The sequence below is a fragment of the Chamaea fasciata genome, unplaced genomic scaffold (assembly GCF_029207755.1).
Source record: "Chamaea fasciata isolate MVZ Bird 193981 ecotype frontalis unplaced genomic scaffold, bChaFas1.0.hap1 SCAF_1, whole genome shotgun sequence".
NCBI classification, from domain to species: Eukaryota; Metazoa; Chordata; class Aves; order Passeriformes; family Sylviidae; genus Chamaea; species Chamaea fasciata.
In genome coordinates this window covers 721,946-861,087 of record NW_027094086.1, presented here as the reverse complement: position 1 = coordinate 861,087, position 139,142 = coordinate 721,946, and the positions used below count along the sequence as shown (strand labels likewise).

At 54.7% G+C, this 139,142-nt stretch overlaps 9 protein-coding genes across 12 annotated transcripts; 5 read left to right on the top strand and 4 right to left on the bottom strand.

Annotated features, from left to right (window-relative positions):
- Window positions 1-6,650: 6,650 nt before the first annotated feature.
- LOC136300895 (erythroblast NAD(P)(+)--arginine ADP-ribosyltransferase-like) lies at window positions 6,651-14,899 on the bottom strand. 3 transcript variants are annotated; one of them, XM_066203645.1, is made up of 6 exons: window positions 14,463-14,899; window positions 12,388-12,734; window positions 10,470-10,505; window positions 8,677-8,857; window positions 7,744-7,782; window positions 6,651-7,639 (listed from the first exon to the last, which is right to left on the bottom strand). In XM_066203645.1, the coding sequence occupies exons 1-6, from the start codon at window positions 14,761-14,763 to the stop codon at window positions 7,554-7,556; spliced, it is 990 nt and encodes a 329-aa protein (XP_066059742.1). In that variant the 5' UTR covers window positions 14,764-14,899; the 3' UTR covers window positions 6,651-7,553. The 3 variants fall into 3 exon arrangements, with proteins under 3 accessions (XP_066059742.1, XP_066059895.1, XP_066059814.1); XM_066203798.1 differs by having other exon boundaries at window positions 12,388-12,711; window positions 14,463-14,686; XM_066203717.1 differs by lacking the exon at window positions 10,470-10,505.
- Window positions 14,900-19,523: 4,624 nt separating this feature from the next.
- LOC136303319 (CKLF-like MARVEL transmembrane domain-containing protein 5) lies at window positions 19,524-26,504 on the top strand. Of its 2 annotated transcripts, none has more exons than XM_066207043.1 (5): window positions 19,524-20,348; window positions 23,879-24,031; window positions 25,350-25,445; window positions 25,555-25,633; window positions 26,388-26,504. In XM_066207043.1, exons 1-5 carry the CDS (start codon window positions 20,268-20,270, stop codon window positions 26,408-26,410), a joined length of 432 nt encoding a protein of 143 aa, XP_066063140.1. In that variant the 5' UTR covers window positions 19,524-20,267; the 3' UTR covers window positions 26,411-26,504. The 2 variants fall into 2 exon arrangements, with proteins under 2 accessions (XP_066063140.1, XP_066063189.1); XM_066207092.1 differs by lacking the exon at window positions 19,524-20,348 and adding an exon at window positions 23,012-23,194.
- A 1,020-nt stretch (window positions 26,505-27,524) lies between these two features.
- On the bottom strand, window positions 27,525-67,139 carry LOC136299803 (myosin-6). Its single transcript, XM_066201787.1, has 38 exons — window positions 66,939-67,139; window positions 65,954-66,097; window positions 63,981-64,137; window positions 60,199-60,226; window positions 59,021-59,129; window positions 58,845-58,937; window positions 56,752-56,815; window positions 51,652-51,750; window positions 51,131-51,234; window positions 49,730-49,868; window positions 49,379-49,647; window positions 48,239-48,409; window positions 47,124-47,433; window positions 46,610-46,683; window positions 46,429-46,516; window positions 45,701-45,818; window positions 45,491-45,614; window positions 44,516-44,652; window positions 44,303-44,429; window positions 44,041-44,169; window positions 43,706-43,948; window positions 42,186-42,362; window positions 41,937-42,082; window positions 41,765-41,855; window positions 39,989-40,378; window positions 38,996-39,122; window positions 37,792-37,910; window positions 36,938-37,134; window positions 35,094-35,277; window positions 34,854-35,019; window positions 33,944-34,068; window positions 33,553-33,861; window positions 32,359-32,562; window positions 31,379-31,504; window positions 30,471-30,746; window positions 29,254-29,349; window positions 27,658-27,792; window positions 27,525-27,545 (listed from the first exon to the last, which is right to left on the bottom strand). The coding sequence occupies exons 1-38, from the start codon at window positions 67,137-67,139 to the stop codon at window positions 27,525-27,527; spliced, it is 5,817 nt and encodes a 1,938-aa protein (XP_066057884.1).
- Window positions 67,140-82,369: 15,230 nt separating this feature from the next.
- Window positions 82,370-86,743, top strand: LOC136301952 (erythroblast NAD(P)(+)--arginine ADP-ribosyltransferase-like). Its single transcript, XM_066205247.1, has 3 exons — window positions 82,370-82,458; window positions 83,065-83,843; window positions 85,079-86,743. The coding sequence occupies exons 2-3, from the start codon at window positions 83,099-83,101 to the stop codon at window positions 85,162-85,164; spliced, it is 831 nt and encodes a 276-aa protein (XP_066061344.1). The 5' UTR covers window positions 82,370-82,458; window positions 83,065-83,098; the 3' UTR covers window positions 85,165-86,743.
- An 11,575-nt stretch (window positions 86,744-98,318) lies between these two features.
- LOC136302343 (erythroblast NAD(P)(+)--arginine ADP-ribosyltransferase-like) lies at window positions 98,319-99,567 on the top strand. Its single transcript, XM_066205838.1, has 2 exons — window positions 98,319-99,060; window positions 99,482-99,567. Exons 1-2 carry the CDS (start codon window positions 98,319-98,321, stop codon window positions 99,565-99,567), a joined length of 828 nt encoding a protein of 275 aa, XP_066061935.1.
- A 7,439-nt stretch (window positions 99,568-107,006) lies between these two features.
- On the top strand, window positions 107,007-110,570 carry LOC136301877 (erythroblast NAD(P)(+)--arginine ADP-ribosyltransferase-like). The gene is made up of 3 exons (XM_066205145.1): window positions 107,007-107,084; window positions 107,691-108,469; window positions 109,450-110,570. The coding sequence occupies exons 2-3, from the start codon at window positions 107,725-107,727 to the stop codon at window positions 109,533-109,535; spliced, it is 831 nt and encodes a 276-aa protein (XP_066061242.1). The 5' UTR covers window positions 107,007-107,084; window positions 107,691-107,724; the 3' UTR covers window positions 109,536-110,570.
- A 1,639-nt stretch (window positions 110,571-112,209) lies between these two features.
- LOC136301444 (NAD(P)(+)--arginine ADP-ribosyltransferase 2-like) lies at window positions 112,210-116,386 on the top strand. The gene is made up of 4 exons (XM_066204504.1): window positions 112,210-112,477; window positions 113,863-113,998; window positions 114,602-115,386; window positions 116,054-116,386. The coding sequence occupies exons 3-4, from the start codon at window positions 114,636-114,638 to the stop codon at window positions 116,137-116,139; spliced, it is 837 nt and encodes a 278-aa protein (XP_066060601.1). The 5' UTR covers window positions 112,210-112,477; window positions 113,863-113,998; window positions 114,602-114,635; the 3' UTR covers window positions 116,140-116,386.
- An 8,901-nt stretch (window positions 116,387-125,287) lies between these two features.
- Window positions 125,288-129,087, bottom strand: LOC136302192 (erythroblast NAD(P)(+)--arginine ADP-ribosyltransferase-like). Its single transcript, XM_066205593.1, has 3 exons — window positions 129,006-129,087; window positions 127,621-128,399; window positions 125,288-126,743 (listed from the first exon to the last, which is right to left on the bottom strand). Exons 2-3 carry the CDS (start codon window positions 128,363-128,365, stop codon window positions 126,658-126,660), a joined length of 831 nt encoding a protein of 276 aa, XP_066061690.1. The 5' UTR covers window positions 128,366-128,399; window positions 129,006-129,087; the 3' UTR covers window positions 125,288-126,657.
- Window positions 129,088-134,696: 5,609 nt separating this feature from the next.
- LOC136302115 (erythroblast NAD(P)(+)--arginine ADP-ribosyltransferase-like) lies at window positions 134,697-138,329 on the bottom strand. The gene is made up of 3 exons (XM_066205471.1): window positions 138,244-138,329; window positions 136,859-137,637; window positions 134,697-135,877 (listed from the first exon to the last, which is right to left on the bottom strand). The coding sequence occupies exons 2-3, from the start codon at window positions 137,601-137,603 to the stop codon at window positions 135,792-135,794; spliced, it is 831 nt and encodes a 276-aa protein (XP_066061568.1). The 5' UTR covers window positions 137,604-137,637; window positions 138,244-138,329; the 3' UTR covers window positions 134,697-135,791.
- Between the last annotated feature and the right edge of the window lie 813 nt (window positions 138,330-139,142).

Below are 139,142 nucleotides of genomic sequence, written 5' to 3'. Positions count from 1 at the left end.
GCACACACACACACACACACACACACACACACACACACAGGTGCCCCAGGTGCCAGGCACACACACACACACACACACACACACAGGTGCCCCAGGTGCCAGGCACACACACACACACACACACACACAGGTGCCCCAGGTGCCAGGCACACACACACACACACACACACACACACAGGTGCCCCAGGTGCCAGGCACACACACACACACACACACACACACACACACACAGGTGCCCCAGGTGCCAGGCACACACACACACACACACACACACACACGCACACACAGGTGCCCCAGGTGCCAGGCACACACACACACACACACACACACACACAGGTGCCCCAGGTGCCAGGCACACACACACACACACACACACACACACACACACACAGGTGCCCCAGGTGCCAGGCACACACACACACACACACACACACACAGGTGCCCCAGGTGCCAGGCACACACACACACACACACACACACACACACACACACACAGGTGCCCCAGGTGCCAGGCACACACACACACACACACACACACACACACACAGGTGCCCCAGGTGCCAGGCACACACACACACACACACACACACACACACACACACACAGGTGCCCCAGGTGCCAGGCACACACACACACACACACACACACACACACACAGGTGCCCCAGGTGCCAGGCACACACACACACACACACACACACACAGGTGCCCCAGGCACACACACACACACACACACACACACACACAGGTGCCCCAGGTGCCAGGCACACACACACACACACACACACACACACAGGTGCCCCAGGTGCCAGACACACACACACACACACACACACACACACAGGTGCCCCAGGTGACCCCCCCATCCCCTCCCCTCCCGGCCGCCCTTTGTCCCCGCTGTCGCCGTGGCTGTCGCCGCCGCGGCTGTCCCCGCGGGCGCGGCCTCACCTCTCCGCACGGCTCTCGCCGGCACTGCGCACGGCCGGCCACCTGCGCCACGAGGGCCCCCAGCTCCCCGCGGGACAGGTGGCCCTCGCCCGACGCCACCAGCTCCTCCAGGAGCGACAGGGCCGCCTCGGCGTCGCCCGGTGTCGCCAAGGCCAGCGGCAGCGCCAGGGCCAGCAGCAGGCACGGCCCGGCGGGCATGGCTCGGCTCGGGCCAGGTGTGCCGCAGGTGCCGCAGGTGACGGCGGAGGTGACGGCGAAGGGGGTGACACGGAGCCCTGGGGACAACGGGGCTGTAAAAACCCGCCCCGGGGCAGCGGCCCTGATTGGCCCGGCTCGAGATTGGCCCGGGTTAACCATTCATTCGTTCGCCCCGCGAAACGAGGCCGGGCCCGTGCCCCCGGGACACGGCGGGACAGCGGGGACAGCCCCGGGACACCGGGGACAGCCCTGGGACAGCTCCGGGACGGCCCTGGGACATCCTGGGACATCCTGGGACATCCTGGGACAGACCTGGGACACCGGGGACAGCCCTGGGACAGCTCCGGGACGGCCCTGGGACATCCTGGGACATCCTGGGACAGACCTGGGACACCGGGGACAGCCCCGGGACATCCTGGGACATCCTGGGACATCCTGGGACAGCCCTGGGACATCAGGGACAGCTCTGGGACAGCTCCGGGACACCCCTGGGACATCCTGGGACATCCTGGGACAGACCTGGGACACCGGGGACAGCTCTGGGACAGCTCCGGGACATCCCTGGGACATCCTGGGACATCCTGGGACATCCTGGGACATCCTGGGACATCAGGGACAGCCCTGGGACAGCTCCGGGACGGCCCTGGGACGTCCTGGGACATCCTGGGACAGCCCCGGGACACCGGGGACAGCCCTGGGACATCCTGGGACAGCCCCGGGACAGCCCCGGGACACCGGGGACAGCCCTGGGACATCCTGGGACAGCCCTGGGACATCAGGGACAGCTCTGGGACAGCTCCGGGACACCCCTGGGACATCCTGGGACATCCTGGGACATCCTGGGACAGACCTGGGACACCGGGGACAGCTCTGGGACAGCTCCGGGACATCCCTGGGACATCCTGGGACATCCTGGGACATCAGGGACACCTCTGGGACATCCTGGGACATCCAGGGACATCGGGGACAGGCCTGGGACAGCTCTGGGACAGCCCTGGGACATCCTGGGACATCCTGGGACATCGGGGACAGCCCCGGGACATCAGGGACACCCCTGGGACATCCTGGGACATCCTGGGACATCCTGGGACACCCTCAGGACATCTGGGACATCCATGGGACAGTCTGGGACATGGTGGGACACCCATGGGACAGACCCGGGACACCCCTGGGACATCCTGGGATAGCCCCAGGACATCCAGGGACAGACAGGGACACTCTTGGGACATCCAAACCCTGCCTGGGGACACCTGGGACACCCAAAGCCTGCCTGGGGACACCTGGGACACCCCCAGGACACACCTGGGACATCCCCCGGTCACCCACCCCACACCTAATGGGCACGGGGACCTCCCTGGGTGGGGGACAGGGACACCTGGGGGCACTGGTGTCACCTCTGGGCGGGCCCCGGTGCCACCTGTGGGTGCTGGTGTCACCTGTGGGACCCCCGTGTCGCCTGCGTCATTCCGTGTCACCTTTGCCACCCAGTGCCACCCCGTGTCACTCTGTGTCACCCGTGTCAGCCGGTGCCACCCCACGCTGCCAGGCTGGAATTTGTCCCCAGCGCCACCCGCTGGCTCCACCCGGCCCCGGTGTCACCCTGGGGACACTCCCTGGGCTGCTGCGGGGACACCTGGGTGTCACCTCTGGGTGCCGGGGACACCTGTGGGTGTCACCTGTGGGTGCTGGTGTCCCCTGTGGGTGCAGGGGACACCTGTGGGTGTCACCTGTGGGTGCTGGTGTCCCCTGTGGGTGCCGGGGACACCTGTGGGTGTCACCTGTGGGTGCTGGTGTCACCTCTGGGTGCTGGGGACACCTGTGGGTGTCACCTGTGGGTGTCAGTGTCACCTGTGGGTGCCAGGGACACCTGTGGGTGCCAGTGGCACCTTTAGGTCCCAGTGTCCCCCATGTCCACCCGTCCCCATGTCCCCATGTCCATCTGTCCTGATGTCCCCGTGTCCCCATGTCCATCCCTCCCAGTGTCCCCACGTCCCCGTGTCCGTTCCCATGTCTCCATGTCCCCATGTCCCCATGTCCCCATGTCCCCATGTCCCCGTGTCCATCCCCACGTCCCCGTGTCTATCCCATTGTCCCCATGTCCGTCCCTCCCAGTGACCCCATGTCCGTCTGTCCCCATGTCCCCATGTCCCCGTGTCTGTCCCCATGTCTGTCCCCGGTATTCCCATGTCCCTGTGTCCATCTGTCCTGATGTCCCCATGTCCCCATGTCCATCCATCCCATTGTCCCCATGTCCCCGTGTCCGTCCCCGTGTCCCCGTGTCCCCGTGTCCATCCATGCCATTGTCCCCATGTCCCCATGTCCGTCCCCATGTCCCCATGTCTGTCCCGGTGTCCCCATGTCCCCATGTCCCCATGTCCCCATGTCCCCCTGTCCCCATGTCTGTCCCGGTGTCCCCATGTCCCCATGTCCCCCTGTCCCCCTGTCTCCATGTGCGTCCCACTGTCCCCATGTCCCCATGTCCCCCTGTCCCCATGTCTGTCCCGGTGTCCCCATGTCCCCATGTCCCCATGTCCCCCTGTCCCCATGTGCGTCCCACTGTCCCCATGTCCCCATGTCCGTCTGTCCCCATGTCCCCGTGTCCATCCCCATGTCCCCATGTCTGTCCTGGTGTCCCCATGTCCGTCTGTCCCCGTGTCCCCTCCCCGTGTCCCAAGTCCTGCCCAGCCCAGCCCACCCCAGCCCAGGGACGCGGGGGGACTTTGCCCCGTGACAGCGCCCGGGTGGCGCCCGGGTGGCACCAGGAAGTGCCACCGGCAGCGCCGCGTCCCACGCGCCCGGGGCAGGGGGACAGCCCCTCCCTCCTAATTAGGGGGATTCATTAATGACCCCCGAGCTCCCGGCGACGCGGCCCCGCCGGGGGGGGGGGAGGGGACATTCGGTGACAACAGGGGACGGAGGGGACCGGGGCACCCCCCAGCGCTTCCGCGATTCTTCAGGATTTTATTTCAGGAATTTTCGGGATTTTTAAAGGATTTTTTTAGGATTCCGGAGGAAAATTTTCAGGGTTTTTCAGGATTTTTCAAGATTTTTTTTTTCAGGATTTTTTTTTTCAGGATTTTTTCGGGATTTTTTTTTAGGATTTTGGGGGAATTTTTTTTTATTATTTTTCAGGATTTTCCAGGATTTTTCAAGATATTTTCAAGACTTTTCAGGATTTTTTCCGATTTTTTTTTTTTAGGATTTTTTTAAGGATTTTTCAAGATTTTTTTCAAGATTTTTCAAGATTTTTTTCAGGATTTTTTTTCAGGATTTTTTCGAGATTTTCTTTAGGATTATGGAGGAATTGCTTTAGGATTTTTCAGGAGTTTTCAAGATATTTTTTTGATTTTTCAGGAGTTTCAGGATTTTTTTCAGGATTTTTTCGGGATTTTTTTTTGGATTTTGGAGGAATTTTTTTTTAATTTTTCAGGATTTTTCAAGATTTTCGGGACTTTTCAGGATTTTTTCCGATTTTTTTTTTTTGGAGGATTTTTTTTTAGGATTTTTCAAGATTTTTTTCAGGATCTTTTTCAGGATTTTTTCGAGATTTTCTTTAGGATTTTGGAGGAATTGTTTTAGGATTTTTCAGGAGTTTTCAAGATATTTTCGGGATTTTTCAGGATTGTCTCCAGGATTTTAAAAGGATTTTCTTAGGATTTTGGAGGATTTTTTTTAGGATTTTTCAGGAGTTTTCAAGATTTTTTTAGGAGTTTCAGGATTTTTTTCAGGATTTTTTCGAGAGTTTTTAAAAGGATTTTGAAGGATTTTTTTTATTTTTCAGGATTTTTCAGGATTTTTCAAGATATTTTCGGGACTTTTCAGGATATTTTCCGATTTTCTTTTTTTTTTTTTATTTTGGAGGAATTTTCTTTGGGGTTTTTTCAGGATTTCTCAAGATTTTTTAAAGGATTTTTTTCATGATTTTTTCGGGATTTTTAAAAGGATTTTGGAGGAATTTTTAAAGTTTTTTTCAGGATTTTTCAAGATTTTTTCGAGATTTTCCAGGATTTTCAGGATTTTTCAGGATTTTATTTTAAAAGGATTTTTCAGGATTTTCCAAGATTTTCCAAAAGATTTTCAGGAGTTTCAGAATTTTTTTCAGGGTTTATTTCAGGATTTTTTGGGGGATTTTTTTTTAGGATTTTCAGGATTTTTCCCAGGATTTTTCAGGATTTTCAGGATCTTTTCAGGATTTTTCAGGATTTTTTTTTCCAGGATTTTCCCAGGATTTTCAGGATTTTTTCAGGATTTTTCAAGGGGGTTTTTGGCTTTTTCAGGTTTTCAGGTCTTTTTTTAAAAAAATTATTTTTCAGGATTTTAAAAATGATTTTTCAGGATTTTTAGGATTTTTCAGGCTTTTTTCAGGATTTTCAGGACTTTTCAGGATTTATTTAGGATTTCTCAGGATTTTCATGATTTTTCATGATTTTTTCAGAATTTTTCAGGATTCTCACGATTTTCAGGATTTTTTTTCTGGCTTTTTTCAGGATTTTCCGGCTTCTTTTCAGGATTTTTCAGGATTTTTCAGGATTTTTCAGGATCTTTTCAGGATTTTTCAGGATCTTTTCAGGATTTTCCAGGATCTTTTCTGGATCTTTTCAGGATTTTCCAGGATTTTTCAAGATCTCCAAAATGGTCAAAATCCCTTAAACCAGTTCAAAAATCCCTTAATTCAGATTGAAATATTTTAATTCAGTTTGAAATATTTTAATTCAAATTTAAATCTCTTAATTCAAATTGAAATCCCTTAATTCAGGTTGAAATCCCTTAATTCAGATTGAAATCCTTTAATTTAAATCCCTTAATTCAGATTGAAATATTTTAATTCAAATTGAAATCCATTAATTCAAATTTAAATCCCTTAATTCAGGTTGAAATCTCCTAAATCAAGCCCAACTCTTAATTCTGGCTGAAATCCCTTAAATCGGGCACAAACCCCCCAATTCAGTTTGAAACCCGGCCTAAATCCCGGAATTTGGGCCTAAATCCCCCAAACCAGGCCTAAACCTTTTAATTTGGGTCTAAATCCCCTAAATTTGGCTTAAATCCCTGAATTTGGGCCTAAATCCCCTAAATTTGGCCTAAATCCCAGAATTTGGGCCTAAATCCCCCAAATCCGGCCTAAATCCCAGAATTTGGGTCTAAATCCCCCAATTTGGGTCTAAATCCTTTAATTTGGGTCTAAATCCCCTAAATTTGGCCTAAATTCTTTAATTTGGGTCTAAATCCCCTAAATTTGGCCTAAATTCTTTAATTTGGGTCTAAATCCCCTAAATTTGGCCTGAATTCTTTAATTTGGGTCTAAATCCCCTAAATTTGGCCTAAATTCTTTAATTTGGGTCTAAATCCCCTAAATTTGGCCTGAATTCTTTAATTTGGGTCTAAATTCCCCAATTTGGGTCTAAATCCTTTAATTTGGGCCTAAATTCCCCAAATCCGGCCTAAATCCCGGAATCTGGGTCTAAATCCCTGGATTTGGGTGAAATGGAGAGGACAGTTCCCGGATCGAGGCCGACCCAGTTTAATAATCGTGAAGAAAAATTGAAATTTTGGGGGAAAGGGACAAAAAACCCCCCCAAAACCGTGGCCACGCCCACCCGAGGTCCCCTTGTCCTGGCCTTGGTGGCCTTGGTGACCTTGGTGACATCACAGTGGCCTTGGTGACCTTGGTGGCCCTGGTGACCTTGGTGGGCACAGTGACCTTGGTGGCTCTTGGTGACCTTGGTGGCCTTGGTGACCTTGGTGACATCACAGTGGCCGTGGTGACCTTGGTGGCCCTGGTGACCTTGGTGACCTTGGTAGCCTTGGTGGCCTTGGTGGCCTTGGTGGCTTCAGAGGGTCCTGGTATCCTTGGTGGCCACAGTGACCACAGTGACCATGGTGGCTCAGGAGCTCCTGGTGGCCTTGGTGGCCTTGGTGACCACAGTGACCATGGTGGCTCAGGAGCTCCTGGTGGCCTTGGTGGCCACAGTGACCACAGTGACCATGGTGGCTCAGGAGCTCCTGGTGGCCTTGGTGGCCTTGGTGACCACAGTGACCATGGTGGCTCAGGAGCTCCTGGTGGCCTTGGTGGCCACAGTGACCACAGCAACCATGGTGGCTCAGGAGCTCCTGGTGGCCTTGGTGGCCACAGTGACCACAGTGGCCAAAATGACCACAGTGACCACAGTGATCGTGGTGGCCTTGGTGGCTCAGAGGGTCACGGTGGCCACCACCAGGGCTGTGGTGACATCGGTGGCCCCGTGGGGACATTGGTGACATCAATGGCCCCGTGGTGACATTGGTGGCCCTGAGGTGACATCGGTGGCCCCGTGGTGACATTGGTGACATCAATGGCCCCGTGGTGACATTGGTGGCCCCGTGGTGACATCGGTGGCCCCGTGGTGACATTGGTGGCCCGGTGGTGGCTCAGAAGGTCCCCGTGGCCACCGCCAGGGCCGTGGTGGCCACCAGGAGCCCCCCGAGGTGGGGAGGGGACCTGGGGACGCTCCAACCTGCGGGGACAAAGAGGTGACAAGAGGGGACAGAGGTGACACAGGTGACACAGGTGACACAGGTGACACAGGTGACACTGGTGACAAGGGACATCTCAGCTCACCTGAGTCCAGCTCGCAGGGTCCGTCCCCACAGCGCTGCCCTGAGGGGGGGGACAGCGTCACCACGGGGGTGGCCTTGTCACTGCCACTGTCCCCAGGTGTGTCCCCAGGTGTGTCCCCAGGTGTCCCCAGGTGTCCCAGGTGTGTCCCCAGGTGTGTCCCCAGGTGTGTCCCCAGGTGTCCCCAGATGTGACTCCTGGTGTCCCCCCAGGTGTCCCCAGACATCCCCAGGTGTGTCCCCAGGTATCCCCAGCTGTCCCCAGGTGTCCCCATGTCCCCCCAGGTGTGTCCCCAGATGTCCCCAGGTGTCCCCAGGTGTGTCCCCATGTCCCCCCCCAGGTGTCCCCAGCTGTCCCCAGGTGTGTCCCCAGGTGTGTCCCCCCATCCCCAGCTGTCTCCAGGTGTCCCCAGGTGTCTGCACGTCCCCCCAGGTGTGTCCCAGGTGTCCCCAGGTGTCCCCAGGTGTGTCTCCAGGTGTCCCCATGTCCCCCCCCCATGTTCCCCCAGGTGTCCCCAGGTGTCCCCAGGTGTCCCCACGTCCCCCCAGGTGTGTCCCCCCATCCCCAGCTGTCTCCAGGTGTCCCCAGGTGTCCCCACGTCCCCCCAGGTGTGTCCCCAGGTGTCCCAGCTGTGTCCCCAGGTGTCCCCAGGTGTCCCCATGTCCCCTCAGGTGTCCCCAGGCATCTCCAGGTGTGTCTCAGGTGTCCCCAGGTGTGTCCCCCCATCCCCAGGTGTCCCAGGTGTGTCCCCAGGTGTCCCCATGTCCCCCCCCATGTTCCCCCAGCTGTCCCCAGGTGTCCTCACGTCCCCCCAGGTGTGTCCCCAGGTGTCCCCAGGTGTCTCCAGGTGTCCCCCTGTCCCCTCAGGTGTCTCCAGGCATCCCCAGGTGTCCCCAGGTGTCCCCACGCCCCCCCAGGTGTGTCCCCAGGCGTCACCTGTGACCCACAGACAGTTGTAGGCGCTGAAGGTCCCCGAGGAGCTCAGGGCCACCCTGGCGGTGTCACCTGCCCAGGTGACGTCGGTGACCCGGAAGGTCTCGAAGGGCGGCACCAGCACCTCGTCCTCGAGCGGGAAAAACGAGAATTCCCGGATCTCCGCCCCGTGGCAGGTGAGGATCTGGGGGGGAAAATGGGGATTTGGGTTCAAAATGAAAAGGTTTGATTAAAAAAAAAAATTCCCCAATTTCTGCCCAAAAAATTTGAGGTTTTTGGTCAAAAATTAAACGGTTTCATTAAAGAGAAGGAGAAATTCTGTTTAAAAAAAGGAGATTTTTGGTTAAATTTAAAGGGTTCGATTAAAAATTCCGGAATTTCTGCAAAAAAATTGAGATTTTTTTGGTTAAAATTTTAAAAGGTTTGATTAAAAAAAAATAAACAGGAAAAAGTGAGATTTTTTGGTAAAAGATTTGATTAAAAATTCCCAAATTTCCACCCTATGGCAGGGGAGGATCTAGGGGGGAAAATGGGGATTTTGGTTAAAAATTTAAAGGTTTGATGGGAAAAAAAAGAAAAAATGAGATTTTTGGGTTAAAAATTAAAGGGTTTGATAAAAAGTTCCTGAATTTCTGGGGAAAAAAAAAGAAAAAGGTTTTTTTTGGTTAAAATTTTAAAGAATCTGGGGTGGAAAATGAGATTTTTTTGGTTAAAATTGAAAAGAATCTGGGGGAAAAATGGGATTTTGGGGTAAAATTTAAAAGATTTGATTAAAAAAAGGGAAAAATGAGATTTTTGGTTGATAATTAAAACATTTGATGAAAAGATCCCAAATTTCTGCCCCGTGGCAGGGGAGAACATGGAGGGGAAAAAAAGAGATTTTTGGGTAAAATTGAAAAGAATCTGGGGGGAAAAAATGGGTTTTTGCGTTAAATTTAAGGGGTTTGATGAAAAAAAAAAGGGGAGAATTCCCGAATTCTCTGCCCCCGAAAATATAAAAATGCAAAATGATAAAATTATAAAAAATAGGAAGACGCAAAAAATGAAAATATTAAAATACGAAAATAAAAATATGGAAGTATAAATATATGAAAATGAAAAAAAAAAAGGAAAATGTTAAAATACAAAAATACGAGGCTCAAAATATCTCCATATTTCGTATGAAGATGTGGAAAATATGAAAATGTGAAAATACGAAATTATATCATGAAAATACGAGAATAGGAAAATAGAAAAATATGAAAATATCCAAATACGAAAAGATACAAATATAAAATGATAAAATAGGAAATTGGACAATTAAAGGTCGGAAATTACAAAATACGGAAACGTGAAAAAATATTAGTGTAGAAATATAAAAATATAAGAAGGTGAAAAAATATGAAAAGTATAAAAGCCTGAAAGAAATAAAAGTGATAAAATACGAAAAACGTGGGAAATAAAAAAAATAGAAAATCGTGGAAAATATGAGGATATAGAAGTATAAAAAGGTAAAAAACGTGAAAACTGAAAAATATGAAAAAAAGAAAATGACAAAATGTGAAAAATGTGAAAATATGAAAAGAGGTAAAATATGAAAAGTGTGAAAATGTGTAAAAGATGAAAAGATGAAAAATACGAAAATACAACATGAGGAAGATATATAAATATAACGTAATAAAAATATATGTGAAATAGTAATACATGAAAATGATAAAGCTATAAAAATATGAAAATAGAAAAAAAACCCCGTTATAAAAATATGAAAACGATGAAATTATAAAGCTATAAAAATATAAAATGAAACTGATCCTCACCTCGGAGACGGCGTCTGTGCCAAAGCTCCAGGCGCTCTCGTTTGTGGAAATGTGAAAGGATGGAAATATAAAAACATGAAAAATTTATAAAGAGTATGGAAATATAAAAACATAAAAGCGCGGGAAAAATTTCTGAAAAACATGAAAGTATGAAAGGAATAAAAAATACGAAAATAGCGAAAATGTGGGGAAGTGCGAAAAAGAGAAAAATGCGAAAAATATGAGAGTGTAGAAATATAAATAAATAAAAATGCGGAAAGTGTGGGAAAATATGAAGGATAAAATAATAAAACATGAAAAGTGTGAATAAATAAATGAAAATAGGTAAAATATGAAAAATACGTAAAAATATGAGAAATGCGAAAAACACGAAAAGGTGAAAGTCTGAAATTATGAAAATGTATGAATATGACATTATAGAAATGAAACTTGATAAAAAATAACATTATGCAAATATGAAAATCGGAAATATTAATATATGAGATGATCAAACGACGAAACGATGGAAATACGAAATTATAAAACGATAAAACTATAAAAATGTAAACGTTACCCACCTCGAGGACGGTGTCCCCAGGGCCGCGGGCGGCAGGAAGGGGAGGGGCTTGGAGGGGAAAGGGGCGTGGCCTTCAAAAAGGTGTGGAAGTGTGAAAATGTGGAAATGTGGAAGCACGGGAATATTTTAAAAATACGAAAAATATGAAGGAGGCAAAAATATAAGAATATAGAAATGTGAAAATATGAAAAATGAAAAATGTGGGGAAATAGGGAAAATAGGCACGTACAAAATATGTAAACGTGAAACTGCAAAAGAATTGAAAATATTAAAAAAACTGCAAAAAAATTGAAAATATAAAAAATTGAAATTATGTAAGAATTGAAAATGTAAAAAATTGAAAATATAAAAAATTGAAAATATAAAAAATTGAAAATATGTAAGAATTGAAAATATGTAAAAATTGAAAATATAAAAAATTGAAAATATGTAAAAATTGAAAATATGTAAAAATTGAAAATATAAAAAATTGAAAATATAAAAAATTGAAAATATAAAAAATTGAAAATATGTAAAAATTGAAAATATAAAAAATTGAAAATATAAAAAATTGAAAATATAAAAAATTGAAAATATGTAAAAGTTGAAAATATAAAAAATTGAAAATATAAAAAATTGAAAATATGTAAAAATTGAAAATATGTAAAAATTGAAAATATAAAAAATTGAAAATATAAAAAATTGAAAATATAAAAAAATTGAAAATATGTAAGAATTGAAAATATGTAAAAGTTGAAAATATAAAAAATTGAAAATATGTAAAAATTGAAAATATAAAAAATTGAAAATATAAAAAATTGAAAATATGTAAAAATTGAAAAGATGTAAAAGTTGAAAATATAAAAAATTGAAAATATAAAAAATTGAAAATATGTAAAAATTGAAAATATGTAAAAGTTGAAAATATAAAAAAATGAAAATATAAAAAATTGAAAATATGTAAAAATTGAAAATATGTAAAAGTTGAAAATATAAAAAATTGAAAATATAAAAAATTGAAAAGATGTAAAAATTGAAAAGATGTAAAAGTGGAAAATATAAAAAAATGAAAATATAAAAAATTGAAAATCTAAAAAATTGAAAATATAAAAAATTGAAAATATAAAAAATTGAAAATATAAAAAATTGAAAATATGTAAAAGTCGAAAATATTAAAATATAAAAGATGTGAAAAGGTGAAAATACAACATGAAAACGCAACACCGCAACATTATAACCCTAGAACGACGTAGAAATATGAGAACATTAATCCATGAAATTACACGGCTCTGAATCCGTGCGAGCAGAAAATGACAAAACTCTAAAACGCTGAAAACATAAAAAAAAGAACCTTGAAAAATCCAAAACAAACCCGAGAATCACCTCGAAGATGGTGTCAGTCCCGAAGGCCCGGGCGCTCTCGTTCCTCTTGGAGGCCGAGGCGAAGTGTCCGAACCGGACGTCGTCGCCGCGCCGCGCCCGCGCCCGCAGCCCGCGCAGCCCGCGGAACACGCGGTGACACCTCTGTCCCCTCTCGGTCACCTCGGCGTCCCGGAGCGCGGCCAGCGCCGTGGTCAGCAGGAAATGGAGCGTCTTGAAGTGGAAATTGTCGCGGTATTGGCGCGGGGAGCGGCCGGCCCGGCGGACGGCGGCGTTGAAGGCGCGGTGCAGCGGAAGCGGCGCGGTGTACGACAGAAGGGCGATGGCCTGGAGAGGGGACAGCGGGGACGCTGAGGGGACGGGGAATGGATGAAACGTGAAATTCGGGTTAAAAAAGGGGGAATAATTGGAGGAAAAGTTAAAAAAAGACAAAAAAAAGGAAAAAATTAGAATAAAATTATGGAAATAATTAAAATAAGAGTTTTCGAGAAACAAATCGGTCGGAATAAAAGTTTTCGGAGGACACAGAAGGAAAGAATGAGAGTAGTTAGAGTAAAAGAAGGAAAAGAATTGGAGAAAAAGTTTAAAAAAAAATGGAAAAAAATTAGAATTAAATGACGGAAATAATTGAAATAAGAGTTTTCAGAAATCAAACCGGTTGGAATAAAAGTTTTTGGAGCAAACAGAAGGGAAGAATGAGAGTAGTTAGAATAGAAGAAGGGAAATAATTAGGGAAAAAGTTAAAAAAAGGGAAAAAATAGAATAAAGTGATGGAAATAATTGAAATAAGAGTTTTCGAGAAACAAATCGGTCGGAATAAAAGTTTTCGGAGCAAATAGAAGGGAAGAATGAGAGTAATTGGAGTAAAAGAAGGGAAATAATTAGAATTAAAACAAAAAAAAAAGGAGGAGGAAATTAATTAGAATTTTAAAAAAAGGAGGAAAGTGATTAGATTTTAAAAAAAGAGGAAGAAAATAATTAGAATTGAAGTCAAAATGGAATAAAAGAAGGAAAATAATAAGAATTTTTAAAAAAAGACGAATAATTAGAAAAAAGTTTTTTAAAAAATCAAAACAAGGACAATAATTAGAGAAAAGTTAAAAAAAAAAACAGAAGGAAAGAAAGGAAAGAATTCGACGTCTTGGGGTGTTAATGAGCAATTAACCCTGACCAATGACGTCACACGTGACGTCATCACGGTGTTCATGATCTGCTGTCAATGAGCGATTAAGGCTGACCAATGACATCACAGGGCACGCAGGCGGTGACACGGGACACACAGGTGACACCCAGGTGACACACAGGTGACACACAGGTGACACAGGTGACACACAGGTGACACCCAGGTGACACACAGGTGACACACAGGTGACACAGGTGACACAGAGGTGACACCCAGGTGACACCCAGGTGACACAGGTAACACACAGGTGACACACAGGTGACACAGGTGACACACAGGTGACACACAGGTGACACACAGGTGACACACAGGTGACACAGGTGACCCAGAAGGTGACACAGGTGACACACAGGTGACACACAGGTGACACAGGTGACCCAGAAGGTGACACAGGTGACCCAGAAGGTGACACAGGTGACACCCAGGTGACACCCAGGTGACACAGGTGACACAGGTGACACAGGTGACACCCAGGTGACCCACCCGGTCCCCTCCGGACGCCCCACTCGGCCATGGCCAGCGTCCAGGCCTGGCTTGGGGACACAGGAGGTGACACAGGTGACACAGGTAACACACAGGTGACACACAGGTGACACCCAGGTGACACAGGTGACACAAGTGACACACAGGTGACACCCAGGTGACCCACCCGGTCCCCTCCGGACGCCCCACTCGGCCGTGGCCAGCGTCCAGGCCTGGCTTAGGGACACAGGAGGTGACACAGGTGACACACAGGTGACACCCAGGTGACACAGGTGACACAGGTAACACACAGGTGACACAGGTGACACAGGTAACACACAGGTGACACACAGGTGACACACAGGTGACACACAGGTGACACAGGTGACACAGGTAACACACAGGTGACACAGGTGACACCCAGGTGACCCACCCGGTCCCCTCCGGACGCCCCACTCGGCCGTGGCCAGCGTCCAGGCGCGGCCGAAGTCCCCGCGCAGCTCGGAGCGGTTGAGGGCGGGCAGGGCGGCGGCCATGGCGCCGGAGCAGCCGCGGTAACGGTCATCGAACGCCCCGGGGCACATGTCCAGGGTCACCTCGGACACGTTGGTGGCACCGGGGGACGTGTCCGGGGTCGCCTCGGACACGTTGGTGGCATTGGTGAGGACAGTGGTGGCCGTGGTCACCGTGGTCACCGTGGTCAGCGCCAGGAGGGTCAAGGACAGCCGGGTCATGGTGGGAGAGGTCACGGGGGACACTGAGGGGACAGAGGGGACACCCAGGGGTCAGCAGGGGTCAGAGGGGACACTGAGGGGACAGAGGGGACACCCAGGGGTCAGCAGGGGTCAGAGGGGACACCCAGGGGACACCCAGGGGACACCCAGGGGACACCCAGGGGTCAGCAGGGGTCAGAGGGGACACTGAGGGGACAGAGGGGACACCCAGGGGTCAGCAGGGGACAGCAGGGGTCAGAGGGGACAGTGGGGACACCCAGGGGACACCCAGGGACACTGAGGGGACACTGAGGAGACAGAGGGGACACCCAGGGGACACCCAGGGACACTGAGGGGACACTGAGGGGACAGAGGGGACACCCAGGGGTCAGCAGGGGACATAAGGACAGCAGGGACACCCAGGGGACACTGAGGGGACAGAAGGGGTGGAGGGGACAGAGGGGTCAGAGAGGACAGGGAGGGGACAGCAGGGGACACTGAGGGGACACCCAGGGGACAGCAGGGAGGCCCAGAGGACACTTGGGGACAGTGGGGGACACCCAGGGGACACCCAGGGGACACCCAGGGGACACCCAGGGGACACAGGAACGGTCCCGTGGTGAGGGATGGGGGAGGGGCAGTGGGGTCAGCCCCGCCCAGGACCCCCCGGACACGCCCTGGGGTCACTCCCGGTCCTGGGGTCACTCTGGGGTCACTCCTGTCCCCTCTGTGACCCCACTCCCTGTCCTGGGGTCACTCTGGGACCCCGACCCCACTGCCAACCCCCCCCCCCCCCAATGTCCCCCAGTGTCCCCAAGTCCCGTGTCCTCCCCAGTGTCCCCCCGGTGTCCCCCCGGTGTCCCCTGCTCCCCCCCAGGTGTCCCCAATGCCAGTCCTGTGTCCCCCACGCAGTGTCCCCAATGTCCCCAATGCCAGCCCAGTGTCCCCAGTGTCCCCGGTGTCCCCGATGCCAGCCCAGTGTCCCCCAGTGTCCCCAATCCCGTGTCCCCCCCCCCAAATCCAGTGTCCCCCCCAGTGTCCCCTGCTCCCCCCCAGGTGTCCCCAATGCCAGCCCAGTGTCCCCAGTGTCTCCAGTGTCCCCAATGCCAGCCCAGTGTCCCCCAGTGTCCCCAATCCCGTGTCCCTCCCCCCCCCCAGTGTCACCTCAGTCCCCCCGGTGTCCCCAAATGCCACCCCCGTGTCCCCAGGTGTCCCCAAATCCCGTGTCCCCCCTCCCTCCCCGGTGTCCCCAATGCCAGCCCTGGTGTCCCCAGTGTCCCCAATCCCGTGTCCCCTCCCGCCCCCCCCTCCCCCGGTGTCACCTCAGTCCCCCCGGTGTCCCCAAATGCCACCCCCGTGTCCCCCTCCAGGTGTCCCCAGGTGTCCCCCGGTGTCCCCCGGTGTCCCCGGTGTCCCCAGGTGTCCCCAGGTGTCCCCCGGTGTCCCCCGGTGTCCCCGGTGTCCCCAGGTGTCCCCAGGTGTCCCCCGGTGTCCCCAGCTGTCCCCGGTGTCCCCAGGTGTCCCCCGGTGTCCCCAGGTGTCCCCCGGTGTCCCCAGCTGTCCCCGGTGTCCCCAGGTGTCCCCCGGTGTCCCCAGCTGTCCCCGGTGTCCCCAGGTGTCCCCAGGTGTCCCCCGGTGTCCCCCGGTGTCCCCGGTGTCCCCAGGTGTCCCCCGGTGTCCCCCGGTGTCCCCAGGTGTCCCCAGGTGTCCCCGGCCCCGTGTCCCCCCTCCCGTTACCTGCGGGGTCCCGCTGTCTCTCCCCTCCCCCACTCCCCGGGTTATTTTGAGCCGGGCCCGGCCCCTCCCCCACCCCGCCCCTCCCCCACTCCCCCCCCGGGGTATTTTTAGGGTGTCGCCGCCCCTCCCCCACCCCCAGCAGGGACCCTCGGGGGGGACTGGGACAAACTGGGACAAACTGGGAGGGAACTGGGGTGGACTGGGGTGGACTGGGAGGAACTGGGACAGACTGGGACAAACTGGGACGGACTGGGGTGGACTGGGGTGGACTGGAAGGAACTGGGACAGACTGGGACAAACTGGGACAAACTGGGGTGGACTGAGAGGGAACTGGGAGGAACTGGGACAGACTGGGACAAACTGGGACAAACTGGGGTGGACTGAGAGGGAACTGGGAGGAACTGGGACAAACTGGGACAAACTGGGATGGACTGGGATGGACTGGGGTGGACTGGGGTGGACTGGGAGGGAACTGGGATGGACTGGGAGGAACTGGGACAAACTGGGACAAACTGGGATGGACTGAGATGGACTGGGATGGACAGGGAGGGACTGGGAGGAACTGGGAGCAACTGGGAGCAACTACGGGGTTACTGGGAGTGAACTGGGAGGGAACTGGGATGGACTGGGAGGGACTGGGGGCAGTTAAGAGGCAACTGGGAGTGACTGGGAGCAACTGGGAGGGAATTGGGGTGGACTGGGAAGGGGAGCTGGGAGAGACTGGGATGAACTGGGACGGACTGGGACAAACTGGGAGGGACTGGGATGAACTGGGAGATACTGGAAAGTGACTGGGAGCAACTGGGAGCGACTGGGAGTGGCTGAGAGGAGACTGGGGAGAAACTGGGAGATACTGGGAGGGAACTGGGAGTGACTGGAGAGCACTGGGAGGGAACTGGGAAGGCACTGGGAGCAACTGGGTGTAACTGGGAGGGAACTGGGATTCACTGGGATCCATTGAGAGGCAACTGGGAGGTGGCTGGAGAACACTGGGACAAACTGGGATGGACTGGGACAAACTGGGAGGAACTGGGATGGACTGGGACAAACTGGGAGGGAACTGGGATGGACTGGGAGGGACTGGGTGTATACTGGGATGGACTGGGACAAACTGGGAGGGAACTGGGAGGGACTGGGACAAACTGGGAGGGAACTGGGACAAACTGGGAGGGACTGGGGGGGGGACTGGGACAAACTGGGAGGAACTGGGATGGACTGGGAGGGACTGGGTGTATACTGGGATGGACTGGGACAAACTGGGAGGGGATTTGGTACCTCCCAGTTCCCTCCCAGTTTGTCCCAGTCCCCTCCCAGTTCCTCCCAGTTTGTCCCAGTCCCCTCCCAGTTCCCTCCCAGTTTGTCCCAGTCCCCCCAGTCCCTCCCAGTTTGTCCCAGTCCCTCCCAGTTCCCTCCCAGTTTGTCCCAGTCCATCCCAGTATACACCCAGTCCCTCCCAGTCCATCCCAGTTCCTCCCAGTTTGTCCCAGTCCCCCCCCCAGTCCCTCCCAGTTTGTCCCAGTTCCCTCCCAGTTTGTCCCAGTCCCTCCCAGTTCCCTCCCAGTTTGTCCCAGTCCCCTCCCAGTCCCCTCCCAGTTTGTCCCAGTCCTCTCCCAGTTCCCTCCCAGTTTGTCCCAGTCCCCCCCAGCCCCTCCCAGTTTGTCCCAGTATACCCCCAGCCCCTCCCAGTTTGTCCCAGTCCCTCCCAGTTCCCTCCCAGTTTGTCCCAGTCCATCCCAGTATACACCCAGTCCCTCCCAGTCCATCCCAGTTCCCTCCCAGTTTGTCCCAGTCCATCCCAGTTCCTCCCAGTTTGTCCCAGTCCATCCCAGTTCCTCCCAGTTTGTCCCAGTCCCCCCCCCAGTCCCTCCCAGTTTGTCCCAGTTCCCTCCCAGTTTGTCCCAGTCCCCTCCCAGTTCCCTCCCAGTTTGTCCCAGTCCCTCCCAGTTTGTCCCAGTCCCCCCCAGTCCCCTCCCAGTTTGTCCCAGTTCCCTCCCAGTTTGTCCCAGTCCATCCCAGTATACACCCAGTCCCTCCCAGTCCATCCCAGTTCCCTCCCAGTTTGTCCCAGTCCCTCCCAGTTCCTCCCAGTTTGTCCCAGTCCCCCCCCAGTCCCTCCCAGTTTGTCCCAGTTCCCTCCCAGTTTGTGCCAGTCCCCTCCCAGTCCCCTCCCAGTTTGTCCCAGCCCCTCCCAGTTTGTCCCAGTCCCCCCAGTCCCTCCCAGTTTGTCCCAGTCCCCCCCCAGTCCCTCCCAGTTTGTCCCAGTTCCCTCCCAGTTTGTGCCAGTCCCCTCCCAGTCCCCTCCCAGTTTGTCCCAGTCCCTCCCAGTTTGTCCCAGTCCCCCCCAGCCCCTCCCAGTTTGTCCCAGTCCCCCCAGCCCCTCCCAGTTTGTCCCAGTCCCCCCCCAGTCCCTCCCAGTTTGTCCCAGTCCCCCCCCAGTCCCTCCCAGTTTGTCCCAGTCCCCCCCCAGTCCCTCCCAGTATCAATGTCTCTTTGTCCCAGTTCCCGTCGGTGCCAGTCACGGGGTGGGGGAGGGGAGGGGCGGGGAGAACCCACGTGACCCCTCCGGGCCCCGCCCCCTCCGCTGCCCCCTCCCCCCCCCCCAGCGCTACAGGGACCCCCCAAATCCCCTCGGGACCCCCAAAAATCGCCCCGGGACCCCAAAAATCGCCCCGGGACCCCAAAATCCCCCCGGGACCCCAAAAATCGCCCCCGGGACCCCAAAAATCGCCCCGGGACCCCAAAAATCGCCCCCGGGACCCCAAATTCCTCCTCGGGACCCCAAAAATCCTCCTCGGGACCTCCCAAAAAATTCCCGGGACCCCCAAAAATCTGCCCGGGACCCCCAAAATCCCCCGGGGACCCCAAAAAATCTCGGGACCCCCAAAAATCCTCCCCGGGACCCCCCAAAACCCCCTCGAGACCCCCCCCAGGACCCCCCAAACCCCCCAAATCTCATCCAGGACCCCCCAAAGCTCCCCCCGAGACCCTCCTGAGACCCCCCCAAACCCCCCCCAAATCTCATCTGCGACCCCCAAAACCCCCCCGGGACCCCCCAAACCCCCCGGGACCCCCCAAAACCCCCCCAGGACCCCCCAACCCCCCCCCGGGACACCCCAAATCCTCCCCGGGACCCCCCAAAAAACCCCCGGGACCCCCAAAACCCCCTCGAGGACCCTCAGGACCCCCCCCAAAACCCCCCGGGACCCCCCAAAACCCCCCCAGGACCCCCCAAAAACCCCCCGGGACCCCCCAAAAGCCCCCCGGGACCCCCCAAAAACCCCCCGGGACCCCCCAAAAAACCCCCGGGACACCCCAAAAAACCCCCGGGACACCCCAAATCCTCCCCGGGACCCCCCAAAAAACCCCCGGGACCCCCAAAAACCCCTCGAGGACCCCCAGGACCCCCCCCAAAACCCCCCGGGACCCCCCAAAACCCCCCCAGGACCCCCCAAAAACCCCCCGGGACCCCCCCAAAAAAACCCCCGGGACACCCCAAATCCTCCCCGGGACCCCCCAAAAAAACCCCCGGGACCCCCAAAAACCCCTCGAGGACCCCCAGGACCCCCCAAAACCCCCCCCAGGACCCCCCAAAACCCCCCCCAGGACCCCCCCAAAACTCCCCGGGACCCCCCAAAAGCCCCCCGGGACCCCCCAAAACTCCCCCCAGGACCCCCCAAAACTCCCCCCAGGACCCCCCCAAAACTCCCCCCAGGACCCCCCAAAACTCCCCCCAGGACCCCCCCAAAAACCCCCCGGGACCCCCCAAAAACCCCCCGGGACCCCCCGGGATGTCGCGGGCGGAGCCCCCGGGGGTGTTTGATCTGGGGGGGCTGAAAACGGCCCGAGGGATCCTGCTGGGAACCGAACTGGTACTGGGGGGACTGGGACAGACTGGGACAGACTGGGGGGACTGGGACAGACTGGGGGGACTGGGACAGACTGGGACAGACTGGGACAGACTGGGGAGACTGGGACAGACTGGGGGGACTGGGACAGACTGGGACAGACTGGGACAGACTGGGGAGACTGGGACAGACTGGGGGGACTGGGACAGACTGGGACAGACTGGGGGGACTGGGACAGACTGGGACAGACTGGGACAGACTGGGGGGACTGGGACAGACTGGGACAGACTGGGACAGACTGGGACAGACTGGGACAGACTGGGACAGACTGGGGGGACTGGGACAGACTGGGACAGACTGGGGGGACTGGGACAGACTGGGACAGACTGGGACAGACTGGGGGGACTGGGACAGACTGGGACAGACTGGGACAGACTGGGGAGACTGGGACAGACTGGGACAGACTGGGACAGACTGGGGGGACTGGGACAGACTGGGACAGACTGGGACAGACTGGGACAGACTGGGGGGACTGGGACAGACTGGGACAGACTGGGACAGACTGGGGGAACTGGGACAGACTGGGGGGACTGGGGGGACTGGGACAGACTGGGACAGACTGGGGGGACTGGGAGGGGATCCTGCTGGGAACTGAACTGAGACTGGGGATACTGGGACAGACTGGGGGGACTGGGAGGGGATACTGGGGGGACTGGGGGGACTGGGATGGGATCCTGCTGGGAACCGAACTGGTACTGGGGAGACTGGGACAGACTGGGGGGACTGGGGGGACTGGGACAGACTGGGACAGACTGGGGGGACTGGGACAGACTGGGGGGACTGGGACAGACTGGGACAGACTGGGACAGACTGGGACAGACTGGGGGAACTGGGAGGAGATACTGGGGAAACTGGGAGCACTGGGATGGGATCCTGCTGGGAACCGAACTGGTACTGGGGAGACTGGGACAGACTGGGGGGACTGGGACAGACTGGGGGGACTGGGACAGACTGGGACAGACTGGGGGAACTGGGAGGGGATCCTGCTGGGAACCGAACTGGTACTGGGGAGACTGGGACAGACTGGGACAGACTGGGACAGACTGGGGAGGACAGACTGGGGGGACTGGGACAGACTGGGGAACTGGGACAGACTGGGGGAACTGGGAGGGGATACTGGGGGGACTGGGAGTGCTGGGATGGGATACTGGTGGGAACTGAACTGGTACTGGGGAGACTGGGACAGACTGGGACAGACTGGGGGAACTGGGAGGGCATACTGGGGGGACTGGGAGGGGATCCTGCTGGGAACCGAACTGGTACTGGGGAGACTGGGACAGACTGGGACAGACTGGGGGGACTGGGACAGACTGGGACAGACTGGGGGGACTGGGACAGACTGGGGAACTGGGACAGACTGGGGAACTGGGAGGGGATACTGGGGGGACTGGGGGGACTGGGATGGGATACTGGTGGGAACCGAACTGGTACTGGGGGAACTGGGGATACTGGGACAGACTGGGACAGACTGGGGAACTAGGAGGGGATACTGGTGGGAACCGAACTGGTACTGGGGAGACTGGGACAGACTGGGACAGACTGGGAGGGGATACTGGGGGGACTGGGAGTGCTGGGATGGGATACTGGTGGGAACCGAACTGGTACTGGGGAGACTGGGACAGACTGAGACAGACTGGGGGAACTGGGACAGACTGGGGAACTGGGACAGACTGGGGGAACTGGGAGGGGATACTGGGGGGACTGGGAGTGCTGGGATGGGATACTGGTGGGAACTGAACTGGTACTGGGGAGACTGGGACAGACTGGGATAGACTGGGGGAACTGGGAGGGGATACTGGGGAGACTGGGAGTGCTGGGAACCGAACTGGTACTGGGGAGACTGGGACAGACTGGGGGAACTGGGAGGGGATACTGGGGGAACTGGGAGGGGATACTGGGGGGAACCGAACTGGTACTGGGGGAACTGGGACAGACTGGGACAGACTGGGGGAACTGGGAGGGGATCCTGCTGGGAACCGAACTGAGACTGGGGATACTGGGACAGACTGGGGGGACTGGGAGGGGATACTGGGGGGAACCGAACTGGTACTGGGGATACTGGGACAGACTGGGGGGACTGGGAGGGGATACTGGGGGGATTGGGGGGACTGGGAACCGAACTGGTACTGCTGGGCAAACTGGGACAGACTGGGAGGGACTGGCAGGGGATACTGGGAGTGCTGGGAACTGAACTGGTACTGGGGAGACTGGGGATACTGGGACAGACTGGGGGGACTGGGAGGGGATCCTGCTGGGAACCGAACTGAGACTGGGGATACTGGGACAGACTGGGGGGACTGGGAGGGGATACTGGGGAAACTGGGAGCACTGGGATGGGATCCTGCTGGGAACTGAACTGGGACTGGGGGAACTGGGACAGACTGGGGAACTGGGAGGGGATACTGGGGGGACTGGGAGGGGATACTGGTGGGAACTGAACTGGTACTGGGGATACTGGGACAGACTGGGGGGACTGGGAGGGGATACTGGGGGGACTGGGAGTGCTGGGATGGGATCCTGCTGGGAACCGAACTGGTACTGGGGAGACTGGGGGGACTGGGAACCGAACTGGTACTGCTGGGCAAACTGGGACAGACTGGGAGGGACTGGGAGGGGATACTGGGAGTGCTGGGAACTGAACTGGTACTGGGAGAACTGGAGATACTGAGACAAACTGGGACAGACTGGGAGGGGATACTGGAGGGACTGGGAGTGCTGAGATGGGATCCTGCTGGGAACCGAACTGGTACTGGGGAGACTGGGGATACTGGGACAGACTGGGGGGACTGGGAGTGCTGGGAACCGAACTGGTACTGGGGAGACTGGGACAGACTGGGAAAAACTGGGAGGACTGGGAAGGGGATACTGGGAGTGCTGGGATGAGATCCTGCTGGGAACCAAACTGGTACTGGAGATACTGGGGATACTGGGGGGACTGGGACAGACTGGGTGGGACTGGGAGGGGATACTGGGGGGACTGGGAGCACTGGGGTGGGATCCTGCTGGGTACCGAACTGGTACTGGGGGAACTGGGGATACTGGGACAGACTGGGAGGAGATACTGGGAGTGCTGGGAGCCAAAGTGGTACTGCTGGGGAGACTGGGGGGACTGGGAGGTACTGGGATTGGATACTGGGAGCACTGGGAGCACTGGGAACTGAACTGGTGCTGGGGATACTGGGACAGACAGGGAGCACTGGGAGGGACTGGGAACAGAAGTGGTACTGGGCAAACTGGGGATACTGGGGGGGACTGGGAGCACTGGGAGGGGATACTGGGGGGAGTGGGATTGGATACTGGGAACTGAACTGGTACTGGGGGAACTGGGGAGACTGGGAGGGACTGGGAGGGGATACTGGGCAAACTGGGAGCACTGGGAGGGGATACTGGGCAAACTGGGGGAACTGGTACTGGGGATACTGGGAGCACTGGGACCCCCGTGTGACCGCCCCCCGTGACCCCTGCGTGACCCCGTGACCTTTCCGTGACCCCAGGTGCTGTCCCTGGGGGTGGTGGCCCTGCTGTCCCCCCCGGCCCCGCCCACTCTGGCGCCGGCGCTGCTGCAGGCCGTGGGGGGAGGGGCGGCCCTGGGGGGGCTCCTGCTCCGGGACCCCCCGAGACTGAGCCCGGGGTACGGCACCTGCCTGGTACGGACACACCTGGGACACGCCTGGGACACGCCTGGGACATGCCTGGGACAGCTGGGACACACCTGGGGACAGCTGGGACACACCTGGGACACACCTGGGACACGCCTGGGACACGCCTGGGACAGCTGGGACACACCTGGGGACACCTGGGGACAGCTGGGACAGCTGGGACACACCTGGGACACACCTGGGACACACCTGGGACAGCTGGGACACACCTGGGACACACCTGGGACAGCTAGGACACGCCTGGGACACACCTGGGACAGCTGGGGACAGCTGGGACACACCTGGGACACACCTGGGACACACCTGGGACACAGCTGGGACACACCTGGGGACACCTGGGGACAGCTGGGACAGCTGGGACACACCTGGGACACACCTGGGACAGCTGGGACACACCTGGGACACACCTGGGACACACCTGGGGACACCTGGGACACCTGGGACACACCTGGGACACGCCTGGGACACGCCTGGGACAGCTGGGACACACCTGGGACACGCCTGGGACAGCTGGGACACACCTGGGACACACCTGGGCACATCAGGGGTGGCATCTGGGGTTTCCTACATGTCCCCACGTCATCATCCCATGGTGTCCCCTCCGTGTTCCTGTGTCACCTCCATGGTGTCCTCTCCATGTCCCTTTGTCATCTTCATAGTGGCCTCCATGTTGTCCCCATGTCACCATCCCCATGGTGTCCTCCATGTCCCCACATCATCTTCATGGTGTCCCCCATGGTGTCCTCCATGTCCTCATGTCACCATCCTCATGGTGGCCCCTCCACGTCCCCATGTCATCTCCATGGTGTCGCCATGGTGTCCCCATTGTCTCCACCATGGTGTCCCCACCATGTCCTGTTGTCATCTTCATGGTGTCACCTCCACGTCCCCATGTCACCATCCCCATGGTGTCCTCCATGTCCTCATGTCACCATCCTCATGGTGGCCTCTCCATGTCCCCATGTCATCTCCATGGTGTCGCCATGGTGTCCTCCATGTCCTCATGGTGTCCCCATTGTCCCCACCATGGTGTCCCCTTTGTCATCTCCATGGTGTCCCCACTGTCCCCACCATGGTGTCCCCTTTGTCTTCTCCATGGTGTCCCCACCATCCCCACCATGGTGTCCCCTTTGTCTTCTCCATGGTGTCCCCACTGTCCCCACCATGGTGTCCCCTTTGTCATCTCCATGGTGTCCCCACTGTCCCCACCATGGTGTCCCCTTTGTCATCTCCATGGTGTCCCCACTGTCCCCACCATGGTGTCCCCACCATGTCCCCACCGTGTCCCCCTGTCCTGTCCCCCCAGGACCTTCTCCGGGCCATCAGCGGCACCCTCATCTTCCTCGTGGTGGCCCTGGTGGCCTTGGCCTCGTCCCGGGACGCGCTGGCCGCCACCACCTTCGTGAGTGTCCCCAAACCCCGCCCCTTCGTTAGGCCACGCCTCCTCATTAGGTCACGCCCCCGATGGACGAGGCCACGCCCCTTTCTCCTCTTTCCCCCACCCCCCCCAGACCTTCAGCCTCATCCTGGCCTTCATCTTCGCCTTCGACGTCTTCGTCACCTTCCGGACACGGGTGGCACCGGGACAGGGTGAGGGACATGGGGACACCTGGGGTGGGGACACCTGGGACACCTTTGGGTGGAGACACCTGGGACACCTGGGACACCCTGGGGTGGGGACGCCTTTGGGTGGGACTGGGGGACACCTGGGACACCTGAGGTGGGGACACCTGGGACATCTTGGGGTGAGGTTAGGGGACACCTGGGACACCCATGGGTGGGGTTGGGGGACACCTCGGACACCCTGGGGCACCTTTGGGTGGGACTGGGGGACACCTGGGACACCCATGGGTGGGGTTGGGGGACACCTCGGACACCCTGGGGCACCTTTGGGTGGGACTGGGGGACACCTGGGACACCTTTGGGTGGGGTTGGAGACACCTGGGACACCCTTGAATGGGGGCATTTGGGACACCCTTGGGGACACCTTGGGGACACCTGTGACACCTTTGGGGACACATTTGGGGACACCCTTGGATGGGGACATCTGGGACATCCTGGGGTGGGGACACCTGGGACACTTTTGGGGACACCCTGGGGTGGGGTTGGGGGCACCTGGGACACCTGGGACACTTTTGGGTGGGCTTGAGGGAACCTTGGGACACCTTTGGATGGGCTTGGGGACACCTGAGACACCTTTTGGTGGGGTTTGAGTCACCTGGGACACCTGAGGTGGGGACACCTGGGACACCCTTGGGTGGCATGGAGGACACCTTTGGGTGCCACGGTGACCACCCACCTCCTCCTCTTCCTCCTCCACCATCTCCATCCCTTTCTCCTCCAGACGCCGACACCGAGAGCAGCTGATGGCCACCACCCCCCCCACTGTCCCATTGTCCCCTTGGTGTCCCCTTGGCCACCAGGTCCCGTCCCCAGCGCCCAAATTAAACCTTCTCCCACACCTGGTGCTCCTCGAGGTCGTGTTTTTGGGGTGGGGTGGCCCAGAGGACATTTTGTCCCTCCCGTGGGGGAGTTGGTGGAGGTGGTGGCGGGGTCTCCTCGTCTTGGACGAGGGGTGGGGAGATGTGGCCACGGCGGGGTTGGGGGTCACGCGTGGTGGTGGGTCCGTCATCATCGTCGTTATCATCATCATGGTGGCAGTGATGGGTCCATCATGGTGGTGGTTCCATCATCATCATCATCACAGGTCCATCATGGTGGTCCATTATCATCTTGATGGGTCCATCACGGTGGGTTCATCATGGTGGTGGTGCGACACCATCATCACCATCATCATCATCATCTTCATCATGGGTCCATCATGGTGGTCCCATCATTGTCATGATGGGTCAGAGGTGGTGGCTCCATCATCATCATCACCATCATCATCATCATCCTGGGTCCATCATGGTGGTCCCATCGTCATGATGATAGGTCAGATGTGGTGGGTCCATCATGGTGGTGGCTCCATCATCATCATCATCATCATCATCATCATCATCATCATCATCATCATCATCATCATCACCATCATCATCATCATCCTGGGTCCATCATGGTGGTCCCATCGTCATGATGATAGGTCAGATGTGGTGACTCCATCATGGTGGTGGTTCCACCATCATCATCACCTTCATCATCATCATTGTGGGTCTTTTGTAGTGGGTCCATGATGGTGGTGGCTCCATCATCATCATCATCACCATGGGTCTTTAGTGGTGAGTCCATGAGGGTGATGGGTCATCCATCATGTTGGTGGTTCCACCATCATCATCATCATCATCATCATCATCATCATCATCATCATCATCATCACCATCATCATCATCAGGGGGTCTTTAGTGGTGGATCCATGATGGTGATGGGTCCATCATTGTGGTGGTCCCATCATCATCATCATCATCATCATGGGTCCATTGTTGTGGTGACGGGTCACTCCTGGTGGTGGGGGTGGGCCTGGTGGGTCACTCCCGGGGACGGGTCACTCCTCCTCGTGCAGCTTCTGCGGTGGGGTGGCACAGAAGACAGGAGGTCCATGGTGGGGAGGGGGGGGGGGGTCTGTGGGGTCACCCTGGGTGGGTGGGAGGTGCCGGGAGGTGACAACGGGGTCCCACCTTGGCGCCGATGTCGCGGCTCTTGGCCCGCAGTTTGTTGACCTGGGACTCGGCGATGTCGGCGCGTTCCTCGGCCTCGTCCAGCTCGTGCTGCGCCTTGCGGAACTTGGCCAGGTTGGTGTTGGCCTGTTCCTCCTGGTGGGGACGGGGAGAGGTCACCGGGACGGTCACCAGGGAGGTGAGGAGGTCCTCGTGTCACCCACCCCTGCGGCTAAGGTGGCTTCAGACATCCGTCCATCCATCCGTCCACCATCCATGGACTCATCTCTCCATCCATCATGGATCCATCTCTCCACCCATGGATCCATCTCTCCATCCATGGACCCATCTCTCCATCCACCCATGGATCCATCTCTCCACCCATGGATCCATCTCTCCACCCATGGACCCATCTCTCCATCCATGGACCCATCTCTCCACCCATGGACCCATCTCTCCATCCATGGATCCATCTCTCCATCCATGGATCCATCTCTCCATCCACCCATGGATCCATCTCTCCACCCATGGATCCATCTCTCCACCCATGGACCCATCTCTCCATCCATGGACCCATCTCTCCACCCATGGATCCATCTCTCCACCCATGGATCCATCTCTCCATCCATGGACCCATCTCTCCATCCATGGATCCATCTCTCCACCTATGGATCCATCTCTCCATCCACCCATGGATCCATCTCTCCATCCATGGATCCATCTCTCCACCCATGGATCCATCTCTCCACCCATGGACCCATCTCTCCACCCATGGATCCATCTCTCCACCCATGGATCCATCTCTCCATCCATGGATCCATCTCTCCACCCATGGATCCATCTCTCCACCCATGGATCCATCTCTCCACCCATGGATCCATCTCTCCACCCATGGATCCATCTCTCCATCCATGGATCCATCTCTCCACCCATGGATCCATCTCTCCATCCATGGATCCATCTCTCCACCCATGGATCCATCTCTCCACCCATGGACCCATCTCTCCACCCATGGACCCATCTCTCAATCCATGGATCCATCTCTCCACCCATGGATCCATCTCTCCATCCATGGATCCATCTCTCCATCCATCCATGGATCCATCTCTCCACCCATGGATCCATCTCTCCACCCATGGATCCATCTCTCCATCCATGGATCCATCTCTCCATCCATGGATCCATCTCTCCATCCACCCATGGACCCATCTCTCCACCCATGGATCCATCTCTCCACCCATGGATCCATCTCTCCACCCATGGATCCATCTCTCCACCCATGGATCCATCTCTCCATCCATGGATCCATCTCTCCCTCCATGGATCCATCTCTCCACCCATGGACCCATCTCTCCATCCATGGATCCATCTCTCCATCCATGGATCCATCTCTCCATCCATCATGGATCCATCTCTCCACCCATGGACCCATCTCTCCATCCATGGATCCATCTCTCCATCCACCCATGGACCCATCTCTCCATCCATGGACCCATCTCTCCATCCATGGATCCATCTCTCCACCCATGGATCCATCTCTCCACCCATGGATCCATCATCCATGGACCCATCTCCATCCCCCTCTCCACCCCACCATCCCTGTCCCCGTTGACCCACCGCCTCCTCCGCCTGTCTCTTGTAGGCCTTGACCTTCATCTGCAGCTTGTCCACCAGGTCCTGCAACCGCACCAGGTTCTTCTTGTCCTCCTCCGTCTGCGGGGACAGGGACAGCCGTGGACAGTGGCCACCCAAATGTCCACCCAGGTGTCCTCCTGCACCTCCGTGTCCCATTCAGGTTCCTGTGGGACCTCCAGGTATCTCCTACACCTCCAGGTCCTCATGGGACCTTCAGGCACCTCCTACACCTTCAGGTTCCTGTGGGACCTTCAGGTACCTCCTGCACCTCCATGTTCCCCAGACCACCCCCATGGTCTCACCTCCACGGACTCACCTGGTAGCTGAGCTCCTTGACCCACCTGCGTGGTCTCACCTCCATGGTGTCACCTCCATGTTCTGACCTCCATGGTGTCACCTGGATGTTCTCACCTGGTAGCTGAGCTCCTTCACCCATCCCCATGGTCCCACCTCCATGGTCCCACCTCGACGTTCTCACCTCCATGGTCCCACCTGGGTGTCCTCACCTGGTAGCTGAGCTCCTTGACCTACCTCCATGGTCACACCTCCATGGTCACACCTCCATGGGCCCACCTCCATGGTCCCACCTGGATGTCCTCACCTGGCCAATGTCCTCACCTGGCCGATGTCTTCAGCTGGTAGCTGAGCTCCTTGACTCATCCCCATGGTCCCACCTTCATGGTCCCACCTGGGTGTCCTCACCTGGTAGCTGAGCTCCTTGACCCACCTGGATGTCCTCACCTCCATGGTCCCACCTGGGTGTCCTCACCTGGTAGCTGAGCTCCTTGCCCCACCTGGATGTCCTCACCTCCATGGTCCCACCTGGGTGTCCTCACCTGGTAGCTGAGCTCCTTGCCCCACCTGGATGTCCTCACCTCCATGGTCCCACCTCCATGGTCCCACCTGGGTGTCCTCACCTGGTAGCTGAGCTCCTTGCCCCACCTGGATGTTCTCACCTCCATGGTCCCACCTCCATGGTCCCACCTGGGTGTCCTCACCTGGTAGCTGAGCTCCTTGCCCCACCTGGATGTTCTCACCTCCATGGTCCCACCTCCATGGTCCCACCTGGGTGTCCTCACCTGGTAGCTGAGCTCCTTGCCCCACCTGGATGTCCTCACCTCCATGGTCCCACCTGGTAGCTGAGCTCCTTGCCCCACCTGGATGTCCTCACCTCCATGGTCCCACCTGGGTGTCCTCACCTGGTAGCTGAGCTCCTTGACGCGGCGCTCGGCCTTGCGCAGCCCCTTGACGCTGTCGGCGTTGCGCTTCTGCTCGTTCTCCAGCTCGTTCTCCAGGTCCCGGACGCGGCCCTCCAGCTTCTGCAGCTGCTTCTTGCCGCCCTTGAGGGCCAACTGCTCGGCCTCGTCCAGCCGCAGCTGCAGGTCCTTGATGGTCTGCTCCATGTTCTTCTTCATCCGCTCCAGGTGCGCGCTGGTGTCCTGCTCCTTCTTCAGCTCCTCGGCCATCATGGCCGCCTGCGGAGGAGAACGGAGCGTCCGTTGGATGTTCTCCGTGGTGGCCATCTGGAATGTTCTCCATGGTGGCCATCATGGCTGCCAGGGGACAAGCATGGAGAGGCCATGGAATGTTCTCCATGGTGGCCATGGAATGTTCTCCATGGTGGCCATCAGGAATGTACTCCATGGTGGCCATCATGGCTGCCAGGGGACAAGCATGGAGAGGCCATGGAATGTTCTCCATGGTGGCCATGGAATGTTCTCCATGGTGGCCATCAGGAATGTCCTCCATGGTGGCCATCATGGCCGCCTGGAGACAAGCAGGGAGAGACCATTGAATGTCCTCTGTGGTGGCCATCATGGCCACCTGGAGAGAAGCACGGAGACCATGGAATGTTCTCCATGGTGGCCATGGAATGTTCTCCATGGTGGCCATCATGGCTGCCTGGGGACAAGCATGGAGAGACCATGGAATGTCTTCCGTGATGGCCATCATGGCCACCTGGAGAGAAGCATGGAGACCATGGAATGTTCTCCATGGTGTCCATGGAATGTTCTCCATGGTGGCCATCATGGCCGCCTGGGGAGAAGAATGGGGACCATGGAATGTCCACCCTGGTGGTGGCCCTGGTGGTGGCCATGACGCTCACGTCGGTGATGGCCTTCTTGGCCTTCTCCTCGGCGTTGCGACACTCCTGGACGGCCTCCTCCACCTCGCTCTGCAGCTGGGAGATGTCACCTTCCATCTTCTTCTTCTGGTTGATCAGGCTGGTGTTCTGGTGGGGACAGGAGAGGACATCAGGTGGTGGCCCTGGGGGTGGTGTCCCCGACCCTCAAGTCCTTCAAGGTCTTGGGGACTTCTCCTCGTGTAGGGTCAAGGATCTTCTGGGGGTTTTGGTGATGGAACGTGGGAAGGAACTCAACGTTCCTTGGACCAACCCAACATTCCTTGGACCTTCCATGGACCAACCTAAACTTCTCCAGACCATCCCAACCTTCTCCAGATCAACCCAACCTTCCATGGACCAGCCCAACCTTCTCCTGACCTTCCATGGACCAACCCAACCTTCTCCAGACCATCCCAACCTTCAGGAGAAGGTGGCACCGTTGGATCCAGGTCATCTGGAGCTTCTTGGAGGTCTCCGGCTCAGCAAGAGCTGGGCTTGGTCACCACAACCCAACCAGATCTTGTGTAGACCAACCCAACCTTCTCCAGACCAACCAAATCATGCTTGGACCTTCCATGGACCAACCCAACCATCCTTGGACCTTCCATGGACCATCTCAACCTTCTCCAGACCAACCAAACCTTCTCCAGACCAACCCAACCATCCTTGGACCTTCCATGGACCATCTCAACCTTCTCCAGACCAACCCAACCATCCTTGGACCTTCTCCAGACCACCCCAACCTTCTCCAGACCAACCCAACTTTCTCCAGATCAACCAAACCATCCTTGGACCTTCCATGGACCAACCCAACCTCCTCCAGACCTTCATGAGAAGGTTTTGCTGGTCAGGTCCACACCACCCTTGAAGTCCCCAACCAATGCGAGATGTTTCTCCAGGGCCGGACCATCCCTGGGTGGAGGTGACCTTCTCTCGTGGTGGCCGAGGTGAGGAGGTCTCACCTGGGAGTGGAGGAGCTGGACCCTCTCGCTGGCCTCGATGAGCTCCTGCTCGGCCAGTTTCCGGCCCTTCTCCGTCTGTTCCACCACGGCTCGGAGCTCCTCCAGCTCGGACATCAGCAGGAGGTTCCTGCGTTCCACCACGGCCACGTTCTCCTTCAGGTCCTCCCCGAGGCGCGTGGCGTCGTCCAGCTGGAGCTGAGTGTCCTGGAGGAGGGTGGGAACAGGGTGGTGGGTTCACCTGGACGTGGTGGGATCATCATCATCATCATCATCATCATCATCATCATCATTGTGGTGGTTGTGGGTCCACCAGGCCATGGGGTGGTGGGCTCGTGGGACCTTCAGGACCTCCATGTCTACATGGACAGGAACCTCCAGGACCTCAGTGTCCCCATGGACAAGTTCCTTGAGGAACATTCTAAACGGAAAAGTTCCTTGAGGAACATCCTAGATCTCCTTGCCCCCATGGGACCTTCAGCACCTCCATGTCTCCTTGGACAGGAACCTTCAGGACTTCAGTGTCTCCATGGACAAGTTCCTTGAGGAACATCCTAAACCTCCATGTCCCCATGGGACCTTCAGGACCTCCATGTCTCCATGGGACCTTCAGGTTCTCAATGTCCTCATGGGGCCTTCAGGACCTCCATGGGACCTTCAGGTTCTCAATGTCTCCATGGGACCTTCAGGTATCTCCTACACCTCCATGTCCCCTTGGGACCTTCAGGTTCTCAATGTCCTCATGGGGCCTTCAGGACCTCCATGGGACCTTCAGGTTCTCAATGTCTCCATGGGACCTTCAGGAGCTTCACGCCTCATGGACAGGAAGGTTCAGGACCTCCACGTCCCTGTAGGACCTTCAGGACCTTCATGTCCCCATGGGACCTTCAGGACCTCAATGTCCCCATGGGACCTTCAAGACCTCCATGTTCCTGTGGGACCTTCAGGACCTCCATGTTCCTGTGGGACCTTCAGGACCTCAATGTCCCCATGGGACCTTCAGGACCTCGGTGTCCCCATGGGACCTTCAGGACCTCCAAGTTCCTGTGGGACCTTCAGGACCTCCATGACCCCATGGGACCTTCAGGACCTCTGTGTCCCCATGGGACCTTCAGGACCTCCATGTTCCTGTGGGACCTTCTACACCTCCACGTCCCCGTAGGACCTCCAGGACCTCCACCCCTCCCGGCCACTTACCTTCAGGCAACCCTGCAGGACCTTCAGCTGCTTCTGGGCCTCGCCGGCGCCGCGGTTGGCGTGGCCCAGCTGGATCTCCAGCTCGTTGAGGTCGCCCTCCATCTTCTTCTTCAGCCGGAGGGCCTCGTTGCGGCTGCGGCTCTCGGCGTCCAGCGACGTCTGCAGGGACTCCACCACGCGCAGGTGGTTCCTCTTGGCCTGCTCCATCTCCTCGTCCTTCTCGGCCACCTTCCGCTCCAGCTCGGCCTTCACCTGCTGCAGCTCCAGCTGGGACCTCAGGATCTTCCCTTCCTCGTGCTCCAAGGAGGCCTGGTGGGATGGAGAAGACCTCGAGGAGCTCGCGGAGGACGGGCGTCCCACCACGAGGAGGTCAGGACGGGGTTGGTCCCACCTCGGCCTCCTCCAGGGCGGCTTGGAGCTCCATCTTCTCGGCCTCCAGCTGCTTGCGGACCTTCTCCAGCTCGTGGGTGGATTTGTTGCCGGCGGCCAGCTGCTCGGTGAGGTCCGAGATCTCCTCTGCCGGGGTGGGCGTCTTGGAGGTTGGACCAGCCTTGGACCGGCCCAACCTTCTCCAGACCAACCCAACCTTCCATGGACCTTCTCTAGACCAACCCAACCTTCTCCAGACCTTCCATGGACCATCCCAACCTTGTTTAGACCTTCTCCAGACCAATCCAACCAACCTTGGACCTTCTCCAGACCTTCCATGGACCAACCCAACCTTCTCCAGACCAACCAAACCTTCCATGGACCTTCTCTAGACCAACCCAACCTTCTCCAGACCTTCCATGGACCATCCCAACCTTCTCCAGACCAACCCAACCATCCATGGACCATCCCAACCTTCCTTGGACCTTCTCCAGACCTTCCATGGACCATCCCAACCTTCTCCAGACCAACCCAACCTTCCTTAGACCTTCTCCAGACCAACCCAACCTTCTCCAGACCTTCCATGTACCAACCCAACCTTCTCCAGACCAACCAAACCTTCTTTAGACTTTCTCCAGACCAATCCAACCAACCTTGGACCTTCTCCAGACCTTCCATGGACCATCCCAACCTTCTCCAGACCTTCCATGGACCATCCCAACCTTCTCCAGACCATCCCAACCTTCCATGGACCTTCTCCAGACCAACCCAACCAACCTTGGATCAACCCAACCACCCTTGGACCTTCTCCGGACCATCTCAACCTTCTCCAGACCTTCCATGGTCCATCCCAACCTTCTCCAGACCCTCAGGAGAAGGTGCCCCCATTGCGCCCCCCGTGGCGGTTCAGCAGGTCCTCAAGGTGGCGTCACCTTGGAGGTTCTTGTTCTCCCTCTTGAAGGTCTCCAGGTGCTCCAGGCTCTCCTCGTAGACGTTCCTCAGCTTGAAGAGGTCGGTGCTGAGGGCCCGGGCCTCCTTCTGCGCCGCCTCCAGCTCCGTCTGCGACTCCTCGAACTTCTGCTTCCACTCGGCCACCACCTGAGGACAACCCCGGGGTCACCTCCGCGGTCACCGTGGCGCCGCCGCCACCCAGGTGTCCCATCAGCCCCCACCTTGTCGAAGTTCTTCTGCTTCTTGTCCAGGGCGGCGGCGGCGGCGTTGGACCTCTCGACGTCGGCCATGAGGTCCTCGATGTCGCTCTGCAGGCGGTGCTTGGTCTTCTCCAGCGAGGAGCATTTGGCGTTGGAGGCCTCCACGGCCTCCTCGGCCTCCTGCAGCCGCTGGGCCAACTTCTTCCTGTCACAGGGGACGCCTGGAGGTCACCGCGAGGTCACCGCGAGGTCAGGTGGGACCTCCTGAACCTTCTGGAGAACCTTTTGGAAAACCCTCTGGAGAATCTTGTGAAGAACCTTCCGGAGAACCTTCTCCAAGACCTTCTCCAGAACCTTCTAAAGAACCTTCTTCAGAACCTTCTCCAGAACCTTCTCCCGAGGTTGACCTCCACCCTGACCCACCAGCAGCTCCGCCCACGAGGTGTCCACCACTCACTTGGTCTCCTCCAAAACCTTCTCCAGAACCTTCTCCTGATCCTTCTCCACAACCTTCTCAGATCTCCACCCCTGACGCCACAGATGCTCCACCCATGGGATGATGACTTGGACACCTCCAGAACCTTCTCCAGAACCTTCTCCATTGGATGGTTTCCACCCCACAGAAGCTCCACCCAGAGGGCCATGACTTGGAACCTTCTCCAGAACCTTCCCCAAGACCTTTTCCAGAAGCTTCTCCAGAATCTTCTCCCAAAGGTGATCACCAGAACCTTCTCCAGAACCTTCACCAGAACCTTCTCCCACGGTTGACCCCTACCCCTCACCCACCAGAAGCTCCGCCCATTGGACAAGGACTTGGAACCTTCTCCAGAACCTTCTCCACCAGGTGACCTCCACTCTGACCTCCCAGAACCTCCCCCCACGGGGTGTCCACCACTCACTTGGCCTCCTCCGGAACCTTCTCCTGAACCTTCTCCAGAACCTTCTCCAGAACCTTCTCCAGAACCTTCTCCCGAGGCTGACCTCCACCCTGACCCCACAGAAGCTCCACCAATGGGACAATGACTTGAACACCTCCAGAACCTTCTCCAGAACTTTTTCCAAAACTTTCCTCAGAATCTTTTCCAGAATTTTCCCCAAAACCTTCCCTAGAACCTTCTTCAGAACCTTCTCCAGGACCTTCCCTAGAACTTTCTCCAGAACCTTCTCCCAAGCTTGACCTCCACCCCTGAGCCACCAGAAGCTTCATCCATGAGGTGCCCACCACTCACTTGGCCTCTTCCAGAACCTTCTAAAGAACCTTCTCCAGAACCTTCTCCTGAACCTTCCCCAGAATTTTGTCCCAAATGTGATCTCCAAAACCTTCTGCAGAACTTTCTCCACAACCTCCTCCCATGGTCGACCTCCACCCCTGACCCCAGAGAAGCTCCACCAATGGGACAATCACTTGGAACCTCCTCCAGAACCTTCCCCAGAACCTTCTAAAGAATCTTCTCCAGAACCTTCTGCCGAGATTGATCTCCACCCTTGACCCCAGGGAAGCTCCACGCACGGGATGATGGCTTGGAACCTCCACCAGAACCTTCTCCAGAACCTTCTAAAGAATCTTCTCCAGAACCTTCTCCCGAGGTTGATCTCCACGCTTGACCCCAGGGAAGCTCCACCAATGGGACAATCACTTGGAACCTCCTCCAGAACCTTCTCCAGAACCTTCTCCCAAAGGTGATCTCCAAAACCTTCTCCAGAACCTTCTCCCGAGGTTGACCTCCACCCCTGACCCCAGAGAAGCTCCACCAATGGGACAATCACTTGGAACCTCCTCCAGAACCTTCTCCAGAACCTTCTCCCGAGGTTGACCTCCACCCTGACCTCCCAGAGCCTCCCACTATGAGGTGTCCACCGCTCACTTGGCCTCCTCCAGCTCCTCGGTGCGCTGGATGGCGTCGGTCTCGTACTTGGTCCTCCACTGGGCCACCTCGGAGTTGGCCTTGGACAGGAGGCGCTGGAGCTCGGCCTTGGCCTCGCTCTCCTCGTCCAGCTGCTCACGCAGGAGGTCCCCGTCGTGCCGCGCCGACTGCAGCGCGTGCGCCAGCGCGTTCTTGGCCTGGAGGACAGGAGAAGGTCACCGGTGAGGTCCAGGGGCTGGTGGAGAGGTCTTGGTGAAGATCCTCAGGTGGTGTTGGTGGTCACCAGAACCTGAGAAGGTCTTCTGTAGGCCAACCAGACTTCTCCAGGTCAACCCAACCATGCTTGGACCACTTTTGACCAACCCAACCTTCTCCAGACCAACCAGATCATGCTTGGACCTTCTCCACATCAACCAAACCTCATCTGGAGCCTCCATGGACCAACCCAACCACCCTTGGACCTTCCATGGATCAACCCAACCCCTCGTAGACCCCACTAATGACCATGAAAGGTTGAAGGACATCTGGAACCTTCTGTAGATCCCAACCCACCTTAGATGTCTCCACCCAACCCCATCAATGACCACGAATGGTTGAAGGACACCTGGAATCTTCTCCAGAACCTTCTCCAGGACTTCACCCAACCCCACCAATGACCACGAAGGTTGGAGACCCACCTGGACCTTCTGCAGATCCCAACCCACCTTAGATGTCTCCACCCAACCCCACCGATGTCCACGAAAGGTTTGAAGGACACCTTGGACCTTCTCCAGAACCTTCTCCAGGACCTCACCCAACCCCACCAATGACCACGACAGGTTGAAGGACACCTTGGATCTTCTCCAGAACTTCACCTTCATCTCCTCCTCCAGTTGTCTCCTGAGGTCCTCCAGCTGTTGGGTGTAGGAGACCTTCCCGCGGGTCAGCTGGGACACCAGGGCCTCCTTCTCCTCCAGCTGCCGCGACAATTCTCCTGCCCGGGAGGAAATTTTGGGGTGAAAAATCCAAATTTCGGGGAATTTCGTAAAAAAATTTCGTCGAGTTTTGGTGAATTTTTGTCCAAATTTTTTGTCCAAAATTTTGGTGAATTTTGTAGAAATTTCCATCAATTTTGGGGTGAATTTTGTCCAAATTTTCGTGGGTTTTTTTGGCCAACTTTGTCCAAATTTTTGTCGATTTTTGGTGAATTTTGTGCAAATTTTCATCAAATTTTTTTTGGTGAATTTTGCAAAAAGTTTTGTCAATTTTTTTGGCGAATTTTGTCCAAATTTTCATCATTTTTTTGGCGAATTTTGTCCAAATTTTCGTTGCTTCCTGGGGAATTTTCTACGAATTTTCATCGATTTTTTTTTGGGTGAATTTTGCAAAAAGTTTTGTCGATTTTTTTTTTTTTGGCGAATTTTGTCCAAATTTTCATCAAGTTTTTCGTGAATTTTGTCCGAATTTTCGTCGATTTTTGGGCAAATTTTGTAAAAACTGACGTGGATCTGTGAGGAGAAGTTTGGGTTTGTGATGCGGAGGAAAAAAATTAAGGGGAAGAAACAGAATTTGGAAGGGGAAGGGAAGAATGGGGAAAAATTGGAAAAAAAATTTTGAAGGAAATTGAGAAATTTTTGGAAAAAATGGAAGAAAATGGAAAAAAAATTGAAAAGAATTTGAGAAAAAATTGGAAAAATTTGAAAAGAAATTGAGAAAAAAATTGGAAAAAATTGAAAAGAAATTGAGAAAAAACTGGAAAAAAATTGAAAATAATTGGAAAAAATTAATTTCTGATAAAGCCATTCACGATAATAAACAAAATTATTTCCTAAATATTAATAAATTCACCCTTATTAAAATATGAACAGATATTTTAATTATTCATTAAAAAAACCCCCAAATTTTCGATCTGGCCCTTTTCCCAAATCCTCCCAAATTTTCAAATTTAAAACTAATTAAATTTAAATTTAAAATTCCAATTAAAGGCGGGAACGGGGTGGGAGGAGCTTCAGGGGTGGGGCGGGGTCAGGGTGGGACAACTCGGGGTCATCTCGGGGTCATCTCGGGGTCGTGTCCCACCGTTCTCCGTCTGCAGCTTGGCCCGCTGGGCGTTGGCGTCGTTGAGGACTCGTTGGGTCTCCTCCAGCTTGGCCAAGTTCTCGGCGGCCTGGTCCTCCATGGAGCGCGAGAGCTTCTCCATGGTCACCTGCAGGGACAGGAGAGGACACGGCTCGCGGGTGGAGGTGGCCGTGGAGGAGACGGTTCTTCTCCAGGAACCATCGTGGAGGTTGGAGATGGTCGGGTTTGGTCTGGAGGAGGTTTGGAGACCACCTGGGGTGGTGGGAGGTGGGTCTGGGGGGGGATCCAACCGACCCAACCCAACTCAACCCAACTGGAGAATCTTCAGGTCAACCCAAGGATCTCCAACCCAACTGAATCCAACAAGGTTGAAGGTTCTTCAACCCAACGCAACTCAACCTCTTGGAGACTCCTCAGCTCAACCCAACTTGGGTAAACTCAACCATGTGGAGACTCTTCAGCTCAACCCAAGGTTCTCCAACCCAACTCAACCCAACAGGGTTGAAGGTTCTCCAACCCAACTCAACCCAACGGGGTTGAAGGTTCTCCAACCCAACTCAACCCAACGGGTTTGAAGGTTCTCCAACCCAACTCAACCCAACGGGGTTGAAGGTTCTCCAACCCAACTCAACCCAACGGGGTTGAAGGTTCTCCAACCCAACTCAACCCAACGGGGTTGAAGGTTCTCCAACCCAACTCAACCCAACAGGGTTGAAGGTTCTTCAACCCAACCATGTGGAGGCTCCTAATCTCAACCAGTTGAAGGTTCTCCAACCCCAATGAACCCAAGAGGGTTGAAGGTTCTCCAACTCAACTGAACCCAACAAGGTGGACACTCAACCCAACCCAACCCAACTGAAGGTTCTCCGACCCAACTCCACCCAACCCAACCTGATCCAGCAGAAGTTGTCCCTGCCCGTGGATTGATGGAACCGGATGACCCCAACCGTCCATCCCATAATTCCCTGCCACCCACCCCGACCCTTCTCCTACCTTGGACTTGATCAGCTGCTCCACGTTGGCGCTGAGGTCGTCCAGCTCCAGCTTGAGCTCGCTCTTCTCCTTCTCCAGCTTCTGCTTGACCCTCTGGAGGTTGTCCAGCTGCTCGGCCAGCTCGGCCGCGCCGTCGGCGTGTTTCTTCCTCAGCGCTGCCGCCGTGGCCTCGTGCCGCAGCGTGGCCTCCTCCAGGTCGCGCCGGAGCTTCTGGAACTCGGCCTCGCGTTTCTTGTTGAGCTCCAGCTGGGCCGAGGTGGCACCTCCGGCCTCCTCCAGGCGCTCGCTGAGCTCCTCCAGCTCGCGGGAGAGGTCCGAGCGTTGTTTCTCCACCTTGGCCCGGCCGGTGCGTTCGGCCTCCAGCTCCTCCTCCAGCTCCTCGATGCGCGCCTGGCGGGGCGAGAGGGTGGTGGGGTGTGCTCAGGTCTTCTTCTCAACCCAAGCCGGGATTTGGAGACTTGGATCCAACTCAGCTCAACCATTCAGGTCAACCCAACCTGGTGGAAACTCAACCCAACGTGGTGGAGACTCAACCCAACCCAACCAACTGGAGACCATCCAAGTCAACCCAACCAGTTGGAGACCACCGAAGTCAACCCAACCTGTTCGAGACTCAACCCAACCCAACCCAAGCAGCTGGACACTTTCCAGGTCAACCCAACCAGTTGGAGACCATCCAGGTCAACCCAACCTGGTGGAGACTCAACCCAACCACCTGGAGGTTCTCCAACTCAACCATCAAATTACTCTTCAACCCAACTCAACCCAACCCAACCCAACCCATCCAGGTGGAGACCATTCAGGTCAACCCAACCTGGTGGAGACTCAACCCAACCCAACCTTTTGGAGACCCTTCAAGTCAACCCAACCTGTTGGAGACCCAACGCAACCAGCTGGAGACCATTCAAGTCAACTCAACCAACTGGAGATTATTTAAGTCAACCCAACCAACTGGAGACCCAACCCAACCAATTGGAGACCCTTCAAGTCAACCCAATCTGGTGGAGACTCAACCCAACCCAACCAGCTGGAGGTTCTCCAACTCAACCATCACGTTACTCTTCAACCCAAACCAACGAACTGGAGACCATTCAGGTCAACCCAACCAACTGGAGACCTTCCAAGTCAACCCAACCTGGTGGAGACCCTTCAAGTCAACGCAACTCAACCCAAGCAGCTGGAGACCACCGAAGTCAGCCCAACCTGGTGGAGACTCAACCCAACCAGGTGGAGACCATTCAGGTCAACCGAACCTGGTGGAGGCTCAACCCAACCCAACCCAACCCAACCTGGTGAAGACCCAACCCAACCACTTGGATGTTCTCCAACTCAACCATTGAGTTCCTCTTCAACCCAACACAGCCCAACCCAACCGCCTGGATGTTCTCCAGTCCAACCCAACCACCTGGAGGTTCTCCAACCCAACCCAACCACCTGGAGGTTCTCCAGTCCAACCCAACCCCCTGGAGGTTCTCCAACTCAACCAAACCACCTGGAGGTTCTCCAACCCAACCCAACCCAACCACCTGGAGGTTCTCCAACCCAACCCCCTGGAGGTTCTCCAACCCAACCCAACCCAACCACCTGGAGGTTCTCCAACCCAACCAAACCACCTGGAGGTTCTCCAACCCAACCCAACCCAACCACCTGGAGGTTCTCCAACCCAACCCAACCCAACCCAACCACCTGGAGGTTCTCCAGTCCAACCCAACCACCTGGAGGTTCTCCAGTCCAACCCAACCAGGCCCAGGCCCAACCTCCTCTCCCACCCCACACCTGCAGCTCCTTCAGCTTCTTCTGGAGCTGCAGCGCCAGCGCCTGCTCGTCCTCGATCCGGCCGCTCTGCTGGTGGATCTCGAACTCTTTCCTGCAGGAGAAGACGAGGCAGGTGAGGCCTCACCTGTGGACCTTCACCCGGACCTCGCCGGGCGGGCGGATCCGCCCTCACTTCTTGAGCTTCTCCTCCAGCTGCTGCTTGTCGTTCTCCAGGTCCATGATGTTCTCCTGGGTGAGCTTCAGGTCACCCTCCAGCTTCCTCTTGGCGCGTTCCAGGTCCATCCGGATCTTCTTCTCCTGCTCCAGGGAACCTTCGAGCTGCGAGGGGACACAAAAACGAGGAGAAACCTCAAGTTTTGATCATTTTTTCGTCCCCCCCCCCGGCCCCGAGAAGTTCCTCCTGGAAGTTCTCCGCGCTCACGTCGTCCACTTGTTGCTCCAGCTTGACTTTGCTCTTGGTCAAGGTGTTGACTTTGTCCTCCTCGGCCTGGAGGTCGTCCAGGGTCTGCTGGTGGGATTCCTGCAGGGCTTTCTTCTCCTTGGTCAGCTTGGCGATGGTCTCGTCCAGCCCGGCCATCTCCTCGGTCAGGTTCTTGACCTGCGGGAGAAGTGTCCAGGGTGGGGCAGAGGTGGAGGAGGTTGATGGTCACCTCAGCCAATGAGGTTTTGAAGAAGGAGGAGACAAAGGAGTTTGGGTCTTCTCGATGAGGTCAACGCAACTGATGTTGGAGGTTCTCAACTTGCCTTGGGTCAACCCAAGCTGGATGATCCCACCCAGCCTTGGGTGTCCTCAGCTCAAACACATGCCTCAGGTCTTCTTCTCAACCCATCTCAACCATCCTTGGTCATCCCAACCCAACCCAAATCAAGTCGACCCAACCAAAATCAAGTTGACCCAGCTCAACCCTTCTTGGTCTTCTCAACCCAACCCTACTCAACCCAACTCAACCTCACTCAACCCAACGCAACCAGGTTTAGGTGTCACCAACCCAACCCAACCAACACTGGATCTTCTCAACCTGCCTTGGGTCGCCTCAACCCAAGGTGACAGATCGCACCCAACCTTGGGTGTGGTCAACTCAAACCAATACCTCATGTCTTCTCAACCATCCTTGGTCTTCTCAGTGCAACCCAACTCAACTCAACCCAACCCGACCCAACCCAACCAGCCTTGGTCATCCCAAACCAACCCAACCAATTTTATGTCTCACCAACCCAACTATCCTTGGTCTTCTCGACCCAACCCAACTCAACCAAACTCAACCCACTTCGGTCTTCTCAACCCAACCATTATTGGTCTCCTCAACCCAACCAAACCCAACCCAACCCAACCCACCTCGGTCTTCTCAACCCAACCATCTTTGGTCTCCTCAACCCAACCCAACCCAACCATCTTTGGTCTCCTCAACCCAACCAAACCCAACCCAACCCAACCCACCTCGGTCTTCTCAACCCAACCATCTTTGGTCTCCTCAACCCAACCCAACCCAACCATCTTTGGTCTCCTCAACCCAACCAAACCCAACCCAACCCAACCCACCTCGGTCTTCTCAACCCAACCATCTTTGGTCTCCTCAACCCAACCAAACCCAACCCACCTTGGTCTTCCCAACCCGACCCAATCCAACACAATCCAACCAACCTTGAGTCTTCTCAACCCAACTTAACCCAACTCAACCATCTTTGGTCTCCTCAACCCAACCAAACCCAACCCAACCCAACCCACCTCGGTCTTCTCAACCCAACCATCTTTGGTCTCCTCAACCCAACCCAATCAAACCCAACCCAACCCACCTTGGTCTTCCCAACCCAACCCAATCCAACTCAATCCAACCAACCTTGAGTCTTCTCAACTCAACCCAACCCAACCCAACTCAACCATCTTTGGTCTCCTCAACCCAAGCCAAGCCCACCAGGCCGAGCAGACTCAGGTCCCCTCACCTTGTTCTCGGTGGCGTGCTTCTCCTTCTCCACCTTGGCCAGGGTCAGCTCCAGGTCGTCGATGTCCTTCTTGAGCTCCGAGCACTCGTCCTCCAGCTTCCTCTTCTTGGCCGTCAGCTCGGCGTTCATCTCCTCCTCGTCCTCCAGCCTCTCGGTCATCTCCTTCACCTTGGCCTCCAGCTGGATCTTGGTCTTGATCAGCTGGTCGCAGCGTTCCTCGGCGTCGTTCAGGTTGTCCTGCTCCTGTTGGGGGGCGACACCAAAAGGGTCAAAGGGTGGTGGAGATGGTGGTGGTGGCCACCATGATGTTGGTTTTGGAGGTGATGAGGACTCACGGCCTGGACTTGGAGCTGGAGGTCGTTCTTCTCCTGCAGCATGGACACCATCTTCTCCTCCAGCTCCTTGCGCCGCGACTCCGACTTCTCCAGGGCGTCCTTCAGCCGCCCGTACTCCTCCTTCATGTTCTGCTCCAGGAGAACCCCGAGAAGGTCCAAGATCTTCATCCCACTGCCCCACCCACCAGGAGACCCCCGAGAAGGTCAAAGATCTTCATCCCAACCCCACCAGGAGACCACCGATGGTCCCACCTTGCCCCACCTGCATCTCCTTCTCGGTCTCGGCGCTCTTCAGCAGAGGTTTGATCTTGAAGTAGAGCTTCATCCACGGCCAGTTCTTCACGCCCATGAAGGCCCGGAGGTTCCACTGGATCACCAGCAGCGCGTCCCTGCCACGATGATGATGATGATGATGATGATGATGAAGATGTCCACCAGGAGAGGAGAAGACCTCCCACCACCCCCGCGGTCTCACCGGCGCTCGACGATCTTCTTGAACTCGAGGCGCATCAGCTGCCCGCGGGCGCGGGCCTGGATGCGGGTGATGATGCGGGACAGGCGCTCGTCGCGCATCTCCTCCAGCTGGCCGAGGAGCCCGGCCTTGAAGAAGACCTTGGGGGAGAAGGGTGGTGGGACCATCAGGGTGGTGTCCACCTCGGGTGGGACCATGAGTGGGGTGGACAGATGGACACGAGAATGGACAGATGGACACGGTGACCATGGGGACCATGAGGTCAGTGTCCACTTCAGGTGGGACCATGAGGTCTTCAGAACCTGGTGGGATCATGAGTGGGGTGGACAGATGGACATGAGAATGGACAGATGGACGCGGTGACCATGGGGACCATGAGGTCAGTGTCCACTTCAGGTGGGACCATGAGGTCTCAAGAACCTGGTGGGATCCTGAGCAGGAGGACAGATGGACATGGGGATGGACAGATGGACATGGTGACCATGGAGACCATGAGGTCAGTGTCCACCTCGGGTGGTGGGACCATGAGGTTTCCAGAACTTGGTGGGATCATGAGTGGGGTGGGCAGATGGACACAGGAATGGACATGGGGGTGGACAGATGGACATAGGGATGGACAAATGGACATGGGGATGGACAGATGGACACAGGGATGGACACAGGGATGAACAGATGGACACAGGGATGGACACGAGGATGGACAGATGGACATGGGGATGGACAGATGAACATACAGGGATGGACAGATGGACACAGGGATGGATAGATGGACACAGGGATGAACACGGGGATAGACAGATGGACAGATGGACACAGGGATGGACAGATGGACACAGGGATGGACATGGGGATGGGCAGATGGACACGAGGATGGACAGATGGACATGGGGATGGACAAATGGACACAGGGATGAACACAGGGACGGACAGATGGACACGGTGACCGGTGGGACCACAGAAGATCACGGGTGGCCTCACCTTGGTGTGCCCAAACTTGTACTGGTTGTGGTCGATGTCGATGGAGCCCAGGAGCTTCTCGGCGCCTTTGCGGCTGTCGATGAACTGACCCTCAGGGATGGCGGCCGGGTTCAGGATCCGGTACCTGGTCACCACCCAGGAGAAGACCCCCGAGGTCAGCCCCACCGGGGTTGTCCCCCGCCTGTCCCCAGAGCTCCTCGGTGCCCTCACCGCTGCCGGAAGTCGCCGTAGAGGATTCGGTTGGGGAAGCCCTTGCGGCAGATGCGGATTCCCTCCAGGACGCCGTTGCAGCGGAGCTGGTGCATGACCAGGGCGTTGTCCATCACTCCTGGAGGAGGACACGGGTCAGGGGTCAAGGGCTCGATGGGTGACGTCTTCTCAACACAGCTCAGACATCGTTGGTTGTCCCAGCTCAACCCAACCCAACTCAATTGAACCAAGCTCCGTCGAACTCAACACAACCCAACTCAACTCAACCCAACCCAACTCAACTCAGCTCAACCCAACTCAACCAACTCAACCCAACCAAGCTCAATCCAACTCAACTCAACCCAACTCAACCAATCAAACCCAACTCAACCCAACCCAACTCAACCCAAATCAACCCAACCAAACTCAATCCACCTCCACACAACCCAACTCAACCAACCCAACTCAACCAACTCAACTCAACTCAACCAAACTCAACCCAACCCAACCAACTCAACTCAACTCAACTCAACCAATCAAACCCAACTCAACCCAACCCAACTCAATCCAATTCAACACAACCCAACTCAACCAACCCAACTCAACTCAACTCAACCCAACTCAACCCAACCCAACCAACTCAACTCAACTCAACCAAACTCAACCCAACCCAACCAACTCAACTCAACTCAACTCAACCAATCAAACCCAACTCAACCCAACCCAACTCAACCCAACCCTTGTCTCACCCGGCTCTTTCCGCTCGTTCGGCACCAGACACCGGACGAAGTGCGGGTGGGTGGTCTTGAGGTTGGCCATGAGCTTGTTGAGGTTCTCCTGAAGAGGAGAGGAGAAGGTGACCAATGGGAGATCAGGGGAGGGGCTGGAGGGAGTGGTGGGACCAGAGCAGGTCCAGGGCGTGGCCCTCACCCGGTGCAAGGCTGAGACGGTTTGGAAGGAAGAACCTTTCTTCTTGGCTCCTTTGCCCTTGCCACCGTCACCGCCTGAGGAGAAGAACGGCGTGATGAGGAGATGGAAAGGACAACCCAACTCAACAAGACCCAACTCAACCAAACCCAACTCAACTCAACCAAACCCAACTGACCCAACCAATCCAACTCAACCCAACCCAACCCAAGTCAACAAAACCCAACCAGCCTTGGCCTTCTCAACCCAACCCAACTCAGCCAAACCCAACCCAACCCAACCATCCTTGATCTTCGCAACCAAACCCAACCCAACTCAACCCAACTCAACACAATCAGTTTTAGGTCTCACCAAACCAACCCAACCACTCTTAGTTCTTCTCAACCCAACTCAACCCAACTCAACCCAACTCAATCCAACTCAACCCAACCCAATCAGTTTTAGGTCTCGCCAACCCAACCATTCTCGGTCTTCTCAACCCAACCCAACCCCACCGTTTGTCTTCTCCACCACCCACCCGAATCGGCGCCGGCGTAGTTGGAGAAGAGGTGGGCCAAGAGCTTGAGGGCGGATTTCTGGTAGAGCCCCACCACGGTCTCGTTGAGGGGATCTTTGTTCTTCTCCAGCCAGCCCAGGATGTTGTAGTCCACGGTGCCGGCGTAGTGGGTGAGCGAGAAATGCGCCTCGGCCTTGCCCTTGACGTTGCGCGGTTTGCCGAAGTTGGCCGACTTGCCCAGGTGGTTGTCGTAGAGTTTGGACTTGAAGGTCATGTCCGAGGCTTTGGGGAACATGCACTCCTCTTCCAGGATGGACATGATGCCCATGGGCTGCGGGCAAGGTGGACATCGTTGGATGATGAGGACACTCAACTCAAGCCAAGCTTACTCAACTCAACCCAACTCAACCCAACCCAATCAACCCAACTTGACCCAACCCAACTCAAACCAACCAACCCAACTCGACCCAACCCAACTCAACGCAATTCAACCCAACCCAACTCAATCCAACCAACCCAACTCGACCCAACCCAACTCAAGACAACCCAACCGAACTCAACCCAACTCAACTCAACCATTCGGAGACTCCTCAGCTCAACCCAAGGTTCTTCAACCCAACTGAAGCCAACCAGGTTGAAGGTTCTTCAACCCAACAACGTGGACACTCAACCCAACTCAACCCAACCCAACTCAACCACTTGGAGGCTCTTCAGGTCAACCCAACTCGGGTCACCTCAGCCATGTGGAGACTCTTCAGCCCAGCCCAAAGTTGTCCAACACAACTGAAGCCAACAAGGTTGAAGGTTCTTCAACCCAACCCAACAAGGTGGACCTTCAACCCAACCCAACCAGCTGAAGGTTCTTCAACCCAACTTAGGTCAACTCAGCCATGTGGAGACTCTTCAGCTCAATCAATTGAAGGCTCTTCCAACCCAACTCAACTCAACAAGGTGGACGCTCAACCCAACCCAACCAACTGGAGACTCTTCAGCTCAACCCAAGGTTCTTCAACCCAACTGAACCCGAGAAGGTTGAAGGTTCTTCAACCCAACTCAACCCAGCAAGGTTGAAGGTTCTTCCACCCGACCCAGCCCAACCAGCCGAAGGTTCTTCCGCCCAAACTTGGTGGCGGCACCTTCTCGATGAGGTCGATGCAGGCCTGCAGGTCCATGCCGAAGTCGATGAACTCCCACTCGATGCCCTCCTTCTTGTACTCCTCCTGCTCCAGCACGAACATGTGGTGGTTGAAGAACTGCTGCAGCTTCTCGTTGGTGAAGTTGATGCACAGCTGCTCGAAGCTGTTGAACTGGGGGAGGTCATGGGGTCAACTCAACACCCAATGGGGTCAACTGAGGTCATGGGGTCAACTCAACACCCAATGGGGTCAACTGAGGTCATGGGGTCAACTCAAAATACAGTGGGGTCAACTGAGGTCATGGGTTTGACTGAGGTCATGGGGTCAGTTCAACACCCAAAGGGGTCAACTCCAGTCATGGAGTCAACAGAAAACTCAATGGGGGTCAACTGAGGTCATGGGGTCAACTGACAACCCAATGGGGTCAACTCCGGTCATGGGGTCAACTCAACACCCAATGGGGTCAACTGAGTCCATGGGGTCAACTGAGTCTATGGGGTCAACTCAACACCCAGTGGGGTCAACTGAGGTCATGGGGTCAACTGAGTCTATGGGGTCAACTGACCACCCAATGGAGTCAACTGAGGTCATGGGGTCAACTGACCACCCAATGGAGTCAACTGAGGTCATGGGGTCAACTGACAACCCAATGGGGTCAACTCCGGTCATGGGGTCAACTGAAAAGTCAGTGGGGTCAACCGAGGTCATGGGGTCAACTGAAAACTCAATGGGGTCGACTGAGGTCATGGAGTCAACTGAAAACTCAGTGTGGGTCAACTGAGGTCATGGGGTCAACTGAGTCTATGGGGTCAACTCAACACCCAATGGGGTCAACTCAACACCCAACAAATTCAACTGAGGTCATGGGGTCAACTGAGGTCATGGGGTCAACTGACCACCCAATGAAGTCAACTGAGGTCATGGGGTCAACTCAACACCCAATGGGATCAACTGAGTCCATGGGGTCAACTCAACACCCAACAGGGTCAAGAAGGTCACCCAAAGGTGTCAACGCCCAACGGGACCACCAAGCTCAACCCAACGCTCAACGACACCGACCGAAACCCCCGAATTCCCGCCCGAGGCCACGGCAAAGCCGCAGGAGACGCCCCCAACGCCCCCCAACGCCCCGAGCCTCACGTCGAAGATCTCGAAGCCGGCGATGTCGAGGACGCCGATGAAGTACTGCCGCGGCTGCTTGGTGTCCAGCGAGTTGTTGATCCTCACCACCATCCAGTTGAACATCTTCTCGTAGACGGCCTTGGCCAGGGCGCCGATGGAGTAGTAGACCTGCTGGACGCTCTGGCCTTTGGTGACGAACTCGTTGCCCACCTTGACGCGCGGGTGGCACAGGCCCTTGAGGAGGTCGGCGGAGTTGAGGCCCATCAGGTAGGCGGATTTGTCGGCGTCTGCGAGGCGGGGGCGGGGGGGCGTGGTCAGGTGTGAGCTCACCTGGTGGGCTGACCTAGACCTGTCCCTGACCCCGCCCACCTTCGGTGCCGTCGGGTTCCGCCTGCTCCTCGCGTTGTTTCTGTTTGAACTTCATGTTGCCGAAGTGCATGATGGCGCCCGTCAGCTTGTAGACGCCGGATTTCTCCTCCGAGGTGAAGCCCAGGACGTCGAAGGCGCTCTGGGAAAGGTGGTGGGGTCAGGTGAGGTCACCTGTGGTGGTCACTGCCTGTGGTCACTATCTGTGGTGGTCATGAGCTGGTGTGGTCACTACCTGTGGTGGTCACTATCTGTGGTGGTCACTGCCTGTGGGGGTCACTACCTGTGATGGTCACTATGTGTGGTGGTCATCACCTATGGTGGTCACCACTTGTGGTCACTATCTGTGGTGGTCATCACCTGTGGTGGTCATTACCTGTGGTGGTCATCACCTGTGGTGGTCACTACCTGTGGTGGTCACTACCTGTGGTCACTACCTGTGGTGGTCATCAGCTGTGGTGGTCACTGCCTGTGGTGGTCACTATCTGTGGTGGTCACTACTGTGGTGGTCACTACCTGTGGTCACTACCTGTGGTGGTCATCAGCTGTGGTGGTCACTGCCTGTGGTGGTCACTATCTGTGGTGGTCACTATCTGTGGTGGTCACCACCTGAGGGCACCTCCCACTGTCCTGCCCACTGGTTGGCCCAATTGGCCAATGGGGGCTTGAAGGACACGTCCATGGATTCGTTGCTTCTCCATCCATCCATTGCAGAACTTCATCCATCCAACCATGGACTCATCCATGGATCCATCCATCCATCCATCCAACCATGGACAAATCCATCGATCCATGGACTCCTCCATCCATTTGAGGACATTTATACTCATGGATCCATCTGAGGACTCATCCCTCCTTCTAAGAACTCATTGATCCATGGAGGTATCCATCCATCCATCCATCCATGGGCTTGTCCACCCATTCGAGGACATTCATATCCATGGATCGATCCTTCCATGGACTCATCCATCCACCCATTTCAGAACTTCCTTCATCCATATATGGACTCATCCGTCCATCTCTTCACACATCTGTCCGTCCATGGACTCATCCATCCATCCATCCATCCATCCCTCCATCCATCCATTTCAGAACTTCAACCATCCAACCATGGACTTCTCCACCCATCCGTCCATCTATCCATCCGTGGACTAATCCATCCATCCATTTCAGAACTTCATCCATCCATCCATGGATCCATCCATTCATAGATCCATCCATTCTTCTGAAGACTTATCCATCCATGGACTCGTCCATCCATGGATCCATCTCTCCATCCATCCATCCATGTCTCCATCCATGGATCCACGGATCCATCCATCCATCCATCCATCCATCCATCCATCCATCCATCCATCCATCCCTCCACATTCCCACCCCTCTGTCCACCCCGTCCCCTCTCACGTCGGTGGCCAGCAGCTCCTCGGCGTCATCGATGGAGGCCACGGTCACCTCTCCTTGGGACACGTAACCGTAGTCGTAGGGGTTGGAGGTCACCAGCAGCATCTCTGGGGTGGGATGGAGACACCACTGAAGGTTCTCCAAAACCACCCCAAATTTGGGTGGACATGGCGGAGACACCACTGAAGGTTCTCCAAACCACCCCAAATTTGGGGTGGAGATGGGGGAGACACCACTGAAGGTTCTCCAAACCACCCCGAATTTTGGGGTGGAGATGGTGGAGACACCACTGAAGGTTCTCCAAACCACCCCAAATTTGGGGTGGAGATGGCGGAGACACCACTGAAGGTTCTCCAAACCACCCCAGATTTTGGGGTGGAGATGGTGGAGACACCACTGAAGGTTCTCCAAAACCACCCCGAATTTGTGGTGGAGATGGTGGAGACACCACTGAAGGTTCTCCAAACCACCCCGAATTTGGGGTGGGGGAAGGAGAAGACCCTGAGGTCACGGTGGTGGCTCACCCAGGAGTTCCGGTTTCTTGTTGGAGAGGATCTGGTAGAAGATGTGGTAGTTCCTCTCGGCCTTCAGCTGGAAGATGACGCGCGACTTCTCCAGGAGGTCTGGGAAGGGTGGACACGGGAGAAGGTGGGCGGATGGACAACTGGACCGGGGGTGGACAGATGGACACGTGGTGGGATGGACAGATGGACAACTGGACCAGGGGTGGAGAGACGGACACGTGGAGGTGATGGATGGATGGACAGATGGACAACTCATTGACCCATCAACCAGGGATGGACAGATGGACGATGATGAAGACTCCCGGACACACGGACAGTGGTCAGTTCAGACACATGGACGCACGGAGAGGGACGATGATGACGATGATGAAGGCTCCGGACACACGTGCAGGGGTCACTCCGGACACACGGACAGAGGGATGATGATGATCATGCCGGACACACGGACACATGGACAGTGGTCAGTTCGGACATGCGGCCAGCGGTCAGTTCGGACACACGGACACGCGGCCAGCGGTCAGTTCGGACACACGGACACGCGGCCAGTGGTCAGTTCGGACACGCGGCCAGGGGTCAGTTCGGACACACGGACACACGGCCAGCGGTCAGTTCGGACACACGGACACGCGGCCAGCGGTCAGTGGTCAGTTCGGACACACGGCCAGCGGTCAGTTCGGACACACGGACACACGGCCAGCGGTCAGTTCGGACACACGGACACGCGGCCAGCGGTCAGTTCGGACACGCGGCCAGGGGTCAGTTCGGACACACGGACACGCGGCCAGCGGTCAGTTCGGACACACGGCCAGCGGTCAGCGGTCAGTTCGGATGCACGGACGCACGGCCAGCGGTCATTTCGGACACACGGACACACAGCCAGCGGTCAGTTCGGACACGCGGCCAGCGGTCAGTTCGGACACACGGCCAGCGGTCAGTTCGGACACACGGACACACAGCCAGCGGTCAGTTCGGACACGCGGCCAGCGGTCAGTTCGGACACACGGCCAGCGGTCAGTTCGGACACACGGACACACGGCCAGCGGTCAGTTCGGACACACGGACACACAGCCAGCGGTCAGTTCGGACACGCGGCCAGCGGTCAGTTCGGACACACGGACACACGGCCAGCGGTCAGTTCGGACACACGGACACACGGCCAGCGGTCAGTTCAGACACATGGCCAGCGGTCAGTTCGGACACGCGGCCAGGGGTCAGTTCGGACACACGGACACACGGCCAGCGGTCAGTTCGGACACACGGACACACAGCCAGCGGTCAGTTCGGACACGCGGCCAGCGGTCAGTTCGGACACACGGACACATGGCCAGCGGTCAGTTCGGACACACGGCCAGCGGTCAGTTCGGACACATGGACACACGGCCAGCGGTCAGTTCGGACACCCGGCCAGCGGTCAGTTCGGACACACGGACATGCGGCCAGCGGTCAGTTCGGACACACGGACACACGGCCAGCGGTCAGTTCGGACACCCGGCCAGCGGTCAGTTCGGACACACGGCCAGCGGTCAGTTCGGACACACGGACACGCGGCCAGCGGTCAGTTCGGACACACAGACACGCAGCCAGCGGTCAGTTCGGACACACGGACACACGGCCAGCGGTCAGTTCGGACACACGGACACACGGCCAGCGGTCAGTTCGGACACATGGCCAGCGGTCAGTTCGGACACACGGACACGCGGCCAGCGGTCAGTTCGGACACACGGACACACAGCCAGCGGTCAGTTCGGACACGCGGCCAGCGGTCAGTTCGGACACACGGACACACGGCCAGCGGTCAGTTCGGACACACGGACACACGGCCAGCGGTCAGTTCAGACACATGGCCAGCGGTCAGTTCGGACACGCGGCCAGGGGTCAGTTCGGACACACGGACACACGGCCAGCGGTCAGTTCGGACACACGGACACACAGCCAGCGGTCAGTTCGGACACACAGACATGCAGCCAGCGGTCAGTTCGGACACACGGCCAGCGGTCAGTTCGGACACACGGACACACAGCCAGCGGTCAGTTCGGACACGCGGCCAGCGGTCAGTTCGGACACACGGCCAGCGGTCAGTTCGGACACACGGACACACAGCCAGCGGTCAGTTCGGACACGCGGCCAGCGGTCAGTTCGGACACACGGCCAGCGGTCAGTTCGGACACACGGACACACGGCCAGCGGTCAGTTCGGACACACGGACACACAGCCAGCGGTCAGTTCGGACACGCGGCCAGCGGTCAGTTCGGACACACGGACACACGGCCAGCGGTCAGTTCGGACACACGGACACACGGCCAGCGGTCAGTTCAGACACATGGCCAGCGGTCAGTTCGGACACGCGGCCAGGGGTCAGTTCGGACACACGGACACACGGCCAGCGGTCAGTTCGGACACACGGACACACAGCCAGCGGTCAGTTCGGACACGCGGCCAGCGGTCAGTTCGGACACACGGACACATGGCCAGCGGTCAGTTCGGACACACGGCCAGCGGTCAGTTCGGACACATGGACACACGGCCAGCGGTCAGTTCGGACACCCGGCCAGCGGTCAGTTCGGACACACGGACATGCGGCCAGCGGTCAGTTCGGACACACGGACACACGGCCAGCGGTCAGTTCGGACACCCGGCCAGCGGTCAGTTCGGACACACGGCCAGCGGTCAGTTCGGACACACGGACACGCGGCCAGCGGTCAGTTCGGACACGCAGCCAGCGGTCAGTTCGGACACACGGACACACGGCCAGCGGTCAGTTCGGACACACGGACACACGGCCAGCGGTCAGTTCGGACACATGGCCAGCGGTCAGTTCGGACACACGGACACGCGGCCAGCGGTCAGTTCGGACACACGGACACACAGCCAGCGGTCAGTTCGGACACGCGGCCAGCGGTCAGTTCGGACACACGGACACACGGCCAGCGGTCAGTTCGGACACACGGACACACGGCCAGCGGTCAGTTCAGACACATGGCCAGCGGTCAGTTCGGACACGCGGCCAGGGGTCAGTTCGGACACACGGACACACGGCCAGCGGTCAGTTCGGACACACGGACACACAGCCAGCGGTCAGTTCGGACACACAGACATGCAGCCAGCGGTCAGTTCGGACACACGGCCAGCGGTCAGTTCGGACACATGGACACACGGCCAGCGGTCAGTTCGGACACCCGGCCAGCGGTCAGTTCGGACACACGGACATGCGGCCAGCGGTCAGTTCGGACACACGGACACACGGCCAGCGGTCAGTTCGGACACCCGGCCAGCGGTCAGTTCGGACACACGGCCAGCGGTCAGTTCGGACACACGGACACGCGGCCAGCGGTCAGTTCGGACACACAGACACGCAGCCAGCGGTCAGTTCGGACACACGGACACACGGCCAGCGGTCAGTTCGGACACACGGACACACGGCCAGCGGTCAGTTCGGACACATGGCCAGCGGTCAGTTCGGACACACGGACACGCGGCCAGCGGTCAGTTCGGACACACAGACACGCAGCCAGCGGTCAGTTCGGACACACGGACACACGGCCAGCGGTCAGTTCGGACACCCGGCCAGCGGTCAGTTCGGACACACGGACATGCGGCCAGCGGTCAGTTCGGACACACAGACACGCAGCCAGGGGTCAGTTCGGACACACGGACACGCGGCCAGCGGTCAGTTCGGACACACGGACACACGGCCAGCGGTCAGTTCGGACACGCGGCCAGGGGTCAGTTCGGACACACGGACGCGCGGCCAGCGGTCAGTTCGGACACACGGACACGCGGCCAGCGGTCAGTTCGGACACACGGACACGCGGCCAGCGGTCAGTTCGGACACATGGCCAGCGGTCAGTTCGGACACACGGACACGCGGCCAGCGGTCAGTTCGGACACATGGCCAGCGGTCAGTTCGGACACACGGACACGCGGCCAGCGGTCAGTTCGGACACACGGACACACGGCCAGCGGTCAGTTTGGACACGCGGCCAGCGGTCAGTTCGGACACGCGGCCAGCGGTCAGTTCGGACACACGGACACGCGGCCAGCGGTCAGTTCGGACACACGGCCAGCGGTCAGCGGTCAGTTCGGACACACGGCCAGCGGTCAGTTCGGACACACGGACACACAGCCAGCGGTCAGTTCGGACACGCGGCCAGCGGTCAGTTCGGACACGCGGCCAGCGGTCAGTTCGGACACACGGACACGCGGCCAGCGGTCAGTTCGGACACACGGCCAGCGGTCAGTTCGGACACACGGCCAGCGGTCAGTTCGGACACACGGACACGCGGCCAGCGGTCAGTTCGGACACACGGCCAGCGGTCAGTTCGGACACACGGCCAGCGGTCAGTTCGGACACACGGACACGCGGCCAGCGGTCAGTTCGGACACACGGACACGTGGCCAGCGGTCAGTTCGGACACGCGGCCAGCGGTCAGTTCGGACACACGGACATGCGGCCAGCGGTCAGTTCGGACACACGGACACGCGGCCAGCGGTCAGTTCGGACACGCGGCCAGCGGTCAGTTCGGACACACGGACACGCGGCCAGCGGTCAGTTCGGACACATGGCCAGCGGTCAGTTCGGACACACGGCCAGCGGTCAGCGGTCAGTTCGGACACACGGCCAGCGGTCAGCGGTCAGTTCGGACACACGGACACGCGGTCAGCGGTCAGTTCGGACACGCGGCCAGCGGTCAGCGGTCAGTTCGGACACACGGCCAGCGGTCAGCGGTCAGTTCGGACACACGGACACGTGGTCAGCGGTCAGTTCGGACACGCGGCCAGCGGTCAGTTCGGACACGTGGTCAGCGGTCAGTTCGGACACGCGGCCAGTGGTCAGTTCGCACACGCGGCCAGCGGTCAGTTTGGACACGTGGTCAGCGGTCAGTTCGGACACGCGGCCAGGGGTCAGTTTGGACACATGGACACGCAGCCAGGGGTCAGTTCGGACACATGGACACACGGCCAGCGGTCAGTTCGGACACGCGGCCAGCGGTCAGTTCGGACACGCGGCCAGCGGTCAGTTCGGACACACGGCCAGCGGTCAGCGGTCAGTTCGGACACGCGGTCAGCGGTCAGTTCGGACACGCGGCCGTGGGCACTCACAGGTCTCGATGTCGGCCGACGCCAGTTTCCCGGTGGCCCCGAAGTGGATGCGGATGAATTTCCCCTGAAGGGGCAATGGGGGGACACTTGTGGGTCCTGCCCCACACAAAGAGCCGGACCCAGAGATCCCTGTGCCCCATAGATCGGACCCATAGATCCCTGTGCCCCATAGATCCCTGTGCCCCATAGATCCCTGTGCCCCATAGATCCCTGTGCCCCATAGATCGGACCCATAGATCCCTGTGCCCCATAGATCCCTGTGCCCCATAGATCCCTGTGCCCCATAGATCGGACCCAGAGATCCCTGTGCCCCATAGAACTGACACATAGATCCCTGTGCCCCATAGATACCAGTGCCCCATAGATCGGACCCATAGATCCCAGTGCCCCATAGATCCCTGTGCCCCATTGATCGGACCCATAGATCCCAGTGCCCCATAGATCCCTGTGCCCCATAGATTCCTGTGCCCCATAGATCGGACCCATAGATCTCTGTGCCCCATAGAACTGACCCATAGATCCCTGTGCCCCATAGATCCCTGTGCCCCATAGATCGGACCCATAGATCCCTGTGCCCCATAGAACTGACCCATAGATCCCTGTGCCCCATAGATCCCTGTGCCCCATAGATCGGACCCAGAGATCCCTGTGCCCCAGAGATCCCTGTGCCCCATAGATCCTGCCCTATAGGTCCTGACCTATAGATCCTGCCCCACAGACCTTTAGACTCTGCCCCACAGAGACAGACCCTGCCCCATAGATGTTCTCATAGACACAATCCCCACCCCATAGACTCTGCCCCACACATCCCGCCCCACAGCCCCTGCCCCACAGATCCTGCCCCACAGCCCCAGCCCCATAGATCCAACCCTAAAGACCATGCCCCATAAATCCTGCCCCACAGATCCTGCCCCACACCCCCAGCCCCACACATCCCCCGCACCACAACCCCAGGTCCTGCCCCATTGATCCAATCCTATAGACCCCGCCCCACAGATCCTGCCCCATAGATCCAACCCTAAAGACCATGCCCCATAAATCCCGCCCCACACATCCTGCCCCACACCCCCAGCCCCACAGATCCTGCCCCACAGCCCCAGCCCCATAGATCCAACCCTAAAGACCATGCCCCACACATCCTGCCCCACAGATCCTGCCCCACACATCCCGCCCCACACAACCCGCCCCACACATCCCCCGCCCCACAACCCCAGGTCCTGCCCCATAGATCCAACCCTATAGACCCTGCCCCACAGTTCCTGCCCCATAGATCCTTCCCCATGGACCCTAGAGACTCGGCCGCACACATCCCGCCCCACACACCCGGCCCCACACACCCCGCCCCACAGACCCCGCCCCACACACCCCGCCCCACACACCCCGCCCCACACACCCCGCCCCACACACCCTGCCCCACACACCCCGCCCCACAGACCCCGCCCCACAGACCCCGCCCCACAGACCCCGCCCCACACACCCCGCCCCACACATCCCACCCCACACACCCTGCCCCACACACCCCGCCCCACACATCCCGCCCCACACATCCCGCCCCACAGACCCCGCCCCACACATCCCGCCCCACACACCCCGCCCCACACACCCCGCCCCACAGACCCCGCCCCACACATCCCGCCCCACACACCCCGCCCCACACACCCCGCCCCACACACCCCGCCCCACACATCCCACCCCACACACCCTGCCCCACACACCCCGCCCCACACACCCCGCCCCACACATCCCACCCCACACATCCCGCCCCACACCCCCAGCCCCACACATCCCGCCCCACACATCCCGCCCCACAGACCCCGCCCCACAGACCCCGCCCCACAGACCCCGCCCCACACACCCCGCCCCACAGACCCCGCCCCACAGACCCCGCCCCACACACCCCGCCCCACAGACCCCGCCCCACACATCCCGCCCCACACACCCCGCCCCACAGACCCCGCCCCACACACCCCGCCCCACAGACCCCGCCCCACACACCCCGCCCCACACACCCCGCCCCACAGACCCCGCCCCACACACCCCGCCCCACACACCCCGCCCCACAGACCCCGCCCCACGGACCCCGCCCCACTCACGAAGCGCGAGGAGTTGTCGTTGCGCACGGTCTTGGCGTTGCCGAACGCCTCCAGGGCGGGGTTGGCCTGGATGATTTGATCCTCCAGGGTGCCCTGCGGTGGGCGGGGACTGGTCACGCCCATGGGCGTGGCTACACACCCCCCGAGACCCCGCCCACCGGTCCGGCCACGCCTACCTTGCTGCTATTGGCCGCCTCCTTCTTGCGCTCGCCGATGGCGGCGATGCTGGCGAAGTATTGGATGACGCGCTTGGTGTTGACCGTCTTGCCGGCCCCCGACTCGCCCCTGGGTCACGCGGGGGGTCAGGGGTCACCCGGGGGTCACAGGTCAGCCAGGGGTCAGCCAGGGGTCAGCCAGGGGTAACACAGAGGTCGGAAGTCGCACAGAGTTCACAGGTCACACAGAGGTCGGCCAGAGGTCACCCAGGGGTCATTTGGGGGTCACCCCGAGGTCATCCCAGAGGTCACCATGGGGTCATTTGGGGATCACCCAGGGGTCACCCCAGAGGTCACACAGAGGTCACAGATCACCCAGGGGTCATACAGAAGTCACCCAGGGGTCACACCAGGGGTCAGAGGTCACCCGGAAGTCACAGGTCACCCAGGGGTCACCCCAGAGGTAACAGGATACACAGAGGTCACCCAGAGGTCACAGGTCACCCAGAGGTCACCCCAGGGGTTACCCAGAGGTCACCCAGGGGTCACACAGAGGTCACCCAAGGGTCACACAGAGGTCACACAGAGGTCACCCCGAGGTCATCCCAGAGGTCACCATGGGGTCATTTGGCAGTCACCCAGGGGTCACCCCAGAGGTCACCCAGGGGTCACCCCAGAGGTCACCCCAGAGGTTAGAGGTCACCCAGAGGTCACTCTGGGGTCATTTGTGGGTCACCCAGGAGTCACCGGGGGGCAGAGGTCACACGGGGGTCACTGAAGGGTCACCCAGACATCACCCCAGAAGTCAGAGGTCATCTGGAGGTCAGAGGTTACCCAAGGATCATTTGGGGGTCACACAGAGGTCAGCCAGGGGTCATAGATCACACAGGGTCACCCAGAGGTCACCCAGAGGTTAGAGGTCACCCAGAGGTCATCCCAGGTGTTAGGGGTCACACGGGGGTCACCCAGAGACCACCCCAGAGGTCATAGGTCACACAGGGGTCACACAAGGGTCACCCAGGGGTTTCCCAGAGGTCACTGGTCACCCAGGGGGTCACACAGAGGTCACCCAGGGGTCAGAGGTCACCCAGGGGTAACACAGAAGTCAGAGGTCACCCAGAAGTCACAGGTCACCCAGGGGTCACCCAGGGGTCACCCAGGGGTCACTCGTGGGCGGAGTTTTGGGGGGGGACACTCACGTGATGAGGATGGATTGGTTCTCGCGGTCTGTGGGAGGGAAAATCGGGGTCAAAGGTCGAGGGAGATTTTGGGGTTCTCCACCTCCCAAAATCCCCCGAATTTTCGGGTTCTCCACCACAGGTGAGGAGAATTTTTTGGGGGGGCCCCAGGAAAGGTGATGAAGATTTTGGGGTTCCTCACCAAAGGTGAGGGAGATTTTGGGCTTGAGGGAAATTTTGGGGTTCTCCATGAAAAAACGGTGAAAATTTTGGGGTTCTCCACCAAAAACGGTGAAAATTTTGGGGCTCTCCACCAAAAACGATGAAAATTTTGGGGTTCTCCACCAAAAACGGTGCAAATTTTGGGGTTCTCCACCAAAAACGGTGAAAATTTTGGGGTTCTCCATGAAAAACGATGAAAATTTTGGGGTTCTCCACCAAAAACGGTGAAAACTTTGGGGCTCTCCATGAAAAAACGGTGAAATTTTGGGGTTCTCCACCAAAAACGGTGAAAATTTTGGGGTTCTCCATGAAAAACGATGAAAATTTTGGGGTTCTCCACCTCCCAACTCCCAAAAGTTTGGGGTTCTCCGTCACAGGCGATGGAAATTTCGAGGTTCTCCACCGCAGGTGAAGATTTTTGGCGTCCCCCACCAAATTCGAGGAAGATTTTTGGGGTTCCCCACCAAAGGTGAGGGAAATTTTGGGGGTTCGGAGGGGATGGAGATTTTGGGGGGGTCTCCACCAAGGATGAAGATAATTTTGGGGTTCTCCACCATAAATCCCCCCCAAAATTTTGAGGTTCTCCACCCTCCAACTGATGGAAATTTTGGGGTTCTCCACCTCCCAAACCCCCCAAAATTTTGGGGATTCTTCACCAAAGATCCGCAAATTTTGGGATTTTCATCAAAGATGAAAAATTCCAGATTTTTTCCACCTCCTCAAACCCCCAAAATTTCGGGAATTTTTTTCCTCCCCCGGCGTTTTTTTGGAGTCCCCATCCCAGTTTTTGGGGTGCCCATGGCGTTTTTTGAGGTTTTCGGGGTTCCCCCACACCGGTGAGTACGTTCTGGTGGGTGCTGACGGAGATGAAGATTTTGGGGTTCCTCACCAAAGGTGAGGGAAATTTTGGAGTCCTGCACCAAAAAATCCCCAAATATTTTGGGGTTCTCCATCAAAAATGACGAAAATTTTGGGGGTTCGGAGGGGATGGAGGTTTTGGGGGGTTCTCCACCAAGGATGAAGATAATTTTGGGGTTCTCCACCGAAGGTCCCCCCAAATTTTTGCAGTTCTCCGCTTCACAAACCCCCAAAATTTTGGAGTTCTCCGCCCTCCAAATGATGGAAATTTTGGGGTTCTCCACCTCCCCAAATCCCAAAATTTTGGGGTTTTCCACCAAAGATGAAAATTTGAGCTTTTTTCCCCTTCCCAAATGATGGAAATTTGGGGGTTTTCACCAATTTTGATCAAAATTTGGGGGGTTCTCCACCCTCCACCTCCCAACTGATGAGAATTTTGGGGTTCTCCACCTCCCCAAATCCCCAAATTTTGGGGTTCTCCACTAAAAGTCGTGGAAATTTTGGGGTTCAAAGGTGATGGAGATTTTTTGGGGGGTTCCCCCCCAAAAAACCCCACAAATTTTGGGGTTCTCTACCTCCCAAACCCCAAAATTTCGGGGTTCTTCGCCAAATCCGATGAAAATTTTGGGGTTCTCCACCTTCCAAACTCCGAAATTTTTTGAGGTTCCCCACTGGAAAGCCCAAAATTTTGGGGTTCTCCAGCAAAAACCCCTCAAATTTTGGAGGGAACCCCAAAAAATTCGGGGTTCTCCGCCCAGATTCACAAATTTCTGGGGTTCTCCAGTTCCCAACGGATGGAAATTTTGGGGTTCTCCACCAAAATTTTCGGGGTTCTTCACCAAAGTTGATGAAAATTTTGGGGTTCTCCACTTCCCAAATCCCCGAAATTTTGGGGTTCTCCTCCCTCCCAGGCGAAGATTTTGGGGTTCTGCACCAAAAGTGAGGAAAATTTTGGGGTTCCCCACCCCATAAACCCCCCAAAATTTTTGGTTCTCCACCTCTCAAACCCCCAAAATTTCGGAGTTCTTTGCCAAATCTGATTAAAATTTTGGGGTTCTCCACTTTCCAACGGATGGGAATTTTGGGGTTCTCCACCTCCCAAACCCCAAAATTTCGGGGTTCTTCACCAAAGTCGATGAAGGTTTTTGGGGTTCCTAACTGTTGGAAATTTTGGGGTTCCTCACCAAAAAAAAAAACCTCACCCCAAATTTTGGGGTTCTCTACCTCCGAACCCCAAAAGATTTCGGGGGGGGTTCTTCACCAAATCCGATGAAATATTTGGGGTTGTCCACTTCCTAACTGATGGAAATTTTGGTGTTCGCCACCAGAGGCGACGAGAATTTCGGGGTTCCCCACCAAAAGTCCCCAAATTTTTGGGGTTCTCCACCTCCCAAACCCCGGAATTTTTTGGGGGTTCCCCACTGGAAAGCCCAAAATTTTGGGGTTCTCAGCAAAAAAATACTTCAAATTTTGGGGTTCTTCACCAAAATTTTCGGGGTTCTTCACCGAATCTTATGAAAATTTTGGGGTTCTCCATGTCCCAACTGATGGAAAATTTGGGGTTCTCCACCAAAAAAAATCCCCCACATAGTTGGGTTCTCCACCTCCCAAACCCCGAAATTTTTGGGGTTCTCCACCGGAAATCCCCAAATATTGGGATTCTCCACAAAAAAAACCCTCAGATTTTGGGGTTCTCCACCCTCCAAACTCCCAAAAATTTTGGGGTTCTTCGCCAAATCTGATTAAAATTTTGGGGTTCTCCACTTTCCAACGGATGGGAATTTTGGGGTTCTCCATCAAAAAATTCCCAAGATTTTGGGGTTCTCCACCTTCCAAACGCCGCAAATCTCGGGGTTCTTCACCAAATCTGACGAAAATTTTGGGGTTCTCTACCTCCCGAACCCCCAAAAATTCGGGGTTCTCCACCCAGATTTACAAATTTTTGGGGTTCTCCAGTTCCCGACCGATGGAAATTTTGGGGTTCTCCACCAAAAAAACCCCAAAATTTTGGGGTTCTCCACCTCCCAAACCCCAAAATTTCGGGGTTCTTCACCAAAGTCGATGAAGATTTTTGGGGTTCCTAACTGTTGGAAATTTTGGGGTTCCTCACCAAAAAAAAACCCTCCAAATTTTGGGGTTCTCTACCTCCGAACCCCAAAAGATTTCGGGGGTTCTTCACCAAATCTGACGAAAATTTTGGGGTTGTCCAGTTCCTAACTGATGGAAATTTTGGTGTTCTCCACCAGAGGCGACGAAAATTTCGGGGTTCCCCACCAAAAGTCCCCCAAATTTCGGGGTTCTCCACCTTCCAACCCCCCCCAAAATTTCGGGGTTCTTCGCCAAATCTGGTGAAATTTTTGGGGTTCTCCTCCTCCCAAACCCCGAATTTTTTGGGGTTCTCCACCGGAAAGCCCCGAGCTTTGGGGTTCTCCACCAAAAATCCCTCAAATTTTGGGGTTCTCTACCTCCCGAACCCTAAGAATTTTTGGGTTCTTCACCCAATCCGATGAAAAATTTGGGGTTCTCCGCCTCCCAAACCCCCAAAACTTCGGGGTTCCCCACCAAAAACCCCCCAAATTTTGGGTTCCCCCACCTTCCCAAACCCCCAAAAACTTCGGGATTTTTTTTTTTCCAACCCCTCCCAAAACCTTCGGGATTTTTTTTCGTTCCCCGGATTTTTTTTTTGGGGGGGTCCCCATCCCAGTTTTGGGGGTCCCCCTCACCGGTGAGCATGTACTGGTAGGCGTTGTCGGAGATGGAGAAGATGTGGGGCGGGACCTCGTTGCGTTTCTTGCCCCGGTAGGCCGCCACCACTTGGGGGTCGTAGACCGGCAGCCACTTGTAGGGGTTGACGGTGACGCAGAACAGCCCCGAGTAGGTCTGGGGTGGGGGGGGACACGGGAATTTGGGGGGGTCAGGGGGTCCCCAAAAAGTTTTGGGGTCTGGGGGGGTCCAGGGGTTGGAAATTTCTGGGTTTGGGGTGTCCAAGGATTGGAAATTTTGGGGCTTTTGGGGGTCCAAGGATTGGAAATTTTGGGGTCTGGGGATGGATTTTGGGGGTTTGGGATCTGGGGGTCCAAGGATTGGATATTTTGGGGTCTGGAGGGGTTGGAAATTAATTTTGGGGGTCTGGGGGTCCAAGAATTGGAAATTTGGGGCTTTTGGGGGTCCAAGGATCAGAATTTTGGGGTCTGGGGGATTCCAGGTTGGAAATTTTTGGGGTCTGGGGATGGATTTTGGGGTCGGGGGGGTTCAGGGATGGGAAATTTTGGGGCTTTGGAGGGTCGAGGTTTGGATATTTTGGGGTCTGGAGGGGTTGGAAATTAATTTTGGGGGTCTGGGGGTCCAAGAATTGGAGATTTGGGGCTTTTGGGGGTCCAAGGATTGGAGATTTCGTGGTCCGGGGGTTCCCACCCCCATTTTTTAGGGTCCCGCCTCCATTTTTAAGGTCCCGCCCCCATTTCTGAGCTTGCCCCACCCATGTTTGGACGGTCTCACCCCATTTCCGGTGGTCCCGCCCCCATTTTTAAGGCGCCGCCTTTTTGGGGTCCCACACGTGTTTTGGGGTTCCCACTTCTCTTTTTTAGGGTCCCGCCCCCACTTTTTGATGGTGCCCCGCCCATTTTTTGAGGTCCCGCCCCCATTTTTGCGGCCCCGCCCATTTTTTGATGTCCCGCCCCCATTTTTTGACATCCTCTCCCCATTTTTGAGGTTGCCCCGCCCATTTTTTGAGGTCCCACCCCCGATTTTTCAGGTTCCACCCCCAATTTTTGTGCTCCAATCCCCATTTTTTCACTTCCACTCCCATTTCGAGGTTGCCCCGCCCAGTTTTTGAGGTTGCCCCACCCATTTTTCGAGGTCCTGCCCCCATTTCTTGACATCCTCTCCCCATTTTTGAGGTTGCCCCGCCCATTTTTTGAGGTCCCACCCCTAATTTGAGGTTGCCCCGCCCATTTTTTGAGGTCCCACCCCCAATTTGAAGTTGCCCCGCCCCTTTCTTGACATCTGCTCCCCATTTTTGAGGTTGCCCCGCCCCTTTCTTGACATCCTCTACCCGTTTTTGAGGCTGCCCCGCCCATTTTTGAGGCTGCCCCGCCCATTTTTTGACGCCCTCTCCCCGTTTTTGAGGCTGCCCCGCCCATTTTTGAGGTTGCCCCGCCCATTTTTTGACGCCCTCTCCCCGTTTTTAGGCTGCCCCGCCCATTTTTGAGGTTGCCCCGCCCATTTTTTGATGCCCTCCGTTTTTGAGGTTGCCCCGCCCATTTTTTGACATCCTCTCCCCGTTTTTGAGGCTGCCCCGCCCATTTTTGAGGCTGCCCCGCCCATTTTTTGATGCCCACTCTCCGTTTTTGAGGTTGCCCCGCCCATTTTTTGACGCCCTCTCCCCGTTTTTGAGGCTGCCCCGCCCATTTTTGAGGTTGCCCCGCCCCTTTCTTGACGTCCTCTCCCCGTTTTTGAGGCTGCCCCGCCCATTTTTGAGGTTGCCCCGCCCATTTTTTGACGCCCTCTCCCCGTTTTTGAGGCTGCCCCGCCCATTTTTGAGGTTGCCCCGCCCCTTTCTTGACGTCCTCTCCCCGTTTTTAGGCTGCCCCGCCCATTTTTGAGGCTGCCCCGCCCATTTTTTGACGCCCTCTCCCCGTTTTTAGGCTGCCCCGCCCATTTTTGAGGTTGCCCCGCCCGTTTCCGGGGTCCTCACGTAGATCATCCAGGCGGCGTAGCGCTCCTTGAGGTTGAAGAGCACGGCGGGCTCGTGCAGGAAGGTCAGCATGGCCATGTCCTCGATCTTGTCGAACTTGGGCGGGTTCTGCTGGTGGACGTCGCCCTCCTTGACCGTCACCGTCTGCGCGGGGGTCGCACGGGGTCACGGAGAGGTCACCGAGGGGTCAGCGCCACCTCCGTGGTGGCAGCTCGGTGGTGACGTCACACCCGATGTCACCCTGTGACCCCTGGGTGACCCAGAGGTTCCTTTGACCCCATGACCTCCCGGTGACCCCAAGGTCCCTGTGCTCCCCATGACCCCGAGGTCTCCATGACCCCAATGACCCCGTGACCCCTGTGATGTCACCTGTCCCATTTTGGTCTCCATGGTGACATCCCGCCCAATGTCCCCAATGTCCCAAGGGTCTCCACGTGACCCTGTGACCCCTCCCGTGATCCCTCCTGGGTGTCACCTGTCTCAGGTCGCTCTCCATGGTGACATGCCACCCAATGTCCCTGTGACCCCTGCATGACCCCAAGCCCCCCGTGACCCCAAGGTCCCCATGGCCCCTGGGTGTCACCTGACCCATCATGGTCGCCATGGTGACATCCCACCCAATGTTCCCTGTGACCCCTGCGTGACCCCAAGGTCCCTGTGACCTCAGTGTCCCCACGCCTCCCATGACCCCGTGACCCCTGTGACGTCACCTCGCCCATCTTGATCTGCATGGTGGCATCTCACCCAATGTCCCCTGTGACCCCTGTGACCCCAAGATCCCCATGACCCCCCGAGTCCTCCTTGACCCCGAGGTCCCCAAGCCCCCCATGACCCTGTGACCCCCCCTCCCCCCCCGTGACCCCTGTGATGTCACCTGACCCATCTCGGTCTCCACGGTGACATTCCCACCCAACGTCCCCTGTGACCCCAATGCCCCCAATGTCCCCAAGCCCTCCGTGACCCCCCGTGACCCCTGTGACGTCACCTCTCCCATCTCGGTCTCCACGGTGACGTTCCCGCCCTGCCTCTCCACCACCCGTCCCTTGACGAACTCGTGTCCCGGGTGGGGGACGAAGCACTCGGCGCGGGGGTCGAAGGGTCGCGTGGTGGCCGCCAGGCGCTCGCGCTCGCCCGGCCGCAGGAACGGCGCCGCCGGGCCCAGGGCTGCCAGCACCGCGTCCGCCATCGCTGCCGGGGGGATGGGGACACGTGGAGGGGACCGGGGAGGGACCACCAGGCCACCCGGAGAGTGGGCGGGGTCATGGGTGGGTCACCGGAAATCAGTGACATCAGTGGGGCACCAGTCATCGATGGCATCAATGGGTTATCAACGTCATCAATGGGTCATCAGTGGGTCACCAATGTCATCAATGGGTCATCGATGGGTCACCAGTGTCATCAATAGGTCATCAATGGGTCACCAGTCATCAATGTCATCAATGGGTCACCGGTGTCATCAATGGGTCATCAGTCATCAATGTCATCAATGGGTCACCAGTGTCATCAATGGGTCACCAGTCATCAATGTCATCAATGGGTCACCAGTGTCATCAATGGGTCATCAATGGGTCACCAGTCATCAATGTCATCAATGGGTCATCAGTGGGTCACCAGTCATCAATGTCATCAATGGGTCACCAGTGTCATCAATGGGTCACCAGTCATCAATGTCATCAATGGGTCATCAATGGGTCACCAATGTCATCAATGGGTCATCAGTGGGTCACCAGTGTCATCAATGGGTCACCAGTGTCATCAATGGGTCATCAATGGGTCACCAGTCATCAATGTCATCAATGGGTCACCGGTGTCATCAATGGGTCATCAATGGGTCACCAATGTCATCAATGGGTCACCAATGGGTCACCAGTCATCAATGGCTCACCAATGTCATCAATGGGTCATCGATGGGTCACCGGTGTCATCAATGGGTCATCAATGGGCCACCAGTCATCAATGTCATCAATGGGTCACCATGGTCATCAGTGTCATCAATGGGCCACCAATCATCAATATAATCAATGGGTCACCATAGTCATTGATGGGTCACCAATCATCAATGGGTCACCATGGTCATCAATGGGTCACCAGTCATTGATGCCATCGATGGGTCACCAATCATCAATGGGTCACCATAGTCATCAATGTCATCAATGGGCCACCAAGGTCACGAACCGGTCACCAAGGTCATCCATGGGGCCCCAAGGTCACCCCCGACCCCCAAGTGACCCCCCTCCGCCCCATGGGGACATTGTCCCCATTGTCACCTGTGGGGGGACGGGGACAGACCCCGCCCACCCCCTGCCCCACAGCGGCGCCCCCCTCACCTGGGATCTGTGGGTCAGCTGGGTCGGGTGGTGAAGGAAAATCTGGGGGGATATGGGGGGTGAGGGGCTGCGCCCCATAGATCCTGTGTGTGCCCCATAGATCCCCTCTGTGCCCCATTGATCCCCTCTGTGCCCCATTGATCCCCTCTGTGCCCCATAGATCCTGTGTGTGCCCCATAGATCCCCTCTGTGCCCCATTGATCCCCTCTGTGCCCCACAGATCCCCTCTGTGCCCCATTGATCCCCTCTGTGCCCCATAGATCCTGTGTGTGCCCCATAGATCCCCTCTGTGCCCCATTGATCCCCTCTGTGCCCCATAGATCGCTGTGCCCCATAGATCCCCGTCTGCCCCACAACCTGCCTTGTGCCCCATAGAGACCCCTATAGACCCCATAGATCCCCATACACCCCATAGACCCCCTGTGCCCCATAGACCCCCTGTGCCCCATAGATCCCCTCTGTGCCCCATTGATCCCCTCTGTGCCCCATTGATCCCCTCTGTGCCCCATAGATCCTGTGTGTGCCCCATAGATCCCCTCTGTGCCCCATTGATCCCCTCTGTGCCCCATTGATCCCCTCTGTGCCCCATAGATCCTGTGTGTGCCCCATAGATCCCCTCTGTGCCCCATTGATCCCCTCTGTGCCCCATAGACCCCCTCTGTGCCCCATAGATCCCCTCTGTGCTCATAGATCCTGTGTGTGCCCCATAGATCCCCTGTGCACCATAGATCCCCTCTGTGCCCCATAGATCCCCTCCGTGCCCCATAGATCCCCCCTGTGCCCCATAGATCCCCTCTGTGCCCCATTGATCCTCTCTGTGCCCCGTAGATCCCCTCTGTGCCCCATAGATCCTCTCTGTGCCCCATAGATCCCCTGTGCCCCATAGATCCCCTCTGTGCCCCATAGATCCCCTCTGTGCCCCGTAGATCCCCTCTGTGCCCCGTAGACCCCCTCTGTGCCCCATAGATCCCCTCTGTGCCCCATAGATCCCCTCTGTGCCCCACAACCTGCCTTGTGCCCCATAGAGACCCCCATAGATCCCCATACACCCCATAGACCCCCTGTGCCCCATAGATCCCCTCCGTGCTCCATAGATCCCCCCTGTGCCCCGTAGATCCCCTCTGTGCCCCATAGATCCTCTCTGTGCCCCATAGATCCCCTCCGTGCTCCATAGATCCCCCCTGTGCCCCATAGATCCCCTCCGTGCCCCATAGATCCCCGTGCACCCCATAGATCACTGTGTGACCCACAACCTGCCCGGTGCCCCATAGAGACCCCCACGCACCCCATAGATCCCTGCCTGCCCCATAGAGACCCTGTGTGCCCCACAGATCCCATGTCTGCCCCATAGACCTCTGTGTGCCCCATAGACCCACCCCGCGCCCCATAGAGACACCCACTGACCCCTGTGTGACCCACAACCTGCCCCACGCCCCACAGAGACCTCCCTGCGCCCCACAGAGACCCCGATACACCCCATAGATCCCTGTGCGCCCCATAGAGCCCTGTGTGCCCCATAGATCCCCGTGTGCCCCATTGATCCCCATGCGCCCCATACACCCCATAGATCCCGGTGCACCCCACAAGTCGCCCTGTGCCCCATAGATCCCCGTGCTCCCCATAGGCCCCCGTGTGACCCATAGATCCTGTGTGACCCACAACCTGCCCCGTGCCCCACAGAGACCTTCCTACACCCCATAGATCCCCATGCGCCCCATAGATCCCTGTGTGCCCCACAACCCACCCTGTGCCCCACAGACCCATAGATCCCCATCACCCCATAGAACCCCCCGTGCCCCATAGAGACCCCCAAGAGCCCCACAGACCCCCTGTGACCCACAACCCGCCCCGTGCCCCATAGATCCACTCTAAGCCCCACAGAGATCCCCGTGTGCCCCATAGATCCCCATCACCCCACAGCCCCCCCGCCCCACACGCCCCTCTCACCCTCTGGCTCTGCCCCACAGCCGCAGTTCCAGCAGCCCCGCGGCCCCACAGGTTTTATAGGGCGCGCTGTGGGGCGGGGCTGTGGGGCGGAGCTATGGGGCGGAGCTATGGGGAGGGGGCGGCCCCACACTTCCCCTCCTCCCCCCCCTCTCCTATGGGGTTTCTGTGGGGTTTGAGCCCCCGCCCCGTGTCCGCCCCATAGCGTGAGGTGTGGGGCAGGGGGAGCCCTGGGGTGGCGTTCGGGGGGTGGGGGGTTCTATGGGGCGGAGTTTCTATGGGGCAGAGGCGGGGGCATCCCTCATTTAGGGGATTCTATGGGGCAGAGGATTCGTTTTTAGGGGATTCTATGGGGCAGGGATGTTTTATTTAGGGGTCTCTATGGGGCAGGAATGTCCCTTATTCACGGGATTCTATGGGGCAGGGGGGTCCCTTTTTAGAATCCTATGGGGCAGAGATGAGGATTCATTTTTAGGGGATTCTATGGGGCAGGGGATCCCTTATTTAGGGCAATCTATGGGGCAGGGGATCCCTTTTAGGGCATTCTATGGGGCAGAAGATCAGGGAATTCTATGGGGCAGGAGATCCCTTATTTAGTGAATTCTATGGGGCAGAGAAGATGATTCCCTTTTAGGAGATTCTATGGGGTTTTAGGGCGTTCTATGGGGCAGGGAATCCCTATTTAGTGAATTCTATGGGGCGGAGACCAGGATTCCCTTTTAGGGGATTCTATGGGGCAGGAATGTTTTATTTAGGACATTCTATGGGGCAGGGAATCCTTATTTAGTGAATTCTATGGGGCAGAGACCAGGATTCCCTTTTAGGGGATTCTATGGGGCAGGAATGTTTTATTTAGGACATTCTATGGGGCAGGGAATCCTTATTTAGTGAATTCTATGGGGCGGAGACCAGGATTCCCTTTTAGGGGATTCTATGGGGCAGGAATGTTTTATTTAGGACATTCTATGGGGCAGGGAATCCTTATTTAGTGAATTCTATGGGGCGGAGACCAGGATTCCCTTTTAGGGGATTCTATGGGGCAGGAATGTTTTATTTAGGACATTCTATGGGGCAGGGAATCCTTATTTAGTGAATTCTATGGGGCGGAGACCAGGATTCCCTTTTAGGGGATTCTATGGGGTTTCGCGGCATTCTATGGGGCAGGCAGTCCCTGTTTATGGAATTCTATGGGGCGGAGAAGACGATTCCCTTTTAGGGCGTTCTGTGGGGTTTTAGGGCATTCTGTGGGGCAGGGATCTTTTATTTAGGGGATCCTATGGGGCAGGGAATCCTTTTTCACTGAATTCTGTGGGGCAGAGACGGGAATTCCCCTTTAGGGCATTCTATGGGGCAGGGGGTCCCTGGCCAGTGTCCCCCCACAGCGGGGGGTGGTGACAGCCCCGTCACTGTCGCGGCTATATCGGGACATGGCGGGGGGGGGGGAGGGGCGGGGGGCGCTTATCTCGCACCTCTCCTGGCGCTGTGGGGCCGGTTTGGGGCCGCTGTGGGGCGGGGGGGGGTCGCTATGGGGTGGGGGGGCCGTTATGGGGTCGCTATGGGGCCGGGGTTTGCTATGGGGCAGTTTTGGGGTCTCTATGGGGTCGCTTTTGGGTCGCTATGGGGCCGGAGGTCACTATGGGGCTGTTATGGGGTCGCTATGGGGCAGGGGTTTGCTATGGGGCCGTTTTGGGGCCGCTATGGGGCAGGGGTTTGCTATGGGGCAGTTTTGGGGCCGATTTGGGGCAGGGGTTTGCTATGGGGCAGTTTTGGGGTCTCTATGGGGCCGTTTTGGGGTCTCTATGGGGCCGTTTTGGGGTCGCTATGGGGCCGGGGGTTTGCTATGGGGCAGTTTTGGGGTCGCTATGGGGCCGTTTTGGGGTTGCTATGGGGCCGGAGGTCACTATGGGGCCGTTTTGGGGTCGCTATGGGGCAGGGGGTTTGCTATGGGGCAGTTTTGGGGCCGATTTGGGGCAGTTTTGGGGTCGCTATGAAGGCAGGGGGGTCGCTATGGGGCAGGGGGTTTGCTATGGGGCCGTTTTGGGGTCGCTATGGGGCCGGAGGTCACTATGGGGCCGTTTTGGGGCCGCTATGGGGCCGGGGTTTGCTATGGGGCAGTTTTGGGGTCGCTATGGGGCCGGAGGTCACTATGGGGCAGTTTTGGGGTCGCTATGGGGCCGGAGGTCACTATGGGGCCGTTTTGGGGCCGCTATGGGGCCGGGGTTTGCTATGGGGCCGTTTTGGGGCCGCTATGGGGCCGGGGTTTGCTATGGGGCAGTTTTGGGGTCTCTATGGGGCCGTTTTGGGTTCGCTATGGGGCCGAGGTTTGCTATGGGGCCGTTTTGGGGTCGCTATGGGGCCGGGGTTTGCTATGGGGCTGGTCTGGGGCGGTGTTGGGGCCATTTTTGGTCCATTTGGGGTCGTTTTGGGGTCGCTATGGGGCGGGGAGGTGGCTGTGGGGCAGGAGTTTCGCTATGGGGCCGTTTTGGGGTCGCTATAGGGTCGTTTCTGGGCCCATTTGGGCCCATTTTGGGCCATTTTTGGTCCAATTTTGGCCCATTTTGGGTCCATTTTTGGCCCATTTTGGTCCATTTTTTGTCCATTTTTGGGCAGTTTTGGGGCAGTTTTTGAGCAATTTTAGGTCCATTTTTGGTCCATTTTTGGCCCATTTTTGGCCCATTTTTGGTCCATTTTTGGTCGATTTTTGGCCCATTTTTGGGCAGTTTTGGGGCCATTTTTGGTCCATTTTTGGTCCATTTTTGGCCCATTTTTGGTCATTTTTTGGTCCATTTTTGGCCCATTTTTGGTCCATTTTTGGCCCATTTTTGGCCCATTTTTGGGCAGTTTTGGGGCCATTTTTGGGCCATTTTGGGGCCATTTTCGGTCCATTTTAGGTCCACGTTTGGTCCATTTTTGGGGCTGTTTCTGGACCATTTCTGGGTCCGTTTTGGGGCCATTTTCGGTCTATTTTTGGGCAGTTTTGGGGCAGTTTTAGGTCCGTTTTTGGGCCATTTTTGGGCAGTTTTGGGGCCGTTTTTGGGCAGTTTTGGGCCATTTTTTGGCAGTTTTGGGGCAGTTTTTGGGCCATTTTTGGGCAGCTTTTGGGGCAGTTTTTGGGCAGTTTTTGGGCCATTTTTGGCCCATTTTTGGGCAATTTTTGGCCCATTTTTGGGCAGTTTTTGGGCCATTTTTGGGCAGTTTTGGGGCAGTTTTTGGGCCATTTTTGGGCAGTTTTGGGTACATTTTTGAGCCATTTTTGGGCAGTTTTAGGTCTGTTTTGGAGCCATTTTCGGGCAGTTTTTGGGCCATTTTTGGGCAGTTTTTGGGCCATTTTTGGGCCGTTTTGGGGCCGTTTTGGGGCAGTTTTGGGGCAGTTTTTGGGCAGTTTTTGGGCCATTTTTGGGCAGTTTTGGGGCCGTTTTTGGGCCATTTTTGGGCCATTTTTGGGCAGTTTTGGGGCCGTTTTTGGGCAGTTTTGGGGCAGTTTTTGGGCAGTTTTGGGGCCGTTTTTGGGCCATTTTTGGGCAGTTTTGGGGCCATTTTTGGGCAGTTTTGGGGCCATTTTTGGGCCATTTTTGGGCAGTTTTGCGTACATTTTTGAGCCATTTTTGGGCAGTTTTAGGTCTGTTTTGGAGCCATTTTGGGGCTGTTTTGGGGCCGTTTTTGGGCCATTTTGGGCAGTTTTGGGGCCATTTTTGGGCCATTTTTGGGCAGTTTTGGGTACATTTTTGGGCAGTTTTGGGGCCGTTTTTGGCCCATTTTTGGGCAGTTTTGGGGCCGTTTTTGGGCCGTTTTTGGGACATTTTTGGGCAGTTTTGGGTACATTTTTGGGCCGTTTTTGGGCCGTTTTCGGGCCATTTTTGGGCCATTTTTGGGCAGTTTTTGGGCCATTTTCGGTCTATTTTTGGGCAGTTTTGGGGCAGTTTTTTGGGCAGTTTTGGGGCAGTTTTGGGTCCATTTTGGAGCCATTTTTGGGCCGTTTTTGGGCAAATTTTGGGCAGTTTTGGGGCCATTTTTGGGCCGTTTTTGGGCCGTTTTTGGGCCGTTTTGGGGCCGTTTTGGGGCCATTTTCGGGCAGTTTTGGGGCCATTTTGGGCAGTTTTTGGGCCGTTTTTTGGCAGTTTTGGAGCCGTTTTGGGCCGGGGGGTCTGGCAGCCGTCCCCGGCTCCACTTTGTCCCGGCTGCGGTGACAAAGTGTCCTCGGGAGGTGACAAATTCCTGCGGGCGGGGCCTGGAGGGGGCCCAACCTCCCGGTTTAGATTTTTTAATAAATGCTTTTATTTTATATTAATTTAGGCTTTGTGTTACGTATAAATTGATCCTAATTTTTTTAATTTTATTTTTTATTTTTGTCTTTTATATTTTGCATTTTTAATTCTGTATTTCATATTTAATACTATTATATATATTTATATTTTTTATATAAAAACATTTATGTTTTAAAGAAATTTGTATTTTGTATTTTATATCTTTTACCATTTATATTGTTATAGACGTTTGTATTTTATATTTTTTAGAAATAGATTTTTATATAATATTTACATTTTATAGGAGTTTTTATTTGATATTTTACAGAAATATTTCTTCTGTTCTATATTTTTACTCTACCTTTATAAATATTTATGTTTTATATAAATTTATATATTGTTCTTTATATTTTTAGACGCATATTTTACATTTCAAGTAAATTAATATTTTAAAGGAACCTGTATTTCATATTTGATAGAAACTGATATTTTATCGAAATCCGTATTTTAGATTTTATAGAAATTGATATTTTATAGGAATCCGTATTTTAGATTGGAAATAAATTTATATTTTCTGAAAATCTCTATTTTAGATTGGATATCAATTTAATATTATCTGTAATTTATATTTGATAGAAATTCAGGTTTTATAGGAACCTGTATTTCACATTCGACAGAAACTCATATTTTATCAAAATCTGTATTTTGTATTTCGGTTTATATTTTATAGGAATCTGTATTTTAGACTGGATATCAATTTATATTTTGCCAAAATCTGTATTTTATATTTGACATAAATTTATATTCCATCGGAATCTGTATTTCATATTTGATAGAAATGTCTATTTTATCGAGATCAGTATTTTGGATTTGATGTAAGTTTATCTTTTACAGGAATCTGTATTTTGTATTGAAGTTTTATTTTTAGATGAACCGTCCCCGGCTCCACTTTGTCCCGGCTGCGGTGACAAAGTGTCCTCGGGAGGTGACAAATTCCTGCGGGCCGGGCTGGACGGGGCCCAACCTCCCAAGTTTTTATTTTATATAAACGGTTTTATTTTTACATAGATTTATATTTTGTGTTTTGTAAAGATAGATTTTATATTTTTTTTTAATTTTTATTTTTTCTTTTAGAGTCTGCATTCTATAAACTATATTTTATATTTTGTATTCTATATCCTATATTCTATATTTTATATTTCATATTTTACATTCTATATTTTATTTTTTATATTCGATTTTTTTAGTTTTATATTTTATATTTTTTATTTTATATTTTATATTTTATATTTTACATTTTATATTTTATATTTTATATTTTATATTTTATATTTTATATTTTATATTTTATATTTTATATTTTATATTTTATATTTTATATTTTATATTTTATATTTTATATTTTATATTTTATATTTTATATGAATGGATTTTATTCTTTTATTTTATATTTTATATAAATGGATTTTATTCTTATATTTTATATTTTATATTTTATATTTTATATTTTATATTTTATATTTTATATTTTATATTTTATGTTTTATATAAATGGATTTTTTATTTTATATTTTATATTTTATATTTTACATAAATGGATTTTATATTTTATATTTTATATTTTATATTTTATATTTTATATTTTATATTTTATATTTTATATTTTATATAAATGGATTTTATACTTTTATTTTATATTTTCATTCTATATTTCATATTTCGTGTTTCGTATTTCATATTTTTATTTCATTATATATATATATATATATAACAATTTTTATATTTATTTTATTAAAACATTTCCGTTTTCTGGAAATTTATATTTTACATTTTATAACTGATATCTTTTATAATTTATATGTTTTATAACCTATTTTTAAATATGTTCAATAAATTATATATATTTTATATATATATATATGTGTGTCATTTCAGATAATTTTTATTTCAGATATTTTGCTTTAAAGGCGCGGTAAAGCGCCGCCCACGCCCCCAGCAGGTGTTCCCAATTAGGGGAAAGCATTTCCGTTTCCCTCCACAGACATTTTAGGAAGTTTGCCGAGGTTTTTCCCCTCCCCTCCTGGCAGCGATTGGCTCAGCGCCGGCACAAGAACCTGGATTGGGCCCTGAGAGTGTCACTCAAAGCCTCCCGAGGATCCTATTGGCTGCAAGCCCGGTTTTCCCTCCTAGAACATTCAATATTTAAGAAAGCGCACAAAAGGAAGCAAAGAGCTTTTGGGAGTGTCTTAGCAAAGTGTCCGAGGTTCCTCAGACACCTGCGCGCCGCTTTTTATTCGTTTTTTGTAACGTTTGTCATTTTGGTTTTTTTTTTTTCTGCGCTAAACCCCTTGCTTTACAAAACACCCCTGAAGATCAGTCTGGCCGAAATTAATTTTTTGGCACTTCCCCGCAAAGGCTGGACCCTCGGAGATTGATAACCCGTGCCAGCCGGCCGCGGGGCAGCCATCTTCCCATCATGGCTGCCAAGTTCCCACGGCACCGAAAGCCTTGCGCCGCTGCCGCTGGGCGCGTTTCCTCTTCGGAGAAACAGAGGGAGCCACGGGAGTCCGTTTCACGTGCTCCGTGTGGGGTGTTGGTTCTGGGATGGGAGCGGGGCAAGCACTGAGCCCTTCCCACCATGAGACATTCCCACCGGGATCACTCTGCCAGCTCTGGGCCCCAGCACAGAGAAGATGTGGAGCTGCTGGAGCAGGTCCAAAGGAGCCCATGGAGAGGTTTTGAGGGGTGAAGCCCCTCTTCTCTGGAGACACCTGGAGGTATTCAGACTGGAGAGTGATCCAAGAAGACACCAAAGCCCCTTCTTGACTAAAGGAGCTCCAGGAGAGCTGGGGAGGTGTTGGAACCCTGGAAGCTGAAAATTTCAGGCTTTCTGAGCTGAGGGGTTCTGACCCTCAGGCAGGCACCATATTTGACCTGAGGCCTTGGAACAGGCTTCCGAGATTGTGTGACGGCACAGGGATTTTGGGTGAGCAGTTGGAATGGTTTTTGTGTGATCTCGCAGGGTGAAAACTCAGGTTTGGGGTTTTTGGTATATAGCAATGTGTGTGTGGCAAGATGGAGGATTCAGGGTGTTGTCTGAGTTCTTCACCTTCTTCTTCCGTCTTCTCCACAGATCTGGGTGGCCTTCTCTAATTTGGTAAAGGGTGTCAGCGTCGCAAACCTCGAATGGTCGTTACTGGGTCCAAAACATAAATACTTGAGGTGTCACTTTGGTATTGGGTAATTGTCTCTTAAATAGCCTCGGTGAAAGTCAGACGCTCTCCATTTTACCTCGTTTCTCTAAGCGGCAAGTTGGAGCTCAAGCTGTAAATACCGTAAATAGATAAAATGTAATAAACAACCAAGACCGAACTCGATTCTGCATTTCCCGTGTCGTTCATCGTGACCCCGGCCGAGGTAAAGCCGGCAGGACTGCAACAGGGAGGGACTTTGGACAAGGGCACGGAGGGACAGGACAAGGGGAATGGCTTCTCACTCGAGAAGAATCCGAGATGGGATATTGAGAGGAATCCTTCCCTGTGAGGGTGGTGAGGCCCTGGCACAGGTTGCCCAGAGGAGCTGTGGCTGCCCGCTCCCTGCCCGTGTCCAAGGCCAGGCTGGGGGTCCTGGAGCAGCCTGGGCCAGGGGAAGATGTCCCTGCCCATGGCAGGGCTGGCACCGGACGGGCTTTAAGGTGGCTCCATCCCGAACCATTGCAGAGCCCCGGGGCCGGCATGGGGCGGGGCGGGCGCTCGGCTCAACTCGAGTCGACTCGACTCAACCAAGGTCACTGTGGCCACCACTGCCACGATGGCCACCGTGGTCACTACAGCCACCAAGGCCACCGTGACCACCATCATCACCAAGAGTCCTTGACCCACAGCCACTGTGACCACCGTGGCCACCAAAGCCTTTGTGCAAAGCCGTTCCATTAAATAACCCTGTCAGAACAATTCTGTTAAAGAATTCCATCAGAACAGTTTTATTAAACGATTGTAGCAGAACGATTCAGCTAATGAAACTCTATCAGAACAATTCTATTAAACGATTCTATCAAAACAATTCATTAAAGAATCCCATTGAAATTATTTTATCAAACGATTCTATCAGAACATTGCCATTAAAGAATTCTGTCACAGCCAGCAGAAGGAGACAATTCCTAAGCAGGGCTCGAGGTCACTCCCCACACCAACACTCCTGGGAACGTCTCTTTCTCTCAACCTCACCCAGGATCCTTGGGGAGCCTCCCCTTCCCAAAGGAGGAACCTCACACACATTTCATTCCAAGCAGGAATATGGGAGAGGAATCATTCAGGGTTGGTGATTTGGGCTGGTTTAGCCCAATTCAGCACCAGTGCCATCACTGGCTTGGGGGGACCTGCAGGAGCAGCTCTGGAGAGGGACCTGGGGGTGCTGGTGGGTGACCAGTGGAGCTGGCCGTGTGGCCTGGGGCCAGGAGGGATCCAGGGGGCATCAGGAGGAGCTGGGCCAGGAGATCAGGGAGTGATGGTGCCCCTCTGCCCTGCCCAGTGAGGCACATCAGGAGTGCTGTGTGCGGTGCTGTGTCCACCTCTGCCCAGTGCTGCATCCAGCCCTGTCCACTGCCATGTCCATCACTGTCCAGTGCCATGTCCAGCTCTGCGCTCCTCAGGACAGGTGGGACATGGAGATCCTGCAGCAGGTCCAGCACAGGCTCTGAGGATGATGAAGGCACTGGTGCATCTCTCTCACCAGGCAAGGCTGCAGGAGCTGGGGCTGTGCAGCCTCAAGAGGAGACACAGCTGACAGGAACCTCATCCCTGTGTATATGATGCGTTAGGATTTCCCTTTTATCTTTTTCAGCTCCTGTACTGCTTTAGTGTGGAACTCTAAAACTCCACAGCCTGTCAGCTGCTGTTCTCCTGTTTTATCCAGACAAAACAATTCCTCTCTAGGCCTGAAACTCAAGGACACCTCACTGTCTCAGGTCCCGAAATGTATAAACAAAAGTGAGTTCAGGCATTAGCAAATTGTGGGAATATGACTTCATTGCCTGAAGCTGTAATTGGAGGATTAACCCCTGATATGTGAACAGACCAAACCAATAATTGTATGAAAAACTCCAGACCATTGTCCATCTTGGGTGGAGCCTCTCGGAGGCTTTTCCCATCCCCAGGTGTGTCTATTGAAGGCTTTGAATAAATCCTTGCTTTCATTCTGGTAATCGTGTCTGGCCTCTGTTCCAGGCAGCCACTCCAAGGCATCCTATAAATATACAAATATACTGCACCTTCCCTGTGCCTCCGCCAATGGGGAAAGGAAGAGGGCAACGTATGGCTGAGAGTTTGGGATAAAAGGAGGCTGCGTCCTCTGAAACCTCGAGACAGAAACCCCACGGGGGTCAGGCTGTGGAAACTCTGTCCCTTCATTCCAATAAAATTTCAAGGCTGTTTTGTGCACACTTGGCTCTCCACAGAGTGGCTTTTCCCCACACGCTGGAGGTGCTGGGTCGAGCTGAAAGTCTGACTTAAAGAAAGATAAAAGGATGAAAAAGTATTTCCGCAACAAAAGTGGCTCAGAGCAGTGGAGAAAGAGTTAAGGGGAGCTCCAGTGTGGTTTTTGACAAGTTTTCGAAGGCAGAATGCGAAGCATCACCTGAAACTGAAAGTTTGAGTGAAGGTCGCCTGAGATATTGGGGCACTCTGTGAAAATCACCACTCAGATCCCTGTTTAGGAACTTTCCAGGACAAGAAGAGGATTCCCAGAGAGAGGCAGGGACATGTAAATGTTATGCGTTAACACAACTTGGATTTTAGTTAAAGAAGAAACAGTTCTCTATAAGCACCTGTTAATTTCCAGTGGAAAAGACAGAGACCTATCAGAAGCAAATTTTGAGGTACTGACACCTCATATAACCACAGAGTAAGCTGTGTGTGCATCTGTGAATACACATACAGTGTTGAGATGAGGCTGAGAACTTCCTTTTCCTTCAGGCCTCAGAACAGGTAAGGTGGCAGCCCGGCTTCTGCCAGGGTCAGGCAGGGCTGGCCAGATCCAGCCTGGCCAAGGCTTTTCCGGTGACTCTTGGGCAGGGGAGGGGAGGAGAATATGTTCTGTCCCAGCCCGATGGGGTTTCCAGCGGCTGTTACAACATCCTGCTGCGAGACTGTGGGGGCTGAGCCCCCCAACTCCTCTGGTGACTCCCAGGCAGAGGAAAAGTGTGTGGGGAGAAGGCCAGCCACACGAGATTGTGCAGCTGAGACCAAAAAGTGGCTCCGGAGCCGGGCAAGGGCCCCCCAGCAGCCAGAACCCGGAGATTTTGGCCCAGCTTTGGTGCAGCCTGGCCCTACCATCTTCAGCCACTTCCCGGGGAAGAACTGCAGCATTGTGGGCGGAGTGTAAAATGTTGCTCCCTTCTCGAAGCGTGTCCTTCAGAAGCCGCTCAGAGCAGGCCAGAGGAACAGAAACTTCAAGCCCACGCACACACACACACGCCTCGGCGGAGGAAAGACAGGAAGGGCCTCCTGTATGGTATTTTCCAGCAAGGTTTGTTTCAGCATGCCGAAGGGATCGGGGACAGACGACCGAGACCATGTGCTGCTCTGGGGTTAAGGATGGGGTCAGTGGCCGATGGTCTGAGGGCACAGGGTACAAACGGTATGAGGGACGAACAGTCGGGGAGGGCAGGGTTAAGTGACCAATGAAGGAAGCAATCCAGGGTAGATCGGCAGTAGTTGTGCAAGGCACCACGAAGGAAGTCTTCTCTTTGAGCCTGGGCAGGGAACTCTGGGCAATCTTCACAGGGCAAAGACTGAAGTTTCCCTGAGGGGGTTTTTTGGGGTTCCCACAAGAAGCATCGTGCCCTCGGCAGACCTTTGAGACGTTAACTGTTTTCACGCCAGATGAGATTTACAGCAGCACTGGCCCTTCTCTGAGTGAGAACAGTGATTGAGCTGTAAGGACACACAGCAGGAAACTGAGGTCAGTGAAGAGAGAGTAAAAGGCTTAGGTTGGAGGGAGATTGAGGAGTTGCCTACTTTGGGCTGGATTTCTCTTGCGAGGCCATGGAGAACGGACTAAACTTCCCCCAGAACATATAGAATGCCTTTAGGGGGATGCAGAGTTCTAGTCATAGCCGTGGACTGATGGAACTGGGATTGAATGGAGACTTTTGAACAGAGGAGGACAAAGACAAAGTGACATGAAGCCCTTTGCTCCCAGGGAAAAAGAGACCTCTGTTTGTTGTGATGATTTTGCAGATAGAGGAAGGGAAACTTTCTTTCATACTAGAAGGGGCATCCTTAACTGGTAGGCTGAAAGAAGCAGAAAAAACCCTTATGCAGTTGTGGGGAAAAGGTGCGAATGGCAGGGGCTTCACAGTTTGCAGAATTTCCGGGCGGCTGCAGATTCATGACATGGGAGCCAGCAGAGAACTGTTCTCTTGTGGTGGTGTCTCCATGGGAGTTTCTAAGAGAGGCTCCCCTCCCTAAGAACACATGAAATGGTGTTTTAGAGTGGTGAAATGGACTGAAACTCCCAGGATTCGTCTCTTTATGTTGTCAGCGGGAAAACCAATAGTGGGGAGGAGAGCAGAAGTGTCATGAAAGTTTCATTTTGATTCTCATTCTTTTCCGCTGGTGTTTGACAACAAATCTATTTTGACACCTTTTAAGATTTGGGGCGGCTTTGCTTTCCTCCCAATCCTATCCCACAGTCGGAAAAGGAGAAGATGGTTTCAACAAACGCTCAGACCGCTACACTGAATTGGGCGAACAGGAATTGGTGAACGCGAAACCATTACGGCAAATTATTTCCGGGAAAAGCGCAGTTTCTCTATTAGATAGAAGACTCATTTTAATGAATATTTATTTTTAGGATGGATAAATTGCCCATGGCAAAGTCTCCCTGAGTTGCAGGAGCCGGAGAGATCCGCGGTGAGTCCGAGCTGCCCAAGAATTCCGGCTTTGTGATCCCTCCAGTTCTGTCCGGGAGTTCACTGCGGCCCATTCCGGTATCAGGGGCTGGGGGGACACTGGGGACACTTGGGGACACGGGATTGGTGGATTGGGATTGCGCTCCTGGGGGAGTCACAGGACTGGGATTGGGGTCATGGGTGCTCTGGGGGAAAGGGAGGGGGAACATGGGATGGTGGGAGTGGGATTGGGGTCCTGGGGGGCTGGGAGACACTGGGGGGCAGGGGGCGGTGCCCAGATTTGGGTTGAGGTCCTGGGGTGACACTGAGGAAACTGGGGACTGGGAGTGGGATTTGGGGTCTGGGGGTGGGCTGAGGGGACACTGGGGGGCTCAGGGAGTGACCCCAGGATTTGGGTCAGGGTCCTGGGGGGGCGGAGACTCGTAACCATGGCAGTAGGATTGGGCTTCTGGGGGGCCAGGAGGACACGGCACTGTGGGATTGGGATTGGGGTCCCTGTGGGGCTGGGGGATGTTGGGGAGGCCAAAGTAACCCCAGGACTGGGGGTCAGGGAGCCCAGACATGTCCAGGGGTCTCCTGGCCAGGAGTGTCTCCCTTCCCCTGGGCTGACCCCACTCCCCTCCCCAGTCCCTCACCGAGGAACCCTCCCCATGTCCCCCTCCATGTCCCCTCTGTGTCCCCCAGTGTCCCACCCTGCTCCTGGTGGCCTCTCTCCTCCATGGCCCCCCTGGCTCTCACCCTGGCACTGCTGGCAATGACCGTGGCCACCGCGGCCAACATGGTGGTGCCTCTTGACATGGCCTGGGACTCCTTCGATGACCAGTACCGGGGCTGTGGCGCTGCCATGACCGCGGCGTTGCCGGTCCTCTTCCGCTCCGAGTTCCAGGAGAATCCTCTCTTTGCCTGGGTCTGGGTGAAGGCCGTGGCTGAGTGGCAGAGGCGGGACTCCCGTGTGTCCCCTCTGTCATCCCAAGCCCAGGCCATTGCCCTCACGGCCCTCACGATGGATGTACGCAGTGTGTTCAACGCGGATGTGCGTGTGGCCGGGCGCTCCCCCCGGCAATACCGGGACAACTTCCCCTACAAAACGCTGCATTTCCTGCTGACCGACGCGCTGGCCACGCTGAGGGACGCTCACCCTGGGCAGTGTCTGGACGTGTTCCGTCGGGACTGCGGCGCCCAGTTCGCGGCCCAGCCTGGCGACACCGTCCGGTTTGGCGAATTCACGATAACGGCGCTGAGGAAAACGGAAGGCTGGTGCTCGAACGGGACAGAGTTCCAGGTGCGCACGTGCCAGGGTGCAGGAATACAATCCTTCTCGGAATATCCGGAACACGAGGGGGCGCTGATCCCGCCCTTCGAGACATTCGAGGTCACCGAAGTCACCCGGGAAGGGAACAAGACACAGATCCAGCTCCGCTCCACCGGGACCTCCAGCAAATACAACTGCGAGTGGCTGAAAGGTGACACCACAGGGGACAGCCTGGGGGATGGGGACACCCCCTGTGGCCATGGGGACACCCACGACAGGGCACAGGGGACACAGGGACACTCACTGGGCATGGGGGACATGGACAGGAGCACCCACTCTGGGTGGGGGGACAGGGACACCCAGTGCTGGGGACACCAAGGCTGGGGACACCCACTGAGGGCATGGGGACAGGGACGCCAATGACAGGGACAGGGATGGGGACCCCCACATCTGGGGGGACAGGGACACCCCTGACAGGGACAGGGATGGGGACCCCCACATCTGCGGGGACAGGGACACCCCTGACAGGGACAGGGATGGGGACCCCCACATCTGGGGGGACAGGGACACCCCTGACAGGGACAGGGATGGGGACCCCCACATCTGGGGGGACAGGGACACCCCTGACAGGGACAGGGATGGGGACCCCCACATCTGGGGGGGACAGGAACGCCAATGACAGGGACAGGGATGGGGACCCCCACATCTGGGGGGACAGGGACACCCCTGACAGGGACAGGGATGGGGACCCCCACATCTGGGGGGACAGGGACAGCCCTGACAGGGACAGGGATGGGGACCCCCACATCTGGGGGGACAGGGACACCCCTGACAGGGACAGGGATGGGGACCCCCACATCTGGGGGGACAGGGACACCCCTGACAGGGACAGGGATGGGGACCCCCACATCTGGGGGGACAGGGACACCCCTGACAGGGACAGGGATGGGGACCCCCACATCTGGGGGGGACAGGGACACCCCTGACAGGGACAGGGATGGGGACCCCCACATCTGGGGGGACAGGGACACCCCTGACAGGGACAGGGATGGGGACCCCCACATCTGGGGGGACAGGGACACCCCTGACAGGGACAGGGATGACCCTGTCCCAACCCTGTCCCTCCCCGCCAAGGGCAGTGCTGTGGGGACAGGCCCTGTGTGCTGGAGGTGGGTGGGCCGGGACCCACCATGACACTTCCTGAACTCCTGTCACCCCCTGTCACCCCCATGGCACCCCCTGACTCCCCCGATCCCTGTCACCCCTAAGCCCACCATGACCCCCCTGACCTCCCTGACCCCTGTGCCCCCCCATAGCCCCCAACACCCTGTCACTTGTCACCTCATGCCCCCCATCTCTCCTGTCACCTCTAACCCCCCATTCCTGCCGTCCCCGACCCCCTCTTGGTCCGCCATGGTTCCCCTGATCCCCCTCTCTGTCCCACAGGTGGGAGCGTCCCCAGCGCCCCCTTCCACCTCCGAGGACTCCTCCTGGCCACCTCAGCCCTGGCAGTGGCCACCGGGATCCTCTGAGCCACGAGGCCAATGTCACCGAGGTCACCAAGGTCACTGTGGCCACCAGGACCCCCAGAGAAACGAGGCCACCAAGGCTCCCAAGGCCACCACTGCCACTGTGGCCACAGTGGCCACCAAAGCCTTTGTGCAAAGCCGTGCTATTAAATATTCCTATCAGAACAATTCTATCAAAGAATTCCATCAGAGCTACTTTATTAAACGATTCTATCAGAACAATTCCATTAAATAATTGCATTGAAGCAATCTTAATAAACGATTCTATCAGAACAATTCCAGTAAAGAATTCTATCCGAAGAAGTCTATTAAATAATTCTATCACAATTATTTTATTAAACGATTCAATCAGAACAGTTCCATGAAATAATTGCATTGAAGCAATTTTAATAAACGATTCTATCAGAACAATTCCATTGAAGATTTGTATCAGAACAACTTTATTAAATGATTCTTTCAAATCAGTTCTTTTAAATAATTCTATTGAAGCAATTTTATTAAACGATTCCGTCAGAACAATTCCAGTGAAGAATTCCACCAGAACAATTTTATTGAATAATTCCATTGATACAATTTTATCAAATGATTCTATCGGAACATTTCCATGAAGGAATTCTGACCAAGCCAGCTGCCGCGGGTTTTGTAAAGAGCGTGTTATTCTATTCCATCTGGGTGGGGCAGAATTGCTTATCTTTGCCCAAATGGGTCAGTGTCCCTTATCAGATGGCGGAGTGCTGCTTATCTCTCTTCATTGTTTCACCGCTTCCATGGGAATGTCTTCTGCTACTGGACCATTGAGAGCTCACCAATGACGTTACACGTTACACTGCACTATTGTAGCTGCTCCACACGGGGAGGAGGAGCCAAACCATCTTCACCTGGATAAAAAGGAGCCACAGTCCCACTAGGGATCCAGTTTTCCCACCGGATCCCTGGAGGAAGACCGGACCCATCTCACCATTTCTGGACCCTTTTTCTCCAACGGGACTGTCTTGGTTTGGGAAGACAGGTATCTGCCCGGTAAAATTACAATCAGAGGCTCTTCGGCAAAGATTTGGGCAATAGGAATAGCAGTTCTTTACTAGTATGTATTACAAAGCAATAATAATGAACGGGTGGTGGTGCCTCTGTCCCCTTTTCTGTATTTTTTTTTGTTCTTTTTCATTCTGTTTGTTTTTTCTTCCTCCCAGTGCTTCTTCTGTTGCCTTGCTTCAAATCAGGACCTTTGGAACTGGCCTGGAACTGATCATTCATGCTTTTCTAATAGCCCTGAGCAGCCCCTCCCCAGCTCCCTCAGCCACTCCTGGTGCTCCACACCCTTCCCAGCTCTGTCCCTTGCCTGGACATTCTCCAGCCCACCCAGGTCCTTCCTGAGGACATCCCTGCAGTGACAAGGGAGCGCAGAGGAAAAAGGGAGGAACGTTTATCCATAACCTCTCTGCAGATCGAGGTTTGAAAAATAAAACTTTAAGATGCCTCTGACAAAAACAACAGGAAGTGGTTTATTTCAGGAAAGCAGGCACCCTGGAGGAAAGGTGTTAAAAGAGCGGCAGCAGACACATCAAGTGAGTCAGCAGCAAATTTTGATAAATTTTTAATAGGCCAGGCGAGCAAGGATCAAAATTTTGATACGCTTTTAATACTCCAGGAAAGCAAGCAGCAATTTTTTCCCACTCCACGCCAAGCAGCAATTTTTTTGGATACATCAGGTGAGGCAACCGAGGAGCTTTAGGAGGTGGCCATGACATTGGCAGCCAAAACCTCACTGTCGGGAAGTGCCCAACCGGCCCCAGGTGCTGCCCAGTCTCTGCTGTCCGTGCTGTCCGTGCTGTCCTGGCAGCTCCAGCCCTGCCCTGGCTGGTCCTGCTGTAACCATGGTGGCCATGGTGGCCTCAGTAGTTACAGTGGCCACAGTGGTCATGGTGATCATGGTGATTCCAACGCCCAGAGGGGTCACAGTGGCCAAAGTGACCATAGTGGCCACAGAGGCCTCGGTAGCCTTGGTGGCCTCATTTCTCTGCAGGTCCTGGTGGCATTTGTGGTCATGGTGGCCACAGTGGCCTCTGAGACCACAGTGACCTCGGTGGCCTCGGGGCTCAGAGGGTTCCAGTGACCACTGCCATGGCCTCGGTGGCCAGGAGAAGCCCCCCGAGGTGGGGGGAGTTCCTGGGGAGGCTCCCACCTGGGGACACAAAGTGGGGCATCAGGGGCCATGAGGGGGGTGAGGGGTTATGGGGCCCTGAGGAGGGCCATGGGCGCAGGGACAGGGAATGGCACTGGGCAGACCTGGACACGGCACTGGGCAGACCTGGACACGGCACCGGACGGAGCTGGACGTACGGCCAGCACGCGGCAGGGTCAGTGCTCGGCAGCGCCGTCACTTTGTGCTGCCACCTGGTGGCGTCACGTGCGCGGCGTCGCCGTTTTCCCAGTGAGTTTTCCCAGCAGTGCCAGGGTGAGAGCCAGGGGGCCATGGAGGAGAGAGGCCACCAGGAGCAGGGTGGGACACTGGGGGACACAGAGGGGACATGGAGGGGGACATGGGGAGGGTTCCTCAGTGAGGGACTGGGGAGGGGAGTGGGGTCAGCCCAGGGGAAGGGAGACACTCCTGGCCAGGAGACCCCTGGACATGTCTGGGCTCCCTGATCCCCAGTCCTGGGGTTACTTTGGCCTCCCCAACATCCCCCAGCCCCACAGGGAGCCCAATCCCAATCCCAATCCCACAGTGCCGTGTCCTCCTGGCCCCCCAGAAGCCCAATCCTACTGCCATGGTTACGAGTCTCCGCCCCCCCAGGACCCTGACCCAAATCCTGGGGTCACTCCCTGAGCCCCCCAGTGTCCCCTCAGCCCACCCCCAGACCCCAAATCCCACTCCCAGTCCCCAGTTTCCTCAGTGTCACCCCAGGACCTCAATCCAAATCTGGGCACCGCCCCCTGCCCCCCAGTGTCTCCCAGCCCCCCAGGACCCCAATCCCACTCCCACCATCCCATGTTCCCCCTCACTTTCCCCCAGAGCACCCAGGACCCCAATCCCAGTCCTGTGACTCCCCCAGGAGCGCAATCCCAATCCACCAATCCCGTGTCCCCAAGTGTCCCCAGTGTCCCCCCAGCCCCTGATACCGGAATGGGCCGCAGTGAACTCCCGGACAGAACTGGAGGGATCACAAAGCCGGAATTCTTGGGCAGCTCGGACTCACAGCAGATCTCTCCTGGTCCTGCAGCTCAGGAGCACTTTGCCAAAGGGCATTTGTCCATCCTAATTATAAATATTCATTAAAATAGGCCTCCTATCTAATACAGAAACAGCGCTTTTCCCGGAAATAATTTGCCGTAATGGTTTCACATTCGCCAGTTCTTGTTTCCCAAATTTAGTGTAGCGATTTAATTGTTGGTTGAAACCATCTTCTCCTTTTCCTACTGTGGGATAGGATTAGGAGGAAAGCAAAGCGGGCCCAAATCTTAAAAGGTGTCAAAATAGATTCATTAACAAACAGAAAAGAATGAGAATCAAATTGAAACTCTCAAAACACTTCCCCTCCTCCCACGACTGTTGACCTTCCCACAAATACGATAAAGAGACAAAACATGGGATTTCTGCTCCATTTCACCACTCTAAAATAATATTTTATCTGTTCTTACGGAGAGGAGCCTCTCTTAGAAACTCCCATGGAGACACCACCACAAAAAAACCGTTCTCTGCTGGCTCCCACGTCACGTCACGAATCTGCAGCCGCCCAGAAATTCTGCAAACCGTGAGGCCCCTGCCATTCGCACCTTTTCCCCACAACTGTGTACGGGCCACGTCTGCTAAATTTAGGATGCCTCTCGCAGTATGAAACAAAGGTTCCCTTCCTCTATCTGCAAAATCATCTTCATCTCAAGAGAGATCTCTTTTTCCCTGGGAGCAAAGGGCTTCATGTCACTTTGTCTTTGTCTTCCTCTGTCCACAAGTCTCCATTCAATCTCAATTGTATCAGTCCATGGCTATGACTAGAACTCTGCATCCCCCTAAAGGCATTCTGTATGTTCTGGGGGAAGTTTAGTCCATTCTCCATGGCCTCACAAGAGAAATCCAGCCCAAAGTAGGCAACTGCTCAATCTCCCTCCAACCTAAGCCTTTTACTCTCTCTTCGCTGACCTCAGTTTCCTGCTGCGTCTCCTTACAGTGATCCTCCATCACTTTGCCTGTTCTCACTCAGAGAAGGGCCAGTGCTGCTGTAAGTCTCATCTGGCACGAAGAGTTAACATCTCCCAGGTCTGCAGAGGACATAATGGTTCTTCCCTGGGAAGCGGCTGAAGATGGTAGGGCCAGGCTGCACCAAAGCTGGGCCAAAATCTCGGGGTTCTGGCTGCCGGGGGGCCCTTGCCCGGCTCCGGAGCCACTTTTTGGTCTCAGCTGCACGATCTCTCGTGCGGCTGGGCTTCTCCCCCCACTCTTTCCCTCTGCCTAGGAGTCACCAGAAGAGCTGGGGGGGCTCAGCCCCCACAGCTTAGCAGCAGGATGTTTTAGCACCCTCTGGAAACCCCATCGGGCTGGGACAGAACATATTCTCCTCCCCTCCCCTGCCCAAGAGTCACCGGAAAAGCCTTGGCCAGGCTGGTTCTGGCCAGCCCTGCCTGGCCCTGGCAGAAACCGGGCTGCCACCTTACCTGTTCTGAGGCCAGCAGGAAAAGGAAGTTCTCAGGCTCATCTCAACACTGTGTGTGTATTCACAAAGGCACAAACAGCTTCCTCTGTGGTGTCAGTATCTAAAACTTGACCTCTGAATCGTCTCTTTCCTTTCCACAGGAAATCAACAGGTCCTTAGAGGGAAAAGTTTCTTCTTTAACTAAAATCCAAGTTGTGTTAACCCATAACATTTGCATGCCCCCGCATCTCTCAGGAAATCCTCTTCTTTAGGAACCGGAGAGTTCCTAAAAAGGGATCTGAGTGGTTATTTTCACAGAGTGCCTCGATATCTCAGATGACCTCCGCTCAAACTTTCACTTTCGGCGGGCGCTGCTCTGTCTGTCATAGAGAACTTGTCAAAAACCCACACTGGAGTTTCCTTTAACTCTTTCTCCACTGCTTTGAGCCACATTTATTGTCCTGTAGAAATACTTTTACATCCTTTTATCATTCTTGAAGTCAGGCTTTCAGCTCGACCCAGCACCTTCAGCATGTAGTGAGAAAGCCACTCTATGGAAAGCCAGGTGTCCACACAGTAGTTTTGAAACTTTATTGGAATAAAAGGACAGAGCTTCCATTGTCATAGCCCCATGGAGTTTCTCTCTCGAGGTTTTGGAGGATTCAAACTCATTTTATCCCAAACTCTCGGCTGCACATTGCCCTCTTCCTTTCCCCATTGGCTGAGGCACAGGGAAGGTGCAGTATATTTGTATATTGACAGGATGCCTTGGAGTGGCTGCCTGGAACAGAGGCCAGACACGATTATGAGAATAAAAGCAGGGATTTATTCCAAGCCTTCAATAGACACACCTGGGGCAGGCAGAAGCCTCTGAGAGGCTCCACCCAAGATGGACGATGGTCAGGAGTTTGTCATACAGTTATTGGTTTGGTCTGTTTACATATCGGGTTAATCCTCCAATTACAGCTTCAGGTAATGAAGTCATACTCCCCCAGTTTGCTAACAGCCCAACTGACTTTCCTTTATACTTCTCAGGGCCAGAGACTGTGAGTGTCCCTGAGTTTCAGCCTAGAGAGGAATCGTTTTGTCTGAATAAAACGGGAGAACAGCAGCTGACAGGCTGTGGAGTTTTAGAGTTCCACACTAAAGCAGTACAGGATCTGAAAAAGATAAAAGGGAAATCCTAAGGCATCATATACACAGGGATGAGGTTCCTGTCAGCTGTGTCTCCTCTTGAGGCTGCACAGCCCCAGCTCCTGCAGCCTTGCTTCAGGAGAGGGATGCTCCAGTGCCTGCATCATCCTCTGAGCCTCTGCTAGATCTGCTGCAGGATCTGTATGTCCCTCCTGTCCTGAGGAGCACAGAGCTGGACATGGCACTGGACAGACCTGGATAGAGTACTGGGCAGAACTGGAAATGGCATTGCGTAGAGCTGGACATGGCCCTGGGTAGAACTGTGAAGCAGGACTTAAGTTTGATTCTGCTTCTTGCCGATGGGAGAGCCGACACCCTCCAAGGGGATGGAGGAGTGACTCAGCACTGACAACTCCACATGACGCCTTCTGGACGCTTGGACCTGCCAGAGTTCCTAAGTTTGAGTTGGCGGGGGAGCTGCTTTGGATTGGCATTTTTGTGTTGTTCTACAATTTAGTGTCTTGTGGGTGGGCCATCCCTTTCCATCAGGGACAGCCATGGGGAGTGTGATCTCCCAGGCTGAAAGGAAACATCTACGTGTGGGCTAGGGAAGCTGTAATTTTAGAGGGAGAATCATTTCATCTGGGAAGTCATTCATCTCTCAGGCCAGCCTATAGCAAATGATTTTCATTTCTTTCTTCATCTAATCGTTTCTAAAAAATTCTCACTACATTTTGAAGAGAATCTATAATTGTTTCCTCTTCATTACACTGCCGTAAGAGGTTTTCTATAGAAGCTGTAAGGCATGCCCCTAAAACAGAACAAATTATGGCTTTATCTCTGCCGAATCTAAATTTTGTCTCACGTTGTAAAAAAACATATTCGATCAATCACAGTCTCAAAATTAAACCAATTATCCTGTGCCCACTGTTTGACTGCAGGAGAGGGTATAGCTTTGTGTTTTGCTAACAGCGTAAAATGCAGCTTTGTCTTTTGCACTAGAGTTTTCAGTCATTTTGTGAAGGGATCAGAAACCACTACAGGGAGGTACGACTTAGTTACACACACACAGAGCTCTTGCTGTCTCCCTTCACTACCCTGTGTGGGTGAAGAGACGAAATCTGCCTGGGAGGTACTCCTTAAGTTACTTATGATTGTCTCTTCGCTATACCAAGCAGTCCAAATTCACACATACACAGAACAGTTTCCCCTTTTGCGCTAGGAGATCTTTTACAAAATTCTGAAGACAGAGACCTCAATTGAGCATGGGGATACTGTTCACCTAGGCATGTGCAGTTTGTGGGAAATTCGAGTCACCCCCGCTTGCTTTCTAGACACTGCTCACCCTTTTTGGGGTGTCAGGCTAGGTGTGGCTGGAGTGAAATGTCCTTCCCCTGTTACAGACTACACACAGCCCTGGAAACCCCTCTGTCTGTCAGAATCCTGTCCATGATGCCAATTTAATGTCACAACCTGCTAATTCAAGCGGGGGTCGTGATGGGTCATTAACCAAAGCGCAAAAACAACACAGAGGGGATTTCAGTATTAATCAAAACAAATGCATCTTCTTGGAGTGCCAACAGCAACTGTGATAGAAGGATTAGAAAGGAAATAAAGGATAGAGAGAAAGAGAAGGGCGGGAGGGGGGGTAATACCTACCAACGAAGAGACGACAAAATTCTCCTGGTCTGCCCAGTAGATCCATCTTCTTCCATGGGGAGATCTCAGAGTCTTTGGGTAACTCAGGGGTCTTTAAAGTCTTACGAGGTCCGCTGGGGGAGGGAACAAGATGGTATTTCAAGGGAACAGGTACAGGACAGTAACAAGCACAGACATGCCAGTTCTCAACGGGACAAGCCTGTCCAAGCAGCGAGCAGGATCCATTGTTTCAGGACTGGCTCCCATGGCAAACCAGTCTCGGTCCAGCGAACATACCTACAGGCAACATTTGGCAAACACCCCACTTCAGTCAGGCCAGTGTTCCTGTGTTGGAATTTGAAGGAACTCAGTCTGAGCCCTTGGGGGGCTTCAATCTTTGTTCTAGACAGCAGTCGTGAGGCAGATGAGAAATTTTCGGACCATCTCTAACAGGGGACAAGGCTACCCATGGCTGGGCACAGGGGACAGGAACCTCATTATGCCCCCTCTGACCCCTACAGCCTCAGGGCCCTCCTGTCACCCCTGTCCCTCTCCCCAAGGCCCTCTTTTTGCCCCCGTGACTCCCTCTCCCCATGATCTCCCTGACCTCACTCTTTGTGTCCCCAGGTGGGAGCCTCTCCAGGAACTCCCCCCACCTCAGGGGGCTTCTCCTGGCCACCGTGGCCACGGCAGTGATCACCAGAACCCTCTGAGCCACGAGGCCACCAAGGTCACTGTGGTCTCAGAGGCCACTGTGGCCACCATGACCACAAATGCCACCAGGACCTGCAGAGAAATGAGGCCACCAAGGCTACTGAGGCCTCTATGGCCACTGTGGTCACTTTGGCCACTGTGACCATTGTGGACATTGCTGCACTGTGGCCACTTTGGCCCCTATGACCACTCTGGGCATTGGAATCACCATGGTCATTGTGGCCACTCTGACTCATGAGGCCACTGTGGCCACTGTGGTCACCATGGTCACTTGTAATTACCAAGGCCACCATGGCCACCATGGTTACCAAGGTGACCAAGGTCACCATGGCTACCACAGCCACTGTGGCCACCATGGTCACTGTAACAAGTGATCCATCTGGAGGAAGGCCCTCCGAGAGCTGCCCAGGAGGGAGCGGGACAAAGCCAACAGGACCAGCCAGGACATGGCTGGAGCTGCTAGGACAGCCCAGGACAGTGTGGACAGCAGAGACTGGGCAGTGCCTGGGGCTGGTTGGGCACTTCCCGACAGAGGGGTTTGGGAGCGCCAATGTCACGGCCACCTCCTAAAGCTTCTTGGCTGCCTTGCCTGATGTATCCAAAAAAATTGCTGCTTGCTTGTGTGGTGTATTAAAAACGTATCAAAAATTTGATCCTTGCTCACCTGGCATATAAAAATTTATCAAAATTTGCTACTTACTCACCTGATGTATCTGCTACAGCTCTTTTAACGCCTTTCCTGCAGGGTGCCTCGTTCCCTAAAATAAAGCTGTTCCTGGTGTTTTCATTATTGGCAACTTAAAGCTTTACTTTTCAAACCTCAGTCTTCAGAGAGGCAATGGAGAAACATTCCTCCCTTTTTCCTCTGCACTCCCTTTTCACTGCAGCCCCTCAGCAATGACCTGGAGGGGCTGGAACACGTCCAGGGCAAGGGATGGAGCTGGGAAGGGTTTGGAGCCCAAGGAGTGGCTATGGGAGTTGGGGAGGACCTGCTCAGAGCAATTAGAAAAGGAAGAATGAACACTTCAGAGCCAGTTCCAAAGTTCCTGATTTGAGGCAACAGAAAAGAAGTAGCATTAAGAGAGAGAAAAACAAAACAAAACAAAACAAAACAAAACAAAACAAAACAACAAAAAAAAAAAAAAAAAGAAAAAGGATGAAAAATAAAAAGGTGAAAAGGGGACAGAGGCACCCTCACCTTTTTATTTTTGTAAAACCCTGATGTTTCACCAGGAAACTCTTTTTTCTTTCAAATCAGGGGATTTTCCCACTTTAGCCCACACAGCTCCAGAACTCACGGAGTTGTCGCAGTTTGGGAATTGCCCACCGGAAGGCAGCAGCGAGCAGGGTTAAACAGCAGCACTGCGCATGCACTGCCCACAGCTGCAGTTCTGATTGTCACCACCAGGCGGCAGCACGAGCTGGTGGCGCTGCTGAGCGCCCGCCCCGCCCCATGCCGGCCCCGGGGCTCTGCAATGGTTTGGGATGGAGCCACCTTAAAGCCCGTCCGGTGCCAGCCCTGCCATGGGCAGGGACATCTTCCCCTGGCCCAGGCTGCTCCAGGACCACCAGCCTGGCCTTGGACACGGGCAGGGAGCGGGCAGCCACAGCTCCTCTGGGCAACCCGTGCCAGGGCCTCACCACCCTCACAGGGAAGGATTGGATTGGAAGGATGGGTGGTGATGTCTTTGATAAACAACTCAGTAGGTTGAAGTCTGAGAAGAAATGGTTGTCAATGTCTGCAAAGTGGATCTTGATGTCTCTTCAGACCTCAAGTTTGTTGAATAACCCTCATAGTTGGACCCAAAAGTTTGAACTCCTGAACTTAAGGTTAATAAGAGAAATGGGTCCCCGGAATACTCTTGCATAACCCAGAGAGCCTGATATTCGGAATTGTTGGGGGAAATGGCTGGTTCAAGGGGGTTTGGGGTAGGTGGTTTGGGAAGGCTGCCCCTTTCCAGCAGCTCCATTCAGCTGATGAGGAAAGGAAGAGGGAAAGGTGCGGCTGAGAGTTTGGGATAAAAGGAGGCTGCGTCCACCAAAACCTTGAAAGAGAGATCCCACAGCCCCCCCAACTCTTCTGGTGGAACTCAGGCCCAGGAAAAGTGGGGGGGGAGAAGTCCAGCCACACGAAAGATCATGCAGCTGAGACCCAAAAGCAGCTCCACAGCTGGCAAAGGGCCCCCCAGCAGCCAGAACCACGAGATCACATCCTTGGACAGACTCCGACAGAACCTCACACACATTTCATACCAGGCCGGAATATGGGAGAGGAATCATTTGGCCTTGGCAATTTGGGCTGGTTTTAGCCCAGTTTAGCACCAGGGCTATCCCATCACTCTCTTTCTCCAAAGAGGAAACATGAGGATCATGAAACATGATGATGGAACATGAGGGAGGATAGAACGCAGCATGGGTTGCGTGCGCCCATCCAGAGGAGGGGACAGAAGGGAACGGGAGATGGCAGAAGGTCGGTAGCCCTTCTGCGCCCTTTGGCCATTTCCACCTCCTGCCCCTCCCTGAAAGGACAAAGAGTTCAAAATGCGAGGGGAAAATATACACAGTGGGAAAGAGAACTTCGGTTTGGAATATTTGAAAGGGCCCCATAAACTAAACACAAGAGGGGAAAAAACTTAAACAATTGATAAAGTAAACTTCCCATATGAAATGATTCCCCCCGTAAAATTACAACTTCCCGAACCCGCACATATGCATTTCCTTTCAGCCTGGGAGTTCACACTCCTCATGACTGTCCCTGGTGGAAAGGGATTGCCCACCCACAAGACTCTAAAATGTAAAACAACACAAAAAAAGCCTGGATCCAAGGCAGCTCCACCAGCAACTCAAACTCAGGAACTCTGGCGGGTCCAAGCAGTCCAGAAGGTGTCTTGTGAGGTTGTCAGCTCTGAGTCACTCCTGCATCCCCTTGGAGGGTGTCGGCTCTCCCATCGGCAAGAAGCAGAATCAAACTGAAGTCCTGCTTCACAGTTCTGCCCAGTTCCATGTCCAGCTTGGCCCAGCGCCCTGTCCAGCTCTGCCCTCCTCAGCACAGGAGGGACATGGAGATCCTGCAGCAGGTCCAGCACAGGCTCTGAGGATGATGAAGGCACTGGAGCATCTCTCTCACCAGGCAAGGCTGCAGGAGCTGGGGCTGTGCAGCCTCAAGAGGAGACACAGCTGACAGGGAACCTCATCCCTGTGTATATGATGCCTTAGGATTTCCCTTTTATCTTTTTCAGCTCCTGTACTGCTTTAGTGTGGAACTCTAAAACTCCACAGCCTGTCAGCTGCTGCACTTACATTTTATTCAGGCAGAACAATTCCTGTCTAGGCTGAAACTCAAGGACACCTCACTGTCTCATGTCCTGAAAAGTATAAACAAAAGTGCTTTGTGGTGCTAGCAAACCTGGAGAATGTGACTTCATTACCTGAAGCAGTAATTGGAGGATTAACCCCTGATATGTAAACAGACCAAACCGATAACTGTATGAAAAACTCCTGACCATTCTCCAACTTGCGTGTAGCCTCTCAGTGGCTTCTGCCTGCCCCAGGTGTGTTTACTGAAGGCTTTAAATAAATCCCTCCTCTCATTCTTGTTATCATGTCTGGCCTCTGTTCCAGGCAGCCACTCCAAGGCATATAAAAAATACACAAATATACTGCACCTTCCCTGTGCTTCAGCCAATGGGGAAAGGAAGAGGGCAATGTGCAACCGAGAGTTCAGGGTAAAATGAGGCTGCATTCTTTGAAACAGAGAGAGAGAGACCCCACGGGGCTATGGCTGGGGCAACTCTGTCCCTTTATTTGAATAAAGTTTAAAAACTTGTGGTCATTCAGCTCTCCATAGAGTGGCTTTTCACCAGAGTTCAGCTGAGATATTGAGGCTCTCTCTGAAAATAACCACTCAGATCCCTGTTTAGGAACTCTCCAGGACAAGAAGAGGATTTCCTGGGAGAGGTGGAGTTAAAATAGTGTGAGTTAACACTACTTGGTTATTAGTTAAAGAAGAAACTTTTCCATATTAGGACCTATTTATTTTCTGTGGAAAGCACTAAGACCCATCAGAAGCCAATTTTTAGGTACTGACACCTTGTATAACCACAGAGGAAGCTGTTTCTGCCTTTGTGAATACATATAAAAGGTTGAGATGGGGCTGGGGACTTACTTTGCCTTCCAACCTCAGAAGAGGTAAGGTGACAGCCCGGCTTCTTCTGGGGTCAGGCAGGGCCGGCCAGTCCCAGCCTGGCCATGCTTTTCCCGGTGACTCTTAGGCAGAGGGAGGGGAGGATAATTTGTTCTGTCCCAGCCCGATGGGGTTTCCAGAGGCTGGTAAAACATCCTGCCATCAGGAAAACATTCCGTCATGGGAGTGGGATTGGGGTATGGGAGGGGGATTGGGGTATTGGAGGGGGACAAGGGGGACACTCAGGGACCCAAGCCCTGGGTCAGGGTCCTGGGGGCAGGAGTTGCCTGGGAAGGGTACAAGGTGCTGGGAGAGGGATTGGGGTAATAGAGGCACTGGGAAATACGGGGGGGGGGGGGTGGGGGTACACAGAACTATGGGATTGGGATTGGGGTGCTGGGGGACACTGGGATTTTTTGGGGGTGATCAGGAAGTGACCCCAGGATTTGAGTCAGGGTCCTGCTGGGGGGGCTGAGAAGACACTGTGTGGGAAGATATGAGACTGTTGGTGTGGGATTGGGTTCTGGGGGCCTGGGAGACACTGGGGGGCGGGGGGGGGGGGGTCCAGAAGCGACCCCAGGATGTGGGATCATGTCCCAGGACATGTCCAGGGGTCTCCTGACCGAGGCTGCCCCCCCTCCCTTGGCTGAGCCCATGCCCTCACCCCAGTCCCTCACCAAGGAAGCCTCCCCATGTCCCCCCATGTCCCACAGCATCCCCTGTGTCTCATCAGTGTCCCCTGGGGCCCCTCACTGTTCCCTCAGCACCCCCTGGTGTCCCCCAGTGTCTTTCCTGTGTCACACAGTGTTTCCCCTGTGTCCCTCAGTGTCCCACACTGGTCCCCGTGGCCTCTCTTCTCCATGGCCCCCATGGCTCACACCCTGGCACTGCTGGCAATGGCTGTGGCCATTGGGACCATCAAGGCGCTGTCCCTGGACATGGCCCAGGAATCCTTCGATGACCAGTACCTGACATGTGGTGAAAAGTTGTCTGAGGATTTGCTACAACTCCAGGTCTCTGACTTCTGCAATAATGATAAGTTTTACAAGGACTGGCTAAATGCCACGGCTCAGTGGCAGAAGCGGGGGTCCATTAGAGAGTCTCTTACCCCAGACCAGGCCATCGCCCTCATGGCCTACACGATGAATGAGATGAAGTTGTACGACAGGTTCAACAAGGCCGTGCAAAGAGCTGGAAGATCCAGCTGGGAATACCAGAAAAAATTCCACTTCAAATCGCTGCATTTCTTGCTGACCCGCGCCCTCCAGACACTGAGACACACAAACGACTGTAAGAACGTGATCCGGGGGGTGAAGAATTACCATTTCAATGTGAACAAAGGTGACAAAGTCCGCTTCGGTCAATTTGCATCAACATCGCTGAGTGAAAAGGTGGCCCAGAATTATGGGAAGGCCACTATGTTCAAGGTCTACACATGCCACGGTGTGGACATCCAGAAATTCTCCATGTATCCAGATGAGAAGGAGGTGCTGATCCCACCATTCGAGACCTTCGAGGTCACTGGTGTCAGTGAGGAAGGGAACACGATTGATCTTCGCTCCACTGGGACCACCAGCAACTACGAATGCGAGTGGCTGAAAGGTGACATCATGGGGACAACCCGGGGGGTTTGGGGACACTCAGTGAGGCCTGGGGACAAGGACACACAGTGCTGGGGACACACATGGCCCAGAGGGGACAGGGACACTTGCTGTGGGTAGGAGACAGGACACCCAACACTGGGGACAAGGACAGGGACAGCCATTGCTGGGCACAGGGGGTAGGGACACCCAGTATCAGGTGAGGGGGACAGGAACATCCAGTGCTGGGGACACCCACTGGGGTTGGGGGGACAAGGCCACCCATGGCTGGGCACAGGGGACAGGGACCTCATTATGGCCCCCTGTGACCCCCAAAGCCTCCGGGCCCACTCCTCACCCCTGTCCCTCTCCCCATGGCCATCCTGATGCCCCCTGACCTCCTCCCCTCATGGTCCCCCAGACCCCTCTCTTTGTGTCCCCAGGTGGGAGCCTCCCCAGGAACTCCCCCCGCCTTGGGGGGCTTCTCCTGGCCACTGTGGCCATGGCAGTGATCACCAGAACCCTCTGAGCCACGAGGCCACTAAGGTCACTGTGGTCTCAGAGGCCACTGTGGCCACCATGACCATAAATGGCACCAGGACCTGCAGAATAATGACACCACCAAGGCTGCCGAGACCTCTATGGCCACTGCGGTCACTTTGGCAACTGTGGCCATTGTGGACATTGTGGCCACTGTGGCCACTTTTGGCCCCTTTGACCACTCTGGGCACTGGAATCACCATGATCTCCATGGCCGTTGTGGCCACTGTGACCCATGAGGCCACTGTGGCCACCGTGGTCACTGAAATTACTGAGACCGCCCTGGCAACCATGGTAACCAAGGTGATCAAGATCACCATGGCCACCACAGCCACTGTGGCCATCAGGGTCACTGTAGGGGACCATCCAGGGGAATGGTCTCCGAGAGCTGCCCAGGAGTGAGCGGCACAAAGCCAACAGGACCAGCCAGGGCAGGGCTGGAGCTGCCAGGACAGCCCAGGACAGTGTGGACAGCAGAGATTGGGCAGTGCCTGGGGCCGGTTCGGCACTTCCCAACAGAGGGATTTGGGAGCGCCAATGTCACGGCCACCTCCTAAAGCTGCTTGGCTGCCTTGCCTGATGTATCCAAAAAAATTGCTGCTTGCTTGCTTGCCTGGAGTGGGAAAAAAGTGCTGCTTGCTTGCCTGGAATATTAAACATGTATCAAAAATTTGCTGCTCGCTCACCTGATGTATCCGCTGCAACTCTTTTAATGCCTTTCCTGCAGGGTGCCTCATTCCCTAAAATAAAGCAGTTCCTGGTGTTTTCATTATTGGCAACTTAGAGCTTTACTTTTCAAACCTCAGTCTTCAGAGAGGCAATGGAGAAACATTCTTCCCTTTTTCCTCTGCACTCCCTTTTCACTGCAGCCCCTCAGCAATGACCTGGAGGGGCTGGAGAGTGTCCGGGGATGGGATGGAGCTGGGAAGGGTCTGGAGCACCAGGAGTGGCTGTGAGAGCTGGGGAGGGGCTGCTCAGGGCTATTAGAAAAGCATGAATGATCAGTTCAGGGCCCATTCCAAAGTTCCTGATTTGAGGCAACACTATAGAAGTAGCCTTAGGAGGGAAAATAAAAAAATAAAAAAATAAAAAAATAAAAAAAAAAAACCAAAAAAAAAAAAAAAACCACCAGAAAAGAAAAGGATGAAAGACAAAAAGGTGAAAAGGGGACAGAGGCACCATCACCTTTTTATTTTTGTAAAACCTTGATGTTTCACCAGGAAACTCTTTTCTTTCAAATCAGGGGATTTTCCCTCTTTAGCCTCCACATCTGAACTCACCGAGCTGTTGTGTGTCGCACTTTATGACACGAAAGAATGAAGCAGACAGCAGGAAGGGCAGCAGGAAAGTTCTAACTTTAATTTTCTGACTCCATCTTATATACAGTTCTTTCAGACGACAAAAGATTGGCTACATAGGTTGCCACCACTTTGACCTCATTGGTGAAGACCACCATCAATCACATTTCTCCTCCCAGAGGAGAAATATGCAAACAAAATAGATAAATTCTAAAAACATACATTGTTTTCTTGAAACTTTGTGAGAACAAAATGCAAACACCCAAAGGCACAAAAAGTTGGGGCGGCAGTTGTGGTTTGGGAATTGCCCACCGGAGGGCAGCAGCGAGCATGGTTAAACAGCAGCACTGCGCATGCGCCGCCCACAGCTGCAGTTCTGATTGTCACCAGCAGGCGGCAGCACGAGCTGATGGCGCTGCTGAGTGCCCGCCCCACCCCATCCCTGCCCCGGGGCTCTGCAATGGTTTGGGATGGAGCCACCTTAAAGCCCGTCCGGTGCCAGCCCTGCCATGGGCAGGGACATCTTCCCCTGCCCCAGGCTGGTCCAGGACCCCCAGCCTGGCCTTGGACACGGGCAGGGAGCGGGCAGCCACAGCTCCTCTGGGCAACCTGTGCCAGGGCCTCACCACCCTCACAGGGATGGATTCCTCTCAATATCCCATCTGGGATTCCTCTCAATATCCCATCTGACCCCGCCCTCTGGCAGTGAGAAGCCATTCCTCTTGTGCTGTCCCTCCATGCCCTTGTCCAAAGTTCCTCCCCAGCTCTCCTGGAGCTCCTTTGGCTGGTGCAAGGGGCTTTGATGTCTCCCTGGATCCTTCTCCAGGCTGAACACTCCCAGCTGTCTCCACAGCAGAGGGGTTTCACCCCTCAAAACCTCTCCATGGCTCCAGCAGCTCCACATCTTCTCTGTGCTGGCGCCCAGAGCTGGCAGAGTGATCCCGGTGGGAATGTCTCATGGCGGGAAGGGATCAGTGTTTGCCCCGCTCCCATCCCAGAACCAACACCCCACACGGAGCATGCGAAAGGCTCCAGTGGCTCCATCTCTTTCCCCAAAGAGGAAACATGTCCAGTGGCAGCAAAGCAATGCTTTCGGCCGACTGGCAAGGTCTGGTATTCTGGGCCTTTTGCAGCCAAGATGGCTGCCTTCTGACGGGCGTCATTTCCGGTCCTGAATTTGCAGGAACTGGAAGGCCACACCACAGGTGGCAGGGCTCATGCTAGTGAGGGACTTCCCGATGAAGGGGGAGGGTCCCAACACGGGCGTGGTACTCGACAGAAGGGGGGAACCCGTCGCCGGGGAGGGACCTGACGCAAAGGTGGGAAACAAGAAGGGCAGTGGGAATTAGCTCAAAATGGCAGCTGCCCTTGAGGGGTAGACGCCATTTTGTGTGGAGCAGGGAAGAGGGATAGGATCGAAAGATGGTGAAATGTGGCTGAGGATAGAAATCAGAATGGGTTGCGTTGGCCTATCCTGAGAAGGGAACAGGCGGGGACGGGAGATGGAAGAAGGTCGGTAGCACTTCTGCGCCCTTTGGCCGTTTCCGTCTCCAGACCCCCCCAGAAGGGACAAAGGCTTAGGAACACAGGGGGTGGAATATACAAACTGGGAAAGAGAACTTCAGTTTGGAATATTTAAAAGTGCCCCATGAACTAAATAAAACGGGGGGGAAACTTAAACAATTAATAAACAAAAGTTCCCACATGAAATGATTCCCCCCCTAAAATTCCAACTTCCCTAACCCACTGTTCTGGTTTAGGAAAAATTTGGGAGGAAACCTCCAAATGGGGTTCCTCTGGAGAGCAAACCCAAACAACCCCTCTCCCCCCAGCCGGTCCGGGAAAAGAACTTCCTCAGAGAAAAGCGGAAAAAACTATTCATTTAACGAACAAACTGCCCACAAGCATAAGCTCAGCTCTCTCAGTCTCTTATCAGTCCCAGTCCCTTTGGCGCTGGAAAATGCCAAGGTCTAGGCCCCAGTGGGCCACAGACAAAGATCCCTGTCCTCCTATGGGTTTTTCAGTAAAGAGCAGATTTAAACAGTCCCAAGAAAAAGAAAAAAGAACAGTCCAGGAAGCTTCTTTGCCCCAGCTAGCTAAACTAACTAAAAGGAAAAAAACCTCTTTCTGGCCACTGTCCATGCATCCGTTGAACACACCGTCCCGAGGAAGTGAAGAAAAAAATGCAGAGGAGTGAAGGCTGTTTTTTCAAAACAAACTGCATGCTTCTTCCTCCCCGACTTTGCTTTCAGAGCCAGTCTTAAAGGTACAGAACACAACATGCAGCACACACAGAAGAGACAACTGGGGATACAGGCATCATAACGTGACCCTAGGACACCCACCTAGGGTGCATGTCTTATTTCAGCCTGGGAGTTCAAACTTGCCATGGCTGTCCCTGATGGAAAGGGATCGCCCACCCACAAGACACTAAAATGTAAAACAACAAAAAAATGCCTGGGTTCAAGACAGCTTCCCTGCCAACTCAAACTCAGGAACTCTGGTGGGTCCAGGCGGTCCAGAAGGGTCCTGTGGGGTCGTCAGTATTGAGTCACTCCTCCATCCCCTCAGAGGGTGTGGGCTCTCCCATCGGCAAGAAGCTTAATAAAACTGAAGTCCTGCTTCACAGTTCTGCCCAGTGCCCTGTCCAGTTCTGTCCAGTGCCATGTCCAGCTCTGTCCAGTGCCATGTCCAGCTCTGTCCAGTGCCATGTCCAGTTCTGTCCAGTGCCCTGTCCAGTTCTGTCCAGTGCCATGTCCAGTTCTGTCCAGTGCCCTGTCCAGCTCTGTCCAGTGCCATGTCCAGCTCTGTCCAGTGCCCTGTCCAGTTCTGCCCAGTTCCATGTCCAGCTCTGTCCAGTGCCATGTCCAGCTCTGTGCTCCTCAGGACAGGAGGGACATGCAGATCCTGCAGCAGGTCCAGCACAGGCCCTGAGGATGATGCAGGCACTGGAGCATCCCCATCCTGAGGCAAGGCTGCAGGAGCTGGGGCTGTGCAGCCTCAAGAGGAGACACAGCTGACAGGGAACCTCATCCCTGTGTATATGATGCCTTACAATACGATTGAGCTTTTATCTTTTTCAGCTCCTGTACTGCTTTAGTGTGGAACTCTAAAACTCCACAACTTTCAGCTGCTGTTCTCCCGTTTTATCCAGACAAAACAATTCCTGTCTAGGGCTGAAACTCATGGACACCTCACTGTCCCAGGTCCCGAAATGTATAAACAAAAGTGAGTTCAGGCATTAGCAAACTGTGGGAATATGACTTCATCACCTGAAGCTGTAATTGGAGGATTAACCCCTGATATGTGAACAGACCAAACCTATAACTGTATGACAAACTCCTGACCATTGTCCATCTTGGGTGGAGCCTCTCAGTGGCTTTTCCCATCCCCAGGTGTGTCTATTGAAGGCTTGGAATAAATCCCCGCTTTTATTCTCATAATCGTGTCTGGCCTCTGCCCCAGGCAGGCACTCCAAGGCATCCTATAAATATACAAATATACTGCACCTTCCCTGTGCCTCAGCCAATGGGGAAAGGAAGAGGGCAACGTATGGCTGAGAGTTTGGGATAAAAGGAGGCTGCGTCCTCCGAAACCTCGAGAGAGAAACCCCACGGGGGTCTGGCTGTGGAAACTCTGTCCCTTCATTCCAATAAAATTTCAAGGCTGTTTTGTGCACGCTTGGCTCTCCACAGAGCGGCTTTTCCCCACACGCTGGAGGTGCTGGGTCGAGCTGAAAGCCTGACTTCAAGAAAGATAAAAGGATGGAAAAGTATTTCCGCAACAAAAGTGGCTCAGAGCAGTGGAGAAAGAGATAAGGGGAACTCCAGTGTGGGTTTTGACAAGCTCTCTGCCACAGAAGTAGCAGCGCCTGCGGAAAGCAGAAGTTGGAGGGGAGGTCGTGTGAGATGTTGAGGCAGCCTATGAAAATAACGACTCACATCCGTGTTACCGAACTCTCCAGTTCCTAAAGAAGAGGAGCCCCAGAGAGAGGCGGGGCCATGCAAGTGTAGTGGGTCAACACAACTCAGGTTTTAGTTAAAGAAGAAACTCTTCCCTGTAAACATCTGTTAATTTTCCGTGGAAAGGACAGAGACCTGTCAGAGGCCAATTTTGACCTACTGACACCTCATATAACCACTGAGAAAGCTGGAGGCGTCTTTGTGAATACACATATAAGGTTGAGACGGGGCTGAGAACCTCCTTTTCCTTCCGGCCCCAGGAGAAGGTAAGATGACTGCCCAGCTTCTTCCAGGACCACATCCAGCCCGGCCAAGGCTTTTCCGGTGACTCTTGGGCAGGGGAGGGGAGGAGAATATGTTCTGTCCCAGCCCAGATGGGGTTTCCAGCGGCTGTTACAACATCCTGCTGCGAGACTGTGGGGTCTGAGCCCCCCAACTCCTCTGGTGACTCCCAGGCAGAGGAAAAGTGTGGGGGGGAGAAGCCCAGCCGCATGAAATCGTGCAGCTGAGACCAAAAAGTGGCTCCAGAGCCGGGCAAGGGGCCCCCAGCAGCCAGAACCCCGCGATTTCGGCCCAGCTTCGGTGCAGCCTGGCCCTACCATCTTCAGCCACTTCCTGGGGAAGAACTGCAGCATTGTGGCCGGAGTGTAAAATGTTGCTCCCTTCTCAAAGCGTGTCCTTCAGAAGCCGCTCAAAACAGGCCAGAGGAACAGAAACTTCAAGCCCACGCACACACACACACGCCTCGGCGGAGGAAAGACAGGAAGGGCCTCCTGTATGGTATTTTCCAGCAAGGTTTGTTTCAGCATGCCGAAGGGATCGGGGACAGACGACCGAGACCATGTGCTGCTCTGGGGTTAAGGATGGGGTCAGTGGCCGATGGTCTGAGGGCACAGGGTACAAACGGTATGAGGGACGAACAGTCGGGGAGGGCAGGGTTAAGTGACCAATGAAGGAAGCAATCCAGGGTAGATCGGCAGTAGTTGTGCAAGGCACCACGAAGGAAGTCTTCTCTTTGAGCCTGGGCAGGGAACTCTGGGCAATCTTCACAGGGCAAAGACTGAAGTTTCCCTGAGGGGGTTTTTTGGGGTTCCCACAAGAAGCATCGTGCCCTCGGCAGACCTGTGAGACGTTAACTTTTTCCATGCCAGATGAGATTTACAGCAGCACTGGCCCTTCTCTGAGTGAGAACAGTGATTGAGCTGTAAGGAGACACAGCAGGAAACTGAGGTCAGTGAAGAGAGAGTAAAAGGCTTAGGTTGGAGGGAGATTGAGGAGTTGCCTACTTTGGGCTGGATTTCTCTTGTGAGGCCATGGAGAACGGACTAAACTTCCCCCAGAACATATAGAATGCCTTTAGGGGGATGCAGAGTTCTAGTCATAGCCGTGGACTGACACAAATGAGATTTAATTCCTCTTGTGGACAGAGGAAGACAAAGACAAAGTGACATGAAGCCCTTTGCTCCCAGGGAAAAAGAGACCTCTGTTGAGATGAAGATGATTTTGCAGATAGAGGAAGGGAAACTGTTTCATACTGCGAGAGGCATCCTAAATTTAGCAGACGTGGCCCGTACGCAGTTGTGGGGAAAAGGTGCGAATGGCAGGGGCTCCACAGTTTGCAGAATTTCCGGGCGGCTGCAGATTCATGACATGGGAGCCAGCAGAGAACTGTTCTCTTGTGGTGGTGTCTCCATGGGAGTTTCTAAGAGAGGCTCCCCTCCCTAAGAACACATGAAATGGTGTTTTAGAGTGGTGAAATGGACTGAAACTCCCAGAATTCGTCTCTTTATGTTGTCAGCGGGAAAACCAATAGTGGTGAGGAGAGCAGAAGTGTCATGAAAGTTTCATTTTGATTCTCATTCTTTTCCGCTGGTGTTTGACAACAAATCTATTTTGACACCTTTTAAGATTTGGGGCGGCTTTGCTTTCCTCCCAATCCTATCCCACAGTCGGAAAAGGAGAAGATGGTTTCAACAAACGCTCAGACCGCTACACTGAATTGGGCGAACAGGAATTGGTGAACGCGAAACCATTACGGCAAATTATTTCCGGGAAAAGCGCTGTTTCTCTATTAGATAGAAGACTCATTTTAATGAATATTTATTTTTAGGATGGATAAATTGCCCATGGCAAAGTCTCCCTGAGTTGCAGGAGCCGGAGAGATGCGCGGTGAGTCCGAGCTGCCCAAGAATTCCGGCTTTGTGATCCCTCCAGTTCTGTCCGGGAGTTCACTGCGGCCCATTCCGGTATCAGGGGCTGGGGGGACACTGGGGACACTTGGGGACACGGGATTGGTGGATTGGGATTGCGCTCCTGGGGGAGTCACAGGACTGGGATTGGGGTCATGGGTGCTCTGGGGGAAAGGGAGGGGGAACATGGGATGGTGGGAGTGGGATTGGGGTCCTGGGGGGCTGGGAGACACTGGGGGGCAGGGGGCGGTGCCCAGATTTGGGTTGAGGTCCTGGGGTGACACTGAGGGAACTGGGGACTGGGAGTGGGATTTGGGGTCTGGGGGTGGGCTGAGGGGACACTGGGGGGCTCAGGGAGTGACCCCAGGATTTGGGTCAGGGTCCTGGGGGGGCGGAGACTCGTAACCATGGCAGTAGGATTGGGCTTCTGGGGGGCCAGGAGGACACGGCACTGTGGGATTGGGATTGGGGTCCCTGTGGGGCTGGGGGATGTTGGGGAGGCCAAAGTAACCCCAGGACTGGGGATCAGGGAGCCCAGACATGTCCAGGGGTCTCCTGGCCAGGAGTGTCTCCCTTCCCCTGGGCTGACCCCACTCCCCTCCCCAGTCCCTCACCGAGGAACCCGCCCCATGTCCCCCTCCATGTCCCCTCTGTGTCCCCCAGTGTCCCACCCTGCTCCTGGTGGCCTCTCTCCTCCATGGCCCCCCTGGCTCTCACCCTGGCACTGCTGGCAATGACCGTGGCCACCGCGGCCAACATGGTGGTGCCTCTTGACATGGCCCGGGACTCCTTCGATGACCAGTACCGGGGCTGTGGCGCTGCCATGACCGCGGCGTTGCCGGCCCTCTTCCGCTCCGAGTTCCAGGAGAATCCTCTCTTTGCCCGGGTCTGGGAGAAGGCCGTGACTGAGTGGCAGAGGCGGGACTCCCCTGTGTCCCCTCTGCCATCCCAAGCCCAGGCCATCGCCCTCATGGCCCTCACGATGGATGTACGCAGTGTGTTCAACGCGGATGTGCGTGTGGCCGGGCGCTCCCCCCGGCAATACCGGGACAACTTCCCCTACAAAACGCTGCATTTCCTGCTGACCGACGCGCTGGCCACGCTGAGGGACGCTCACCCTGGGCAGTGTCTGGACGTGTTCCGTCGGGACTGCGGCGCCCAGTTCGCGGCCCAGCCTGGCGACACCGTCCGGTTCGGCGAATTCACGATAACGGCGCTGAGGAAAACGGAAGGCTGGTGCTCGGACGGGACAGAGTTCCAGGTGCGCACGTGCCAGGGTGCAGGAATACAATCCTTCTCGGAATATCCGGAACACGAGGGGGTGCTGATCCCGCCCTTCGAGACATTCGAGGTCACCGAAGTCACCCGGGAAGGGAACAAGACACAGATCCAGCTCCGCTCCATCGGGACCTTCAGCAAATACAACTGCGAGTGGCTGAAAGGTGACACCACAGGGGACAGCCTGGGGGATGGGGACACCCCCCGTGGCCATGGGGACACCCACGACAGGGCACAGGGGACACAGGGACACTCACTGGGCATGGGGGACATGGACAGGAGCACCCACTCTGGGTGGGGGGACAGGGACACCCAGTGCTGGGGACACCAAGGCTGGGGACACCCACTGAGGGCATGGGGACAGGGACGCCAATGACAGGGACAGGGATGGGGACCCCCATAACTGGGGGGACGGGGACACCCCTGACAGGGACAGGGATGGGGACCCCCACATCTGGGGGGACAGGGACACCCCTGACAGGGACAGAGATGGGGACCCCCACATCTGGGGGGACAGGGACACCCCTGACAGGGACAGGGATGGGGACCCCCACATCTGGGGGGACAGGGACACCCCTGACAGGGACAGGGATGGGGACCCCCACATCTGGGGGGACAGGGACACCCCTGACAGGGACAGGGATGGGGACCCCCACATCTGGGGGGACAGGGACACCCCTGACAGGGACAGGGATGGGGACCCCCACATCTGGGGGGGACAGGGACACCCCTGACAGGGACAGGGATGGGGACCCCCACATCTGGGGGGGACAGGGACAGCCCTGACAGGGACAGGGATGACCCTGTCCCAACCCTGTCCCTCCCCGCCAAGGGCAGTGCTGTGGGGACAGGCCCTGTGTGCTGGAGGTGGGTGGGCCGGGACCCACCATGACACTTCCTGAACTCCTGTCACCCCCTGTCACCCCCATGGCACCCCCTGACTCCCCCGATCCCTGTCACCCCTAAGCCCACCATGACCCCCCTGACCTCCCTGACCCCTGTGCCCCCCCATAGCCCCCAACACCCTGTCACTTGTCACCTCATGCCCCCCATCTCTCCTGTCACCTCTAACGCCCCATTCCTGCCGTCCCCGACCCCCTCTTGGTCCGCCATGGTTCCCCTGATCCCCCTCTCTGTCCCACAGGTGGGAGCGTCCCCAGCGCCCCCTTCCACCTCGGAGGACTCCTCCTGGCCACCTCAGCCCTGGCAGTGGCCACCGGGATCCTCTGAGCCACGAGGCCAATGTCACCGAGGTCACCAAGTCACTGTGGCCACCAGGATCCCCAGAGAAACGAGGCCACCAAGGCTCCCAAGGCCACCACTGCCACTGTGGCCACAGTGGCCACCAAAGCCTTTGTGCAAAGCCGTGCTATTAAATATTCCTATCAGAAGAATTCTATCAAAGAATTCCATCAGAGCTACTTTATTAAACGATTCTATCAGAACAATTCCATTAAATAATTGCATTGAAGCAATCTTCATAAACGATTCTATCAGAACAATTCCAGTAAAGAATTCTATCAGAAGAATTCTATTAAATAATTCTATCACAATTATTTTATTAAACGATTCAATCAGAACAGTTCCATGAAATAATTGCATTGAAGCAATTTTAATAAACGATTCTATCAGAACAATTCCATTGAAGATTTGTATCAGAACAACTTTATTAAATGATTCTTTCAAATCAGTTCTTTTAAATAATTCTATTGAAGCAATTTTATTAAACGATTCCGTCAGAACAATTCCAGTGAAGAATTCCACCAGAACAATTTTATTGAATAATTCCATTGGTACAATTTTATCAAATGATTCTATCGGAACATTTCCATGAAGGAATTCTGACCAAGCCAGCTGCCGCGGGTTTTGTAAAGAGCGTGTTATTCTATTCCATCTGGGTGGGGCAGAATTGCTTATCTTTGCCCAAATGGATCACTGTCCCTTATCAGATAACCTAGATAAAAAGGAGCCACAGTCCCACTAGGGATCCAGTTTTCCCACCGGATCCCTGGAGGAAGACCGGACCCATCTCACCATTTCTGGACCCTTTTTCTCCAACGGAACCATCTCTGCTCCAACAGAACCACATGCGCCGCTCCTGGAGGGCAGACTTTGGACTGTTCCAAACACCAGGACCAACAGGGCGTCAGGTTGTATTTCTGACTCTGTCAGGGTTTTCTAGGGTTTCTTGTTTATTTGTCCGTTTATTCTTCTGTACGCCAGCATCTGTATTTTTATATCTCTAGTAAAGACCTGCTAAACGTATTCCCAAAATCTTTGCCTGACAGCCTTTTAATTGCAAATTTCTGATGTTTTGGAAAAGGGGGGGAGGGGCTTACATTTTAGGGGAGACTCCAACCCTGTCCATCTAAACCAAGACACCAGCAAAAGGAGACAATTCCTGAGCAGGGCTCCAGGCCACTCCCCCACCAACACTCGTGGGAACGTCTCTTTCTCTCAGCCTGGCCCAGGATCATTGGGGAGCCTCCCCTTCCCGAGGGAGAGACCTCACACACATTTCATTCCAAGCAGGAATACGGGAGAGGAATCATTTGGGGTTGGTGATTTGGGCTGGTTTAGCCCAATTCAGCACCAGTGCCATCCCTGGGCTGTGGGGGACCTGCAGGAGCAGCTCTGAAGAAGGACCTGGGGGTGCTGGTGGGTGACCAGTGGAGCTGGCCATGTGGCCTGGGGCCAGGAGGGATCCAGGGGGCATCAGGAGGAGCTGGGCCAGGAGGTCAGGGAGTGATGGTGCCCCTCTGCCCTGCCCAGTGAGGCACATCGGGAGTGCTGTGTCCAGTTCTGCCCAGTGCCGTGTCCAGCTCTGCGCTCCTCAGGACAGGAGGGGAATGGAGATCCTGCAGCAGGTCCAGCACAGGCTCTGAGGATGATGAAGGCACTGGTGCATCTCTCTCACCAGGCAAGGCTGCAGGAGCTGGGGCTGTGCAGCCTCAAGAGGAGACACAGCTGACAGGAACCTCATCCCTGTATATATGATGCCTTAGGATTGCCCTTTTATCTTTTTCAGCTCCTGTACTGCTTTAGTGTGGAACTCTAAAACTCCACAACTTTCAGCTGCTGTTCTCCGGTTTTATCCAGACAAAACAATTCCTGTCTAGGGCTGAAACTCATGGACACCTCACTGTCCCAGGTCCCGAAATGTATAAACAAAAGTGAGTTCAGGCATTAGCAAATTGTGGGAATATGACTTCATTACCTGAAGCTGTAATTGGAGGATTAACCCCTGATATGTAAACAGACCAAACCAATAACTGTATGAAAAACTCCTGACCATTGTCCATCTTGGGTGGAGCCTCTCGGTGGCTTTTCCCATCCCCAGGTGTGTCTATTGAAGGCTTGGAATAAATCCCCGCTTTTATTCTCATAATCGTGTCTGGCCTCTGCCCCAGGCAGCCACTCCAAGGCATCCTATAAATATACAAATATACTGCACCTTCCCTGTGCCTCCGCCAATGGGGAAAGGAAGAGGGCAACGTATGGCTGAGAGTTTGGGATAAAAGGAGGCTGCGTCCTCCGAAACCTCGAGAGAGAAACCCCACGGGGGTCTGGCTGTGGAAACTCTGTCCCTTCATTCCAATAAAATTTCAAGGCTGTTTTGTGCACGCTTGGCTCTCCACAGAGCGGCTTTTCCCCACACGCTGGAGGTGCTGGGTCGAGCTGAAAGCCTGACTTCAAGAAAGATAAAAGGATGGAAAAGTATTTCCGCAACAAATGTGGCTCAGAGCAGTGGAGAAAGAGATAAGGGGAACTCCAGTGTGGGTTTTGACAAGCTCTCTACTACAGAAGTAGCAGCGCCTGCGGAAAGCAGAAGTTGGAGGGGAGGTGGTGTGAGATGTTGAGGCAGCCTATGAAAATAACGACTCACATCCGTGTTACCGAACTCTCCAGTTTCTAAAGAAGAGGAGCCCAGAGAGAGGCGGGGCCATGCAAGTGTAGTGGGTCAACACAACTCAGGTTTTAGTTAAAGAAGAAACTCTTCCCTGTAAACATCTGTTAATTTTCCGTGGAAAGGACAGAGACCTGTCAGAGGCCAATTTTGACCTACTGACACCTCATATAACCACTGAGAAAGGTGGAGGCGGCTTTGTGAATGCACATGTAAGATTGAGACGGGGCTGAGAACCTCCTTTTCCTTCCGACCCCAGGAGAAGGTAAGATGACTGCCCAGCTTCTTCCAGGACCACATCCAGCCTGGCCAAGGCTTTTCCGGTGACTCTTGGGCAGGGGGAGGGGAGGAGAATATGTTCTGTCCCAGCCCAGATGGGGTTTCCAGCGGCTGTTACAACATCCTGCTGCGAGACTGTGGGGGCTGAGCCCCCCAACTCCTCTGGTGACTCCCAGGGGGAGGAAAAGGGTTGGGGCAGAAGCCCAGCCAGGTGAGAGATCATGCAGCTGAGACCAAAAAGCGGCTCCGGAGCCGGGCAAGGGCCCCCCAGCAGCCAGAACCCCGAGATTTCGGCCCAGCTTTGGTGCAGCCTGGCCCTACCATCTTCAGCCGCTTCCTGGGGAAGAACCATCGTGCCCTCTGCAGACCTGGGAGATGTTAACTCTTCGTGCCAGATGAGACTTACAGCAGCACTGGCCCTTCTCTGAGTGAGAACAGGCAGAGTGATGGAGGATCACTGTAAGGAGACACAGCAGGAAACTGAGGTCAGCGAAGAGAGAGTAAAAGGCTTAGGTTGGAGGGAGATTGAGGAGTTGCCTACTTTGGGCTGGATTTCTCTTGTGAGGCCATGGAGAATGGACTAAACTTCCCCCAGAACATATAGAATGCCTTTAGGGGGATGCAGAGTTCTAGTCATAGCCGTGGACTGATACAATTGAGATTGAATGGAGACTTGTGGACAGAGGAAGACAAAGACAAAGTGACATGAAGCCCTTTGCTCCCAGGGAAAAAGAGACCTCTGTTTGTTGAGATGATTTTGCAGATAGAGGAAGGGAACCTTTCTTTCATACTGGGAGAGGCATCCTAAATCAAGCAGATGTGGCCCATACACAGTTGTGGGGAAAAGGTGCGAATGGCAGGGGCTCCACAGTTTGCAGAATTTCTGGGCGGCTGCAGATTCGTGACGTGACGTGGGAGCCAGCAGAGAACTGTTTTCTTGTGGTGGTGTCTCCATGGGAGTTTCTAAGAGAGGCTCCTCTCCGTAAGAACAGATGAAATATTATTTTAGAGTGGTGAAATGGAGCAGAAATCCCATGTTTTGTCTCTTTATCGTATTTGTGGGAAGGTCAACAGTCGTGGGAGGAGGGGAAGTGTTTTGAGAGGTTCAATTTGATTCTCATTCTTTTCTGTTTGTGTTTGTTAATGAATCTATTTTGACACCTTTTAAGACTTGGGCCCGCTTTGCTTTCCTCCTAATCCTATCCCACAGTAGGAAAAGGAGTAGATGGTTTCAACCAACAACTAAATCGCTACACTAAATTTGGGAAACAAGAACTGGCGAACGTGAAACCATTACAGCAAATTATTGAAGGGAAAAGCGCTGTTTCTGTATTAGAAGGGAAGCCCATTGTAATGAATATTTATAATTAGGATGGACAAATGCCCTTTGGCAAAGTGCTCCTGAGCTGCAGGACCAGGAGAGATCTGCTGTGAGTCCGAGCTGCCCAAGAATTCCGGCTTTGTGATCCCTCCAGTTCTGTCCGGGAGTTCACTGCGGCCCATTCCGGTATCAGGGGCTGGGGGGACACTGGGGACACTTGGGGACACGGGATTGGTGGATTGGGATTGCGCTCCTGGGGGAGTCACAGGACTGGGATTGGGGTCATGGGTGCTCTGGGGGAAAGGGAGGGGGAACATGGGATGGTGGGAGTGGGATTGGGGTCCTGGGGGGCTGGGAGACACTGGGGGGCAGGGGGCGGTGCCCAGATTTGGGTTGAGGTCCTGGGGTGACACTGAGGAAACTGGGGACTGGGAGTGGGATTTGGGGTCTGGGGGTGGGCTGAGGGGACACTGGGGGGCTCAGGGAGTGACCCCAGGATTTGGGTCAGGATGCTGGGGAGTCTGAGTGGATTTGTAATCACGGGAATAGGATTGGGGGAGCCAGGAGGAAATGGGACTATGGGACTGTGGGATTGGGGTCCTTGGGGGGCTGGGGGACATTGGGGAGGCATAAATAACCCCAGGATTTGGGATCAGGGAGCCCAGACATGTCCAGGGTCTCCTGGCCAGGAGTGCCTCCTTTCCCCCGGGGTTGACCCCACTCCCCTCTCCAGTCCTTCAGTGAGGAACCCTTCCTGTGTCACCTCAGTGTCCCCTCTGTGTCCCCCAGTGTCCCACATTGCTCCTGGTGGTCTCTCCCTGCCATGGCCCCCCTGGCTCACACCCTGGCACTGCTGGCAATGACCGTGGCCACTGCGGCCATCCATGTGAATGTTGTGGGCATGGCTCAGGACACCTTTGATGACCAGTACCGGGGCTGCAGCTGTGCTATGACCGCGGCGTTGCCGGCCCTCAACCGCTCCGAGTTCCAGAAGAATCTTGTCTTTGCCCGGGTCTGGGCAAAGGCCAAAGAAGAGTGGGAGAGGTGGGGGTTCCGTGTGCCCCCTCTTTCGTCCCCAGAGCAGGCCATCGCTGTCATGGCCTACACGACGAATGACCTGCGAAAAGAGTTCAACGATGCCATGCGCAAGGCTGGGCGCTCCCCCCAGGAATACCGGGACAACTTCCACTTCAAAACGTTTCATTTCCTGCTGACCCATGCCCTGGGGACACTGAGGGATGATCAGAACATGCAGTGTCGCCGTGTGTTCCGGGGCGTGCATGACGTTCATTTCAAGGCACAGTGTGGACAGACGATCCGGTTCAGTCAATTCACGACAACATCGCTGAGCAAAGAGACTGCCCAGAAATACAGGACAGACACAATTTTCCAGGTGCACACGTGCTATGGAGTGGACATCCAGAATTTCTCCTTCTCTTGTAGCAACCATCCAGTGCTCATCCCACCATATGAAACGTTTGAGGTCACTGAAGTCACTCAGGAAGGGAACAAGTCACAGATCAAGCTCCGCTCCACTGGGACCTTCAGCAAATACAACTGCGAGTGGCTGAAAGGTGACACCACAGGGGGACAGTCTGTGGGGAAGGGGACACCCACTATGGCCAAGGGGACACCCATGATAAGGCACAGGGCACACAATGACACTCACAGGGGATGAGTGACACGAGCACCCACTTTGTGTTTGTAGAGACAAGGCCAGCGACACCCAGTGCTGGGGACCGCAAGTCTGGGGACATCCATTGAGGGTGGAGGGACTGGAGCAACCGTGACAGGACACAGGGATGGGGACCCTCACATCTGGGAGGGGACAGGGACAGGGACACCCCTGCCAGGAGAGGACAGGGACAGAGACAGGGACAGGGATCAGGACCGTCACCATTCTGATCCTGTCCCTCCCTGCCAAAGGTTGTGCTGAGGGGACAGGCCCTGTGTGCTGGATGTGGGCGGGCTGGGATCCCCCACGGCACTCCCTGAACACCAGCCACCCCATGGCACCCCCACGGCACCTCCTGACTCCCCCTGACCCTTGTCACCCCTAAGCCCACCATGACCCCCATGATCTCCCTGGGACCTGTACCCCCCCCATACCCTCCCCCAAAACCCTGTGACCTGTCACTTCATGGCCCCCATCTCTCCTGTCATCCTTAACACCCCATTCTGGCCATTCCTGACTCCCTCTTTTTCCCAATGGTCTCTCTGACCCCCCTCTTTGTCCCCCAGGTGGGAGCATCTCCATGGTCCCCTTCCGCCTTGGAGGATTCATCCTGGTCACTACTGCCCTGACAGTGGCCACCACGATCCTCTGAGCCACAAGGCCACCAAAGTCACCAAGGTCATTGTGGTCACTGTGGCCACCATGATGAACAAGACCACCAGGATCCCCAGAGAAACGAGACCACCCAGGGTATCAAGGCCACCACTGCCACTGTGGCCACCATGGTCACTATAGCCACCAAGACCCCTTGAGCCACAAGGCTACCATAGCCACTGTGTCCACTGCGGCCACCAAGGCCCTTGTTCAAAGCCATTCTATTAAAGATTGTTTCAAAACCATTCCATTCAAGAATTCTGTCACAACCAGGAAAAAGAGACAATTTTTAAGCACGGCTCCAGGTCACTCCCCACACCTACACTCGTAGGAACGTCTCTTTCTCTCAACCGCAGAGAGAATGCTCGGGAGCCTCCCCTTCACGAGGGAGGAACCTCACACACATTTCATTCCAAGCAGGAATATGGGAGAGGAATCATTTGGGGTTGGTGATTTGGGCTGGTTTAGCCCAATTCAGCACCAGTGCCATCACTGGCTTGGGGGGACCTGCTGGAGCAGCTCTGGAGAAGGACCTGGGGGTGCTGGTGGGTGACCAGTGGAGCTGGCCGTGTGGCCTGGGGCCAGGAGGGATCCAGGGGGCATCAGGAGGAGCTGGGCCAGGAGGTCAGGGAGTGATGGTGCCCCTCTGCCCTGCCCAGTGAGGCACATCAGGAGTGCTGTGTCCAGCTCTGTCCAGCGCCATGTCCAGTTCTGGGCTGCTCTGGACCCAATCCTGTTCTCAGGGATGATGCTGCCTGAGCTGTGATCTTGGGCCAGGTGCCCACTCTGGATTCTTCCAGCTTGACCCACTCTGGGATTTGGGGATTCTGGTAGTTGTGTTTCGGGAATTACCCACCGGAGGGCAGCAGCGAGCAGGGTTAAACAGCAGCACTGCGCATGCGCCGCCCCCCAGCTGCAGTTCCAGGTGCCACCAGCAGGCGGCAGCACGAGCTGGTGGCGCTGCCGAGCGCCCGCCCCGCCCCATGCCGGCCCCGGGGCTCTGCAATGGTTCGGGATGGAGCCACCTTAAAGCCCGTCCGGTGCCAGCCCTGCCATGGGCAGGGACATCTTCCCCTGGCCCAGGCTGGTCCAGGACCCCCAGCCTGGCCTTGGACACGGGCAGGGAGCGGGCAGCCACAGCTCCTCTGGGCAACGTGTGCCAGGGCCTCACCACCCTCACAGGGATGGATTCCTCTCAATATCCCATCTGGGATTCCTCTCAATATCCCATCTGACCCCGCCCTCTGGCAGTGAGAAGCCATTCCTCTTGTGCTGTCCCTCCATGCCCTTGTCCAAAGTTCCTCCCCAGCTCTCCTGGAGCTCCTTTGGCTGGTGCAAGGGGCTTTGATGTCTCCCTGGATCCTTCTCCAGGCTGAACACTCCCAGCTGTCTCCACAGCAGAGGGGTTTCACCCCTCAAAACCTCTCCATGGCTCCAGCAGCTCCACATCTTCTCTGTGCTGGCGCCCAGAGCTGGCAGAGTGATCCCGGTGGGAATGTCTCATGGCGGGAAGGGATCAGTGTTTGCCCCGCTCCCATCCCAGAACCAACACCCCACACGGAGCATGCGAAAGGCTCCAGTGGCTCCATCTCTTTCCCCAAAGAGGAAACATGTCCAGTGGCAGCAAAGCAAGGCTTTCGGCCGACTGGCAAGGTCTGGTATTCTGGGCCTTTTTCAGCCAAGATGGCTGCCTTCTGACGGGCGTCATTTCCGGTCCTGAATTTGCAGGAACTGGAAGGCCACACCACAGGTGGCAGGGCTCATGCTAGTGAGGGACTTCCCGATGAAGGGGGAGGGTCCCAACACGGGCGTGGTACTCGACAGAAGGGGGGAACCCGTCGCCGGGGAGGGACCTGACGCAAAGGTGGGAAACAAGAAGGGCAGTGGGAATTAGCTCAAAATGGCAGCTGCCCTTGAGGGGTAGACGCCATTTTGTGTGGAGCAGGGAAGAGGGATAGGATCGAAAGATGGTGAAATGTGGCTGAGGATAGAAATCAGAATGGGTTGCGTTGGCCTATCCTGAGAAGGGAACAGACGGGGACGGGAGATGGAAGAAGGTCGGTAGCACTTCTGCGCCCTTTGGCCGTTTCCGTCTCCCGACCCCCCCAGAAGGGACAAAGGCTTAGGAACACAGGGGGTGGAATATACAAACTGGGAAAGAGAACTTCAGTTTGGAATATTTAAAAGTGCCCCATGAACTAAATAAAACAGGGGGGAAACTTAAACAATTAATAAACAAAAGTTCCCACATGAAATGATTCCCCCCCTAAAATTCCAACTTCCCTAACCCACTGTTCTGGTTTAGGAAAAATTTGGGAGGAAACCTCCAAATGGGGTTCCTCTGGAGAGCAAACCCAAACAACCCCTCTCCCCCCAGCCGGTCCGGGAAAAGAACTTCCTCAGAGAAAAGCGGAAAAAACTATTCATTTAACGAACAAACTGCCCACAAGCATAAGCTCAGCTCTCTCAGTCTCTTATCAGTCCCAGTCCCTTTGGCGCTGGAAAATGCCAAGGTCTAGGCCCCAGTGGGCCACAGACAAAGATCCCTGTCCTCCTCTGGGTTTTTCAGTAAAGAGCAGATTTAAACAGTCCCAAGAAAAAGAAAAAAGAACAGTCCAGGAAGCTTCTTTGCCCCAGCTAGCTAAACTAACTAAAAGGAAAAAAACCTCTTTCTGGCCACTGTCCATGCATCCGTTGAACACACCGTCCCGAGGAAGTGAAGAAAAAAATGCCGAGGAGTGAAGGCTGTTTTTTCAAAACAAACTGCATGCTTCTTCCTCCCCGACTTTGCTTTCAGAGCCAGTCTTAAAGGTACAGAACACAACATGCAGCACACAGAACAGACAACTGGGGATACAGGCATCATAACATCACCCTAGGACACCCACCTAGGGTGCATGTCTTATTTCAGCCTGGGAGTTCAAACTTGCCATGGCTGTCCCTGATGGAAAGGGATCGCCCACCCACAAGACACTAAAATGTAAAACAACAAAAAAATGCCTGGGTTCAAGACAGCTTCCCTGCCAACTTAAACTCAGGAACTCTGGTGGGTCCAGGCGGTCCAGAAGGGTCCTGTGGGGTCGTCAGTATTGAGTCAGTCCTCCATCCCCTCAGAGGGTGTGGGCTCTCCCATCGGCAAGAAGCTTAATAAAACTGAAGTCCTGCTTCACAGTTCTGCCCAGTGCCCTGTCCAGTTCTGTCCAGTGCCATGTCCAGTTCTGTCCAGTGCCCTGTCCAGTTCTGTCCAGTGCCATGTCCAGTTCTGTCCAGTGCCCTGTCCAGTTCTGTCCAGTGCCATGTCCAGTTCTGTCCAGTGCCCTGTCCAGCTCTGTCCAGTGCCATGTCCAGTTCTGCCCAGTTCCATGTCCAGCTCTGTCCAGTGCCATGTCCAGCTCTGTCCAGTGCCCTGTCCAGTTCTGCCCAGTTCCATGTCCAGCTCTGTCCAGTGCCATGTCCAGCTCTGTGCTCCTCAGGACAGGAGGGACATGCAGATCCTGCAGCAGGTCCAGCACAGGCCCTGAGGATGATGCAGGCACTGGAGCATCCCCATCCTGAGGCAAGGCTGCAGGAGCTGGGGCTGTGCAGCCTCGAGACACAGCTGACAGGGAACCTCATCCCTGTGTATATGATGCCTTCCGATACGATTGAGCTTTTATCTTTTTCAGCTCCTGTACTGCTTTAGTGTGGAACTCTAAAACTCCACAACTTTCAGCTGCTGTTCTCCCGTTTTATCCAGACAAAACAATTCCTGTCTAGGGTTGAAACTCATGGACACCTCACTGTCCCAGGTCCCGAAATGTATAAACAAAAGTGAATTCGGGCATTAGCAAACTGTGGGAATATGACTTCATTGCCTGAAGCTGTAATTGGAGGATTAACCCCTGATATGCAAACAGACCAAACCAATAATTGTATGAAAAACTCCTGACCATTGTCCATCTTGGGTGGAGCCTCTCGGAGGCTTTTCCCATCCCCAGGTGTGTCTATTGAAGGCTTTGAATAAATCCCCGCTTTTATTCTCGTAATTGTGTCTGGCTTCTGTTCCAGGCAGCCACTCCAAGGCTCCCTGTAAATATACAAATACACTGCACCTTCCCTGTGCCTCCGCCAATGGGGAAAGGAAGAGGGCAACGTATGGCTGAGAGTTTGGGATAAAAGGAGGCTGCGTCCTCTGAAACCTCGAGAGAGAAACCCCACGGGGGTCTGGCTGTGGAAACTCTGTGCCTTTATTCCAATAAAATTTCAAGGCTGTTTTGTGCACACTTGGCTCTCCACAGAGCGGCTTTTCCCCACACGCTGGAGGTGCTGGGTCGAGCTGAAAGTCTGACTTAAAGAAAGATAAAAGGATGAAAAAGTATTTCCGCAGGACAAGAAATGTGGCTCAGAGCAGTGGAGAAAGAGTTAAAGGAAACTCCAGTGTGGGTTTTGACAAGCTCTCTGCCACAGAAGTAGCAGCGCCTGCGGAAAGCAGAAGTTGGAGGGGAGGTCATGTGAGATGTTGAGGCAGCCTATGAAAATAACGACTCACATCTGTGTTACCGAACTCTCCAGTTCCTAAGGAAGAGGATCCCCAGAGAGAGGCGGGGCCATGCAAGTGTAGTGGGTCAACACAACTCAGGTTTTAGTTAAAGAAGAAACTCCTCCCTGTAAACATCTGTTAATTTTCCGTGGAAAGGACAGAGACCAATCAGAGGCCAATTTTGACCTACTGACACCTCATATAACTACTGAGAAAGCTGGAGGCGTCTTTGTGAGTACACATATAAGGTTGAGACGGGGCTGAGAACCTCCTTTTCCTTCCGGCCCCAGAAGAAGGTAAGATGACTGCCCAGCTTCTTCCAGGACCACATCCAGCCTGGCCAAGGCTTTTCCGGTGACTCTTGGGCAGGGGAGGGGAGGAGAATATGTTCTGTCCCAGCCCGATGGGGTTTCCAGCGGCTGTTACAACATCCTGCTGTGAGACTGTGGGGGCTGAGCCCCCCAACTCCTCTGGTGACTCCCAGGGGGAGGAAAAGGGTTGGGGCAGAAGCCCAGCCGCATGAAATCGTGCAGCTGAGACCAAAAAGTGGCTCTGGAGCAGGGCAAGGGCCCCCCAGCAGCCAGAACCCCGCGATTTCGGCCCAGCTTCGGTGCAGCCTGGCCCTACCATCTTCAGCCACTTCTCGGGGAAGAACTGCAGCATTGTGGCCGGAGTGTAAAATGTTGCTCCCTTCTCAAAGCGTGTCCTTCAGAAGCCGCTCAGAGCAGGCCAGAGGAACAGAAACTTCAAGCCCACGCACACACACACACGCCTCGGCGGAGGAAAGACAGGAAGGGCCTCCTGTATGGTATTTTCCAGCAAGGTTTGTTTCAGCATGCCGAAGGGATCGGGGACAGATGACCGAGACCATGTGCTGCTCTGGGGTTAAGGATGGGGTCAGTGGCCGATGGTCTGAGGGCACAGGGTACAAACGGTATGACGGACGAACAGTCGGGGAGGGCAGGGTTAAGTGACCAATGAAGGAAGCAATCCAGGGTAGATCGGCAGTAGTTGTGCAAGGCACCACGAAGGAAGTCTTCTCTTTGAGCCTGGGCAGGGAACTCTGGGCAATCTTCACAGGGCAAAGACTGAAGTTTCCCTGAGGGGGTTTTTTGGGGTTCCCACAAGAAGCATCGTGCCCTCGGCAGACCTGTGAGACGTTAACTTTTTCCATGCCAGATGAGATTTACAGCAGCACTGGCCCTTCTCTGAGTGAGAACAAAGTGATTGAACTGTAAGGAGACACAGCAGGAAACTGAGGTCAGCGAAGAGAGAGTAAAAGGCTTAGGTTGGAGGGAGATTGAGGAGTTGCCTACTTTGGGCTGGATTTCTCTTGTGAGGCCATGGAGAACGGACTAAACTTCCCCCAGAACATATAGAATGCCTTTAGGGGGATGCAGAGTTCTAGTCATAGCCGTGGACTGATACAATTGAGATTTAATTCCTCTTGTGGACAGAGGAAGACAAAGACAAAGTGACATGAACCACATCCGCCGCTCCTGGAGGGCAGACTTTGGACTGTTCCAAACACCAGGACCAACAGGGCGTCAGGTTGTATTTCTGACTCTGTCAGGGTTTTCTAGGGTTTCTTGTTTATTTGTCCGTTTATTCTTCTGTACGACAGCATCTGTATTTTTATATCTCTAGTAAAGACCTGCTAAACGTATTCCCAAAATCTTTGCCTGACAGCCTTTTAATTGCAAATTTCTGATGTTTTGGAAAAGGGGGGGAGGGGCTTACATTTTAAGGGAGACTCCAACCCTGTCTATCTAAACCAAGACACCAGCAAAAGGAGACAATTCCTGAGCAGGGCTCCAGGCCACTCCCCACACCAACACTCGTGGGAACGTCTCTTTCTCTCAGCCTGGCCCAGGATCCTTGGGGAGCCTCCCCTTCCCGAGGGAGAGACCTCACACACATTTCATTCCAAGCAGGAATACGGGAGAGGAATCTCTGTCTGAGAGGGGACTGGACATGGCCAGGGTCAGCTGATGGCCGGCCAGGCCCAGCTCTGGTGCTTCACCCTCAGTTGTCAATTTGAGTTTGGTGATTTGGGCTGGTTTCAGCCCAATTTAGGACCAGGGCCATCCCCTCTCGCTATCTCCAAAGAGGAAACCTGCCCAATGGCAGCAGAGAAAGGCTTTTGGCTGACCAGCAAGGCCTGGTGCCCTGGGCCCTTGGCTGCCTTTCCTGCCGGCGTCATTTCCGGTTCCGGATGTGCAGGAACTGGAAGAGGCCGGATCAGAGGAGGCGGGGCCCGTGCTATAGAGGGACTTCCTGATAGAGGGGGAGTGTCCTGACCTGGGGGTGGTACTTGACGGTGGGGTGGAACCTGACGCAAAGGTGGGAAACAAGAAGGACGGCAGGAATGAAGTCAAAATGGCAGGAATGAACTGAAAATGGCGGGAATTAACTTGAAATGGCGGGAATGAACTCAAAACGGCAGGAATGAACTCAAAATGGTGGGAATGAACTCAAAATGGCGGGAATGAACTCAAAATGGAGGGAATTGACTCAAAATGGCGGGAATGAACTCAAAACGGCGGGAATGAACTCACTCAAAATGACAGGAATGAACTCACTCAAAATGACGGGAATGAACTCACTCAAAATGGCGGGAATGAACTCAAAATGGTGGGAATTGACTCAAAATGGCGGGAATGAACTAAAAATGGCGGGAATTTACTCAAAATGGCGGGAATGAACTCACTCAAAATGACGGGAATGAACTCACTCAAAATGGCGGGAATGAACTCACTCAAAATGACGGGAATGAACTCACTCAAAATGGCGGGAATGAACTCAAAATGGCGGTTCCCCTTCAGGGGCGGACGCATTTTGTGTGGAGCACGGAAGAGGGATAGGATAGAAAGACGGTGGAACGTGGCGGAGGACAGAACTCAGCATGGGTTGTGCGGGCCCGTCCGGAGGCGGGGACAGAAGGGGACGGGAGGTGGCAGAAGGTCGGCACCTCTAAAACGCCACAGCCTGTCAGCTGCTGGTCACCCAACATTATCCAGACAGAACGATTCCTCTCTAGGCGGAAACTCAAGGACACCTCACTGTCTCGGGCCCCGAAAAGTATCAATGAAAGTGACTTGGGGCGTTTGAAAACTGCGGGGACGTGACTTCATTGCCGGAAGCTGCAATCGGAGGATTAACCCGATATGTAAACAGACCCAACCGATAACCGCATGAAAAACTTGTCCATGACCATCGCCCACCCTGAGCGCAGCCTCTCGGAGGGTTCTCCCTGCCCCAGGTGTGTCCATGGAAGGCTTTGAACAAATCCCCACTTTCATTCTGGTAATCGTGTCTGGCCTCTGCTCCGGGCAGCCGCTCCAAGGTGTCACGATCCGCTCGCACATCCTAGAAACAGACAAATATACAAAAAGAGGGGCACCAAGAAGAGGGGGCAGGGCTGTTCCTGGCGGCGCCATCTGGACACAAGTCTGTGCTCTCCGACGACCCTGTCTGTGCCCTAGGCTGGGCCCTTCCTGCCTGTCCCGGTCTGGGAATCCGTGAGCCTGGGATTTGGAGATACTGAGGGTTGTGGTTTGGGAATCGCCCGCCGGAGGGCAGCAGCGAGCAGGGGGAAACGGCGACGCTGCGCACGTGTCGCCACCAGGTGGCAGCACAAAGTGACGGCGCTGCCGAGCACTGACCCTGCCGCGTGCTGGCCGTACGTCCAGCTCCGTCCGGTGCCGTGTCCAGGTCTGCCCAGTGCCGTGTCCAGGTCTGCCCAGTGCCATTCCCTGTCCCTGCGCCCATGGCCCTCCTCAGGGCCCCATAACCCCTCACCCCCCTCATGGCCCCTGATGCCCCACTTTGTGTCTCCAGCTGGGAGCCTCCCCAGGAAGTCCCCCCACCTCGGGGGGCATCTCCTGGCCACCGTGGCCATGGCAGTGGTCACTGGAACCCTCTGAGCCACGAGGCCACCAAGGTCACTGTGGTCTCAGAGGCCACTGTGGCCACCATGACCACAAAGGCCACCAGGACCTGCAGAGAAACGAGGCCACCAAGACAACTGAGGCCTCTGTGGCCACTATGGTCACTTTGGCCACTGTGACCACTGTGACCATTGTTGCCACTGTGGCCACTTTGGCCACCATGACCTCTCTGGGCATTGGAATCACCAAGGTCACCATGGCCAGTGTGGCCACTGTGACTCACGAGGCCACTCTGGCCACTGTGGCCCCCGCGGTCACTGTAACTACTGAGGCCACCATGGCCACCGTGGTTACAGCAGGACCAGCCAGGGCAGGGCTGGAGCTGCCAGGACAGCACGGACAGCAGAGACTGGGCAGTGCCTGGGGCCGGTTGGGCACTTCCCGACAGAGGGATTTGGGAGTGCCAGTGTCATGGCCACCTCTTAAAGCTCCTCGGCTGCCTCGCCTGATGTATCCAAAAAAATTGCTGCTTGGCGTGGAGTGGGAAAAAATTGCTGCTTGCTTTCCTGGAGTATTAAAAGCGTATCAAAATTTTGATCCTTGCTCACCTGGCCTATTAAAAATTTATCAAAATTTGCTGCTGACTCACTTGATGTGTCTGCTGCCGCTCTTTTAACGCCTTTCCTCCAGGGTGCCTCCTTCCCTGAAATAAACCTCTTCCTGTTGTTTTTGTCAGAGGCATCTTAAAGTTTTATTTTTCAAACCTCGATCTGCAGAGAGGTTATGGATAAACGTTCCTCCCTTTTTCCTCTGCACTCCCTTTTCACTGCAGGGATGTCCTCAGGAAGGACCTGGGTGGGCTGGAGAATGTCCAGGCAAGGGACAGAGCTGGGAAGGGTGTGGAGCACCAGGAGTGGCTGAGGGAGCTGGGGAGGGGCTGCTCTGGGCTATTAGAAAAGCATGAATGATCAGTTCCAGGCCAGTTCCAAAGGTCCTGATTTGAAGCAAGGCAACAGAAGAAGCACTGGGAGGAAGAAAAAACAAACAGAATGAAAAAGAACAAAAAAAAAATACAGAAAAGGGGACAGAGGCACCACCACCCGTTCATTATTATTGCTTTGTAATACATACTAGTAAAGAACTGCTATTCCTATTGCCCAAATCTTTGCCGAAGAGCCTCTGATTGTAATTTTACCGGGCAGATACCTGTCTTCCCAAACCAAGACAGTCCCGTTGGAGAAAAAGGGTCCAGAAATGGTGAGATGGGTCCGGTCTTCCTCCAGGGATCCGGTGGGAAAACTGGATCCCTAGTGGGACTGTGGCTCCTTTTTATCCAGGTGAAGATGGTTTGGCTCCTCCTCCCCGTGTGGAGCAGCTACAATAGTGCAGTGTAACGTGTAACGTCATTGGTGAGCTCTCAATGGTCCAGTAGCAGAAGACATTCCCATGGAAGCGGTGAAACAATGAAGAGAGATAAGCAGCACTCCGCCATCTGATAAGGGACACTGACCCATTTGGGCAAAGATAAGCAATTCTGCCCCACCCAGATGGAATAGAATAACACGCTCTTTACAAAACCCGCGGCAGCTGGCTTGGTCAGAATTCCTTCATGGAAATGTTCCGATAGAATCATTTGATAAAATTGTACCAATGGAATTATTCAATAAAATTGTTCTGGTGGAATTCTTCAGTGGAATTGTTCTGATAGAATCGTTTATTAAGATTGCTTCAATGCAATTATTTCATGGAACTGTTCTGACAGAATCGTTTAATAAAATAATTGTGATAGAATTATTTAATAGAATTCTTCTGATAGAATTCTTTACTGGAATTGTTCTGATAGAATAATTTATGAAGATTGCTTCAATGCAATTATTTAATGGAATTGTTCTGATAGAATCGTTTAATAAAGTAGCTCTGATGGAATTCTTTGATAGAATTGTTCTGATAGGAATATTTAATAGCACGGCTTTGCACAAAGGCTTTGGTGGCCACAGTGGCCACAGTGGCAGTGGTGGCCTTGGGAGCCTTGGTGGCCTCGTTTCTCTGGGGGTCCTGGTGGCCACAGTGACCTTGGTGACCTCGGTGACATTGGTGGCCTCGTGGCTCAGAGGATCCCGGTGGCCACTGCCAGGGCTGAGGTGGCCAGGAGGAGTCCTCCGAGGCGGAAGGGGGCGCTGGGGACGCTCCCACCTGTGGGACAGAGAGGGGGATCAGGGGGACCATGGCGGACCAAGAGGGGGTCGGGGACGGCAGGAATGGGGGGTTAGAGGTGACAGGAGAGATGGGGGGCATGAGGTGACAAGTGACAGGGTGTTGGGGGCTATGGGGGGGCACAGGGGTCAGGGAGGTCAGGGGGGTCATGGGGGGCTTAGGGGTGACAGGGATCGGGGGAGTCAGGGGGTGCCATGGGGGTGACGGGGGGTGACAGGAGTTCAGGAAGTGTCATGGTGGGTCCCGGCCCACCCACCTCCAGCACACAGGGCCTGTCCCCACAGCACTGCCCTTGGCGGGGAGGGACAGGGTTGGGACAGGGTCATCCCTGTCCCTGTCAGGGGTGTCCCTGTCCCCCCAGATGTGGGGGTCCCCATCCCTGTCCCTGTCAGGGGTGTCCCTGTCCCCCCAGATGTGGGGGTCCCCATCCCTGTCCCTGTCAGGGGTGTCCCTGTCCCCCCAGATGTGGGGGTCCCCATCCCTGTCCCTGTCAGGGGTGTCCCTGTCCCCCCAGATGTGGGGGTCCCCATCCCTGTCCCTGTCAGGGGTGTCCCTGTCCCCCCCAGATGTGGGGGTCCCCATCCCTGTCCCTGTCAGGGGTGTCCCTGTCCCCCCAGATGTGGGGGTCCCCATCCCTGTCCCTGTCATTGGCGTCCCTGTCCCCATGCCCTCAGTGGGTGTCCCCAGCCTTGGTGTCCCCAGCACTGGGTGTCCCTGTCCCCCCACCCAGAGTGGGTGCTCCTGTCCATGTCCCCCATGCCCAGTGAGTGTCCCTGTGTCCCCTGTGCCCTGTCGTGGGTGTCCCCATGGCCACAGGGGGTGTCCCCATCCCCCAGGCTGTCCCCTGTGGTGTCACCTTTCAGCCACTCGCAGTTGTATTTGCTGGAGGTCCCGATGGAGCGGAGCTGGATCTGTGTCTTGTTCCCTTCCCGGGTGACTTCGGTGACCTCGAATGTCTCGAAGGGCGGGATCAGCACCCACTCGTGTTCCGGATATTCCGAGAAGGATTGTATTCCTGCACCCTGGCACGTGCGCACCTGGAACTCTGTCCCATCCGAGCACCAGCCTTCCGTTTTCCTCAGCGCCGTTATCGTGAATTCGCCGAACCGGACGGTGTCGCCAGGCTGGGCCGCGAACTGGGCGCCGCAGTCCCGACGGAACACGTCCAGACACTGCCCAGGGTGAGCGTCCCTCAGCGTGGCCAGCGCGTCGGTCAGCAGGAAATGCAGCGTTTTGTAGGGGAAGTTGTCCCGGTATTGCCGGGGGGAGCGGCCGGCCACACGCACATCCGCATTGAACACACTGCGTACATCCATCGTGAGGGCCGTGAGGGCGATGGCCTGGGCTTGGGATGGCAGAGGGGACACACGGGAGTCCCTCTTGCGCCACTCAGTCACGGCCTTCACCCAGACCCAGGCAAAGTGACGATTCTTCTGGAACTCGGAGCGGAAGAGGGCCGGCAACGCCGCGGTCATGGCAGCGCCACAGCCCCGGTACTGGTCATCGAAGGAGTCCCAGGCCATGTCAAGAGGCACCACCATGTTGGCCGCGGTGGCCACGGTCATTGCCAGCAGTGCCAGGGTGAGAGCCAGGGGGGCCATGGAGGAGAGAGGCCACCAGGAGCAGGGTGGGGCACTGGGGAACACAGAGGGGACATGGAGGGGGACATGGGGCGGGTTCCTCGGTGAGGGACTGGGGAGGGGAGTGGGGTCAGCCCAGGGGAAGGGAGACACTCCTGGCCAGGAGACGTCTGGACATGTCTGGGCTCCCTGATCCCCAGTCCTGGGGTTACTTTGGCCTCCGCAACATCCCCCAGCCCCACAGGGACCCCAATCCCAATCCCACAGTGCCGTGTCCTCCTGGCCCCCCAGAAGCCCAATCCTACTGCCATGGTTACGAGTCTCCGCCCCCCCAGGACCCTGACCCAAATCCTGGGGTCACTCCCTGAGCCCCCCAGTGTCCCCTCAGCCCACCCCCAGACCCCAAATCCCACTCCCAGTCCCCAGTTTCCTCAGTGTCACCCCAGGACCTCAACCCAAATCTGGGCACCGCCCCCTGCCCCCCAGTGTCTCCCAGCCCCCCAGGACCCCAATCCCACTCCCACCATCCCATGTTCCCCCTCCCTTTCCCCCAGAGCACCCATGACCCCAATCCCAGTCCTGTGACTCCCCCAGGAGCGCAATCCCAATCCACCAATCCCGTGTCCCCAAGTGTCCCCAGTGTCCCCCCAGCCCCTGATACCGGAATGGGCCGCAGTGAACTCCCAGACAGAACTGGAGGGATCACAAAGCCGGAATTCTTGGGCAGCTCGGACTCACCGCGGATCTCTCCGGCTCCTGCAACTCAGGGAGACTTTGCCATGGGCAATTTATCCATCCTAAAAATAAATATTCATTAAAATGAGTCTTCTATCTAATAGAGAAACAGCGCTTTTCCTGGAAATAATTTGCCGTAATGGTTTCACGTTCACCAATTCCTGTTCGCCCAATTCAGTGTAGCGGTCTGAGCGTTTGTTGAAACCATCTTCTCCTTTTCCAACTGTGGGATAGGATTGGGAGGAAAGCAAAGCCGGCCCAAATCTTAAAAGGTGTCAAAATAGATTTGTTGTCAAACACCAGCGGATAAGAATGAGAATCAAAATGAAATTTTCACGACACTTCTGCTCTCCTCCCCTCTATTGGTTTTCCCGCTGACAACATAAAGAGACGAATCCTGGGAGTTTCACTCCATTTCACCACTCTAAAATAACATTTCATGTGTTCTTAGGGAGGGGAGCCTCTCTTAGAAACTCCCATGGAGACACCACCACAAGAAAACAGTTCTCTGCTGGCTCCCATGTCATGAATCTGCAGCCGCCCGGAAATTCTGCAAACTGTGAAGCCCCTGCCATTAGCACCTTTTCCCCATAACTGCGTACGGGCCACGTCTGCTAAATTTAGGATGCCTCTCCCAGTATGAAACAGTTTCCCTTCCTCTATCTGCAAAATCATCTTCATCTCATCAGAGGTCTCTTTTTTCCTGGGAGCAAAGGGCTTCATGTCACTTTGTCTTTGTCTTCCTCTGTTCAAATGTCTCCATTCAATCTCATTTGTATCAGTCCACAGCTATGACTAGAACTCTGCATCCCCCTAAAGGCATTCTGTATGTTCTGGGGGAAGTTTAGTCCGTTCTCCATGGCCTCACAAGAGAAATCCAGCCCAAAGTAGGCAACTCCTCAATCTCCCTCCAACCTAAGCCTTTTACTCTCTCTTCGCTGACCTCAGTTTCCTGCTGTGTCTCCTTAGAGTGATCCTCCATCACTCTGCCTGTTCTCACTCAGAGAAGGGCCAGTGCTGCTGTAAATCTCATCTGGCGTGAAAAAAGTTAACGTCTCACAGGTCTGCCGAGGGCACGATGGTTCTTGTGGGAACCCCAAAAAACCCCCTCAGGGAAACTTCAGTCTTTGCCCTGTGAAGATTGCCCAGAGTTCCCTGCCCAGGCTCAAAGAGAAGACTTCCTTCGTGGTGCCTTGCACAACTACTGCCGATCTACCCTGGATTGCTTCCTTCATTGGTCACTTAACCCTGCCCTCCCCGACTGTTCGTCCCTCATACCGTTTGTACCCTGTGCCCTCAGACCATCGGCCACTGACCCCATCCTTAACCCCAGAGCAGCACATGGTCTCGGTCGTCTGTCCCCGATCCCTTCGGCATGCTGAAACAAACCTTGCTGGAAAATACCATACAGGAGGCCCTTCCTGTCTTTCCTCCGCCGAGGCGTGTGTGTGTGTGTGCGTGGGCTTGAAGTTTCTGTTCCTCTGGCCTGCTCGGAGCGGCTTCTGAAGGACACGCTTTGAGAAGGGAGCAACATTTTACACTCCGGCCGCAATGCTGCAGTTCTTCCCCAGGAAGCGGCTGAAGATGGTAGGGCCAGGCTGCACCGAAGCTGGGCCGAAATCTCGGGGTTCTGGCTGCTGGGGGCCCTTGCCCGGCTCCGGAGCCGCTTTTTGGTCTCAGCTGCACAATCTCGTGTGGCTGGCCTTCTCCCCCCACACTTTTCCTCCCCCTGGGAGTCACCAGAGGAGTTGGGGGGCTCAGCCCCCACAGTCTCGCAGCAGGATGTTGTAACAGCCGCTGGAAACCCCATCTGGGCTGGGACAGAACATATTCTCCTCCCCTCCCCTGCCCAAGAGTCACCGGAAAAGCCTTGGCCAGGCTGGGTGTGGTCCTGGAAGAAGCTCGGCAGTCATCTTACCTCTTCTGAGGATGGAAGGGAAAGGAAGTTCCCAGCCTCATCTCAACATTTTACGTGTATTCACAATGACGCCTCCAGCTTCCCAGTGGTTATACGAGGTGTCAGTACGTCAAAACTGGCCTCTGATTGGTCTCTGTCCAATGCACAGGAAATTAACCGGCGCTTAGAGAAAACTGTTTCTTCTTTACCTTAAACCTGAGTTAACGCATAACATTTACATGTCCCCGCCTCTCTCTGGGAATCCACTTCTTGTCCTGGAAAGTTCCTAAACAGGGATGTGAGTGGTTATTTTCACAGAGTGCCTTGTTTTCTCACCTGTACTCCCCACATTCCACCCACTTGATTTTATCCCTATTCCCTGCTCCACACAAAATGGCATCTGCCTCTGAAGGGGAACGGCCATTTTGAGTTCATTCTGCCATTTTGTGTTCATTCCCACCATTTTGAGTTCATTCCCGCCATCCTTCTTGTTTACCACCTTTGCATTAGGTCCCTCCCCTGCGATGGGTTCCCTCCTTCTGTCGAGTGCCACCCCCGAGTCAGGACCCTCCCCCTTCATCAGGATGTCCCTCCCTAGCGCAGGCCCCACCTCCCTGCCATGGGTTTTGTAAAGAGCATATTAAATTATTCCATCCCGTTGGAGCAGAATTGCTTCTCTTTGCCCAAATGGGTCAGTGTCCCTTATCAGATGGCGGAGTGCTGCTTATCTCTCTTCATTGTTTCACCGCTTCCATGGGAATGTCTTCTGCTACTGGACCATTGAGAGCTCACCAATGACGTTACACGTTACACTGCACTATTGTAGCTGCTCCACACGGGGAGGAGGAGCCAAACCATCTTCACCTGGATAAAAAGGAGCCACAGTCCCACTAGGGATCCAGTTTTCCCACCGGATCCCTGGAGGAAGACCGGACCCATCTCACCATTTCTGGACCCTTTTTCTCCAACGGGACTGTCTTGGTTTGGGAAGACAGGTATCTGCCCGGTAAAATTACAATCAGAGGCTCTTCGGCAAAGATTTGGGCAATAGGAATAGCAGTTCTTTACTAGTATGTATTACAAAGCAAACAAACACGAAAAAAACCCCCCACCAAACAACTGCAGCATTAATAACAAACGAAAACAGTACCAAGAACCTTGAGGGCTTTGTTTCACAAAACCCAGGGCAGTTTGGTTTCGGTGTCCCTGCAGGATCCTCAGAGCACCAAGCTGGAACAGTGGAAAAGTCCCGGGCTGGTAGCTGGGATGGCAGGGTGTCCCGGCAGGCAGGGGCAGGATGTCCCGGCAGCGCAGGGGTGCAGGGTCACGCTGCAGCAAGAGGAGCAGCGCCGAAGGAGCCGATGGCGAGGCTGGGCCTGGACCAGCTCCCGCAGGTGGCCGGGAAAACTCAGGATTCAGGTCGAACCGGTGATAGTAGATTTCCCAGGACTGGATCCCTTTGGCCACAGTGAAACTCCTCCAGCCAGCAACAGCCGTTCTCCGCTCGGCGTGCTTTGCGGCGGCTGAGATCCTCGAGGAGCGGCAGACACGCGTCTCCCCGAACGCCGGAGAAAGAAAAGCACACAGCTGCCTCAAGCTTTGTCTTTTACCTGCGTTATCTCCCCCTTCCATCTTTTGTCCACCTCTTTGTTTCGGTTAAGTACTCTCCAGTATCCAACACTTGGTCTCCTTGGTAACTTGTGGGGAAAAGATTCTTTAGAGAAAGAAGGAACAAACCTCACCCCCAACACCGGGACAGGCAGGAAGGGCCCAGCCTAGGGCACAGACAGGGTCGTCGGAGAGCACAGAACTGTGTCCAGATGGCGCCGCCAGGAACAGCCCTGCCCCCTCTTCTTGGTGCCCCTCTTTTTGTATATTTGTCTGTTTCTAGGATGTGCGAGCGGATCGTGACACCTTGGAGCGGCTGCCCGGAGCAGAGGCCAGACACGATTACCAGAATGAAAGTGGGGATTTGTTCAAAGCCTTCCATGGACACACCTGGGGCAGGGAGAACCCTCCGAGAGGCTGCGCTCAGGGTGGGCGATGGTCATGGACAAGTTTTTCATGCGGTTATCGGTTGGGTCTGTTTACATATCGGGTTAATCCTCCGATTGCAGCTTCCGGCAATGAAGTCACGTCCCCGCAGTTTTCAAACGCCCCAAGTCACTTTCATTGATACTTTTCGGGGCCCGAGACAGTGAGGTGTCCTTGAGTTTCCGCCTAGAGAGGAATCGTTCTGTCTGGATAATGTTGGGTGACCAGCAGCTGACAGGCTGTGGCGTTTTAGAGTTGCCGACCTTCTGCCACCTCCCGTCCCCTTCTGTCCCCGCCTCCGGACGGGCCCGCACAACCCATGCTGAGTTCTGTCCTCCCCCACGTTCCACCGTCTTTCGATCCCATCCCTCTTCCGTGCTCCACACAAAATGCGTCCGCCCCTGAAGGGGAACCGCCATTTTGAGTTCATTCCCGCCATTTTGAGTGAGTTCAATCCCGTCATTTTGAGTGAGTTCATTCCCGCCATTTTGAGTGAGTTCATTCCCACCATTTTGAGTGAGTTCATTCCCGTCATTTTGAGTGAGTTCATTCCCGCTGTTTTGAGTTCATTCCCGCCATTTTGAGTTCATTCCCGCCATTTTGAGTGAGTTCATTCCTGCCATTTTGAGTGAGTTCATTCCTGCCATTTTGAGTGAGTTCATTCCCGTCATTTTGAGTGAGTTCATTCCCGCCATTTTGAGTTCATTCCCGCCATTGTGAGTTCATTCCCGACATTTTGCGTTCATTCCCGCCATTTTAGGTTCATTCCCGCCATTTTGAGTTCATTCCCGCCATTTTGAGTGAGTTCATTCCCGCCATTTTGAGTGAGTTCATTCCCACCATTTTGAGTGAGTTCATTCCCGCCGTTTTGAGTTCATTCCTGTCATTTTGAGTTCATTCCCACCATTTTGAGTTCATTCCCGCCGTTTTGAGTTCATTCCCGCCATTTCAAGTTAATTCCCGCCATTTTCAGTTCATTCCTGCCATTTTGACTTCATTCCCGCCGTCCTTCTTGTTTCCCACCTTTGCGTCAGGTTCCACCCCACCGTCAAGTACCACCCCCAGGTCAGGACACTCCCCCTCTATCAGGAAGTCCCTCTATAGCACGGGCCCCGCCTCCTCTGATCCGGCCTCTTCCAGTTCCTGCACATCCGGAACCGGAAATGACGCCGGCAGGAAAGGCAGCCAAGGGCCCAGGGCACCAGGCCTTGCTGGTCAGCCAAAAGCCTTTCTCTGCTGCCATTGGGCAGGTTTCCTCTTTGGAGAGAGCGAGAGGGGATGGCCCTGGTGCTAAACTGGGCTGAAACCAGCCCAAATCACCAAACTCAAATTGACAACTGAGGGTGAAGCACCAGAGCTGGGCCTGGCCGGCCATCAGCTGACCCTGGCCATGTCCAGTCCCCTCTCAGACAGAGATTCCTCTCCCGCATTCCTGCTTGGAATGAAATGTGTGTGAGGTCTCTCCCTCGGGAAGGGGAGGCTCCCCAAGGATCCTGGGCCAGGCTGAGAGAAAGAGACGTTCCCACGAGTGTTGGTGTGGGGAGTGGCCTGGAGCCCTGCTCAGGAATTGTCTCCTTTTGCTGGTGTCTTGGTTTAGATGGACAGGGTTGGAGTCTCCCTTAAAATGTAAGCCCCTCCCCCCCTTTTCCAAAACATCAGAAATTTGCAATTAAAAGGCTGTCAGGCAAAGATTTTGGGAATACGTTTAGCAGGTCTTTACTAGAGATATAAAAATACAGATGCTGTCGTACAGAAGAATAAACGGACAAATAAACAAGAAACCCTAGAAAACCCTGACAGAGTCAGAAATACAACCTGACGCCCTGTTGGTCCTGGTGTTTGGAACAGTCCAAAGTCTGCCCTCCAGGAGCGGCGCATGTGGTTCTGTTGGAGCAGAGATGGTTCCGTTGGAGAAAAAGGGTCCAGAAATGGTGAGATGGGTCCGGTCTTCCTCCAGGGATCCGGTGGGAAAACTGGATCCCTAGTGGGACTGTGGCTCCTTTTTATCCAGGTGAAGATGGTTTGGCTCCTCCTCCCCGTGTGGAGCAGCTACAATAGTGCAGTGTAACGTGTAACGTCATTGGTGAGCTCTCAATGGTCCAGTAGCAGAAGACATTCCCATGGAAGCGGTGAAACAATGAAGAGAGATAAGCAGCGCTCCGCCATCTGATAAGGGACAGTGACCCATTTGGGCAAAGATAAGCAATTCTGCCCCACCCAGATGGAATAGAATAACACGCTCTTTACAAAACCCGCGGCAGCTGGCTTGGTCAGAATTCCTTCATGGAAATGTTCCGATAGAATCATTTGATAAAATTGTACCAATGGAATTATTCAATAAAATTGTTCTGGTGGAATTCTTCAGTGGAATTGCTCTGACGGAATCGTTTAATGAAATTGCTTCAATAGAATTATTTAATAAAATTTTTCTGATAGAATCGTTTATTAAAACAATTGTGATAGAATTATTTAATAGAATTCTTCGGATAGAATTCTTTACTGGAATTGTTCTGATAGAATCATTTATTAAGATTGCTTCAATGCAATTATTTAATGGAATTGTTCTGATAGAATCGTTTAATAAAGTAGCTCTGATGGAATTCTTTGATAGAATTGTTCTGATAGGAATATTTAATAGCACGGCTTTGCACAAAGGCTTTGGTGGCCACTGTGGCCACAGTGGCAGTGGAGGCCTTGGGAGCCTTGGTGGCCTCGTTTCTCTGGGGGTCCTGGTGGCCACAGTGACCTTGGTGACCTCGGTGACATTGGTGGCCTCGTGGCTCAGAGGATCCCGGTGGCCACTGCCAGGGCTGAGGTGGCCAGGAGGAGTCCTCCGAGGTGGAAGGGGGCGCTGGGGACGCTCCCACCTGTGGGACAGAGAGGGGGATCAGGGGGACCATGGCGGACCAAGAGGGGGTCGGGGACGGCAGGAATGGGGGGTTAGAGGTGACAGGAGAGATGGGGGGCATGAGGTGACAAGTGACAGGGTGTTGGGGGCTATGGGGGGGCACAGGGGTCAGGGAGGTCAGGGGGGTCATGGTGGGCTTAGGGGTGACAGGGATCGGGGGAGTCAGGGGGTGCCATGGGGGTGACAGGGGGTGACAGGAGTTCAGGAAGTGTCATGGTGGGTCCTGGCCCACCCACCTCCAGCACACAGGGCCTGTCCCCACAGCACTGCCCTTGGCGGGGAGGGACAGGGTTGGGACAGGGTCATCCCTGTCCCTGTCAGGGGTGTCCCTGTCCCCCCCAGATGTGGGGGTCCCCATCCCTGTCCCTGTCAGGGGTGTCCCTGTCCCCCCAGATGTGGGGGTCCCCATCCCTGTCCCTGTCAGGGGTGTCCCTGTCCCCCCCAGATGTGGGGGTCCCCATCCCTGTCCCTGTCATTGGTGTCCCTGTCCCCCCAGATGTGGGGGTCCCCATCCCTGTCCCTGTCAGGGGTGTCCCTGTCCCCCCAGATGTGGGGGTCCCCATCCCTGTCCCTGTCATTGGCGTCCCTGTCCCCCCCAGATGTGGGGGTCCCCATCCCTGTCCCTGTCAGGGGTGTCCCTGTCCCCCCAGATGTGGGGGTCCCCATCCCTGTCCCTGTCAGGGGTGTCCCTGTCCCCCCAGATGTGGGGGTCCCCATCCCTGTCCCTGTCATTGGCGTCCCTGTCCCCATGCCCTCAGTGGGTGTCCCCAGCCTTGGTGTCCCCAGCACTGGGTGTCCCTGTCCCCCCACCCAGAGTGGGTGCTCCTGTCCATGTCCCCCATGCCCAGTGAGTGTCCCTGTGTCCCCTGTGCCCTGTCGTGGGTGTCCCCATGGCCACAGGGGGTGTCCCCGTCCCCCAGGCTGTCCCCTGTGGTGTCACCTTTCAGCCACTCGCAGTTGTATTTGCTGGAGGTCCCGATGGAGCGGAGCTGGATCTGTGTCTTGTTCCCTTCCTGGGTGACTTCGGTGACCTCGAATGTCTCGAAGGGCGGGATCAGCACCCACTCGTGTTCCGGATATTCCGAGAAGGATTGTATTCCTGCACCCTGGCACGTGCGCACCTGGAACTCTGTCCCGTCCGAGCACCAGCCTTCCGTTTTCCTCAGCGCCGTTATCGTGAATTCGCCGAACCGGACGGTGTCGCCAGGCTGGGCCGCGAACTGGGCGCCGCAGTCCCGACGGAACACGTCCAGACACTGCCCAGGGTGAGCGTCCCTCAGCGTGGCCAGCGCGTCGGTCAGCAGGAAATGCAGCGTTTTGTAGGGGAAGTTGTCCCGGTATTGCCGGGGGGAGCGCCCGGCCACACGCACATCCGCGTTGAACACACTGCGTACATCCATCGTGAGGGCCGTGAGGGCGATGGCCTGGGCTTGGGATGGCAGAGGGGACACACGGGAGTCCCTCTTGCGCCACTCAGTCACGGCCTTCACCCAGACCCAGGCAAAGTGACGATTCTTCTGGAACTCGGAGCGGAAGAGGGCCGGCAACGCCGCGGTCATGGCAGCGCCACAGCCCCGGTACTGGTCATCGAAGGAGTCCCAGGCCATGTCAAGAGGCACCACCATGTTGGCCGCGGTGGCCACGGTCATTGCCAGCAGTGCCAGGGTGAGAGCCAGGGGGGCCATGGAGGACAGAGGCCACCAGGAGCAGGGTGGGACACTGGGGGACACAGAGGGGACATGGAGGGGGACATGGGGCGGGTTCCTCGGTGAGGGACTGGGGAGGGGAGTGGGGTCAGCCCAGGGGAAGGGAGGCACTCCTGGCCAGGAGACCCCTGGACATGTCTGGGCTCCCTGACCCCCAGTCCTGGGGTTACTTTGGCCTCCCCAACATCCCCCAGCCCCACAGGGACCCCAATCCCAATCCCACAGTGCCGTGTCCTCCTGGCCCCCCAGAAGCCCAATCCTACTGCCATGGTTACGAGTCTCCGCCCCCCCAGGACCCTGACCCAAATCCTGGGGTCACTCCCTGAGCCCCCCAGTGTCCCCTCAGCCCACCCCCAGACCCCAAATCCCACTCCCAGTCCCCAGTTTCCTCAGTGTCACCCCAGGACCTCAACCCAAATCTGGGCACCGCCCCCTGCCCCCCAGTGTCTCCCAGCCCCCCAGGACCCCAATCCCACTCCCACCATCCCATGTTCCCCCTCACTTTCCCCCAGAGCACCCATGACCCCAATCCCAGTCCTGTGACTCCCCCAGGAGCGCAATCCCAATCCACCAATCCCGTGTCCCCAAGTGTCCCCAGTGTCCCCCCAGCCCCTGATACCGGAATGGGCCGCAGTGAACTCCCGGACAGAACTGGAGGGATCACAAAGCCGGAATTCTTGGGCAGCTCGGACTCACCGCGGATCTCTCCGGCTCCTGCAACTCAGGGAGACTTTGCCATGGGCAATTTATCCATCCTAAAAATAAATATTCATTAAAATGAGTCTTCTATCTAATAGAGAAACAGCGCTTTTCCCGGAAATAATTTGCCGTAATGGTTTCGCGTTCACCAATTCCTGTTCGCCCAATTCAGTGCAGCGGTCTGAGCGTTTGTTGAAACCCTCTTCTCCTTTTCCGACTGTGGGATAGGATTGGGAGGAAAGCAAAGCCGGCCCAAATCTTAAAAGGTGTCAAAATAGATTTGTTGTCAAACACCAGCGGAAAAGAATGAGAATCAAAATGAAATTTTCACGACACTTCTGCTCTCCTCCCCACTATTGGTTTTCCCGCTGACAACATAAAGAGACGAATCCTGGGAGTTTCAGTCCATTTCACCACTCTAAAACACCATTTCATGTGTTCTTAGGGAGGGGAGCCTCTCTTAGAAACTCCCATGGAGACACCACCATGAGATAACAGTTCTCTGCTGGCTCCCATGTCACAAATCTGCAGCCGCCCGGAAATTCTGCAAACTGTGAAGCCCCTGCCATTAGCACCTTTTCCCCATAACTGCGTACGGGCCACGTCTGCTAAATTTAGGATGCCTCTCCCAGTATGAAACAGTTTCCCTTCCTCTATCTGCAAAATCATCTTCATCTCATCAGAGGTCTCTTTTTCCCTGGGAGCAAAGGGCTTCATGTCACTTTGTCTTTGTCTTCCTCTGTCCACAAGTCTCCATTCAATCTCATTTGTATCAGTCCACGGCTATGACTAGAACTCTGCATCCCCCTAAAGGCATTC

Bases quoted from the DNA above. Each gene is read 5' to 3' on its own strand.
- LOC136300895 (XM_066203645.1), bottom strand. From the start codon at position 14,763: ATGACCCGGCTGTCCTTGACCCTCCTGGCGCTGACCACGGTGACCACG. The intron at 12,735-14,462 runs GTGGGTCACCTG...CCGTCCCCTCAG, and splicing joins GGGCGTCCGGAGGGGACCGG to CGTCCCCGCTGTCCCCTCTC. The intron at 7,640-7,743 runs GTGAGCTGAGAT...TTGTCCCCGCAG, and splicing joins ACCCTGCGAGCTGGACTCAG to GTTGGAGCGTCCCCAGGTCC.
- LOC136303319 (XM_066207092.1), top strand. From the start codon at position 23,105: ATGGGATCCTGCTGGGAACCGAACTGGTACTGGGGAGACTGGGGATAC. The intron at 23,195-23,878 runs GTACTGGGGAGA...CCGTGACCCCAG, and splicing joins GAGTGCTGGGAACCGAACTG to GTGCTGTCCCTGGGGGTGGT. The intron at 25,634-26,387 runs GTGAGGGACATG...TTTCTCCTCCAG, and splicing joins ACGGGTGGCACCGGGACAGG to ACGCCGACACCGAGAGCAGC.
- LOC136299803 (XM_066201787.1), bottom strand. From the start codon at position 67,139: ATGGCGGACGCGGTGCTGGCAGCCCTGGGCCCGGCGGCGCCGTTCCTG. The intron at 46,517-46,609 runs GTGAGGGCCACG...TCTCCTCTTCAG, and splicing joins CCGTCTCAGCCTTGCACCGG to GAGAACCTCAACAAGCTCAT. The intron at 33,862-33,943 runs GTGGGACCAACC...CCATCCCACCAG, and splicing joins CCGCCCTGGAGGAGGCCGAG to GCCTCCTTGGAGCACGAGGA.
- LOC136301952 (XM_066205247.1), top strand. From the start codon at position 83,099: ATGGCCCCCCTGGCTCTCACCCTGGCACTGCTGGCAATGACCGTGGCC. The intron at 83,844-85,078 runs GTGACACCACAG...TCTGTCCCACAG, and splicing joins CAACTGCGAGTGGCTGAAAG to GTGGGAGCGTCCCCAGCGCC.
- LOC136302343 (XM_066205838.1), top strand. From the start codon at position 98,319: ATGGCCCCCATGGCTCACACCCTGGCACTGCTGGCAATGGCTGTGGCC. The intron at 99,061-99,481 runs GTGACATCATGG...TTGTGTCCCCAG, and splicing joins CGAATGCGAGTGGCTGAAAG to GTGGGAGCCTCCCCAGGAAC.
- LOC136301877 (XM_066205145.1), top strand. From the start codon at position 107,725: ATGGCCCCCCTGGCTCTCACCCTGGCACTGCTGGCAATGACCGTGGCC. The intron at 108,470-109,449 runs GTGACACCACAG...TCTGTCCCACAG, and splicing joins CAACTGCGAGTGGCTGAAAG to GTGGGAGCGTCCCCAGCGCC.
- LOC136301444 (XM_066204504.1), top strand. From the start codon at position 114,636: ATGGCCCCCCTGGCTCACACCCTGGCACTGCTGGCAATGACCGTGGCC. The intron at 115,387-116,053 runs GTGACACCACAG...TTTGTCCCCCAG, and splicing joins CAACTGCGAGTGGCTGAAAG to GTGGGAGCATCTCCATGGTC.
- LOC136302192 (XM_066205593.1), bottom strand. From the start codon at position 128,365: ATGGCCCCCCTGGCTCTCACCCTGGCACTGCTGGCAATGACCGTGGCC. The intron at 126,744-127,620 runs GTGACACCACAG...TCTGTCCCACAG, and splicing joins CAACTGCGAGTGGCTGAAAG to GTGGGAGCGTCCCCAGCGCC.
- LOC136302115 (XM_066205471.1), bottom strand. From the start codon at position 137,603: ATGGCCCCCCTGGCTCTCACCCTGGCACTGCTGGCAATGACCGTGGCC. The intron at 135,878-136,858 runs GTGACACCACAG...TCTGTCCCACAG, and splicing joins CAACTGCGAGTGGCTGAAAG to GTGGGAGCGTCCCCAGCGCC.